General features: G+C 44.8%; 5 protein-coding genes across 9 annotated transcripts in view; 1 reads left to right on the top strand and 4 right to left on the bottom strand.

Annotated features, from left to right (window-relative positions):
• Nucleotides 1-1,738, bottom strand: part of LRP10 (LDL receptor related protein 10) — a 5,136-nt gene extending 3,398 nt beyond the window's left edge. The window contains exons 1-3 of the mRNA XM_004421251.3: nucleotides 1,588-1,738; nucleotides 1,170-1,214; nucleotides 527-662 (exon numbers count right to left, since the gene is read on the bottom strand). Of these exons, the coding sequence (XP_004421308.1) occupies nucleotides 527-662; nucleotides 1,170-1,214; nucleotides 1,588-1,618 (212 nt within the window). The 5' untranslated portion in view covers nucleotides 1,619-1,738. The remainder of the gene's footprint in view (nucleotides 1-526; nucleotides 663-1,169; nucleotides 1,215-1,587) is intronic.
• A 12,670-nt stretch (nucleotides 1,739-14,408) lies between these two features.
• Nucleotides 14,409-23,672, bottom strand: MMP14 (matrix metallopeptidase 14). Its single transcript, XM_014780500.2, has 10 exons — nucleotides 23,311-23,672; nucleotides 19,486-19,634; nucleotides 19,099-19,221; nucleotides 18,415-18,722; nucleotides 17,740-17,901; nucleotides 17,280-17,440; nucleotides 16,964-17,102; nucleotides 16,682-16,832; nucleotides 16,090-16,205; nucleotides 14,409-15,717 (listed from the first exon to the last, which is right to left on the bottom strand). The coding sequence occupies exons 1-10, from the start codon at nucleotides 23,413-23,415 to the stop codon at nucleotides 15,383-15,385; spliced, it is 1,749 nt and encodes a 582-aa protein (XP_014635986.1). The 5' UTR covers nucleotides 23,416-23,672; the 3' UTR covers nucleotides 14,409-15,382.
• A 1,530-nt stretch (nucleotides 23,673-25,202) lies between these two features.
• Nucleotides 25,203-29,368, bottom strand: MRPL52 (mitochondrial ribosomal protein L52). 5 transcript variants are annotated; one of them, XM_087423875.1, is made up of 5 exons: nucleotides 29,248-29,368; nucleotides 29,083-29,140; nucleotides 28,939-29,006; nucleotides 26,130-26,194; nucleotides 25,203-25,760 (listed from the first exon to the last, which is right to left on the bottom strand). In XM_087423875.1, exons 1-5 carry the CDS (start codon nucleotides 29,351-29,353, stop codon nucleotides 25,608-25,610), a joined length of 450 nt encoding a protein of 149 aa, XP_087280001.1. In that variant the 5' UTR covers nucleotides 29,354-29,368; the 3' UTR covers nucleotides 25,203-25,607. The 5 variants fall into 5 exon arrangements, with proteins under 5 accessions (XP_087280001.1, XP_087280015.1, XP_087279994.1 ...); XM_087423889.1 differs by having other exon boundaries at nucleotides 26,123-26,194; XM_087423868.1 differs by having other exon boundaries at nucleotides 29,083-29,143.
• A 4,149-nt stretch (nucleotides 29,369-33,517) lies between these two features.
• SLC7A7 (solute carrier family 7 member 7) lies at nucleotides 33,518-71,102 on the top strand. The gene is given in 11 exon segments (XM_014780501.2): nucleotides 33,518-33,610; nucleotides 36,286-36,408; nucleotides 40,570-41,112; nucleotides 65,911-66,036; nucleotides 66,844-66,988; nucleotides 68,498-68,621; nucleotides 68,879-68,982; nucleotides 69,274-69,370; nucleotides 70,160-70,309; nucleotides 70,742-70,972; nucleotides 70,975-71,102. Coding segments are annotated over 9 exon segments (1,539 nt in total). The 5' UTR covers nucleotides 33,518-33,610; nucleotides 36,286-36,408; nucleotides 40,570-40,613; the 3' UTR covers nucleotides 71,038-71,102.
• A 1,064-nt stretch (nucleotides 71,103-72,166) lies between these two features.
• OXA1L (OXA1L mitochondrial inner membrane insertase) lies at nucleotides 72,167-77,853 on the bottom strand. Its single transcript, XM_004421258.3, has 10 exons — nucleotides 77,753-77,853; nucleotides 77,181-77,342; nucleotides 76,044-76,257; nucleotides 74,060-74,203; nucleotides 73,720-73,805; nucleotides 73,373-73,537; nucleotides 73,075-73,179; nucleotides 72,803-72,965; nucleotides 72,637-72,717; nucleotides 72,167-72,552 (listed from the first exon to the last, which is right to left on the bottom strand). Exons 1-10 carry the CDS (start codon nucleotides 77,813-77,815, stop codon nucleotides 72,425-72,427), a joined length of 1,311 nt encoding a protein of 436 aa, XP_004421315.1. The 5' UTR covers nucleotides 77,816-77,853; the 3' UTR covers nucleotides 72,167-72,424.
• Between the last annotated feature and the right edge of the window lie 61,296 nt (nucleotides 77,854-139,149).

The following is a 139,149-nucleotide window of genomic DNA, read 5'->3' on the forward strand; positions in this document are numbered from 1 at the left end:
AGCCTCTCCCCAGATTGCCCTCTCCCCTCACCCACCCCCTATCTAGGTAAATTCGTGGGAAGTGAACGGTGTGAAGCAAATAGCCAGGTACTTAACATGGACCCCAACACCATGTCCCAGGGGCAGAGGAGCCCAGGGAGACTTGGACTGTTTAAAAGATCTGGGGAGGCTAAGGAAGGTTCTAAGCTGATTAAGAAATAGCTTCAAAGCCCAAGCAAAGATGTGCAATGAATTAAAGGACTCCTCAGAGCAGCCATATTGGAGCCCAAGGACTGCTTCTAGGGTGACTGTTGTCCTTCATAGATGACCAGAACCAAAGCTTTATGTCTGCCCCAGCCCAGCTCCAATTCACTGTGTCTGGCCCAGAACAAGCTAGGCTTTTAGGGCAGACTACGTCAAATCAAATTCTACTCTTGCCCCTGTTGACAGAGATGGAAATTCCATAGAGAAGTGATCCTTGAAGGATTTGCCATGGTGGAGGAGGGAGGGCCAGGGGAGAGGAATATGATTTTGTCTTGCTTCTCACCTGACTGTTACAGTCTGCTCCTTGCTGCCCAGGATGAGCCAGGTGCAGTTGGCAGGGAAGCTGCGGCTGTCCCGGCCCACGGGCCTCTGTAAGGTGCCCTGCACTTCCAAGAGCACTGCCGGGGGGTCCTCACAGGCTGGAAAGAGAGAAAGGGAGGGACACCGCTTGAGAGCCCCTTAGCATCCCACCCCTCCCCAGGCTTCAGGCCTTCAAGGGCTTGGGCTCTTCAAGAAGGAGCAGAGAAACTCCTCCCCACTGATACACACCCTAGAGTTACAGCCTTCAGCCAGCCCTCTTCCTCCCACACTCATCAGAGCTTCACCTTAGGTATCAACACCACAAACAACGTGAGGTCAGCTTCGTGCCAGCCACTGGGCCAGGGGGAGCTGGAAATACTGTCTCCACTCTCAGGGAGACATATCCGCTAGGGAGATCAAGCATGGATATTTGGAAAAAACAAAATAGTACCTAACTACCAGGTGAGGGCCCACACTGGGTCTCAGTTTTCCCATCTGTAAAATACAGGGTGGATCTCCACTCTAAAACCATGATAGGCACCAGAGGAATTCAAGGAAGAGAGAGTACTTCTCTTGGGTCCTCCCTCATTACCAAGTTCGCAGCCCCAGAGGCACCCTCTACTCACCGGGATTTGGGAAAATGATCCGGTCTGGATGGGCCAGAGCGCCTCCTAGAGGAAGAGCGAGAAAGGGCAGGAGAGTGAGTCACCCCTCAGAGTTTTCTTTACCTGAGCAACTTCAGGAGGAAGCGAGCCATGGGGGACTTCCGGGCAGTTTATGGGAAGGGGTGTCGGAGAAGGGGGAGGCTGCGGTGTGTGACCTCGAAGGAAGCAGCGCGGCCTGTGGAGTGGTACGGTGACCTAGGGAAGCCAGAGAGAGGACGGCGGATGAGGGGAACGGCTGGAGACTTCCCGGGGGTGGGGGCAGGGAGCGCCGGCTGCGGCAGCAGGGGCTGGGGGGGCACGGGCAGGCAGGGTGGGGTGAGGGCTCGGGGACAGCCCTGGTGGGGGGTGTCGGGCGGGGAGTCTTGTTTCGGTTTCTTACCCAGGAGGAGGAGGAGTACGGCCGGCAGCATCTTGAGCCGTCCGGAGGGGCAGGAAGAGTCCCGGAGCTTCTGTCGTCTACCCAGTGGGGACGCGGCGCCGCACCGGGCGTCCGGGCCCCCCACTGCCGCCTCCCCGAGGGGGCTCCATGGCCCGGGCTCCTCGGCCGGTGCTCTGGATGCCAGGGCTGGGAGCGGGGAGGCGGCGGCCGCCGGGAGCAGGGGCGGCGCCTCTCGCCAACTTCGGAGTTGTTTTCCCGGCCGCCGCCGCGCTCCCGCCCGAGGCCGGCTCCCGAAGCCCCGGGGATCGGCTCAAGGCCCGGCGCTGGGGCGCGCCCTCGCCTACAGCCCGCCCACAGGCCCGAGCGCCCCTCTCCAGGCCCGGCCGCCACCTGCCGGGGCTGGCGGCCACTTCCTCTTCGGGCCAAACTTTGCCGACTGTCGGCTCCCAGGGCCGGCCCGGCCGCGGCTCAACTTCTCCAGCGCGTCCAGCCCGCGGAACGCGGCAAAGGAGCGGGCGAAGGGAACAGGCGGCTCGGCCCGGCTCCCCGGCCCTCACCGGGCGGTACCCCCGGCGGCCCAGGGGTTGGAGAGCCCTCTCCCAGGGCGGGGGGAGGGGGCGGGGGACGAGCCTGGCCCCACCCCTGCCAGTCATCGCGCGGGCCCGCCCACTGGCTCGCCTTAACCCCTTTCCCGCCCTGCCCGGACGTGTCAGACCGGCTCTGAAGCCGGCGCTCAGCCTCCACTTTTAACCCTGCTTTTAGTCCTTTCTGCGCATCTGTCATGTCTTTCCATTGGACCCCCAAGCTCTCAGTACTTTTCTTGCCCCGGTGTCTGAGATCCGGCAGCACTTTTTTTTTTTTATTGAGGTAACATTGGTTTATAACATTATATAAGGTGTACATCATTACATTTTGATTTCTGTGTAGACTGCATTGTGTTCACCACCCAAATACTAATTGCCGTCCATCACTGTACACATGTGCCCTGTCACCCCTTTCGCCCTCCTTCCGCCTTGCTTCCCCTCTGGTAACTATCAATCTAATTTCTGTATCTCTGTGTTTGTTGTTGTTTTTATCTTCTACTTATGAGTGAAATCATACCCTATTCGACTTTCTTCATCCGACTTATTTCGCTTAGCATAATACCCTCAAGGTCCATCGTGTTGTCGCAAATGGCAAGATTTCATCTTTTTTTTAATAGCTGAGTAGTATTCCATTGTGTATAAATCCGCTAGCACTTTTTGCAGTGAGCCTCTATTATAGCAATTACCACACGGTGTTATAACTATTTGTTTACTTGTCATTCCCGCCCCCGCCCCGCCCCTTCTCTGGAAACTGAAACTTCCTGTAGGTTGGGGCCTAGACTGTTTACCTTTGTACCCACAGGGCTTCTCTCCTGCTGAGACACAGTAAGAACTCAATAAATGGTAAATAAACGAATAAATATGCCTTGGCTCTCGCTGGCTATGTGACCTTGAGAAAATTACTTAACCTCTCTGTGCTTCTCAATTGTAAAATGAGATTAATAATAGTGCAGCTCCCTCTTAAGGTTGTCGTAAACATTTAGGGAGATAATGCAAGTTGAGCATGTGGGAAGTGACAATTGTTATTATTAGTCACAGGGGATATTTCTAATTTATGTGGGCTTGGGGTTACCGATTTCCTGTAGCAATGATAGTTAATAAACAATAACAATAGCAAATACTTTTTTTCACATTTCAGGCACAGATCTAAGCACTTTTTAAGTGTTTGCTCTTTTAATCCTCTCTAAAATCTTGTGAGGTAGATACTATTGTTACTCCCATTTTACAGACAAGGATACTCAGGCACAGAGAGGTTAAGTATTTTGCTCAAGATCATGGATCTAGTAAATGCTGAAACAGTGTTTTGGACCTAGGCGATCTGGCTCTGGACAGGGTGTACATTTGGATCCTTACTACTCTTTCCTCTCTACAAATGGTACAAAATGGCTTTCTGTCCCTGACATTTGTGGTTGACATCCGTTTTGATGTGTTCAAAACTGGGACCTCAGCAGGGCCTGAAGCCATACAGTTGGCCATAAAAGGGCCCTTCTTCCACTTGGACTTTGGTCCCTTGGTCTCTCTGTGCTCCCTACTGAAGCCCTTGGGACTGATGAGTGGTGAAATAGAACCCCGAGTGTGAGAGGAGGATGTTGAGCCAAAGGAAGCAGGGCAAAGAGGTTGCAGAAGTTAAAAATATTTAAGTCCTGAAAGGGATCATGGAGCTTTTAGTTGAGTGCTGGCTGTGTTCTCTATGCTGGGTCCTTGGTGGATGCCTGGAGCTCTTAAGACTTCACTTTAGCTTCAAGGAGCTTAGAGTCTAGTTGGAAAGAGAGGTCAGATACATGAATAAAAAAAGCCAGACAGCCATGGGGAGAACCCATGGGAATGGGCTTGTGGTGGGGAGGGGAATTTAGAAAGGAGGAAGGAAAATCAAAATCTAGGCTGTTGGCAGCAACCATCATTGTCATCAGAAAGAAATGGCACTAGAGTAGAACAAACTTTCATTCTGCAAATATTTGTTAGAGTGCCTTCCAAGGGAAAGGCACTGTGCTAGACCTTGGGGTTAATATTTAAGAATGAATTCAAACCAACAAAGATGAGGAAGAAATTAAAGAGGACCTAGTTGCTTATAATGAATTTAAACTTTACTTAGTTTAGTGAGTTTAAGTGTCTAGGCCCATATAAATCACATCCTAGACCATCAAGTACATTTAGGAATGGGCCTGTGGAGATGTTCTTGGAAATCTTTGAGGAATTATGAAAAATAGTGGAACTAGTAGAAAATGGGCAGATGTTTTGTTTTCAAAATGATAAATAGATAACTTTTATAGAGTACTCATCATATGCTAGGTGCTGTTCTAAGTACTTCACATATATAATCCCATTTAATCCTCATCACACCTCTAGAAATTAGGTGTTATTTTTGTCCTCACTTTATTTTATTGTATTTTTTTTTTGCTGAGGAAGATTCACCCTGAGCTAACATCTGTTGCCAATCTTCCTCTTTTTCTTTTGTATGTGAACCACCACACATAGCTACCGACAGATGGATGGTGTAGCTCTGTGCCCGGCAACTGGGCCCAGGCCAGTGAAGTGGAACGCACTGAGCTTAACCACTAGGCCACCAGGGCTGGCCCTATCCTCATTTTATAATTGAGGAAACTGAGTTATAGATGGTATAGATAACTTGCTCAAGATCAAATTACTAGCATGTGCCAAGGTGTTATGGTCTGAATGTTTATGTTCCCCCCAAATTCATATGTTGAAATTCTAACCCCCATAGATGATAGTATTAGTAGGTCGGCCTTTGGGAGATGCTTAGGTCATGAAGTTGGAGCCCTCAGAACGGAACTAATGCCTTATAAAAGAGGGTCCAGAGAGATCCCTAGCCTTTTCCACCAGGTGAGGACACAGTGAGAAGGCTCTGGCTATGAACGAGGAAGAGAGTCCTCACTAGAAGGTAACCATGCTGGCGCCTTGATCTTGGCCTGCCCAGCCTCCAGAACTGTGAGCAATAAATTTCTCTTGTATATAAGCTACCCAGTTGGTGGTGTTTTGTTATAGCAGTCTGAGTGAACTGAGACAGAAACGTGGTATGGAGAAGTAGGGGTGCTGCTGTAACAAATACCTAAAAATGTGGAAGTGGCTTGGGAACTAGGTAGTGGGCAGAGGCTGGAAGAGTTTGGAGGTGCGTGCTGGAGAAAGCCTACGTTGTTGTGAATGGACTGTTAAGGGTGATTCTTGTGAGGGCTCAGAAGAGGTATGTGGTAGTGAACAGAGTGTTGGTAGATATATGGATGGTAAAGGTTATTCTGATGAGGTCTTGATGGAGATGAGGATCATGTTATTGGAAACTGGAGGAAAGGCCATCTTGTTATAAAGTGGCAAAGAGCTTGGCTGAATTGTGTTCATGTCCTAGTGTTTTGTGGAAGGTAGAACTTGTGAGCGGTGAAATTGGATATTTGGTTGAAGAAATTTCCAAGCCAAGTGTTGAAGAAGCAGCCTGGTTTCTCTTGAATGCTTATAGTAAAATGTGAGAAGAGAGAAATGATTTAAAGGTGGAATTGTTAATCGAAAAGGACACAGAACTTACAAATTTGGAAAATTCTTATCACTATCTGACATACTTTCTATTTTACTCATTTACCTTGTTTCTTGCCTGCTCCTTTCACAAGACTGTAAGTTCCTTGAGGGCAGGCACCTATTTGTTTACTGGTGTAACCCCAGTGCCAAAAACAGTGTCTGGCATGAAGTAAGTAATTGACCGCCAGTCATAGGCATCATGTAGGATTATGTCTTTTAATCCACTCCACTACCCTTTGGATTACTAGCCCCATTTTATTTTATTTTTAATTGTTCTTATTTTTTATTGGGGTCACAATGGTTTATAACGTTATGTAAATTTCAGGTGTACCTTGTTATATTTCGACTTCTGTTTAGATTGCATCATGGTCACCACCAAAAGCTATCTGTCACCGTACGTGTATGCTCCTTTATTCTTTTGGCCCTGTGCTACCCCCCTTCCCCTCTGGTAACCACCAATCTATTCTCCTCATCTACGTGTTTGTTTGTTGTTGTTTTATCTTCCACATTTGAGTGAAAGTGTATGGTATTTTATTACCCCTATTTTTTTTTGTGAGGAAGATCAACCCTGAGCTAACATCCATGCCAATCCTCCTCTTTTTGCTGAGGAAGACTAGCCCTGAGCTAACATCTATTGCCAATCCTCCTCCTTTTTTCCCCTTTTTCCCCCCAAAGCCCCAGTAGATAGTTGTATGTCATAGTTGCACATCCTTCTAGTTGCTGTATGTGGGACGCCGCCTCAGCATGGCTGGACAAGTGGTGTGTCCGTGTGCACCTGGGATCCGAACACAGGCCGCCAGTAGCAGAGCGGGGGCACTTAACCGCTAAGCCACGGGGCCGGCCCCCGTTAGCCCTATTTTAAAGATGAGAAAATTGAAGCTCAGGGAGGATGTATAACTTGCTGAAGTTCACTAGTAAGTCATAAAGACTGGATTCAAACCCAGATTGTGTAACTCCAGAGCCCTTGTTCCTCACCACTATGTGATACCGGCTCTCTGGGTCCTGGAAGCCTCGTTTGAAAAGACTGATAAGTGAATTAATCCAGAAGAGGGTGATAGGAACGGTGCAGGCCTCTAAACTATGTCATATGAGAAGCTGTTTTTGGAACTAGGAAGGCTTTTCACTTAAAGAAAAGCTTAACTTTAGTGAGGGATTGAATTAATGAAAACTGATCCAAATATTTGAAGAGCTGTAGTGTGGAACAAGAATTTGTTTATTCTGTACAGTCTGAAGGGCAGAAACTGGAATTAACAGGGCAAATAAAGAATGTCAGCCTACTCCCTGCTCAAGGTACAGAAGCTGAGGGACGCCTGTCCTGGGCCTTCAGGGCTCCTCGACAACTCTGTGACTTGTGGATTTCAGGATGGCATAACTTCCCAGAAGACAGGGGCAAAGGGGGGGCTTCTCGAAGCAAGTGTGTTAGATGCTAACAAGAGGCCAAAGAAAATGAAAGCAGAGAAAAGGCCTGGGATGGGAAGAAGGGAGTCACAAAGGCATTTTAAGGAGCAGTTTCAGTAAATGCCTGGTTTGGGATACAGATGTAGAGGTTGGGTTAGAAAGAAATGGCTGGTGAAGGAATGCAGACAGCTTTTGAAAAACCTTGGCTTGAGAGAAAAGGGAAAAACGGGCGAATCATTTAAGACTGCAGCTGCATCCAGGAGAGAGATTTTCAAGATGGGGAAACCTCTTATGTTTGAAGGGAGTGGGGATTGAAGACTCTACCATATGGTTATGAGAACGAGTTTCCCTGTGCTTTGGAAGAGAATGAGACGCCAGGTTGGGGACACCCCTTGGAGGTTTGAGAGTGACCTTAACCATGTCCGTTTTTTTGGCCTCTGCTATATTGCAAAATTAAGAAATACTAGGGCGGTTTTGAAAATACTTGATGTATTTTAAATGTTTGTATTTAACATATGAAAACCTTTAGCACAAACAATGCAGTAATATGGTGCTATTCACAAAATACCTACAGGCATTTATTTTATTTTATTTTATTTATTTATTTTTCTTTTTGTGAGGAAGATCAGCCCTGAGCTAACATCCATGCTAATCCTCCTCTTTTCGCTGAGGAAGACCAGCTCTGAGCTAACATCTATTGCCAATCCTCCTCCTTTTTTTTTTTTTCCCCCAAAGCCCCAGCAGATAGTTGTATGTCATAGTTGCACATCCTTCTAGTTGCTGTATGTGGGACGCGGCCTCAGCATGGCCGGAGAAGCGGCGCGTCAGTGCGCACCCGGGATCCGAACCCGGGCCGCCAGCAGCGGAGTGCGAGCACTTAACAGCTAAGCCACGGGGCCGGCCCTATTTTATTTTTTTTTAAAGATTTTGTTTATTTATTTTTTCCCCCCAAAGCCCCAGTAGATAGTTGTATGTCATAGCTACACATCCTTCTAGTTGCTGTATGTGGGACTCGGCCTCAGGATGGACGGAGAAGTGGTGCCTCGGTGCGCGCCCGGGATCCGAACCCGGGCCACCAGCATCGGAGCGCGCGCACTTAACCACCAAGCCACGGGGCCGGCCCTAGGCATTTATTTTAAACTACAAATTTAAGAACCTTATAAATGTGAGACTGGGATCAAAGGATTCTCCTGGCCCCAGTGTGGGGATGAAGTTAGGAGGATGGGTGCAGGTCTGAGGCCCCCAAGAGGCCACGGCATGATCTCCACAGGCCTCAGAGAAATGGCACAGAAATGCCCCACTCTTAGATAAAAGAGAGATAGAGCCTGCTTGCCTTGGTCAGAGGGAGTTCTGTCATAGCATTCTGAGGGCCAGGAGTGTAGACCCACCTGGATCTCCTGGAGCCCAGGAGACAGGCATCCTGGAGTGATCAGTGTCTGAGGCATCCACAGGGTGGCAGTGTGGCGACTCGGAGGAGCTCTGAGGAGAAAGCGCCCAAGTGTTTCCCTTCTTGCCGCGGACCCTCTGTCCCACACCATCTCCACTCCCTCTTTCTTCCGTGAGTTATTCGAAGGCTGCCCACCAACCCCCGCACAGGGACAGCCGACGGAAACTCTGACTTTTCCCCCTCTGCAGCTGGAAGACTAGAGTTTGTTATCCTGTCGCGCCCATAGTCCCACCTCTTTAAGTACAGGTGTCCTGGGTGGAAACATGGAAAGTGGAAAGGAGGAAGGGACAGGCTGGTGGAATCCGTGGCCCTGGTGGGACTGGCTTTGCCCCTGCATCTTTCTGTTCCCCGGGTTTGGTTTGCAGTGCCAACACGCAGCACAAGGGGGCGCTACCACCCTGCAAACCCTGCCCAGCTGGTCTTTGCTGCAGAGGGGGGTGCGCCCAGCCAGGAGACTGGGGTGGGTGTTTCTCTAGGCCCCTTCTCCAGCTTTCCTCTGCCCAGAACTTACATGCAGTTTGGTGCAGGCATGAAGTGGGGGAGACCTCTGGAACACAGGCCAGTACAGTGGAGGAGAGACTTTGGGGATAAGTGACATGGAGCTTAGAGAGGAATAGGGAAGAGAGACCTTCCTGCTGGGCCCTCCAGGTCAGGGGTGCAATCGGAAGGATTGGTATTTCCAGAAGAGCTGAGCCAACACAACCCAATACCGACCACTCCCAGATTCAGGGCAGGCTGGATGGGGGAGGGTTGGCACATAATGGGGACGCCTATAGGGACAAAGTGGTTGTTCTGGTGTTAAGAACTTCTTTACCTCAATATATTTTTCTTTCTTCTTTTAACCTTTTAAAGATTGAGGTAAATATACACAGTAAAGTTCATAAAATTCACTAGGCTTAAGTGTACAGCTCAATGATTTTTTAACTTAGGTATACATAATACTTATGTACATATGTATACAATACTTATGTATTCACAACTACCGCTGTTTAATTATGTATATCACAGCTTTCACTGGCAATTCAAGTCAACAAACTTTTATTAAGGGGCTCCTGTGTGTCTAGCAGCCTCCTACTCTTGTAAGACAAGTGAGGATGGCACGTGTTTGTCCAGTATCTGTGATGAGGTCAGTATTATTATGAATCATAGTCATTCCTTGACAGAACTATACCATCAGGGCCTTGGAGGGCAACAGCCTGCTGTGTGATCTCCTCGCAGTGGCCGTATTTTTGTAACCCAAAGTGGGATGAATTGTCTGCCATGTCTGGGTATACACAAACTCACAGAACCTCAGGAAGACATTATTGGATCCAGGATACACGGTCATGGCAGCCATGCTCCTAGCACAGATCCAGGCACTGAGCCGCCAAGGAGAGCATTTTTGGGAATTGATCTTGCTCTCTGGCCTGGTGCTACATGTTTCTGGAAGCCGGGTGAAGGGTGACGTCTTTGACCACAAGCTGGATCAAAATGAGCTGGAGCCTGTCGCGTGTGTGTGAATCCGCTAGGCCTTCAGAGGCACCAGTCTTTCCTGTTTTGTGGTCAGCCTGGCCTTACATCACCTAGACCCCATCCTGCCCCAAATCAGGGAAGTGCCCCTAGCGGGAAATGGAGTGAGTGAGCAGGAAGTGACCCATGGTGAGGCAGCTCCCAGACCTGGCCTGGTCCCTGAGTCAATGAGCTACTTCAGGCACTCACAGGAAGTCCTTCCGCCGATTCACTACCGTGTGGACACCTCTTCTGCGCTCTCTACTGCCCCTCCCTACCAGGTGTGGGTCTTGGGGGCAGGAAGCTGGTCTCCTCTTCCTCTAAGCCATAAAAATCCTATTGGAGGAATAAGGGACCTTGGGGGGACCTGGCCTCAGCCTAGAGGCAGAGGAAGCTGCTCCCTGGGGATGTGGTGGCAGCCCTGGCCTGGGGTACCCGATCCTGTTGTGGAACCCCTGGGTCCAAGACTGGTGAGGGACAGGGGAGGACAGAGGGGGCTGGGCCTGGCTGGGGAAGGCTGGCCTGGAAGGCGCTCAGCCATCGGCCCTGGGCCAGGGTGGAAAGTATGTGTGTGAGCTCATTTGGAAGGTGGCTTCTGGCCAGTCAGGCCTGCCTCCCTTCCAGGTCCCTGCTGCCCAGCCCCCTCACAGGCTGCCTCTGGATCTCCCCAGTCTCCCAAGACTGTCTGAGGGAGAAAGGCAGAAACCCCCAGGCTAGGTGTGCAGGAATTTGTCTCCTGAAGGAGGTGATTTCGATTTGGGAGCTGTGTAGGAAGGGGGTACAGGGACTGCAGGACAATGGAACAGCCTTGAGTGGGGTTTCCTTGGGGCCTTAGGGAATGGGAACTGCCCCTGAAGGCCTCCCCCTCCCCTGTAAGCCCTTGCCACAGCCATTCACCCCCATCCCTCCCCAGGGAAGCTGCCATTGTCCCACTCAGTCCCTCTGGCTTCTGAGTCCTGCTGCCTCCTTCCTTCCCTGAGTGCCTGTTCCTGCCCCCAAGGAGCGAGGTGACTGCTGGCAAGATGGATTCCTGAGGAAGAGCCCTTCTCCCCCTGCACTCGGGCTCCCTGGGCTGATGCTGCCACAGGGCACGATAGGCAAGCACACGTGTGCTGACAGATCCCCAGAACACACACTTCCACGCAGACACCCAGCTACATGGAGTCCACACTGGAAGAGACACCCAAGAAACATGGTCAGAATCTGCTTGTACAGAAAAAAAAAAAAAAATCAGACAGACCTGGGTTTTAATTTTGCACTTGATCTTAGCCAAAAGGCCAAGAAGTGATTGGGTTTTAATTTTGGACTAACAAGCTGTGGCCTTTAGCAAGTCTTAATGGGGCCTCAGTTTCCACATCTGTAAAATGGGGGCAATGTTAATGCCTGTGTCATTGGGTGTTGTGAGGACCTCAGCAAATGTTGGTTTCTTGCCACCTCCCCTTAGTTGGAAAGGGAAGAAGGGATACAGAGGGGAAAGAGAGGACTGGGAAGTCCATCAGATTGTGGGGAGAAGGGGCCCTGGGGGAGGGCCAGTGAAGCCCCAGCACCCTGGCCAGATTGTGTGTGTGGGGGTTACTCTGCCCATTTCTCTCTCCTCTAGAGGGCCCAGCTCCTCTTAGATCTTCCCTTCCCTTCCCTTTCCACCCTGCTGACCCAGCGCCTGGCTGGCAGCCTTGGAGGCATGGGCCCAGCTGGTGACAGGAGCCCTGGAGAAGGGAGGAGATGACAAGGGAGTCCATGGCTCCCCCCTCTGAACGTGTGGGTGCAGTGGTGGGCAGAGCACTGCCTCTCCTCAGCGCTTGCCCCCAGTCCAGTCTCCTCAGAGCCTGCTTCCCTGGGCTCTGCCCAAACCTCCTTGCAGATTCCCCTTGGCTCCCTCCTGGCTGCTCTCACTCACATGTGCTGCTTTCGAATAAAGGAACTTGGAACCATAGAAACTGGGTCAGGCCCAATGGACAAAGCAGGATAGGGCCAGTGAAAGCGGTGTTTCCAGGTCTCTCGGGAGCCACAGGGCCCTCCGCTCTCCCCTCACCTCAGCCTGACCCGGTGGTTCACTCAGTTGTGATCACTAAGGCACCTCCCAGGGTCGCCAGGCAGCCTCGCTGGGCTGGATCTCTCAGGCCAGAGGCTCGTCAGAAGCACGGGACCTTGCAGCCTCCACCCCGCAATTCTCCCTGCTTGTGAAGTCTCTTCCACCTCTTCCCCCTTTGTCTCTGGTCCTCCATTTCCATCTCTCCCCCTTGGCTTCAGAGAGCATCTTGTGATTCCAGAATCAGGGCCAAACAATTTCCTCGTGATGGGGAAACCGCACTCCAGCCACGGGAGCCCTGGGCTCCCCCTCCTCTTCCCTCTGGCAGTCCCCCCTCCCCAGGCTCTTCCACTGGCTCCAGCTGTGTTTTGCAGAACTCCCACTGGATAACATCTGTAATTGCCTCCAGATGTGGGCCACAAAAACACAAAGGGGCCATGAGCTCATCTTTGAGCTCCTTGCCACACGCACGGGCCCCACCACCCCCAGACACCCCCAACTTCCCTGTGCCGGCTTCTCAGGGTCCCCATCTCCTCCAGTGAGGGTGGCGGGAAAGTGGTGTCCAACTCCACTGAGACACACAGGCCCTGCCAAACAGCTGTTGGCAGGAAAGGTGCAGGAGGCCAGGCATAGGGTCAGGGTTCCTGGCTGGCAGGAAGGTGGGGTACCCCTTCTGCCAAAGCAATCACACCAACCAGCCCTGGATAGCAGCTGGATGGAACGACTGGCCTAGGTGGGGCCAAGGCTCTTGGAGGCAGGCTGTGGAGGGGACCTGGGCTGGAGCCCAGGGTGGGCTGGGCTGAGGCGGGAAGGGAAGGGGGGAGGAAGAGGGCTGCTCTCCTCCAGCTGAGCTGACTCAGCAACCAAGCGATTCCTCCCTCCAGGCTGGTTTCGGAGGAAGGGTGGGCCGACCAGCCTGGGAACCCTGTCTGGAGCAGCAGTTTCTAAGGAAAGAGGAAACAAAGCCTTGTTATTCTGCCCTTCCAACCTGACCATCCTGGCTCTCCTGGGCCAATGGTGAGATTGCTGTTTTGCCAGAGATAGGCTGCTCCTAATTGGCCATGGGGCAACCTCTTCCTCTTTCCTCCTCTGTTCCTTCTGCCCCAGCAGCAGAGCCCCATGCCTGGAAAAGGCTTAGATCCTGAGGGCTGGGCTGAAGGGCCTGCCACCAAGTCTGAATCTGAGTCTGGTGTGATCCTGGGAATCCCCCGTGGCAGCAGGCAGAGAGGTCTGAGGAAACTGAGGGTCTGTGGCCAGTCACATGACAGGGTAATGCAATCTAGGAAGATTTTCCAAGAGGTTGCAGCTTGACCACTTCCTCTTGCCTCTGCCCCCAGGGCCTCAGGGGTGGCCTCTTGGGCCAGGTTGGGAGAGAGCCACTGGGCTCTGTGGACCATTCCCCTGGCCCCATGGAGTATGCCCTCCTCCCCAACTCTGGCCCCCACTCCCTTTCGTCTACTAAGAATAAACCTATTCCTTTATGAAAACTACCAGAACCCCACCTCATGGAAAACACAGCTCACGATGCACGCCCTCCCCTTGTTCATTGCCCTCTCCGCCACATCCCATCCATCCCTTCAAGACAACTGCAGCCACACAAAGAATGTGAAACACCGTTTATTCTTTGTGGAAAGGTTGAACAAGGTCAATAATGTCCTTAGAGGGCACTGACCCAGCCCCGCCCTGCAGGTTCCTGGGGTCGGATGCCTCTGCCCCCCACCCCCACCCCTCCCCATGCCCCTTGTTAACAAAAAGGAACGATTTGAAGGGAATTCATATATAATAATTATAATAAAAATATACATTAAACAAAACAAAAAAACCCAAACAAGACAAATTTAGCCGAACTGCCAGCACCGTTCACCCCATTTTCTCCCACCCCCCCAGACCCCCCCACCCCTGACATCCCTCTCCTCTCACTCCCCCCACGGGGTCTCTCACTTTCCCAAGTCCCCAGTACCATGACCACCTTCAGTGGCCGAAGGAGACTTCAAATAGGGGGGCTGGGTGGGGCGAGGTGGCACAGGACACCGGTAGGATGGGTTGAGGGGTGGGGGCATCAGGAAATGAGGGGCTAACCTGACCGAGAAACACCCAGGCAGCTGGCCCCCTCACTGAGGCGGGCCACCTGAGCGCTGCTGGCCGCTGGGAGCCTCCTCGGCTCCCTCACTAGCTGGCCACTGTCATTAAGGGCCCGAGTCACCAGTTCCAGGATGGTTGCTATCTCTGCTCTTTTCTCTGGGCTCCCCACCCTTCCCCTTCATGCTGCCTAGTTGGAGGAAGAGCAAAGAGGTGCAGGTGTGCCTTTCTCAGGCCCTTCCTGAGGGGTCCAATAAAAGTCACCCCCCCGCCCCCCCAGGTACCACAGCCCACCCTGTGTCGTCCCTGCTGGCCTGCCTGCCCGGCCCCCAGCTGTCCACCCCTACTGTACCTCCTTTGTTTACCTTTTGGTCCTGTCCTGTCCCCTCTGACTGCTCTGCCCCTGGGTCCCTGCCCCAGCTGCCTGCATTTGAGCAAGGTTCTTTGTGGCCTTCAAGCTCACTCCCAGGGCTCGGAACTGATTCTCTCTTTTTGGTCCCACCCCACCCCGGTAGCTGCACCCCTAGTCTCAGCTCTTCCAACCTCAACATCCCCATCCAAGGCTAACATTTGGGACGGTGGGGCTGTCAAGGGTTTTCCAGCCCCAGTTTAGTCCTTAATGGCTCAGACTCCTTCTGTGGAAGGTCTCGGGGGCAGGTGGGACAGAGGCAGATCTTTGTGCAGAGGGCTGACCCTCTCTGAGCTTTCCTCCCAAGGTCTTGGGTGGCTGTGCAGCCCCCACCCCCTCACACTCTCTCAGGGTCTCCCCCCACAACAAGATTAGATTTCTTTTAGCCAGAAAGAGTGGTGGGGGCTGCCAATTGGGTACACCTGGGGGCTTGCCTGAGCCTCCTGAGGTCAGAGTTCAGAGGTTAAAGGTATGTCACGGAATGGAAAAGGAGCAGATGACCCCATTTGACCTTTACCAGCGAGGTCTGAGGGTCCTGCCTTCAAGTGCAGAGCCAAGACATTCAGATGGGGCTGGACACACACCAAGCTAAAGGGGCCCCTGAGGGGCAGGGGCTGGAAGGGGCAGCCCCTGCTCAGCCCCCAGGGGACCCTTCTAGGGACGAAGCAACGGCAGGGTTGAGGGTGGGAGAGGCCAGTCACAGGACAGAGAAGAAGGAAGGCAGGGGCGAAGGGGAAGGGGCTTGGGACGGGTGGGAGCAGCCCACCCACCACCACCTGCTGCCACTGGCCTTCAGAGGCAAAGTCCTTGTGGTAGGAGTGGGCGGGCGGCGGTGGGGGTCAGACCTTGTCCAGCAGAGAACGCTGGCAATAGAGCAGTCGCTTGGGGGTCCCATGACGTCTGAAGAAGAAGACTGCGAGGCCCACTGCCAGCACCAGGAGCAGCAACAGCACAGGCAGCACCACGGCGGCTGCGCTCACTGCCCCACTGCCCTCCTCGTCCACCTCGATGATGATCACCTCCGTCTCCTCCTCAGTCCCCTCATCCGGCCGGCCCCCTGACGACGGGCAGCCCATCCAGTCCCGCAGGGCTGACTTGGGGTAGCCCGGTTCTACCTTCAGCTTCTGGTTGTTGAATTTCCAATATTTGTTCCCCTTGTAGAAGTAAGTGAAGACTGCAGAGGTCAGCAAGAGGGTGGCAAGGAAGACGAGAGGTGGGGCAGCGTCCAGGAGAAGACCCAAAGAGGGGAGGAGAGCAGAAGGACAATCTCAGTGTGTGAGCCAGTTGAGTTAATCTCTTAACCTTGCTAAGCCTCAGTTTCTCAGCTATGAAACGGGATAATTCTAGTACCAGGTTGAAAGAGTGGTGGGGACTAAGGGGTCTGATGTGTGGAGAGTACTGAGCCCAGTGCCTGGCATATGGCAAGAACCCCACTGTTATTATCACCACCGTTATTTTCCACCTGATACTCCCCATCCTTCCTCCTGTTCTTTCTTAACTCCTGTTCCCATCCTCCCTTCACGGACACCTCCTTTGCCCCTCTCACCTTCATCGCTGCCCATGAATGACCCTCTGGGAGACTCAGGGATTCCTTCCCAGACCTTGATGTTTTTGGGGTACTCGCTGTCCACTGCCCTGAGCTCCTCGTTGAAACGGTAGTACCTGGGGGAGAGAAGGGGAAGGGAAGGGGTTAGACACTGGGTGTGTCCTCAGAGGATAGCGGGACCCAGGACTGATTTCACCAGTGAGCAAAGGGTGGCTGTGGACAGGGCGGGGGACGGGGGTTTGGAGTAATGAGGGCCTGCAGCTGAAAACGGCGGAAGGTGGGGGTGGGAGGGAGGGCCCAGGCTGCAAGGAGCCTCCAGCAGCCCTTAATGACAGTGCCTGGCTGCTGGGGTGGAGGCACGGTGCTGGGGGCAGGAGGCGTCAAATGACCAGGTCTGAAATGGTGACCCGGTCACATCCCACTCACTCAGCACCCAATGGAGGCTGCCTGTCGCTAGGCAACAGCAGAAGCTCAGCTAGCTCCTTCTCCAGGGAAACATCCCAGGAGTAAAGTGGCTCTTCCTCCAGAATTGAAGGAATCTGGTGGTGGTGTCTGAGGAGGGAGCCCTGGGATCAAGGGGTTGAAGTCATACTTGTTTCCCCGGAAGAAGTAGGTCTTTCCATTGGGCATCCAGAAAAGAGCAGCATCAATCTTGTCAGTAGGCAGTCCTCGGCCCAGCTCCTTGATGTGCTTAGGGTAGCCAGGTTCCAGGGAAGCTTCATCAAACACCCAGTGCTTATCTCCTGGGGAGGAGAGAGAAGGGCAGGATCTGGGTTCCACTTGTGCTCTGTGGTCTTTGAAGGAGTCAAGTGGAATCTGCCCTTCCAGGGAGACCCTCCTCACACCCAAAGACTAAGGCAGAATGCCTGCTTACCTTTGAAGAAGACAAATTTGCCATCCTTCCTCTCATAGGCAGTGTTGATGGACGCAGGCAGGCCTCGCCAGAATTGGCCAATGGGCATTGGGTATCCATCCATCACTTGGTTATTCCTCACCCGCCAGAACCAGCGCTCCTGGAAGGCAGTCGAGGCGGGAAGAGTACATTATATCTTGTAACGTAGTCATCTGGCTCTGTCCTCAAAGCTCCCTCACTGCCTCAATTTTAGTTTTGAGTCCTGTTGCTGTTTCTACTCAGCCTCCCAGTCATAGAGCCCTTTTCTCCCCCAAACCAGCCCACTTCTTCCTCTCACCTTGAAGACAAACATCTCCCCTCGGAGCACGGCCACGGTGTCAAAGTTCCCGTCACAGATGTTGGGCCCGTAGGTGGGGTTTTTGGGCTTATCAGGGACAGAGGGCCTGGAGGTGGTCCTGGGTTGAGGGGGCATCTTGGTTGGGGACCCTGACTCACTCCCTGGGGCAGAGAACACAAGGGGCACTTCAGACTTGGTGGCAGAGGGAGAGGAAAGGACAGACACAGAGGGGCAGGCAACACCCTTGGAAAGGTGTGGATGGACCTTTGGGGGAGGCTGTGCAGTCAGCTGGGAAGGACAGAAAAGGTGGGATCAAGTGGGAGTGGATGGAGGCAGGGTCAGGAGGGGGATGTGGCGAGACTATAGGGCATGGAGGAGGGGAAGAAATGCACAGGCCAGAGAGACCAGGAGAGGACAAGGAGCAGAGAGAAAGGAGCAGACGTGGACATAGATTACTTGCCATAAAGTTGCTGGATGCCACGGCGGTCATCATCAGGCAGCACGAAGTTCTCTGTGTCCATCCACTGGTAAAAGGGCGCCATGATGGCAGACGGATCATTGGAATGCTCGAGGCCCAGGGCATGGCCCAGCTCATGCACAGCCACCAGAAAGATGTCATTCCCTGGAGAGATGGAGATGGTTATGATGGCGCCTGGGTCCCTTCCCTCAGACTTCCAGCTTCCCCATCAGAGGCTTCAGTTTCACACCCACACCTGCCTGCCATATTTTCCACCCAAAAGGCCACAAAACCAGTCAGCAATCTCTTCTGGGCAGAGGTGAGAGTGCTCTGGGGCCAGATCCCAATCCCAAGAAGACTTGTGTTAAGGAAAGCTGAGGCCCTATCTAGGCCTGTTTCTCCCAGGAGCTAGACATGACATTTGCCTAGAAAAGTGGGTGATGTGGATGCTTTGAAGTCTTTGCCTGAGAAGTCAATTATTGGGTGAGACAAGGAACCATATATAAGTAGCTCAAAGCAGGATTCCTGCTTTTGTTAGAAGTCAGACAAGGAGATCTTTGTGGTCCCTTATAGCCCTGAGATTTTGGGGTTTGAGGTTTTGGGAGGAGGCAGGAGAACCCTCGTACAAATGATTGTTGACTCTCCCAGGAATAAGAGTCCCAGGGCTACCTCGCTCACCATTCAGGTCCTCATTCCGGACAGTCCAGGGCTCAGCAGAGTCAAAGTGGGTGTCCCCTCCAATGTTGGGGCCTGGGAAGTAGGCGTGCGCGAGGAAGCCGCCCTCGCCATCAAAGGGTGTGCTGTCACCATGGAAGCCCTCAGCGAAGAAGATCATGATGTCAGCCTGCTTCTCATGGCCCTCGCGGATGTAGGCATAGGGTACCTCTCGGAAGCGCAGCGGTGTGGCACTCTCCCACACGCGGAATGCCTTGCGGATGGCCTCGAATGTGGCATACTCACCCACCTTGGGGGTGTAATTCTGGATGCTGAGGTCCAGAGATGTGGGGAGAGGATGGGAGTGTGTTAGGATAACAAGGGGCAAAATTCTCCTTCCCTGCACTCTCCCCGGTCTGACTGAACCGCCCAGCCACCTTTGCCTGACCCAGCTCTTCCTGCTGCCTCGTGATGCCTCTGCCCCAAGAACTGAGGGCTTAGGGGAGCCTCAGGCTGTGGCTTCCTGCCCTGGGGCGTACCCCTGGCAGGCTGCACCTCTCCAGGATTACAGCCATTTTCCTCCCTGCTCCCAAGGACGCATTCCAGGAACAGAGGCGAGTAGGGCAGGAGGCCTCTGAATCTCTGTAAGCACAGCTGATAGGGAAGGGTAACCTGATGTGACAGAGGCCACTTGCCTACTGGACTCACCAGAAAGTGATCTCGTTGTGCTGCCATTTGAGGCCCTGGATGGCATATCGCTTCCTTCGAACATTGGCCTTGATCTCAGCCCCAAATTTGTCTGGAACACCACAGCGGGGGCGCCTCATGGCCCTGGGGTGGGTTGGGGGGTGAAAATTGCAGTCAGGATAGTGAGAAAGAGAAAGGTCTTCAGAAGAGAGAGGGAATGTCTGGCCCCAGGGTCAGTATGGGGAAGGGCCAAGGTTATGAGGTCAGAGTGAACAGGAAAGGGTCAGGACCAGTGTGTGGGGATGAGGTATGGGGGCAGGAGTCAGGCATTCAGGTAGCAGCCTCTCTGGCGCTCAGGGTTACATCAGTGAGTGCTGGGCAGAATTCCTGCCAGGGTCTAGCACTTACTTCATGGTGTCTGCATCAGCCTTGCCCGTTACTCGCAGACCATAGAACCTCTGCATGGCAGCGATGGCAGCTGAGAGCGACTGAGGCGAGCGCTGTGTGTGAGTACGCAGGTCCCCAGGGGGCAGGTAGCCATACTGTTGCAGCCAGGCCTGTAGGGAAAGGGATGTGGCTTAGAGCATCCCCACGTGGCCCAGGGGGAGCCTCTGCCTCCTCCACGGTGCCTGGCAGGCACCCTTGGCTTGGGAGGAAAGAGCAATGAGCTCCCCGCCTGGCTCTGGCAGTGGGTCTGGAGGAACTCCCAGGCTGGACCCGAACTCTGGCCAGGCCCCAGTATGGCTTGTCCTCTTGGGGCTGTGAACTCAAACAGGGGTGGGGAGCTAGGGCTGAGGCTGGCTGTTGATGGGGGAAGCTGGGGCCTTTGGAGATGGTGGGGGGTGTGATCCAGCCACAGAGCCAGGATCCTGCCACTCTCCCCATCCAAGCAGCATCTGACTTAGGGCTTGGGATCTAAAGGCCCATTTAAGGTTCTCAGTAGAGGGAATGGGAGATGGGAGTGGTGGTGGAGACTTGGTGACTGTATTTTATTTCAGGTATGTTATGAATTGTTCATAATATAAAGGCTGGTATATTGCCTTAAAGTTAGTTTCTATTTGATTGAAAGGTATACACACTGCAAAGCCCTGTCGAGGAAAAAGTCACCCTTTATTGTAAGAACAATGGAGTATTTTCCTAAAGCTTGAAAAGTAAAATGAGCCAAGCTATATATGGAATATGAAAATGCTTGGACTCCTCTATGGAGAGAATGACCCGGACAGCTCTGGTCCCTGCTCCAGCTTTGCCTTAAGGAGTCCAGAGCGGGGCTGCAGGTCGCTAGGGATGGGAGCTTGGAGTGCAGAGGGCCCCAGCAGAGAAGGCTGCTGTTGGGTACTGCGCCCCTACCCCAGGTCATTAGGATGGATCTCCATGTGGCCCTTCACCTCTAGGCCCTGGTGTGGAGCAGCGCTCTTGCACTGGGGCTGGGGGTGATTCAGGAGCAGCTGACTGGGGACCTGAGCCTGCAGGGGCAAGAATTGCAACATGGTTCTGGGAAGTGATCCCCCAAGGCTGACGGAATTAGGGCCCAAGATGTAAACAAGCCAGCCTTTCGTCAGCCAATAGGCCTGGCCAGAACAACCCTAGCACCACCCGGCTCTGAAGGCCCCTCCTCAGGGATAGAGGAGAGAGCTCAGTTTAACCTCTGGTATACTAGAGGGGAGCAGAGCAGCAGGGTGCTCCTGGCCTGGGCTGCTCTCTCTGGGAGCTGTAGGCTTGCCCTGACCTGCGCTGGCTGATGCCACAGCCAGTGCCCACGGGAGGCCTGCTGTGGCCTGTGCCCAAGCATGCAGGAAACTCCCTTTGCCCCTAGCCTCACCTGTAGGGTAGACACACTCCAGGCTTATAACCCCTGGTAGGGGTTCAGCTTTGGGGAAGATGAAGCGGCCTACTGCTGGAGCTAGAAGTCAGGAGGACTGAGGTCAGGCCCTCTCAACCCTCAGGGAGCAAAGCTAAGGAGAATTCTCCTAGGGCAGGATGGCAGAAGGGAGGGTGGCAGACAGGTGGGGAGAATCCACATCCAGGAGCTCTGGGATAAATCCCTCTCCCTGATGAGTCTTTCAAGAAGATAGGCAGGTCTAAATATTCACATCTACAACCTCTGCTCCACACCCAATAGAGAAAAGTGGAGACTTAGTCAAGAAAGGGACTTCCGTGGAGTCAAGAGAGCCACAAGGCCTGGGAAGGAAGTGCCCTTGTCCTTCTCCTCCTCCCAGGCCTAGGCTTTCTTCCCTCACAGAGGCAGGCTCTGAGCAAGGCAAGAACCACAGAGAAGACTATGAGGTCGGAACCACAGAAGAGAGGACTCTTGTGTCTGCGGCTGGGTGGGGGAAGGGCCAAGTGCCAGACAGGCCAAGGGGACTGACCAGAGGGCTGTCCTGGAGCTGGTGCAGGACTGTGGAGGCCTGCTGGGAGGGACCCAGCTGCCTGAGGCCTGGGCCACTCCAGCTCTCCCTCCAGATTGGCCTGGAGAGGGAGCAACTATCTTGGGTCAAAGAGCTCAGTCTGCTGGCTTTGTCTTGAAAACTGAGTGGTGTAAGGTATTCCCCTAGGGGAAAGTCAAGGGAACCCTTCCCACCTCCGGCCTAGGAGTCCTGGAGAGAGTCGGGGGATCTCTGGCTCTCCAGCAGGCCCTGGATCAGAGCCTCTGGGCCTGCTCCTCCCTCCTTCTGCCTCCTACCCCTCCATGGCCCAGAAGCAAATGGTGGTTCTGGCACTGGGACTACCCATGACCCACTTAAAACAGAGCCAGGGCTGCCGCCCCTCCCCTAGGGGGCCTAGTGGGACAGGGGAGGGAAGGATGGCAGGGCAGGCAAAGTTGGCAGTGGGCAGCCCCCCAGATGCCCGGGCTCCTTTTGTTAGGAGCTCTCCTTTCAGGCCTCAGATGAAGACTCCAGGCCTGGAAAGAGGATGCCTCCTCCTCCTGGACCTTGTCAGGCTTAGCCCCAGGGCAGATTTTCACTCTCCCTGGTCATCCCCATTCCTAGGGCCACACTTTTCCTTTCAGCCTCAGATCCCTTCAGGACAGAGAGAGTGTGTTCTTTCTGGAGATGTTTCCTCTGGGGGTGGGACCAGGGCCAGGACCAGGACGGAGGAAGCCAAGTCCAGATCCCCTCCCCCTTCTCCTCGGGCCCTTCCCGGCCCCTCCCGACCGCACCCAGGCCCTTGCCGGGCTGAGTGGGTTGGGATGGCCCAAAATAAGAAGTTGATCAAATCCGTCTCCCACCTTCACCCCAAAATAAAAGAGAGAGAGAGAGGAAAAACCTCTTTAGACAACTCCCACGCGGCTTCCTCCAGGCCCGGTGGGCCAGCGTCGAGGAATGGGTGGGGGGAGAGCTGGAGGCAGTGGAGACACGGCCAGGCCCTATCCCCACGACTCCCGGTGGGTCACCCCCAGTCTCCCTGCAATTAACATGGTAAAACAATTAACCAAAACAACAAAAAGGGCCTAAAGGCGCCGACAGGGGGGTGGGGCAGGGTGAGGACGAGGAGGCCCGGCCGAGCCCCCGCTCACAAGGAGAGCTTTGTGTACTGCACCGGGGCCAGGGCGGCAGCGCCGCGACCCTCGATGCCAGGGCCCCGGGCCGGGACACGGAGGGCTCCTCTCGGGGAGGCGGGGTCGCATGGGGGCCGGGGCAGCTCCGCCGTCCACCCCGACCCCGCCTGGCTGCGGCTGCGTCCGCGGGGGCCCGCACCGGGGAGAGGCGGGCAGCGGCGCCCCAGCGTAGGGGGCCTGGAGCGGGCGCCGTCCCACAGCCCTCCCCGGGCGCCCGAGCGCCGGCGTGCGCGGGCGGAGAGCGCTGGAGAGCTGGAAAGTTGGGGAAACAACAAACTCGCACATGACAAGGAACTGGGACAGCGCGGGGTCTGAGCGGAGTCCAAATATTTATCAGGCTCCCGACCGGTTCCCGAGCTGAGCTCAGAGCCCAGGGGAATTGGGAAGGCTGGGAGGGGGCCCTAACTGTAAAGTTCTTCCTTTAGGAAGGAAACTTTAGGAATGGGAAAGAAAGTTGGCGGCGGGTGGGGGGTTGGTTGGAGGAGGCAAACGTTGGATCGACTCTCGAAGTTTGGAGATGAGGGAGGAAAGGAAAGGAAGGGGGATCCTGCAGGCCGGAGCAGCCGAGACTCCGAGAGCCCACCTCTCCGTCCGAATGGGGGCTGTCCCCTTGGGGACCCCCGGGCTCGCCTGCGCGGCGGGCGCGGCTCCGGGCAGGACCGGGGGTGCTCACTTACTTCGGGGCTGAAGTTGCTCTGGGCCGAGCTGAGGGAGGCGAGCGCGGTGGCGAGCGTGAACAGGGGGAGCAGCAGACTGCAGGCGGGTCGTGGCGCGGGAGACATGGTCCGCGACCGTCCGGGCAGCCGGGCCGTGTGGGCTCCGCGGCGGGGCCCTGGGGTCGCGCCGCCACTCCCTCGGGGCGCCTTTGTCTTCGGTAGGCACTGAATTTGGATTCCTAGAGCGCTGTCCGCTTGGAGATGAGGGGCTTGTTCTTGAAAGCGCCTGTTTGCTCGTCCCCTCTTTTCCGTTTTTTGATCTTTCTTCTGCTTAGTCGGCGAACTGGATCGCGAGCCCTCTCTCGCTCTCCTTTGGTCCCTCCCTTCTCCCACAGCCTCTCCTCCGCCCCCGCCCCAATGCCCTCCTTTCCCGGTGCGGACGTGGTTGTTTCAGCCTGAATCCAATTACAGCCAAGAGCCGGGTAAAAAAACCCCTAAGTTGTCTTTCTGTGGTGCAGGCTGCCATCTGCAGGGGTTGAGGCCACAGCCAAGAGCGGGGGGCTCTCGGGGGACCCAGGGGATGGGATGTGGGAGACTTTCTCCCCCTAAGCATATTTTGGGTGGCTTGATTCCTCTGGTATTCAGCGTTTGTCTCACCTCAGAGTGGGAAGTACTGGGAGGCTCAGTGGTTGGGGTGAACAAGGAGTTGAGTTTGGGATGGTAGTGATGAGTCTTCTATGTTCATGAGACTTGGGTTGGTGGGGGGGTGCCTGCTGGTACTTGTGGCTCAACCAAATTGAAACTTTTGTCCCTTATTCTTGACAACCACCTCCATCCTTCCCCTGCCAAAAAAACACAGTAACAAAAGCCAGCTACCCACCAACAAACCCCATAACCATGCTGGATCTGGGGCTCCCGTCCTTGTAGGAAGACAAATGCGCTCCCTTTATTATTGTCATTTGCAATCTGGCTGCTCCTTAAATGAGAAGTAACTGGGGAGGAAAAGGGTTCAAGGCCATGGAATCTGGAGAAAAGCAAATCAAGTTTGGTGAAATTGTTAGAAAAGAGAGACTGGGAGTTAGGACTTTCGGGTTTAGTTCCTTCTCTAAGCTGGAAAAGGAGGCAATTCCTTAAAGAGTGAAGTCTCCTTCTTCAGGGCCTGACTAGATTCTGAGAACAAAAGGTGGAGGTATGCAGGCAGCGGGAGGGCAAGCGCAGGCTGACATGGTGGGAAAGGGAGACAGATAAGAGGTTGAGAACTAGATCTGGAAAAGCAGCACAACAGAAGCAGGAAAAGTGTGGGAGACAGAAAACTCAACCATCAGCGAAATCTAAGATCCAAGAATTGCATTGGTCAGCGGGACAGGAAGGAGGCAGTGGGGGGAAGAAGGGAGGGAAAGAAAGCAAGGGAATGAGTAAAGGAGGCTGGACAGAATTAGTTCAGGTAGGCAGCTCCAGACATCCTAGAGATCTGGGCACTAACAAATGTTTGTGGCTGGAGAATAGAAGAAAAGTCCAGTGCTCTGTATTGTAATGGGAGCAAAGGTCCTTTCCCCCCAGAATCTGTGGGAGGAGCCATGATCAATAAAATGAAAGGTTTCCCTGGGGCCTGGGCAGCTAACTGTTTTGTGGGAGGTATATGGTAGATATTAGATACCTATCTCACAGTGACCGGGGGCTGAGCACCTCCAGGGCTCCCCTACACAAATTGGGGTCGGCTCTCTCCAACCAACCTCTGGAATTCAGTCAGAACCATGGAAACCTCAGGATCCAACTCTTTAGCACAATGTGCAATATCCAAGTCTGGGTCTTCCCATGTCAGCCTTCCCAGTGGGAATATCCTCTTGGGCCATGTATCTGGTTTAGAAAAACTGACACCAGTTGCTTGCCAAGAAATGGACCTCAGCTGGAAAGCCTTTTTCATCAGAACATTTATTAAATGCATAACTGCACGCGGCCTGAGCTGTGTATAGGCTATTCAAGGCTTGAATGCCTGGCTAAAACCGGGAAAACTGCTTCCCCCGTTTCATGTTCGCAGAGCAGCTACTGCTCCTAGTTGGGCCAGTCCCATGGCCTGCAAAGGATGAACTAAATATCCCAGAGCAAGATTCCACCAAACTGGAATGGAGCCAGGGATGAGGGCATGGAGCCAACCCTTGTGCACAGTGATCTTACAGCCTGTTCTTCCTGCCGTCCAAGCTCTTCTGCTCTGAAGACAGATGGGGAACATAAAGGCTCTCTTCTGGCTGGGATGAGGCATCTAGGTGATAGAAAAGAAAGCCAGAGAGAGGCTGGGGAAGGGAGACAGGAGTTGCTTTTTATTGACTTGATCGAGGGCTCTGCAGTGCAGCCCCTTTAGGTTTAAGAGCATTTTTCTGCTTCCTTTCTTCTTCCTGCAACTTCTCCTGCTGCCTGAGCTGCCATGCCTGTAATCCAGCATCCATTTCCTGTGACAGCAGTACAACTCGTCTCTGAAACAGACAGGAAAACACTGTGGATAACATCTGGGGCTTGAGATCTGCACCATATATCCTTTTACTCACAGATCAAAGTCAGAGGTTTCAGCTGGAAAATGACACTGCTGACTGGGGAAGGGGTGGGACCAGGTCCTAGGTTGGGAAGCAGAAGGAAGGCAGCAAAATGTGTGGCAGAATATCTACAACTGGTTCCTGCCCTAGGAGTGCCCTACTCTTTTCCTCCCTTCTCACAGTACTGTTAAAACCTAGGTGTGAGGGGTACATGTTAACTTAGGTGCCAACACAGCTCAAGACAAATTCCAATTTAAACTTTCTCCCTCCAATTACACACAGGTTGCCCTGGCTGGGGCTCTAGCCACTCACCGCAAACTTTTCCCTTTGGGCTTGTCTTCGAAGCTGGCCTTTCATTGGAGGAGCAGGGCGGCCATCTGCAGATAGAAGTGAGAGAGAAAGCAAGGGTTAGGGATGGCCTGCAGCACTTTGTGAAAGCACTGTGATGGGGGGGCCAGCCCTGTGGCTTAGCGGTTAAGCGCATGCACTCCGCTGCTGGAGGCCCAGGTTCGGATCCCGGGTTCGGATCTTGGGCGCGCACCTACGCACCGCCTGTCAGGCCATGCTGTGGCGGTGTCCCACGTAAAGTGGAGGAAGATCAGCACGGATGTTAGCTCAGGGCCAATCTTCCTCAAAAAAAGAAAAAAAAAGAGGAGGATTGGCATGGATGTTAGCTCAGGGCTGATCTTCCTCACAACAACAATAACAACAAAAAGAAAGCACTGTGATAGGAATGGGGGAAGAACCAATCTCTAGCTCCTCTCTTCCATTTCACACCCACTGTAGCTTAAATTCTCCTAAAACAAGTCCCTCATCGTCAAGGGTGAGGTGTGTCAGAACCATGAAGAATAAGCTCCTAGGCATATACCTATTCTATTCCACTTACCCCTCATTAGCCTGGAATTCAAGGTCCTTTGCAATGCTGAATATCCTGTTTTATCTTCAGAAATCCTCCACTCTAGCAATCTCATCTCTGTTCTACTCACCTTGAGTCTTTGCTAAATTCCATCTCACTCCATAATGAAACACCTTTTCCTTTCCTTCAAGCCAAATTTTCATCCTTAGGTCCACCTCAAGCCCTACCTGTCCCAGAAACTCTCCTGTAAGCTCTTCCACTCTGTCAGCAATCTTCTCTGAAAGAAGTACATATCAATAATTTCATATTCATCTATTTGTCTTGGGACATTTATTATACTATTCTTTTTAGCCTTATTTAGCTGTCTCAAATCCTTTTGGAAAGGGGCAGAGCACTGAAGTGTTACTATTTGATTTTTTAAATGTCCATGCTTTGTTTTCCCAGCTAGACTTTAAGTTCCTTGGGATCAGGGACTGTATCGCTAGTTTTCACTGTAGTGTAAGCATATAAGCACATAATAAAAACTTCATAAATAGGTGACTTGCTGAAAAGATGCAGTATGTGCCCTCAAGTAGTTTATAAAGGAGATGAAGAGACAGGACACTTACTTTCTACAAAGAAAGAAGCAAGCAGAGTGGAAACTCTGCCCAAAAGTTCAAAGGCAAGACAGATAAATATTATTTATCAGAAAAGGGAACCAATATTGTGTATGCAAGGTGCTTTACATTGGTTGTTTCATTTTATCCTTACAAGAACCATAAGAGCTAGGTATTATTCTTTTACAGATTTGGAAACTGAGAGATACAATCAAGTAACTTGTCCAAGACCACAAAGTTAGCAAGCAGAGAAGCCTGGATTAAGAATCAATTTTACCGGCCAGCCCCGTGGCTTAGCGGTTAAGTGCACACGCTCCACTACTGGCGGCCCGGGGTTCGGATCCCAGGCATGCACCGACGCACTGCTTCTCCGGCCATGCTGAGGCCGCGTCCCACATACGGCAACTAGTGGGATGTGCAACTATGACATACAGCTAACTACTACAGCTATCTACTGGGGCTTTGGGGAAGAAAAGGAGGAGGATTGGCAATAGATGTTAGCTCAGAGCCGGTGTTCCTCGGCAAAAAGAGGAGGATTAGCATGGATGTTAGCTCAGGGCTGATATTCCTCACACACAAAAAAATCAATTTTAGAGTCTTCCCAATATGCCGTACTACTTCAAGGAGATCCTAGGCTTCCTAGAATAAGTAACAAGTAGAAAAAATCTTCACCATCCTCCTCAGCCACCAGATATCTGATTAAGCAGGATCATACTCCTATAGAATTCAATAGGGGATTAATACTCAGGTGTTTGTGCTGTTGAAGGGGCCTGGCCTCTGCCCAGTTCTAGTCCTGTCTTTGCTATTATCTAGCTGCATCATCACAGGCAATTCATTTCTGTAGGCCTCAATTTTCCCAGCTGTAAACTGGACTTCCACATGGGGAGTGGGCAGTGTTCAACTTTTCTAAGGTCCTTGCCTTCTAGGTCTAATATTTCTTTTTTTTTTTTTTTTTTTTTTTAAGATTTTATTTATTCATTTTTCCCCCCAAAGCCCCAGTAGATAGTTGTATGTCATAGGTTCACATCCTTCTAGTTGCTGTACGTGGGACTCGGCCTCGCGTTGGACGGAGAAGTGGTGCCTTGGGGCGTGCCTGGGATCCGAACCCGGGCCGCCAGCATCAGAGCGCGCGCACTTAACCGCTAAGCCACGGAGGCGGCCCGTAGGTCTAATATTTCTTTTCTTTCTCTCTCTCTCTCTTTTTTTAAAGTTACGGGAAGAGACTTCTGAAGGGAGCCCACCATCCTCAATCCTCACCCTTCCACTCCCTCTCTGAGATGCTCATTTAGGCAGCCTTTCAAAGAGTTTTCCCTGCATTTGGTACCAAATTCTCAACAATGTACTCATCACCCAGAAGGGCGGTTCTTTCTAACTTTTTAGAAACAAACTCCCCCTTTGAGAAACGTAAAAGTCTTGTCGCTCCCTCCCCTGGGGCACCCCAAGTCAGAACTATCTTCTGCTTATCCCCACAAGCCAAAAAGATCCTGTCTAGCCTTACTTTCCATAGGCGTAGTTTAATTTACAAAATAAACAATAGGACTTCCTCCTCTCAACTCCAAATATAAAGTTCAATACATTATCCACTCGGACACACCCCCCGACTCCATCCAGGGGCGTTCCTCTGGGTGAAAATCTTCTAAGTACAGTTAACTGTGAGATCAGCGCTCACCAGCGTACGACCAGTCTGGGAGCTCCGTCAGCGGCCCGTAGCCGGAGGGGTTGGCAGCCAGGCCCTGCCTGGGTGGAGAAAAACAATCCGGTGAGGACTCAGCCCAGCTTCTGGGCCCCCAGCTCACCCCAGACCGGCACTCACTGGAGTCGCCACTGGCTGCCCGCCCGAGCCACCACGCTGCAGTGCAGCCTCCGGACACCTGCTGGGAAAACACGGCAGAGTGGAGAGAGAGGCCGCGCAGCCAGCTCAGGGGTCCCGGGCCCGCCCCCGCGGGCTCCCGAGCCCAGCGACCCTACCCCCACTTACTCGGCAGCAGAGTACCCAAGGCAGCCATGCTGAGGCCCAGGAGCCGGAAGTGGGCGTGGCCTCGGCGGCCACGCGCGACGCTGCGGGGGAAGCCGGAAGCCGCCATCTTGAATCTGGTTTTCAGCCACGGGCCCCGCCATCTTGGGTCGTCGTACGGAAGAGAGGGTCGAAACTCCGTCCCGGGTCTTTTGAGCGAGAACGGTCGTTCTGCGTGTGCCTCCTCGGTGGTGGTTACGTTCTCAGTGGAAGTCGTGTCCTTTAGGGCTGAACCGTTCTGAACAGTTCCCACGACCTCCCCGCAGCTTTGAAATTTGTCCTTTTATGTCGGAGGAGTAACATCCACGTTACCTCATTCTATCTTCCCCCGCGTCAGTGTAACATATTTTTCCCAGCCTAAGAGTCAAATCTAGAGTGAGTCAAAATTTGGGATTCAGTTCTCATTTATCCAACAAAATTGAAGCGCTTATATGTGACAAGCACCATATTAGGCGCTGGGGATTCTGTGGCGAGCAAAACACATATCACTATTCTGACAGAGCTCCCAGTCTAGAAAGAGAAGACAGTAATCAAATAGTCACACTCGTCACTGTAATACTACAGCTGGGAAGGGAACTATGTGTTGTTTGTGAGCATATAATGGAACTTGATCTAGAGTAAGCTGTCAAAGAAGGCTTTTTAAAAAAAAAAAAATGAATATATTAATCTTTATGCCAACGCAGTTGTAAAATGTGATTTTTAATATTCTTTTTTTAATGAGATATATTTGACAATATAACATAACAGTTTCAGGTGGACAACATAATGATTCAATATTTGCATATATTGTGAAATAATCACCATAATAAGTCTAGTTAACATCCATCACAGTAGATAGTTGCAATTTTTTTTGTGTGTGTGAGAGGAAGATCAGTCCTCAGCTAACATCCATGCCAATCCTCCTCTTTTTGTTTGCTAAGGAAGACTGGCCCTGGGCTAACACCTGTGCCCATCTTCCTCCACTTTTATATGGGACACTGGTACAGCATGGCTTGACAAGTGGTGTGTTAGTGCGCACCCAGGATCCGAACCCTGGACAGCCACAGCGGAGCGCGTACTTAACCGCTACACCACCTAGCCGGCCCCAGTTACAGATTTTTTAAAGAAGACTTTCTTGAGGAAGAGGTAGTGGAGCCAAGATCTGACTCCATTTTTATAAGAGCTACCGCCGCACATTGTCTAATATAATCCTTGCAACTACCTTGTGAGGTAAGTACTAATAAGTGGCGAACCCAGAGCTGTGACTCCTTCCCTCTTTTTTATCACTTAGTCGCCTTGGTGAAGTCATTTATCCTTAATTTCTTCATTAAAAGAAAAGCTTAATATATCATATTTGTGAAAACATTTTAAGAATGATAATGTAAGTGAAAGTGCTTTATAAATGGTGACGCGCCTACAAAAGTGCCCATTACTGTGTGCTAGGCTAGAGGTTTAAACACATACTGACTGGGGCAACCTGAGGGAGTGGTGTAATGGCCTATCTGGAAGTTTATCATTTCCTTCTGCAAGATTGGGAAGTTTTTCTACAGGAGGTGGCTCTGAGCTGTGCTTTGAAAGAGGGGAAGGGTGGATCCTGGTTTAGAAGTAAAAGCAGCTGTTGAGATAACAATAAGAATAGTATAGGGCCGGCCCGTGGCTTAGTGCGCACGCTCCGCTACTGGCGGCCCGGGTTCGCATCCCGGGTGCGCACCAACGTACCGCTTCTCCGGCCATGCTGAGGCCGTGTCCCACATACAGCAACTAGAAGGATGTGCAACTATGACATACAACTATGTACTGGGGCTTTGGGTGAAAAATAAATAAATAAAATTATTAAAAAAAAAAAAAAAAAAGAGTGGTATAGGCTAAGGCTGAACCAGAAGGGATGGGAATAAAAGAACCTTGGCTATAAGCCAGCAGATGGCTCCAAAAAACTAAGCCAGGGAAATAAGACAATAGAGTACCATTACCACCTTACATTCATGCTTTTCATTTTCACTTATCAAAACAAGACACTTCTATATAAATGTTTTCATATAATTTTCATAATAAACCTATGAAGTAGATAAGACAGTCCAGGAAGCAATCATTGTACAGATGGCTTGTAGTTTTCTGAGATCAGGAAATTGAAACAAAATGTGGCCGTGGATTTATTGTTTTACAATTTCAATAATTATTGAGTGACACCTTTCCCAAGCCTGGCTTCATGTGCCTTTGGTTGGTTCTGAGATAGACAGCTGAGGTAGACAGCATTGGATCCCATTACATAGTTTACAGTTGAGGAATCTAGTGGTTGAAGCCAAGGATTGGAAAAATAACCTCAGCGTCAACATTCAAGATTGACAGGAAAGATGATAGGCTGGCACTACCACTAACACTGTATAAAGGAATTGAACCAGCAACACTCCTGTCTTCTAGTAGCTCACACACTAGGGGGATACCATTGATTTGCAAAATCATAAAAAACGGAACATGCACTAAGGTGACCAAATAATGTGGACAATATGAACTCCACGTGCAGAAGTGAACACATGCAATAATTTAATAGCTGTGGGAGTCAAGGAGCCAGACCTGGAGGACTTTGGGGGCAGGATGGGAAGTTTGATCAGGAAGACTGGGAAATCTGGGAGGAGAAAGGTCTTTGGAAGGAAGACAAGTTCAGCCTTTGACGTGGTTAGTGTGATGTGGCAGGGGGACAATCCATGGGTTGTAAATAGCAGGAAATATGGGTTAAGATTTTGAGAGAGAGAGGGAAAGAGAACACTAGTGCTGACAGCTAACATCATCAGCATTCTCAGGGACCTCATGGAACACTGTTGCAAGGGAGGGTGTCTGGCACTTGGACAGCACTCCTCAATGACTTCATCAGACTCATAAGCCGCAGGAAAGCAGCTTCATCATCCCAAACTAGATGTGTTTCAACCTCTGGACTTCATCTGGCAAAGACTGGAGTTAAGAGCTAAGAGCAATGTGAAGCATAAGGAATCTGAGCTTCATGTCTTTCCTCTTGAATTCCCTCGCCTCTCACGGGCATCACGGCTTCTATTTCGCTTTAACATTTTGTGATCCACTTATGTTTTTGTCCAGTATGTTTATTCCAATATCTTTCTGTCAGGTCTGTCAGGTATACAGTAAGTTTGGTACAAGCGCACTTCTCTGGGAAATTAGGTCCTTTTTTAACCATTGTGATGAATAATGATGACATTGGAGAAAGAACATAAGTGAAGCTGACTCTGGGAGCCAAACCCACGTCATTTTGCAACCTCTTCCCCTTTTTGCGTGCTCGTGACCAAATTGTAAGGTTGAAGAAGAGCGAACTATTTGGGAAGTGTCTTATTTCATGTTCCTTCATTATCTTCCTCCTTAGGACAGTTAAAGAATCAAATCACTGTCACCCCCATGCAAGAAGTGTGTGAATTGAAGGCTATAAAACACCCTCTCACACAGTACATTGCTTTGCACATTATTTCCTTATTACTTACATAATTTATTGTAACATATTCCTTTTCTTTTCCCATGGCTGTCAAATCTCTGCCAAATCAGTATAGGCTAAATTCTGTGTTAAGTGACCCCAGCTTCAAGATGGGTAAATTATGACCTCAGGCTACACTCTTTTTTCTTGCCTGGCGGCTGGGAAGTCTCTTAAGCTGTATGCGTTTCCACCAGATTCCTCTTGAAGGTGGGTGGCTCTCTGTGAATCTCTGCAGAGTGGCAATGTTGGCTTTAAAAAAAATGCCAAAGCTGGACTGTCCAAAAGGTATACAAAAGGAAATTGTATTATTTACAAGTCATCTTTTAGTCTTAGAACGTGGTGAAGCATTTCCAGATCCTTCCAGATCCGTTTTCTTGAACGAGCCCGGTAACTCCCTCCTTTGTCGGGTCCACGCTGCCACTACAGTCTTCAGAAGAAAGGTGCTTGGGGAAGTCTAGCCTCCCAGGCAACACTCTGCCCGGACATATTTGGTTACGTGCTGCCTCCTGGCGGCGGCTCTACTGCCCGACACCTTCCCGGCCCGATGGAAGGAGACCACTTTCTTTAACTTGGAATCTCGAAGCTGATGCAACAGCTCCCCCGAGGGGGCGGGGAGTTGAGAACCCCGAGTGGAGGAGACGCCCTTCCGGGAGACCCCTCCCCTGGCTCCAAGCGGGCGCCGCTCCCTCCCCCTCCCCCGCGGGGCTTTGCAGTCCAGAGTCCCTCCCGAGTTTCAGCCAAGCGTCTGGGGCTGTAGGCGAGGTTGCCAGGGTTTGGGGCTCTCGCCCAGACCCCCGTCGGGCCGCCAGCTCGAGCTGGATTGGGAGGGAGGGAAGAGGAAGCTGAGCGTTCCTGGGGCGGAGGACTCATCTCAGGGTATCCGCAGTCATTTTCATTTCCCCGGGGCAGCGCAGCCGTGCCAGAGCAGGAGAGGGCAGGGGAGCGGGTTGCCGGGCCTCTCGGTTCTGGGACCTTTGCGCCCTTCGCCTGCACCCGCCACAGCCTCCTCCTCTGTTTCCTGGAGCGGGGAGGGGCGGGGCTGCTCGGCCAGGTGGAGGGAACGGAAGGGGCGCCGGGTGCCGTGGGGTCCTGGTCCCACAAGGCAGAGCCTGGTTCGGCCTCCGCAGGCTGACTGGACATCAGGGGTGACCGAAATCTTCAGAGGGGCATTGAGGGCGGGCGGTGGGTGGGTCTGGGTTTGGGAAGGCGAGATCTTCGGGCCGCAGACACGGAACCGGAGCCCCAAAGAGGGAAATGACGAGAAATGGCCGGGCGACGTAAAGGGGCCGGCCTGGGAAGGCGAGCGTGGGGGTTGGGGAGTGTGGGAGAAAGGGGCAAAGGTGAGCGCGGGGAGCGGGGTGGGCGGGGGGTGTAGGGAGGCGGGGGAGGATCGCAGGGGAGGGCAGAACTGAGGGGGTGGTGGTGTTCCGGGGAGTTCACGCTTAAGGGTTTAGGGTTCCACTCTTCTTGAACCCACCTGCATTTGCGTGAATCTGAGCGCTCGCCCCCCTCTGCCGTCTCCTCTGCCCTTTCGCCCCTTCGCGGCCATAGGCCCTTGCTCTCGCTGTACCCAGACCGGTCACCAGAGCCTGGGTGTGGGACGGAGCAGCCAAGAGCTTATTAGGTGAGGGGCTTTTTGTCTTTGTTTTCCCATTAATGAAACAAAAAGTCCATTTCAAACCGTTCTAGGCCTCCTAGTAAAACTGTGAAAATTATACCCTCCTCCTCCCTTCAACCCATTACTGTCAAAAAGAAGAAATACCTCCCAATACTCTTTCTGTAGAAGCCAGAGCAGCAACCCCATAGGTGGGCCTGAAGGCAAGTTCAAAAACGTTCCAGGAGCCCAGCTAGCTGGGAAATCAATCTAGGAGGAACAGCATTGTTCATTCATTCCTTTATTCTTCCAGCAAACATTTCTTGACTGTCCACTGTGTGCTGCACTGTAGCGGGGAGAATAAAGCTCCAGGTGCTTGCATTCTAGTGGGGGAGGTGACAGCAAACAAACTTGGGTGGCAGTAAGTGCCCTTGGAGAAGAGTCAAGCATGGTGAAGGGATGGAGATTGACCGAGGGGAGAAGTTGCTCCTTCAGAGACTCCTCAGGGAAGGCCTCTGACAGGGTGGTATTTAAGCACAGACCGGAGTGGAGTGAGTGAAGGAATGAACAATATCAAGGGGATGTATGTTTCAGGCAGAGAGAACAGCACTTACAAAAGCTCTGAGGTGGGAGTGTGCTTGTTGGGTGGCGGACAGCAAGGAGGCCAGTGTGGCTGGAGTGGAGTGAGAGAACAGGGGCCATGCCAACAGGGGCAGTTTAAGGGCTGTCTTCCTAGGACTTCCCTTTGACAACTTGGACCTGACCCCAGAATAGGATTAAGGGACACGCCAGCTGGGCAGCAGCCTGGGTCTAAAAGGGCACTAAATGATCTTTGGAATAATTCAGATGTTTGGTGCCAGTGAACTCTGCTTTCTGTCTCCATCTCTTGGTGACATAGTAAGTTGGCTCCCATCCACTGACAGAATCCTGGACCACCTGTCTCTGGAATAATTGTGCAGTGTGCAGGTACAGGTACAAGTGGCGAGGTGTAGCCCTGAGACCAGCCAGCTGGTAGTTGCCTAAAGGCAGCAGTCATAGCTGGAATTCTGAAAATGCACCATGCACTGTGAAGTGCCACTCCTTCAGAGAGATTTATGCTATGTTCTATATTTTAAATGGTTTAATATGCCTACCAAGGAATTGTCAGCTTCAGAAAATTGCATGAAATGAATCCATGTAATAAGCTCTAATTTTGAATAAAAGAATGAGGCTTACGGTTTTTATTCCGAGAGAAAATCGGTATTCCCCTACCTCTACTAAGTAAACATTCAACAGACATTTAAATAATCCTGGTTTGAAGGGCTGCCAACTCGTTAGCTTGCCCAGGATGCCAGGGCTTGCTCTAGTCCCCTTGGCTGGCTCTTACCTGGCAACCCACACATCACCTGAACCAACTGGGGACCTGAGCTGTGAGTTGGCTTGCTTAGGATTCTGGTGTGTGCTTGGCTGTACTGCGTGCGACAAGTGGCCTTCCTTGGCATGTGTTACCTTCCTTGGCATGCGTTGCTTTACATAGGGACTGAAATGGTACTGAGTCTCTTGAGATGGGACCACACAGTTCCTTTGCCCTAACCGTGGATCCTATGCCCTCCGCAGGACCAAGGACAGTATGTGAGCGGGAGATGAGTAGGAAATAGAGTGAGGGGGAGAGGGGAGTTGTAAAGGGCATCAGGAGGGCACTGTGAGTCGCTGGGAGAGCTTAAGTGCTCTGTAAATGTGGGGCAACAAGGACATTCAGGGCTGAGGTAGGGAAGAGGAGGAGCTGAGACTCAGAGTGGAGAAGGTGCCTAGAGGCAGGCAGGCGTCGAGGTCCTCTGGGTCCTCTGGGTCTGTCTAACCAGGCGGTCCCAGCTTGAGCCCGTCCCTTGGCCCCTCCCCGCTGCCGGCCAGAGTCACACATGTGTTTTCCTGTTTTCCATTTCGGTCCCCGTCACCCTCTGCCTTTTCTGTTCCTCAGAGTCAACAGCTGCTGCAGCTCGAGCCATACCCGGGTTCCCCTTCCTAGCACCTGCCTCCCCCCCCAAACCCCAGCGTGCTGGTAGCCCCTCCTCCTCGCACCTGCCCAAAGGTCACAGGACAGGTAAGAGATGGGAGAGGAGGGCCAGTGGGTGAGAGGGGAAGTGTAGAAGGAGGATGGAGTGAGAGTCTTGAAAATTGGCTGAAGGGAGACCCAAGAGCCTCTTGTTTCATAGTCCCAGCCCCAGCCCTCCCGAGGCAGAGCCCTCTGCCTAGAGACTTCAGCCCTACGTTAATGGAAGCCCTGACCATAGGAGTAAACAATTTCTTGTTTCACTTTTTTTTTTTTCCCCCAAATAAAGGGACTGTTGTAGCCACGGTGGAATAAAGAAAAACGAATGGTGGAGAACTGGGGAGGGAGGAGCTGAGCTTCTAGCTTGGGGTGATGGGGGAATCTAGCTGTACCAGGGTGTTTTCCGTTTCTGTTGTTAGAGAAGGCAGCACAGACCAGTTGGAGCTAGGAAGGCAGGACATAGGGTCTCTGGGGGAGAAAGTGTCTTCTCACATTTAGCTCCCTGAGCTTGACTGAGGGGCCAGGACCCTGAATTGTGTGCTGGTTCCTGGAGGAAGTGTGTTTTGGTGTTGCCATTCACGGGTGGAGTCAGGGCAAGGAGCTCCACTGGCTGCTGTGCCAGGCACCGCATGCTGGGGGCCCTGCTACCTGCGTTCCCGGAACCTCTGAATCTGAAACTTCTCCCACAGGCTGTAGGATGAATGTGTTGTCTTGTAACCTCCACTGGGTCCTCAGAGATGAATGCAACTCAGATAGGAAGACGACAGGGGTGCTGTGTATCAGGAACGCTGTTATCTCCCGGGATTCCAGACTCTGCAAGGCTCTCCTGTAAACCCTGGGGTGAGAGAGCCCTTCAGGAGAGGTCCTACTGGTCCCAGGCTGCCAGAATGGTGGAAGCATTACCCCGAGAGCCAGGGTCTCAGGGTAGAATGTGAGCTGCCAAAGACTGTGCCTTCCTGCCCACGAACGCTGGTGCTCGGCAGTGGTTGAGAAAAGAGGGGGCACCTTTTCTTTGAAGGACAGCCTCCCCTTGCCCAGTTTGCATGGGCTGACTGAAGAGTAGGCTAGGAAGAGTCCACTGGTAGCACTTCCTGGTGAGACCGCTAGGGTATGCTGTTTGCTGGAGTGTGGGTGTCACCCTCAGTGGGTTTCTGTCTCAAGACTCGGTGAGAAGGACTTTACTTTCAGATACTACCAGCCAGGAACTAAGCCCTGCACACTTCTCTCCCCACTTCCCCTCACGGTTTCCCCTTCCTTCGTCCCTCCTTCATTCCTTTTCTTTACATCCCATTACGACACATGCCCACCCCTTGGTGCCGGTGAATTTGGTCTTAAAAGGGCAGGCGTGATGATGTATTTCCGTGTGTTTTTGTTTGCTTTAGAAGTGAGCACCCTAGCAATAGCAGCGCTGCCAAGAGGTCTTGTAATCGCCTCTCATCCCTGCAAAGGGATGAGAAAGGGGAGGAGCAGCCAGGAAGGAGATGGATGGGCTCGGCTGGAGCCTTTAGCCTAGGCTTCAGGGTGAAGGACACAAGCTTTCTTTTTAATCTAATCACGCCCTGCCCCAGGTAATTCATTAGGGAGCCATCTGAAGTGCTTTCCTGTCTGAGAGGAAAGCCTAGAGCCAGGGCAGGTTGGAAGGGTGGGGAGGTTGGGAAGAGAGCACAGTGCAGTTCAGAGGTTGGGCTCTGTTGGCGAGCCTCCCCGCCTCCCTCCTAGGTTGGACCCTGGCACGTGACTTACTGCCTGCCTTAAGGGGCTGCAGGGAGGATTGAATGAGATAAGGCATTTAGGTGCTTAGCAGTGTGTGTGGCCCGGGTAAGTGCTCAATAAATGACAGCTATTATCATTATACGAGCATTTGGGGGGAGCTGGGAGAAAAGGACAGTCTCTTCTGGATGGGTTTCAGACATTTATGAGAGTCACTTGGGAGAAGCATGATCTCTGGGAAGGCTAGCACCAGGATCCCTCGCTTCATTTAAAAAAAGTTTAAGGGGCTAGAATGGGAGGATGTAGGGTAGAGATAAGGCCCCTGGGGATTTTTAGATCTTCATTGTCTGGTTGTAGAATAACCAAAGAGGGTTAGAAAGAGTGTGAGAAGAGACAGACAGTTGGATTTCAGAATGGATAGGGTGTATTTCTGTTGGTAAAAGAGACCCGGAATACCAGATTTAAGTAGACTATAAAGATAGAATAACCTATGTGATTTCCAAAAAATGCTCATCTTCCTTTGTTCTAGGCCTGTCTGTCCAGGATAGCCCAGTGAAATCTTATTCCCAATATTTTTAGGAAATTGGAGTAAACTTGTAATTTATGCTTACTCCAAAAATCCTGGTATGTTTTCTTAAGGATGAAAGGGCCTGTGAGTGGGGTGGGGATGCAGCCAGAGGCTTGAGTCTCATTTCTTAACCTTGTTTCCTTGGAAGTAGCTTGAGGCTCAGCCTTGGGGTAATGGCCCCAGGTTAGGGGTAGCCACCCCACACTCTGTGTGGGGAAGTGTCAGGGTTATTCTCTTAGGAGGCCCAATCACGAGGTGTAGGGACAGCAATTACACTTCCTCTATAGCCGGTGAACGAGCCTTTGTCTGCAACCTTCCTGCCTTTCTTGTTTGGGGGGAAGAAAGAAGTGGGCTAGGGTGGGGCCTGGAGGACAGAGAGAGAGGGCTTTGCATTCTTTCTCAGCCACTGCCCTGTCCTCAGTTAATTTGCTTGGGGATAGCTTCCCCAAGGCGACAGAAACTGCACCCAGCTTACCGTCCTTTTCTGGGCCCTCAGTCGTGGAGCAGAGCTGACAAAGGAGATTCCTGAGAGCACGCCTTCTTATTACAGAAAGTGCTGAGCCAAGATCTCCTAGCCGCCCCTTTTGCAGATGTGAAGGGCCAGTGAACTTTGGACCCAGACAGTTGCTTAACACTCCTCTCCCCCTCCCTCACCCTCCGCCCTTCTTGACTTCTTGATTTGCCTGAAATCCCTAAGCGTTTGCCTGGCCTTTCCTTTTACTGCTGGCTGAAAAGGAGGAGCGGTCAGACCACAGTTCCTGGAGGCTGCGTCTCCTGTGACTGCTGCTGGCCACCGTGGGAACCTGCTGACCCCAGGGCCAGGGAGTGAGTGTGCTTCCCACCCTCCCACTCTGTCCCGCTCACCTTGCCCCTCCCCGCTTTGCTGCCTTGCAGTGTCCAATCACTCCCTTGCCCGAGTGCCTCTAGGCCTGGGATCTCCCTACTTGCTCAGCCTCCCTCTCAGCTGTCTCCCGCTCTGTGGTGCCCAGCATCAGCTGCCCGCTTCAGCTGTTTCCTTGCCTTGGCTTTGGGTCCTCTCTCTGCAGCAGCAACTCCTGGGTGAGGAGCGGTCATCAGCTGCCTCCAGTCACCTCTAGGTTGAGCTGTATGTTTGGATCACCTTTCTCTCATTCATACTTTTTTGGGCAATGCAGCTATGCTGAAGTGAGGGATTTGATGGCAGGAGGCCTGAGATGCTAGGGACTGGGAAAGGTGTCCGGGGACGGAAAAGCAACGAAAAGAGACTAACCTGTTTTCTTTCAGGGTGGGGTGGGGCTGCTTGGGCTTTGCTAGAGGCAGAGACTTCGCTAAGGGTTTTTTGTTAAGGGATGCTCCCTGAGGGAGCATGGGGGAATGGTTGGGGTTTCCAGCAAGAGATGTGAAGGCTTTAAGTTTGCCAGAGCTGGGGTCCTTGGGGGAAGAGAGCAGTGTGTGTGGTGAGGGGAACCCACAGATCAGCTGCCTGCAAGGTTGGTTCCTAAGGTGGCATCTCAGCACGGGTGACAGGTGAGACTGAAATTGGAGGGAAGACAGACTTTTTTTGGGTAAGGCTGAAAAACGTAGGCTCAAATCATTATGGTTCCACCTGAGAACTGCCAAATTGCTCTTATGCTTGTCTCGTATCACAGCAGGCTCTGATAGAACCAAGATTTTGTTTTCTATTTTGTAAATCAGGTGGGCAGCACCAGCCTAATGCCGGGAAGCAGATGCTTTCTCTCTGGGGAATGAATGCCTTCCTTAACAATTCAAGTTGGGGTCGTTTTGATGAGCCATCTGGAGAAGAGGTCAATGGGAGGTGGGAGGCAAGAGAGAGGTCTCTGAAATGGTGGGCTGTGGGTGGGTTGCTCATACTGGTCCCTATGGGGGACGCGTTCTATGCATTTCCCAACCACCCCTCCAAATGATGGTTATATATCTTCATTTTTCTTTCTTAGAGGGCAATGCCAGGAAGCTGGTGACGTCTTTCTTCTCCTCCACCATGGTTGACGGTGTTAAGTATGAAGTGGCCTCCCAGCATGAGAAAGATGCCTCCCCTTTAGCTGAGGAGGCCAGCCCAGGGTCTGAGCAGGTAAAGCTGAAGAAGGAGATCTCGCTGCTTAACGGCGTGTGCCTGATTGTGGGGAACATGATTGGCTCGGGCATCTTTGTTTCTCCCAAGGGCGTGCTCATGTACAGTGCCTCCTTTGGCCTCTCCCTAATCATCTGGGCTGTCGGGGGCCTCTTCTCCGTCTTTGGGGCCCTTTGTTATGCGGAACTGGGCACCACCATTAAGAAATCTGGGGCCAGCTACGCCTACATCCTTGAGGCCTTCGGGGGACTCCTTGCCTTCATCCGACTCTGGACCTCCCTCCTCATCATCGAGCCCACCAGCCAGGCCGTGATTGCCATCACCTTTGCCAACTACATGGTGCAGCCCCTCTTCCCGAGCTGCTTCGCCCCCTATGCTGCCAGCCGCCTGCTGGCTGCTGCCTGCATCTGTAAGTGGGGCTGGGGCAGGAGGTGTGGGGTGGAGCCCTAGGGCAGAGGCAGGATGTGAGTCCAGTCAACCACTAAGAAGCAGATGGAAAGGAATGCCTCTGACAAACACTTTTTTGTTGTTGTTAATGTGTGCTTTGTGTGAAAATTCGAACAATACCAAAGTTTAAAAAAAAAAAAAAAAAAGCAATTTACCTTTCCTGCAACTTCTCTCTGTAAACACCATTAGCAGTTTGCGCACCCTTCCTGATTTTTTCTTGCTCCTTCAAGAGACAGAGTTCTGTTCTATGTTTTACAAAAATGGGATCATAATACACATATAATTCTACAGTTTGCTTTTTCCCCAGAATTCTTTTCTACTTACAGATATACTTTTAAAAAATGCTTCATGTTATTCCATGTTAATTTTAAGGATGTGTTGTTTATTTAACTAATCAATCCTCTGTTAGTGGCCATTTAAGTTGGTTCCAGTTTTTTAGTCTTACCGATAATGCTCTAGTGAATATCCTTTTGCCCTTGCACGAGTTTTTCTGTGGGCTAGATTCTTAAAACTGTCATTTCAATCTACCTTGACTTTTTCTCGGTCTCATAAATATTTAAATCTGTACATTCAGTACAGCCACATTGGAGGTACTGAGAGGCTGATCCTCTACAGCCCCATCCCTCAGGTGGCTCTGTTCTGGAAAAATGCCCTCAGAGCCTGGAAGACCCTGGGACCTCGGAGAGCCCTCCCACTGCAGAGCTGTGGAGAAGCTCAGAAATTCTGTCAGGTTCAGGGGCAGCTGCTCCAGCAGCAGCAGCAGTGGGGCACAGGAAGAATTTTGTACCAGTGCAATTGCTCACTGGGTCACCCCTCTCCAGTTGGCCTCATATCCCCTGTTCTTTCAGTTTCTCCACTGCCCCATTTTACACCTCAGCTTCCTTTCCAGCCTCCCTGTTTTTACTGTTGTGCAGAGAGCTAGCTGTCCTCTGTGGGGTCCTCCTGTGCTTTGTGCGTCCGTGTGTATGGCTTGGAGTCATCTTTGTCTGTGTGGAGATGTTTGTCATGCATGGCAACAGTTAGGGAGAGGTGGAAGGCACTGCCTTGTGTTGCAAGAAGGGAGTTTTCCCCTGAGGTCTTAAATGTGATCTGTAGTTTCTCTTGCATCAGTTACAGATGATCTGGTAGGTTGACTTACTAGTGAAACTAATTTTAGGATCTGTTGGTCTTGGCACCCCCCCCCCCACCCCGCAAATGTGAATATATAGTTACATATCTTTTGTAGAGTAAGGATTATTCCATCTAAGTAAAATTTCCAAGTTGGCTGCATCTCTTTAAGCACCAGAATTCTATTATTTTAACCATCTTTGTTGAAAGCTTTTTAAAACCGATGATATGTCTGCTTGCCTTCATAATTTGACATTTCTTTTGGTGACTCGGGGTTACCATTGCACTTCTCAATTCTTGTATGACTATGAGGCTTCCCCAGGCCACTGGGTGGGGATGAATGTTTGCTTCCTCAGTGGCCTCAGACTTCAGTTCATTGGGTTTTATTTTTTCTTGATTTCAATCTGTGTCATCTCTGACAGCTGTCGTTCTTTGATTCTGGCATTGTGCCTACCTCCATCAGTCACCCCTTTTAATTTGCTGCTTCTAATTTGGGAATAGAGACATACTCAAACTCTTGTACACCCACGTACACATACACGCGCATGCACACCCCTGTAAGAATACGTGCAGAGTAGTCACAGTTATGATTAGTCTGCACGGCTCCCTAGTGAATAAAAGACATAGAGTTTTGCGCATGGATTTATGGCATATTGAGACAGTTCTGGTAGAGTGAAAAGTGCACCAGGCTTGTGTTTATGGTTGAGTTCAATCTCATCACTGTGTGACCTTAGGCGAGGTGCATGACTGTTAGCCTCCAGGCTCCTGGGAGAATGAAATGAGATTCAGTGAAAACCATAAATCATGACTCTGGGTGTAACATACTGATGATTATTATGCTTAAAATTACTATCTTTCTCACTGCTTACAGGCCTTCCCCTCTTCCTTCTGCTTGGTTTTCTCCTGAGTGGTTATGGCTAGATAAATGAGATATTATTGCATAGGAATTATCTGGACAGACTGTCCTCACAGGTCTCAGCATCTGACTTGTACTGGGTGCTCATTAAACAATGACGGAAGGAAGAATCATATGTCCCTAAATTCTTACAATCTTGATTGCCCTTCTGAACCTTTTTCCAGATCTATCTTTAATAACTTCAGAGGGACATAGAGAACAAAGTCCCTTAAGCTAGATATTCTAGTGAGTGCTGGGAAGCAAAGAAGAATGAAGTATGGCCCTTGCCATGCAAGAACGCATAGTCCGAGAGGGAGACAGACATGTTAACAAATAATTGTCATGCAATGTAATAAGTGTGGTAAAAAAGGCACCATAGGAGCAAGCAAGACAACTTTCTTCTTGTGGGGAGGAGAGCTTAGGAAGATGTTACAGAGAGGACGATGTCTGAACTGAATTTTGAAAAGATACGTAGCTAAATCCTAGGACATTTCTCACAGAGGGAACTGCATGTGAAAATGTATGGAGGTGCCAAAAGGCAAACAGGCTGTTCAGAGAATTCCAGGTAGTTGGTATGGCTGGAATGTGGGGTGGGAGAGGGGCCAGGAGGTGGAGACTGGAAATGTAGCCCAGGGCCAGCTCAAGGAGGGTTTTATGTGGTGCCTAAACAGGTGAGACTTTATCTTGAAAGTAGACGGAATCTATTGATTTTAAGTGGGGAAGTGAAATCAGCTTTGCTTGGAAGAAGAACTCTCGTGGCCATGTGGAGAGTATTTTTGGAAAGAGTGAGAGACAGAGGTAGAAAGACCGGTTTAGGGAGCTGAAACCCGAGTCCACGTGAAGGGTAGTGAGGGCCTACACTGTAGGCAGGGCCTTTGGAATGGAGATGAGGGGATGGATAAAGAAATAGTTATAAGGTGGAATTTCTAGGACTTCTGGATATGATGGGGTGTGGGAGCTCTCAGAGATGATACTAAGGATTCAAACTTGGACAGATGGGAGGTGATGGGGCCGCCGTCTATAATAGGGAAGGTCAGCTGAGTGATGAGGTAGAGGGGACATCTGGCGTTTCTGCTGGGCTACACATGTGGCCCTTCCGTGAGCAATGCCTTCCTTGGGTCTTCCTGACCCAGAATCATTCATTTTCCCACCCACTGAGTCACACTTACCTAAAACAGAAGCTGATGTGTAAATGATGATGCCAGTCTATTAATGTACAATGGTGAGCATACATATGTAATTTCTAATGACCAGTGGTGTGTGTTCACTATCAAGGCACCTCTTTCCTAGTACTGCAGTCACTGGGAAAGCAGTCTAGTAATTGGGGAATTGTTTGCAGGGCATGGAATCAGAATGAAGGAAGAAAGTTTTGAGTAGTCGAGAAAAATTTACCGAATGTAGTGGGTTCTATAAAACATGGAGCTGAAAGGTAGAGCCCCTGCCTGCAGGGAATGCAGTGTGGTGGAGGAGACAGGCAGAAGTGGTCAATCAAACATATATGATAAGTGCTAGGAGGAGATGGAGTGCAATGTCTTCAGGAGACCATATCTGCACTCAACACTGAAGGGTGAGGAGGAGTCAGGGGTGGGTGAAGCACTCACCTACCATGGCCCGTGAGGCCCGTTCCATCTGACTTCTGTGACTCATCTCAGACCTCTCTCTGCTCCAGTTAAACTGGCCTTCTTGCTTTTCCTCCAATTTGCCTGGCACGTTCCTACTTCAGGGGTTTTGTACTTATTGTTCCTTCTGCTGGGAAGGCTCTTTCCCCAGATGCCCTTAGAACTTATTCCCTCACTCTGTTTGTGTGTTTGCACGAATGTTACCTTACCTAACCCCTCGAAAAGGGTCAGTCTCAGCCTCCTAGCCTGTCTGATTCTTCTTTAGAGCACTCATCACCACCTCACGTTAATTACTTACTTGTTTATTGTGTATCTTTCCCTCTAGAATGTAAACATCACGAGAGTAAAGACTCTGCTTTGCTCACTTGCCAAGTCTCCGGCACCTAGAACAGTGCCTGGCATCTGCTAGGTACTCAGTAAATATCTGGTGAATGAAGAAGGGGCAAGCAGGGGCCAGGCCGGTGGCTTAGCAGTTAAGTGCGTGCGCTCCGCTACTGGCGGCCCGGGTTTGGATCCCAGGCGTGCCCCGACGCACCACTTCTCCGGCCATGCTGAGGCCGTGTCCCACGTACAGCAACTAGAAGGATGTGCAACTATGACATACAACTGTCTGCTGGGGCTTTGGGGAAAAAAAAAAAAGGAGGAGGATTGGCAATAGATGTTAGTTCAGAGCCGGTCTTCTTCAGCAAAAAGAGGATTAGCATGGATGTTACCTCAGGGCTGATCTTCCTCACAAAAAAAAAAAAAAAAGAAGGGGCAAGCACATTCTAGCACGGGGAGAGGCAATGTAAAGGCACAAAGGCGAGGAAAAGTGTGGGGTGTGCATGGGGGAGTATGGGATGTGCGGGGACAAAGGGAGGCAAAGAGCAGGAGCATGAAGCAGACTTTTCGGGAGGTTGAGATTATATCCTAAAGCCTCTGAGGAGCCACTGAAGGGTTCTAAGCTTGGGTGGGACCTAAGATCAAGGCTGGGGCCAGAGACCCTGGTTAGGAAGCTCTCATAGCAATCCAGGCAGGAAATGACAAAAGCCTGCACTAGGGCAGTTTGGTGGTGGGGGTGGACAGGAAAGGATAGAGCTGAGAGCAATTTAGAAGGTATAATCAGTACAACCAATAGCACTTATTGGCATGTCTGGTGTAAGAGAGAGGTGGGTAATGAGAAAGACATCCGCCAGCCTGTAAGTTCTCTGCTACGGGGACTGTGCCTGTTTTCCAATCCACTGTATCCCCAGCAAAGGAACAAAGAGAGGAGCTCGATAAATATTCTTTGAATGAAGAGGTGAGGTTTCTTGTTTGGGCAATTGGTAGGTGGTGGCATCATTTATGGGGAGGGGGTGGATGGAATCATGTTGAATTTGAAATTTACTTGTAGGATAGTAGGTGGATCTACCCATTTGGAGCTCAGGAAAGAGATGGGGCTGGAGATTGAGCATCCAACAAATATTCATGAAGCACTAGCCATGTTCCTAGCACTGGTCATTGTCTTTATGGAGCTCTCAGTGTGTGCATGCTGTATTGGGGGGTGGGGGGCAGTGGCGGGGCAGGATGGGCAGTGCAACACAAGATTACAATGGATTATGATAAGTGTTTTGATTTGCGAGGCACAGAGAACCAACAGGAGACCTGAACTAGCCTAGCAGTTTAGAAACTCTCCATAAGGAAGTTTAAGCTGACACCTGAATGATGAAAAATTAACCAAGAGGAAAGAGGGAAGAGGAATATCTCAGGAAGCAAGAACAGAATGTATGAAAACTTGAAGACAAGAAAGAAGGATATCTTCAAGACACTGAATGGAGTTTAGGGCAGGCTGCAGTGTTGTGTTTAAGGTAGGAAATATTGAGAGCTGGCCTGCAGTGGTGAATGGAGGTTGAAGGATAGGTTGTTTAGGGCTTTGTAAGCTGTTCTAGTTATTGTTGCTATGTAACAAATCACCCAAAACTTAGTAGCTTAAAACAATAGTCATTTTATTCTTTCAGGTTTCTGTGGCTCAGGAATTTGGGAAGGGCTGAGTGGGACAGTTTTTGCTCAGGGTCTCTCATGTGGTTATAGTCAGATGTTGGCAGAAGCTGGAACGGGGGAGTGCTAAAGAAGATGAGGACTAGCTGGGCATCTTTTTGCTTCAAATTGTGTCAGGGCCTTTCCATGTGGTCATGATCATATGGACTATGTTGTGCTTCCTGACATAATGGCAGCCTCAGAGCTGTCAGGCTGTTTACTTGGCAGCTGAAGGCTTCAAGAATGAGTATCCCAGCAACCAAGGTCAAAGCTGCAGTGCCTTTTATGACCTAGCCTCTGAAGTGACATGGTGTCACTCCTGCTGTACTCTATAGGTAGAAACATTCACAGAAGACCATCAAGTTTCAAGAGAAGAGGCATAGACCCTACCTCTTGATGGGTGGAGTGCCAAAGTCACATTGTGTGAAAAGCATGTGGAATGGGAGATATTGTTGAGACATCTTTGGAAAACACAGCCTATCGCACGAACCATTTTAAGAAGTTTGGTGGGCTTTCTCCTATGGCAATGAGAAACCGCTTCAGGTTTTTAAAGCAGAAGACTGACATTGTGGGGCCAGCCCGTGGCGTAGTGGTTAAGTGCATGCGCTCTGCTGCTGGCGGCCCGGGTTCGGATCCCGGGCATGCACCGACGCACCGCTTGTCAGGCCATGCTGTGGCGGCGTCCTATATAAAGTGGAGGAAGATGGGCATGGATGTTAGCCCTAGGGCCCGTCTTCCTCAGCAAAAAAAGAGGAGGATAGGCATGGATGTTAGCTCAGGGCTGATCTTCCTCACAAAAAAAAAAAAAAAAAGAAGAGTGACATTGTGATTTAGGTTTTAGAATTTGTGATTTTTTAGAAAGATTACTCTGGTGAGAGATGATGGTAGGTCAGACTAGAGTTGTGTTTTGGGGGTGAGGAGACCAGTTAAGACTCAGACACTGATTAGATATGGGTAGAGGTTGTCGATGATGATAAGATGCCCAGGTTTCTGGCTTGGGCAACTAGGTGGATGGTGATGCCAGTTACTTATAGAGGGAACTCTGGAGGAACAATTGGTTTGTGGAAATTTGGTGGGATCAGTTTTGGATAGGTTGAGTTTGTGCCTGGTGATGTCCAGTAGGTGGTTGGATAGTCATATGTACAGTCATGCACCATAACGACTTTTTGGTCAATGATGGACCACATATATGATGGTGGTCCCATAAAATTAGTACCATATAGCTTAGGTGTGTACTAGGCTATACCATCTAGGTTTGTGTAAGTACACTTTATGATGTTCGCATAATGACGAAATCGCCTGATGACCCATTTCTCAGAACATATCCCCATCATTAAAGGACACATGACTTTTTCTGGCATCATGACAGTTGGGCCAGTGATATACTTTTGGGAATCATCGGTGTATAGATGGCAATTGAGATCACAGTAGCAGATGAGATGAACTTGGGACAGGAAGTAGAAAGGGAGGAGAAAAGGACTTAGGACAGCATTCTGAGGAATATCAACATTGAGGGATAGGTATTCTGCAAAAAGGTAGAGAATAAGCATCTAGAGAGATAGGAGGGGAACTGGGAGATAGTGAGTGGAAGAGAGCAGTTTGAGGAGGAGTCAGCGGCCAACAGTGTCCAATCTGGTAAGAGGTCAAGCTATTTAAGGAACTGAGTGGAGTTGCTTGGGCTTATCAACATAGAGGTCACTGATGACTTTGGACAGAGAAATTTCAGGGCAATGAGAGTGGAGTCAGATTTCAGAGAGATTGTTTATTCATTCAGTGAAATTTGAGTGTCTACTCTTTGCCTAATTCTGGGCCAGGCTCTGGGGATACAAGGATGACCGCTACCGAGTCTACCCTCATGTAGCTCATAGCTGATGGGAGAGACAGATATGTAAACCATTCTAATGCAGTGTGGGTAGTGTGGGGATGTGGGAGTCCAGAGGAAGGGCAGTGCATCTAAGGGTGTGGGTTTACACTCAAAGGTAGCCTTTCTGGAGGAACTGTTAAGATAAGAAATGGAATGTCATTTGGAATTGGCAACTAGGAGGTCAGAGGAAACTTTGGTGGTATTTTCACTGGTGTGGTAGAGTGGACATCAGACAAGGGAAGGAGAGGAGGAACGTAGATGTTTCCAGAAGATTGATTCTGAAGGCAAGGAGCGTGGTGGTTAGAGGGAGGCACCAAGGTTGAGTAGGAGTTTATGGGAAAGTCTCAAGCCTGCCTTAGTTGGTTTAAGAATATATTTCTGGAAAAGTTGGATGAAACATCCTTCCTATACAATAAGGTCTTCTCTGTGGTTGCAATGCTCAGGTGCGTTGAGCCAGCATTTCTCTACCTTGAACAGCACAGGGGATACCCCCATCCCTGTGGGAAGCAGTGGTGCATGGTGGTTAAGAACATGGAATCAGGCATGTTAAATTTGTTAGTTTCCATTTCCTCATCTGTAGAATGGAGTCCCTACCTCATAGAGGCATGATCTATATTTCTGCCATACTTTCATCCTTTTCTATTCAGTGACAATTTCAAGAGGGCAAATACAGCTTCTGCTCCTGTCAGAGTGGCTTACTTTCCCTTTATAGGCACAGTCTTCTGTTAGAACTGCTGATGAACTACAGCCCTAGATATGCTAGTATTGCTAATAGACCTTGAAGTCATTTACTGCTTATTGCTTAGGTAAGTTTTTTGTATGCGTGGGTGACTTCACTCATTGCTGATTTCCTTGTCAGGGTAATCACATGTTGCCCTCTCTTGCCAGGAATTCTGCCTCCCTTCCCCCAACCCTAGCACAAGCCTCCACACACTCAGTCCAGGTAACGGTGGTCCTGGTGCCCACTGCACCCCCTTCACTGCCCCAGACTAGATGGGTTATCTCTCAGTGACTTCTATAGCACCTGATTCTTGTAATTGTCCATGGTCACTTTTTATATTGACTTTTTTTTTTAATTGATGTTTTAATAGTCTTTAACATTGTAAAATTTTGGGTTGTAAATTTTTGTTTGTCTGTCACCATATATATGTCTCCCTTCACCCCTTGGGCCCACCCTCCACCCCCATTGCCCCTGGTAACCACAATACAGTTTTCTCTGTCCATGTGTTTGTTTATATTCCACATATGAGTGAGATCATACAGTGTTTGTCTTTCTCTTTCTGGCTTACTTTACTTAACATAATACCCTCCAGGCTCATCCATGTTGTTGCAAATGGGATGATTTTGTCTTTTTTTATGGCTGAGTAGTATTCCATTGTATAGATATATACCACATCTTCTTGATCCAATCATCAGTTGAGGGACACTTAGGTTGCTTCCACTTCTTGGCTATAGTGAATAATGCTGCAATGAACATGGGGGTGCATAAGCCTCTTTGGATTGTTGATTTCAGGTTCGTTGGATAGATTCCCAGTAGTGGGATCATAGGGCATCTCTATTTTCAATTCTTTGAGGAATCTCCATACCGTTTTCCATAGAGGCTGCACCAGTTTGCATTCCCACCAGCTGTGTATGAGGGTTCCTGTTTCTCCACATCCTCTCCAACATTTGTTGTTTTTTGTCTTGGTGATTATAGCCATTCTAACGGGCATGAGGTGATATCTTAGTGTTGTTTTGATTTGCATTTCCCTGATGATTAGTGATGTTGAACATCTTTTCATGTGCCTATTGGCCATCTGTGTATCTTCTTTGGAGAAGTGTCTGTTCATTTCCTCTGCCCATTTTTTGATCAGGTTGTTTGTTTTTTTTGTTGTTCAGTTGTGTGAGTTCTTTATATATTATAGAGATCAACCCCTTGTCAGATGTATGTTTTGCAAATATTCTCTCCCAGCTGGTGGGTTGTCTGTTCATCTTGATTCTGGTTTCGTTTGTCTTGTAGAAGCTCTTTAATTTGATAAAGTCCCACTTGTTTATTTTTTCTGTAGTTTCCCTCGTCTGGGTAGGCATGTCATCCGAAAAGATTCCTTTATGACCAATGTCAAATAGTGTGTTGCCTAGTCAGGTCTCACCTTCAGGTCTTTGATCCATTTTGAGTTAATTTTTGTGAATGGTGATAGCAGATGGTCCACTTTCATTCTTTTGCATGTGGCTGTCCAGTTTTCCCAACACCATTTATTGAAGAGACTTTCCTTTCTCCATTGTATGTTCTTAGCTCCTTTGTCGAAAATTAGCTGTCTGTATATGTGTGGTTTTATTTCTGGGCTTTCAGTTCTGTTCCATTGATCTGTGTGTCTGTTTTTGTACCAGTACCATGCTGTTTTGATTACTATTGCTTTGTAGTATGTTTTGAAGTCAGGGATTGTGATGCCTCCTGCTTTGTTCTTTTTTCTTAGGATTGCTTTAGCTATTCGGGGTCTTTTGTTGCCCCATATGAATTTTAGTATTCTTTTTTCTATTTCCATGAAGAATGTCATTGGGATTCTTTTTTTAAAATTTTTATTTATTTATTTATTTTTCCCCCAAAGCCCCAGTAGATAGTTGTATGTCATAGCTGCACATCCTTCTAGTTGCTGTATGTGGGACGCGGCCTCAGCATGGCCAGAGAAGCAGTGCGTTGGTGCGCGCCCGGGATCCAAACCCGGGCCGCCAGCAGCGGAGCACGTGCACTTAACTGCTAAGCCACGGGGCCGGCCCTGTCATTGGGATTCTGATTGGGATTGCATTGAATCTGTCGATTGCTTTAGGTAATATAGACATTTTAACTGTGTTTATTCTTCCAATCCATGTGCATGAGATGTCTTTCCATTTCTTTATGTCATCATGGATTTCTTTCAATAATGTCTTGTAGTTTTCATTGTATAGGTCTTTAACCTCCTTGGTAAGATTTATTCCTAGATATTTTATTCTTTTTGATGCAATTGTAAATGGTATTATCTTTTTGAGCTCTCTTTCTGTTAGTTCGTTATTAGCATACAGAAATGCAACTGATTTTTGTAGATTGATTTTGTGCCCTGCGACTTTGCTGTAGTTATTGATTATTTCTAATAGTTTTCCAACGGATTCTTTAGGGTTTTCTATATATAAAATCATGTCATCTGCAAATAGTGAGAGTTTCACTTCTTCGTTACCTATTTGGATTCCTTTTATTCCTTTTTCTTGCCTAATTGCTCTGGCCCAAACCTCCAGTACTATGTTGAATAGGAGTGGTGAGAGTGGGCAGCCCTGCCTCGTTCCTGTTCTCAGAGGAATGGCTTTCAATCTTTCCCTGTTGAGTATGATGTTGGCTGTGGGTTTGTCATAAATAGCCTTTATTATGTTGAGGTACTTTTCTTCTATTCCCATTTTGTTGAGAGTTTTTATCATAAATGGGTGTTGTATCTTGTCAAATGCCTTCTCTGCATCTATTGAGATGACATGGTCGCTTTTTAGTAAAGACTGGGGACTGGGTCTTAATTGCAGAGCCTGCGCAGGGCCTGGAACACAGTGGGTGCTCAATACATGCTTGTTGGATGGATGGATGGATGGATAGATGGATAGATGGATGGATGAATGAATGAATGAATGAATTCTGAGTTCTGAAGGAACTTTGCTGTCCTGTCCAGTGTCCTATAAATTGTTGCTTTTCCCAACCAGTGAGATGTGCAGATGGTCCCTCCAGAAGCTGATTATTCTGGCTTCTGAGTTTTTTGAGGATTGCTCCAGTTCTCTGTAGCCAGAAGCCCCATTACCCCAGGGGGAGATAATCCCACTCCCAGTTCCACACACAATGGCAGTCTCATTGCTGCCTCCCAAAGGGGTGAGGATATCCTCTGTACTGATCAAGGGAGAGAAAGACTGACTCAGCGCACCCAAGCATTCCACCCTCGGAATTCCAACACTGGAATTGTTCCAGTCCATGCATATAAATAGGGAAGCACATGGTGTGGTGGAATGTATACGAGCTTTGGAGCTGGCCACTGGGTGAGTGGCCTGTTTTCTTTTTTTTTTTTGTGAGGAAGATCAGCCCTGAGCTAACATCTGTGCTAATCCTCCTCTTTTTTTTGCTGAGGAAGACCGGCTCTGAGGTAACATCTATTGCCAATCCTCCTCCTTTTTTTTCCCCCCAAAGCCCCCCAGTAGATAGTTGTACGTCATAGTTGCACATCCTTCTAGTTGCAGTTTTCTCAATTGTAAGATAGAGATAATAAATGTACTCTGTCAGTTTAAATTAGATGACGTGGGCCGGCCCCGTGGCTTAGTGGTTAAGTGCGCGCGCTCTGCTGCTGGTGGCCCAGGTTTGGATCCTGGGCGCACACCGATGCACCGCTTCTCTGGCCATGCTGAGGCCGTGTCCCACATACAACAACTAGAAGGATGTGCAACTATGACATACAACTATCTACTGGGGCTTTGGGGGAAAAATAAATAAATAAAATTATAAAGAGTTTAAATTAGATGACGTACGTAAGAATGTAAATGACCTAATACATAATTTTGTCTGTCAAAAATGGTATCTACTGCTGCAAATTATATTCACAGTTATATGCATCTGATTAATTTCTAAAAACTTTACTTTCTACATTCTGTCTTTGGATGACTTAAAAGCAGTTTTAGTCTTACAATAGCTCAGAGATCAGAAAGGAGGGCTGAGACTCTTCTTCCTCTTTTGCAGGAGAGGTGGAACTTTTCTCTTGGCAGAGTCAGGGCTAGGTGTACAGAAGTCCAGCTCCACGCAACTGCCCCTTCTTTGAAGCCAGCACTGCTCTGTTGGCAGCATTGGACATTTCTGCTCCTGCCTTGCCTATTCTTGCCCACCCTGTGACCTAGGTTTTTTGGTCTAGTTTTTTGCCTTTTGTTAACGAGACATTTTATCTCCTGTGTCTTCAGTCTACCCACGTACCAGTCAGCCAGCAACACATACTCAGGGCCCCCTGGGAACAGATTACTGTTCTTTAGGGATCAGGCAGAGTCTTTGTGTCCCTGACGCTTGGCCCTGGTGACTTGCATGTAGTCGGTGCTTCAACAAATGTCAGCTGGATGAGTGAACAGAAGATATGGTTCCTGATTCAGCTTGGCTAAGAAGGGCGTTGTGTGCTTTTGGTTCTCAGGGTAGTGGTGGGGGGCTGAGGGCCATTGTGGGAGCTGGGCAGAGGTGAGGGCAGACAGCTCATCCTGAGTCTGCTAGAGCTGCTTGTTGTCTGCAGAGGACTTCGGATCTCTGTGTGTCTGTCTGAGAGCTTTGGCTACGTGTCTTCGTGCAGCTTTTCCTGGTACCAGAACCAATGACTTCATGTACTTGTCGCTAATGAGGTGGAACAGCCAGATGCTGGGCCCCCAACTGATTTTTGCCCTTTGAACTTTTTACTTGGAAGCTAGTTACCTCTCCCAGAGGGATTGTCCCAAGAGCCATTGTAGGTTGGAGGTGGGGAAGCTTACATTTCAACTTTCACAGCAACAAACAGGCTAAAGTCAGAGCCTTGGGTACTTTCTTGTGTGGGTTCATTGTGAACTTTGGAACAAACTTCACCAGCAGTGTGTGTGGGCAGTAGAGCTCTGTGCTGGTTTGATCCTCAAGGCTCTTCAGGGATTCACCCTTGGTCTCTTCCTTTTACTGTTCTCTTTCTCTCTGCCTCAGAAGAAGCTGAGAGGATAGCCTGGAGGAGGTTGGGAAAGGAGCTAGGGACAGTGGGTCCCAACCCTGGCTGTACATTGGAATCACCCAGGGGTTTTAAAAAAAACACTCATGGCCTCTTCCTCTCCCTCCCCTTTCCCCTAACCAAATAGATCTGAACCACTGGGTAGAAGAATGGGAATTGGCCTGGAGAAGGAGAATTGAGGAAGCAGAAAGTTGCTGTTGAGGAGAACTGATGGGGGCCTTGGGAGGAGAGGTTCTCAGTTGTCACCGTGCTTCAGAATCACCTGGGGAGCTTAAACATGCTGATCCCTGGGCTCCATCCCAGAGTTTCTGACTTCATTGGCCTGGGTGGGGCCTGAGGCCTGGACTTTGTTAAAGCTTGTCAAGTGATGCCAGTGTGCAGCCAGGATAGAGGAGCACTGAGTTAAGTGAAGGGTTTAGGCTTGTTTTGATCAAGGCTGTTCTGTGTGTGATTATCTGGTTTAGCGATTACCTAAGGTAGCACACCCAAAGCAGGCAGATCATCAGACTCCCCTGGGAAACCCCGTCTCAGACCTCCTGCATCAGAACTTCTGGAGTGGAGCCCTGAAGCTATAGGGTAACATTCCTCACATGACTCTGATGCTCACTCAGGCTTGGGGTCTTGTTTCTGAGGACTTGAACTGGACCTAGCTGAGCAAATCAGAAAGGATAAGATTAATAAGGATTGGCTGGCTTTGAGAGGGAGCAGATGGAGTGGTTTAATATGAGAGCTTCCTGGTACAAACTGCCTGCTTGCTCCCTCAGAGTGGTGCAGAGCCACAGCAACTAAAATGCTGACTGAGTTCCAGGAGGCAGAGTAGGAGGAATCTGATCCAGTGACCCATAGGGTTTATGGTTGGTGTGTCTTCTTGCCAGATGCTCTCACCCATGATGCCTGAGTAAGCGAAATGGTTCTATAGGCTGAAAAGGTAAAAGAGTTTGAGGACCATGTGCTATCTGAGAGATATAACAGCCTCTGAGAAGGATGGAAGAAATAATACATCAAGGAGCCAGGAAGAAAAAGTGATTTTTTTTTTTTTTTGTGTGTGTGTGTGTGAGGAAGATCAGCCCTGAGCTAACATCCATGCCAATCCTCCTCTTTTTTTGCTGAGGAAGACTGGCCCTGAGCTGACATCCGTGCCCATCTTCCTCCACTTTATGTGGGACACCGCCACAACATGGCCTGATAAGCAGTGCATTGGTGCGCATCCGGGATCCGAACCCGGGCCGCCAGCAGCGGAGCACGTGCACTTAACCGCTAAGCCACGGAGCTGGCCTGAAAAAGTGATTTTTAAGGTGTAGAGAGTATCCTAAACCAGCTTTAGACAACACAAACAAAACAAATGGAGATACAGCACAGAAAAGGAGGAAAGACTTGAAATTTCTGGGTTTAGGCAACAGATCTGATGCTTTTTCAGAGAGCTCAAATTTGGTCCTTCTGGGGAAGTAGCAGCAGTATTCTGGAGACATCTGGGTATTAGCAGGCCTGAGCATACCAGTTAAGGGGCTTGGCTGCTCCCTGAGCAGTGTGACTCTTACTCTACTTAGACAAGCCTAATGCAGAGACGTGTGGTTTTTCTTGAGCAACGTATGATGAAGCAAGCTCATGCCAATTAAGCCCACGGACCGCTATCCTTCTGCCGATTGCTGCAGGATGAATGAAGTCACTGGTCAGAAGACACCTGAGATGTGTCACTGGTGACTTTGAAGTTCAAGATAGTGAATTGAGTGGCAGGTGGAATTTTCATCTCTCTGTCAATCAAAGGCTGTGTATGTGAAGGAAAAAAGAAAACACAGGACATAGTACCTGATTGTAAATGCTAAGATACCAGAAGGATAGACTTTGGCAAGGGATAGAGCAGATTTCATAGAGATTGGGACAGATGTGTTTAATAAGGCTTTAAACTGAAATTTAGAGGAAAGGAGAAAAATGAACAGATAAAAGTATAAATCTGGGTATTTCGGAGGCTATGAGATATTATATAGAAAGAAGAATAAAGGTGGTAAAGTTGCTCAGTAATGCCTTTGGAGAAACTAGGGTAGAAGATTGGGAATGATGCTTCTGGACTCATATCTACGAACATTAAAAATAAGGCTAATAAATATATTTGCTTTTTACTTTTACTGCAAGGAGGGGACAATTTCATATTTGATTAGATTTGACAGTGAAAGAGTATACCTAATTCAAAAGCAATGGACTTGCTAGAAGAGCTGAGATTGATGTCATATATCAAAGAGAGATGTACTTGTAGGAGAATCCGCTGTAATAATGGATGCCTGCTCCCTCTGGGCAAGGTCGCGTTTTGATTCTTTTGATTGAGAGGGAAATTTTGGTACACCAAGACACAGAGACCTGTCAAAGGGTTTTACTTCCTTTTTCTTTCTTTCCCAGCATATGTAATGCAGTACCACCCAGTGCTGCTTCCAGCTCTCTGCCTGCAGGTGGGTTTCTTCTTATGGCTAAACAGGGGAAGTCTTTCCTCTCTCACCACGGATATGTGACCTATCTCTTAGAAAGGGCACAAAGGCACCGGCCTCAGTTAATCCTATCTGCTTACCTTGAGAAGAAGAATTATTACATGGTGCTGTCAGAGGCACTTGGGTTCCATTTAGGGAATTTTCCTGAAGGTCTCCCATAGTAATAGTGCATGGAAATAAATCCCCATCCTAAGGGAAGAAGCATGGTGAAGAGAACAGAGGATAAAAGCAAAAAGAAGTAGGAATGATGTAATTGTGGGCATATACTGCACACCATCAGATTAGAGGGAGAATAAATATTTTCCTTTCCTAATAAAGATTATAAAATTTGTACTAAAGGGAAAATATGGTAATGATGGAAGCCTCAACTCCCTGATTATGTTTTGCTAAAACCAGTTGTATTCTCAGTACCTCTATAGATTTTTTTTTTTTAAATCATCTTGGTGGGAAAGACTTTATTTATTTCTTTTTTCTTTTTTTTTTTTTTTGTGAGGAAGATCAGCCCTGAGCTAACATCCGATGCCAGTCCTCCTCTTTTTGCTGAGGAAGATTGGCCCCGGGCTAACATCTGTGCCTATCCTCCTCTACTTTATATGGGATGCCGCCACAGCATGGCTTGACAAGCGGTGTGTCAGTCTGCACCTGGGATCCGAACCTGCGAACCCTGGGCTGCCGAAGGGGAGTGTGCAAAATTAACCACTACCCACCAGGCCGGCCCCCCTGCTATAGATTTTTAAGAAATGGTTTGTTATGGAAAGTTTCAAACATATACAAAAGTAGAGTGAATAATACGATGAACTCGCAGGGTTCAAGTACCAGCATGAATGATTATCAACATTGTTTTATCTATATTCCAATCACCCTGCCCTCACCCACTAGATTATTTAAAGCAAATCCAAGACATCATACCAGTTAACCCATAAGGGCTTCAAAATGAATCTCTATAAAGGATAAGGACTTATTATTATTTAACATAAACAGGGGAAATGTGAAATCCTTGTGAGGAAGTGACTATGCCTGCTCAGAGTTTGTACCTCCCAGAAAAAGGAATGCTGGGTTTCCTCTGAAATGCACTCTAAATTTTAGGCAAAGAGCTGGAAGAAAAGTTGAGGGAAAAGAATTATAATCTCATAGCCAGGGATTAAAAAAAAAAAAAAAAAAGACCAAGAGCTTTTCAAAATGATATTCTGATAAAATATTTGAAAATTATCTTATTTAGGAAGAAAAGGAGAATCATCTGAAGAAACTAATGTGATTGAACACATAGCTTTTTTTTTTTTTTTTGTGAGGAAGATCAGCCATGAGCTAACATCCATGCTAATCCTCCTCTTTTTGCTGAGGAAGACCGGCACTGAGCTAACATCTATTGCCAATCCTCCTCCTTTTTTTCCCCCAAAGCCCCAGTAGATAGTTGTATGTCATAGTTGCACATCCTTCTAGTTGCTGTATGTGGGACGTGGCCTCAGCATGGCTGGAGAAGCGGTGCGTCGGTGCTCGCCCGGGATCCGAACCCAGGTCTCCAGTAGCGGAGCGTGCGCACTTAACTGCTAAGCCGCGGGGCCGGCCCGGAACACATAGCTTTTTGATGAGCTTAGATTTTTAGAAATGAAATACAAGGGATGGTGAGAGGTGATGTATGTAACTAAAACAAAATGCAAGAGTGTCCTGAAGGTTCGTGCCCAGCATGGACTCAGATCTGAAGAAGCAACTGAGGACAATAGAAGGCTCTGAGAGGAATGTTCAGAGTGAGAACAACAAGGGCAGGGCTGGATGCTCTGGGGACAGTTAGTTCTACGATGATAGATGGTGGAGAGAAAGGAGGAGGCCACAGTCCCATTTTTCTTCTAACCTTACCTGGCAGAAGGACTGCTAACCTAGAAAGGGTGCAATAAAAAACCAGCAGGCTAACAGATCTAGGCCAACAAGAAAGCAAGACCAAGAGAGTTGAAGAGATAGTAATAAAGCATGTCATTGCTTTAAATGTTTATACCTATTTACTTGCAGACAAATTGAAAAAATTTATAATTAGTTGAGGTGACAGAATCACCACCAGGCATCTCCAGGATCTTGGAGAACAGGAAGGGTGTGAAAAAGAAGCTGTTGAGTGATGTATTAGTTTCCTATTGCAGCTGTAACAAATTATCACCAATTTCGTGGCTTAAAACAACACAAATTTATTATCTTACAGTTCTGTAGCTCAGAAGTCTGAAATGGGTCTCACTGGGCTAAAATCAAGGTGTCAGCAGTGCTGTGTTTCTTTCAGGAGGCTCTAGGGGAGAATCCGTTTTCTTGCCTTCTCCAGCTTCTAAAGGCTGCCCACATTCCTTGGCTCATGGCCCCCTTTCATCTTCAAATCCAGCAGTAGCTGGTCAAGTCTTTCTCACATGGCATCACTCTGACACTGACTCTTCTACCTTCCAGGGACATTATTCTGCCCACCACGAGTGATAATCTGGCTTTCCAAGAAAGAGAAAGGTGGATTCTGAGCATTCTGTACTGATAATTTGAAGTTGATTACTGCCCCAATTCTAGACTCATCTGCTAAACCTAGTTAGCAAAGTATGAGGAGAAGAAAGGAGGATCTCTAGTAACCTGTATGGATTCACTAAAAACAAGCTATGCAGGGCTGGCCTGGTGGTGTAGTGGTAAAGTTCACATGCTCTGCTTCGGTGGCCTGGGGTTTGTGGGTTTGGATCCTGGGTGCAGACCTATACACCACTTATCAAGTCATGCTGTGGCAGGCGTCCCACGTATAAAGTAGAGCAAGATGGGCACGGATGTTAGCCTGGGGCCAATCTTCCTCAGCAGAAAGAGGAGGATTGGCAACAGATGTTAGCTCAGGGCTAATCTTCCTCACCAAAAAAAAAAAAAAAACCAAAAAAACCACAAAAAAAACTAAGCTAAGCTAACCTCATTTTTGTTCAATTTTAACATTGTATTCAAGTGTAATATACAAAAGCAACGGTGCACATGTCATAATGTATAGCTTGATGAATTTTCCCAAACTGAACACGTATGTGTAACCAGCATCCACATCGAGAAACTGGCCCCCAAAGCCCGCTGTGTTCCTCCCAGTCACTCTCCCCTGTCCCCCACACTCACATAAGGGGAAATCACTGTTCTGACTTCTAGTAGCATACATTAATTTTGCCTGTTTTTGTGTGAATGGATGTAAAGGGTATGTAATCTTTTGTGTCTGGCTTTTTCACTTAATATCTTTGTGAAGTTCATCCATCTTTTTGTCTGTGGTTGTAGATGGTTCATTCTCACTGCTGTTTAGTATTCCACGGTATTTATCTAGCCACTCTACTGTTGATTGGCATTTGGGTTGTTTCTAATTTTTGACTATCACAATGGTAGAGCTATGAACATTCTAGCATAAATATGTACTAATTTCATTTGAATCATTTGATAGCATTATTAGATTGCTAGAGCAGAGATGTGTATAGAGATTTCAGAGAGGTTCTTGACAAACTCTCATGATATTCTTGTTGACAAGGTGGAAAAAGGTGGCATAGAGAAAAGAATAGTTTGATGGATTCTTGGTTGATGTGGAATAATGACGGCATAGAGGCAGGTCTATTGTGATAGACTACGGGGCTCTGCCTATCCTAGTCAGCATTTTTTTTTTTTTTGTGAGGGAGATCAGCCCTGAGCTAACAACCGATGCTGATCCTCCTCTTTTTAGCTGAGGAAGACTGGCCCTGAGCTAACATCTGTGCCCATCTTCCTCTACTTTATATGGGACGCAAGCGGTGCGTTGATGCGCACCCGGGATCTGAACCTGCGGACCTGGGCTACTGAAGCAGTGAGCATGAACTTAACCGCTTGTGCCACCGGGCTGGCCCCCATAGTCAACATTTTTATCAGTGACTTCGGTGAAAACTGAGGAGGTATGCTAATCAAATTTGCAGATTTCACAAAATTGAAAGCGTTTGAATTAATTGATAAAATTAAGGGGAAAAATCCATTTCTAGTAGATGGGAATGATGCTTAAAAATTCACAGAGGTGGGCCGGCCCCATGGCTTAGCGGTTAAGTGCACGCGCTCCGCTACTGGCAGCCCAGGTTCGGATCCCGGGCACGCACCGACGCATCGTTTCTTGGGCCATGCTGAGGCTGCGTCCCACATAACAGCAACTAGAAGGATGTGCAACTATGACATACAACTATCTGCTGGGGCTTTGGGGAAAAAAAGGAGGGGGATTGGCAATAGATGTTGGCTCAGAGCCAGTCTTCCTCAGCAAAAAGAGGAGGATTAGCATGGATGTTAGCTCAGGACTGATCTCCCTCATACAAAAAAAAAAAATTCAGAGAGGAGGGCTGGCCGGTGGCGTAGGGGTTAAGTTTGCGAGCTCCACTTTGGCGGCATGGGGTTTGCAGGTTTGGATCCTGGGCATGGACCGATGTACTGCTTGTCAAGCCATGCTGTGGTGGCATCCCAAATAAGGTAGAGGAAGATGGGAATGGATGTTAGCCCAGGGCCAATCTTCCTCAGCAAAAAGAGGAGGATTGGTATCAGATGTTAGCTCAGGGCTAATCTTCCTCACACACACACACAAAAAAACAATTCACAGAGGAGAGCCAGCCCTGATGGCCCAGTGGTTCAAGTTCAGCACGCTCTGCTTTGGTGGCCTGGGTTTGGTTCCCAGGCGTGGAACCACACCACTTGTCTGTCAGTAGCCATGCTGTGTTGGTGGTTCACATAGAAGAACTAGAAGGACTTACAACTAAAATATACAACTATGTACTAAGACTTTGGGGAGAGAAAAAAGAAAAAGAGGAAGATTGGCAACAGATGTTAGCTCAGGGTGAATCTTTCCTGGCAAAAAAAAAAAAAAAAAAAAAAAATTCACAGAGGAAAGTTACTAGGAATAAATGTAAAGTCCCGTATTTGGGATTTAAAAAAAAAAAAAAAACTTTTATAGGCCCAAAAAGAGGGAGAGGGAAAAGCTCATCAGTTTGAGGTGCGGAAAAAAGGAGCTGTAGTTGACAATGAATTCAAACTGAGACGCCATAGTCTACAACCATGTCTGGAGTTTTCTGTGTGGGTCTCACGTTTCCAGAGAGACACTGACAAAGTGAAGTAAATGCAGAAGAGAGGACTGGGATGGTGACTGGTCTGGAAGCCACACTTGTCACGCAAAAGGTTGAAGAAACTTTCAGGTTTTTAGCCTGAAAGAGGGAAGACTCAAGGGGGACAGGAAGTTAATGTTTAATGATAAGAAGGGCCAGTATGTGGAAGAAGGTTGAGCTGGATTCTGGGCAGCTCCAGAGCAGAAGTCTAGGACTACTGGGTAGAAGTTGCAAGGAAGAAGTTTTTGGTTTAATGGAAGGAAGAGCTCTTGATTGCTTTAGAAATGGAATGAGTTGGGGCCGGCCTGGTGGTGCAAGCGGTTAAGTGCGCGCTCCACTGTGGTGGCCCAGGGTTCGCCGGTTCGGATCCTGGGCGCGCAACACCACACGGCTTGTCAAGCCATGCTGTGGCGGCGTCCCATATAAAGTGGAGGAAGATGGGCATGGATGTTAGTCCAGGGCTAGTCTTCCTCAGCAAAAAGAGGAGGATTGGCAGATGTTAGCTCAGGGCCGATCTTCCTCAAAAAAAACCCCAAAAAACAGAAGAAATGGAATGAGTTGTCTAATAAACTATTGAGGTTTTATAGTCCCTGGGAATTTGAAGCAGAGAATGGATTAAATAGCGGCCTAAGTTTCATGTGTTACATTTTATGTATTTAAAACTAATGGTGCTGGGAAAACTGTAGGTTTAACGTTCTTTTTCAGGGACTGTTTAATTTGAGCACCTAAACTAAATCTGGGCATCTGATCCGGAGTGGGCTGCAAGCTTTGTTCTGTTCTGAATCAACCTAGGCAGTGTTCTCCTGGCTTTTAGTTCTAGAGCTGACACTGGGCCTTAGTGCTGGAGCTAGGCTCCTGCTCCAGGGGAGCCCATATAGGCTGGGTTTGATGATCCATTCAGGTGCATCTCTTTAGATGATTATAGGAGTGACTTCTTCGTACTTGCTCCTTTCTCCAAAGCAGGGGTCAAAGCAGGAATGGAGCTGCACCTGAGTCATGGGTCCAAGGTGATTTCAGGCCATCTTCCTGTCGACTTGGCCCAGCGTTGGGTGGGGATTGAATTGCACCTAGACATAGGAGGAGGGTAGGGTGTCTCTGTCCTTGAGGGTAACTTGCAGTTGCCTCCATATTATTCTACCCCTGTGGTCCCCTCCTGTCCCTGCCTCTGAAGCAGGAGGTTGGGCTCCACTTCAAGAACAGTGCACTTGGCCTGGCTCTGGGGCCTCGGGTCAGCTGTATCCGTTGGGGGTGGGGACAAAGAACCCAGTCAGCACTGCTGCCGCCATACTCGTTTCCTGCTCCCACAGCCAAGAGGCCCCAGATAAAGCTGGGCTCTGGGGAAGGTGAGGGCCAACTCTCTTCAGGCAGTTCCTCTGTGCCCTGGTTTCGTTCCATAGGATTCCCTTCTACATTCAAACCGAGACCCCTGTGCTCCATAGAGAGAGCAGACCAGGGCAAGATGGTGGGTCAGTGGGGGAGGGGAAATACTGGCGGGTAAAAGGAGGGATACCAATGGGTGGACGTGAGAGTAGAGAAGTGGTAGGGATTAAAATGTAAGCAATCCATGTATTTTCATTTCAGGGTTTGTTGTTGTAAAGGATGATGAGTTGGCTTTTCCCTGCCCACATCCCTGGACAGAGCTGAGAACAGAACCTTGCGGCACACGCTGCAGCCTGACTCTGAACCACAAGTAGTCCCTTAAGCCCACTCCAGTTTGGTGTTGTGACCCATGGTTACCCTGGGGGCTAACCATGAATTTTAATTAGCGGTCCCATTCCCTGGTGAATATGGCAGCATCAGGAGTCCCTGGTGTTTCTAGTCGCAAACCCGGCTTGTGTTATATTTGTAAGTCAGCAGCAGGCCCGAGGGTAAGGATGGAGGGAAGTGGCCTGAGGGCTGCTGAATGGCTGGAGGCCGAAGGCCAGTGGGGGGTCAAGGCTGGGTGACTGGCTTGGGGGGGATCAACACATCTGAAAGATTTGTGGAGGGCGCCATACAGGCACTTTGGTCATTTTGTGGGGTGCTCGTGGAGACTGCACACTTGTGTCTTTAATGATTAACTTAGCACTGGGGAGGCCTGGAGTTATGGGTGCATTTTTGCCCAGCCCTGTGATAAGGTTGGTGTTTATTGTCTTGTGTGTTAGGCAGAAAGGCAAATGTTTTTGTGGGACAGGAATGCCCCGTTTGTGGAAGAGCAGAAAAGAACTTGGGCAGCAAGTAGAACAGGAGAGGTGTAAGGGAGGGGGGGAGAGAGAGAAATGATGGGACAGCTGTTTTGAGTAGACGGGGAGTACTTCCTGGCTGTGTTGGTGGCCTGAAGCAGGCAAGCCCAGCCCTGGGTCTCAATCTCTGCGCTGGTCAGGCAGGCTGGCTCTGGCCTTGCCTTTGGAGTCGTCCTAGTGCTCCAGTTGCTGAGCTGGGAAGGAGGGAGTAGTGAAGCAATTCACTGCCACAGTGGGGAAGGTGTGGTACAGGTGCCTTCCTGCCTGTTTAAGAGGCTGGTAGGAGATTGAGGAACAGTCTGCTGAGTTTCAGAATTGTTTCTTTTGACTGTCTTCCCCACCACATCCAGGGACTATTGGTCAACCTCACAGCATGTGTGGGCCTCCCTTCTTGAATTTCTTCTTCTGAAGTAGCTGATTGTAACTTTTTTGGGGGTAATGGATTTCTCTAAGATTCTGATGAAAGCTATGGACCCTTTTCTTAGAAAAATGCATATACTTTGGACACACGTACATAACACTTTGCAAAGAATTTCAGGCCTTGTGGAAGTCCTAGGTGAAGAACCCTGGCTCTCGGGCTGGCCCAGTGGCTTAGCGGTTAAGTGCGCGCGCTCCGCTGCTGGCGGCCCGGGTTCGGATCCTGGGCGTGCACTGACGCACCGCTTCTCCGGCCATGCTGAGGCCGAGTCCCACACACAGCAACTAGAAGGATGTGCAACTATGACATACAACTATCTACTGGGGCTTTGGGGGAAAAAAATAAATAAAATTATGAAAAAATAAAATAAAATGATTTAAAAAAAAAAAAGAACCCTGGCTTAGAGGGTGATGTGTGAACTTTACCAAAGCTCGTCCAGGTAAAGGGATTGCCTCTACCCTAGGGTAGAAGGATTTGAGGAATGTTTGTAGCTCTTATTTTTACATTATCTAGTTGGGAAAAATGCCCTGTCCCCATTTTTTTTTTTTTTTTTTTTAAAGATTTTATTTATTTATTTTTTTCCCTCCAAAGCCCCAGTAGATTGTTGTACGTCATAGTTGCACATCCTTCTAGTTGCTGTATGTGGGACGCGGCCTCAGCATGGCCGGAGAAGCAGTGCGTTGGTGCGCACCTGGGATCCGAACCCAGGCCGCCAGCAGCGGAGCGCGCGCACTTAACCGCTAAGCCACGGGGCCGGCCCCTGCCCTGTCCCCATTTTATAGGAACCTCGGCTCCAAGGATCTTTCCAAGCACGAAAACAAGCAGCTGAGCTGGCGGGCAGCAGCAGGAAGTCTGGCCCCCATCCTAATCCTTGGCCACACATCCTGACCTGCTGGCCCAGACATTGCATAAGTCACAATAGGACTCGTCAAGGTTAACAGTAATACCACAGCATCAGAATGCTGGGTTCTGGAGCCCATAACAGGAGGCAGGGGGTGGAGGGACCGTGACTTTTCAGAGCCGACAGCCAGAACACATCGTTAATCCTCTGTGGATACCAGTTGCCTCCCCCTGCTGTGAGCACTTTGTGTGTAAGCAACTCCACAGTCACTTTGTTTTGTGTCTCCTGTGTAAGTGCTGAGGGTGTGTTTTTCTGTGTGTGTTTCTGTTTGTGTTTGTGCTATGTACACAGCTGCTCAGCAAGTGCCTTTGAATGATAGTGGGGAGGACATTCTGGGCAGAGGTTTCCAATGCAGAGCAGGTCAGAGCCCAGACACTTCTGTCTTTGGCCAAACGGTCTATTTTGGTGACTGCTACTGGAAAAATTGCTTGGGAAGCTAAGCCCCTCTGGATGGTAGGGTCAGTCACCAATCGGTATTATTTTTCTTTCAGGTCTCTTAACCTTCATTAACTGTGCGTATGTCAAGTGGGGAACCCTGGTACAAGATATTTTCACCTATGCTAAAGTATTGGCACTGATCGCCATCATCATCGCAGGCATTGTTAGACTTGGCCAGGGTAAGAAATAATATTAATAGCAACTAACATTTGTTAAGCATTTTCTATGAGCCACACTCCTCTAAGTGCCCTTTGTGCACAATCTCATTTGGTAGGTACTATTATTATTCCCATTTTATAGATGAGGAAACTGAGGCTACAGAATTATCTTGCTCAAGTCCCCAGCTAGTAAGTAGTGGAGCTGAAATTTGTACCCAGGTGGACTGACCCCAAAGTCTGTCCTTTAACTTCTATGCATGCTGTCTCCCAGAGGAGGCTGATCTCGGCAAAAGAGCTGACAGTCATGCCCTGGCAGCCGGCTTTTGCAGATTGTCGAGCCCAACGCTGTGGCTATGATTATTCTCCCCTTGGGAGTGGGCAAGGGTAGAAATGAGCTCCTTGTACCCACTCCTCTCCAGGTTCCAGGTATGAACCCCCAACCTACAACTACTCTACTGACCTGGGCATGCCGAGTCCTGCCCTTCCTCCACCCCGTATCAGCTCTGTCCAGTGTTAGAAAGGGGGCAGGAATCGGGCAGCTCGCAGGGCAGGACAGAACCGTATCACTCTGTTCTCCAGCCCCTCTGCTCCTAGAAAGTCACCCCGGTCCTTCCTGTCAAGATCCCCGTGATGTACCCTGCATTCCAGCCCATGACCATGGGCTTCTCTCTTCTGTTCCCTGTCCTTCACCAGTACCCTTGCTGCCACAGGTGTTCTAAGCCACTCACCTGCTATCGTTGCCATACTCTTCCACTCCTTTATGGATTGCCTTGAAGTTGGGAGGTAGGCCACTAATTCTTCTGCCTTTCTATGTTCTCTGGGTTCCAGGAACCTCAACTCACTTTGAGAATTCCTTTGAGGGCTCATCTTTTGCAATGGGTGACATTGCCTTGGGACTGTACTCAGCTCTGTTTTCCTACTCGGGCTGGGACACCCTCAACTATGTCACTGAAGAGATCAAGAATCCTGAGAGGTAGGTACCTCACCATCAACTTCCCATGGCAATAATGATAGCTGTCATTTATTGAGCTCCTACCGCGTGTCAGACAGCATACTGCAACTGCCGAGGTCGATTTTTATCAGCCTCATTTTTAATAGATGGGAGGCCTGAGGCCCAGAGAAGTAGCTTGTCCATGATCATGGTAACAGAGCTGAGATGTGAACTTTCTTGTGTATGTTTTAAAAAGAAATTTTTTAAAGAGCCCTTTTCACATTTGTTCATTCATTCCTGCATTAATTAAAGCAGGTTGTACCATGTGCTCGTGTATGCTTTTTTATAGATTTTCCTTGATAGATCTTTCACCCACTCTTATCCCCACATGGATAACTTAGGTCAGAGACTCCCAGAAATCTTCCCGTGTCCCTTCTGGTCCCTTCCTTGTTTCTCAGACTCATACTGATGTAGTGGTATTGTTTCAGGCAGTCAAGGATATGACCCCACCATTGTTACTCTGAATTACCCTGTAGTCATGCAGAGTGAAAAGAGCACAGCACAGGGAGTCAAGGGCCTGGAGCCTGTCTTCCCACTGATTTGCTGGATGACCTTGAGGGAGTCCCCACCATCTCTTTGCCTGCTTCCTTATCTGTAATTGAGGGGGTTGAATTACATGATCTCTAGAGCCTTTCCTGGCTCTAAAATTCAATGATTCTGGGAACTAAGATTTGCCAGGGAGTGGAGTTTCTGTAAATTTTTAGGTCAAAAGAAGAAGAATAAACTCCTTTTGGCTTTGAGAAACAAAGTACACATCCAGTGTTGCATCCCTGGGAGCAGACAGTAGAAGCAGGATAGAGGCCTGGGTGGTGCTTCCACCTACTGGACAGAAGCTGAATGTCTTTGCCTCTTTTTCCTTTCCCCCAGTCTCATTGTAAAAAACGTTTATAGAGATCATGGCTTTATTGGGCTAGAGGGACCTTGAGAGGTCTTCGCATCTTTCTCTTGGCCACTGGTTAGGATGGCACCAAGGTTCTCAAACTGAGTAAGGAGGTGGGGTTGACATATTTCTCAGGTTGCTTGTTCAGATATGCACACTGCGCTTCCTACTGAGGGCCTGTCTTATTCTCTGGAGTTGTTAGATTTCACAATTTGCCTCTATAATTTCTTCTTATATTTCTCAACCTTAAGACAAATTTTCCGATAATCTTAGACGAGGAATCCTGACACCAAGAGACCTTTAGATGTAAAAAAAACAAAACCAAAAACCTCCCATCTTCCTGTACTATTATGCTGTGACATAGTTGTTAATCGTTTTTTTTTTTTTTTTTTTTGCATAGCCCTTTCTCTGAATGTAATATTCTTTTCCCTTGATGCTCTTTAATTCTTAAGAGTTCAGCGCTTCAGCCACTATCCTAGGCAACTTCAAAGGCAAAGGCACTGGGGAAATGCCACAGGAGGCCCCATCCCTGGCGTGACAGTCTAAGGATTAAAGGTGACATGGAGATGCGACTGTATGATTAATGTATCCATTATTCTGTTTGGCTATAGGAATCTGCCCCTCTCCATTGGCATTTCCATGCCCATTGTCACCATCATCTACATCTTGACCAATGTGGCCTATTACACCGTGCTAGACATGAGGGACATCCTGGCCAGTGATGCTGTTGCTGTGGTAAAGGATTTTCACTAGCAGAAGGCTGAGGGTGTGTTTGTGGGCATCTGGGTATACCACAGCTCTTCAAAGTCCCAGAAAGGGGGTAGTCCTTGAAAGGAATATGCTTAGGATACTGGGCTTGCAAAAAGGTCCTGTTACCCTTGTTGTGGAAGAGGGTTGCATTCCTAGTACGCGGAATCGGGGGGCATGCCTGTCCATGCCTTTCATCCCTTTTAGGTCCTGGTAATGACTCTTTTTTCATTCCTTCCCCTTAGACTTTTGCAGACCAGATTTTTGGAATATTCAACTGGACAATTCCACTGGCAGTTGCATTATCCTGTTTTGGTGGCCTCAATGCCTCCATTGTGGCTGCTTCTAGGTATGAGTGGCATCTTTTACTGGGCATGTGTTGTGAAGAGCTATGGCAGGGGAGGATAGGACTTACAGGGCCCAGACGTTAGTCACTGTGCTTCCCAGATGATATTCACAACTCTTTACTCGTTTCCATCAGCAGCCTCTAGTTCTTACTAATCTCAATATTGAACTCCATTCCATGTTATTCAAACTCTTCTGAAGGAGGGGATGGCAGAGAGAGGGCTGTGTGGCATGTGAGCCAGGCCACACCCAGCATCTCACAAGTTCCTCAGCCTCACCTGTCTTCCCCCAATAGGCTCTTCTTTGTGGGCTCAAGAGAAGGCCATCTCCCCGACGCCATCTGCATGATTCAGGTTGAGCGGTACACGCCGGTGACAGCTCTGCTCTTCAATGTAAGTCATCTCAAGGATGGGCCTGAAAGCCAGATTGTGGGGGAAACCTGAGTAATAGTAGATGCAACTGTTCTAGCTTCCTGAAAGCTCTAAGAGATTGTAATAGAAAAACTAGTGTTGGAATAGCCATTGTGAGCAAGGCACTGTGCTAACTGCTGCGGTGGTTCCTGAGAGAGAATCCATCTTCTCTAAGGAATGGTAACCTCCTTCAGTCTTGGATAAGGCATATGTACAGGGAATACATTGTAACGACTGCCATGAAAGTGACTGATGTAGTGTTTATGGGAAGAAATGATCACTTCCATGGGGGTAGAGGCTGAATGAGGAAAGACTTCTCCAAGAAAGTGCATTTGAAGTGGATTTTTAAGGTTAGGGTTGCAAATGGTAGAGATGGGCTGTAGGTTAAGAGAAACAGCTTCAAAAAGTTCTGAGATAAGGCAGTGTGGAATTGGGGAGTAGGAGATAAAAGCTGGAAACATAGGTTGGAGCCATTATGGGGAGCCTCTTAGGCAAAAGATTTTTGAGGAACTGTTTAGAGCTGTGCTTTACATAAGGTTAACTTGGCAAAGGTGTGAAGAATGGGCTGAAAAACCAATTGAGGCTATTGACTTAATACAAAAGGAATGACGTATTGAAACTTGGGAACTAAAGGGGGTAGGAACAGAAAAGGAGAGATAGGGAGTCTCTGAGGACTTGACAAGGGGATGATCTGTGGGACATAAAGGGGAGTGAAAAGTGCCTTGAGTAACAAAGGCCGTAAGCAGAGCTGACGTGGGCTTGTGCTTACAGGGTATCATGGCACTGATCTACTTGTGTGTGGAGGACATCTTCCAGCTCATTAACTACTACAGCTTCAGCTACTGGTTCTTTGTGGGGCTCTCTATTGTGGGTCAGCTTTATCTGCGCTGGAAGGAGCCTGATCGACCTCGTCCCCTCAAGGTACCTCACCTCCATCCTACCTCTGCTCCAGGGGATTCTTTTTTTTTTTTATAATTTTATTTATTTATCTTTTCCCCCAAAGCCCCAGTAGATAGTTGTGTGTCATAGCTGCACATCCTTCTAGTTGCTGTATGTGGGACGCGGCCTCAGCATGGCCGGAGAAGCGGCGCGTTGGTGCGCGCCTGGGATCCGAACCCCAGGCCACCAGCAGCGGAGCGCGCGCACTTAACTGCTAAGCCATGGGGCCGGCCCCAGGGGATTCTTATAAGACGGTTTATTCAGAAACCTTTACCTAGGACTTGGTGGTGGTAGTGTGCTGAGATAAAGGGGATGGAAAGAAGGTTCAGTGCTCTGATCTTCACAGGAGGTGGGGTTATTTTGGCTGTCAGTCCTGAGTTGCCTAACTTCCAGTTGTTTTCTCTGTGCCCTTAGCTCAGCCTTTTCTTCCCCATTGTCTTCTGCCTCTGCACCATCTTCCTGGTGGGTGTTCCACTTTACAGTGATACCATCAACTCCCTCATTGGCATTGGCATTGCCCTCTCAGGCTTGCCCTTTTACTTCCTCATCATCAGAGTGCCAGAACACAAACGACCTCATTGCCTGCGAAGGATTGTGGGTAAGCCCTGGCTCCTCAAGTTGGCTCAGCTATTGTGTAGCCTATTCCCCCCGCAACTTTTGCAAATCTAGTCTCTCAAGTCACTTTTGCCATTGCCCTTTCCGGTTGTTAACCCTAAGGCTTAACTGAGTTGTCCCCTCAGGCTCAGCCCCATTCAGTGCCACTTGAACTCAGCCCAGTTGACCTCTTCTCAGTTTTGACTCAAAGTTCTCTTTGTAGCATCCACCACATGGTACCTCCAGGTCCTATGTATGTCAGTTGCTGCAGAGATGGATTTGGAAGATGGAGGAGAGATGCCCAAGCAACAAGATCCCAAGTCTAACTAAATACCTCCTGGAATCCTGAGATATGGAAAGCAGGGGCCTCTTGTCTTATACCGGCTGGAGCCAAGGAAGTTGAAAAGGAAAGCTGACTTCTTTGGAGGCACCTGTCCAGAAGCCTGGTGTGGGGAGCTTTAACAGCTTTGACCTTGCTTTTTGAGAGATGGAAAGTAATTTATTTGTTTTGCTACCTATTGTTCTAGATTTTTTTAAAGGGACAATAAAGCAGACTATGGTGGGGAGCATGTCAGGTGTGGGCTTGGTTGTTCTAATAGCACATTCCCATGTGTTAAGATATTCACTCACCTCTGGATGTGCCTACCCACTCTTTTCCTTTAAAAGGGCCACTAATGCTCCAAATTTGTCTCCTTTAGAGAGACACAAAACTGTCACAGATGCTGGACAATAAAAGGGTTATGTTCCTAAGCTTTGAGTGGCTTCGTTTTATATAGTGTCCCTGGGACAGCTCCCATTAACCTGGCAGGAAGACTAAAAACAATCTTATGCTTGAAAGTATCCAAGTATTTCTTCCCTCTCAAGCCAGTGGCTGAAGGCTGATGCAACCAATCTCTACCCAAGAGAACACCTAAAGTGCTATAGCAAAATGTTAGGTTGTTAGAAAAAAACTGTACCAGCTTCCATTCTTTTTAATTATCACTAAGAATTTGAGCACATCTACTACTTGAAGGATACTTTATAGGTAATCTTGGGGTAAATAAATGTGGTTACTCTATTTAGCTACAGTCTGAACTCATCAGGCATACCTCTGTGACTACACTGCAAATATGGATAGAACATATCTATGGGGTGGGGCCTAAGCTCTTAATGCCACTGGATACAACACCAAGACATTTCCTAAGAGCATGGTCCAGCAAGAGCAATCACCACCCAATCTATTCCTCATTTTTCTGAAGCACACAATCCATTTCCCTGTTTAATAAGTATCAGAAAGCAGCATGTAGTACAGAAGTTTACTAACTCTGGATGGGAAGATCACTTGGCTCCCCAGTGCCGTCTTACACTTAGATGTAAAAGTCTGTAGTGGAATCCACTTTGAAAACAAACATTTTCATGTCCTACAGTTGCTAGGTCTGGGGCAAGGACCCAGCGTCAAATCTTGTTCTGAGGCTGAGTCTTTGAAGAGACAGAGTTCCTGCCAGTAAGAGCAGGGAAGAGAATTCAGCCAAGTGTGTCGCGCCAGGGCTGCTTTGACTTTGGTTTGGTGCTGCTGCTGTCAGGGGTGTTGGGAGGGTGATTCTTTCCAGGCTGTAGCAGAGGATTGTGGGTAAAGGTCTGTCGTAAGGGACCTGGGGGAAGAGGAGAAAACAAATATAGATGAATCAAGGAAAGGAGGAAACAAATGACAGATTTAGACTGAGAGGGTTATTTACCCCTGGCTGCTAGCTCCAAGTGATTCTGCATGCGTCGTTCACGCTCTCGTAGCTGATGTGCCATCTCAGCATTCTTCCAGCCTGTGTAAACAGTAAGACAGTCAGTCCTGTACTCATTTTTAGACCACTTTCCCCTGGTCCTGTTACGCAGAGGACAGGCCTTTACCGCTTTTGAAGCTCTTGAAGAAGCCTTCCCGTGGAAGTAATTTGTTGGAGTCGTGTACAACACGCTGGGGGATTTTAAGCACAGTGCGTACGGCTGGAATCCGGAGGCAAGCCACCTGGCCCAGGGAAAACATATTGGACGAGAGCCAATACATGAACACCGCCTGGAAGGAAGGAAGAGAAGGAACTCAGAAGCCGCCTCCCTGGGCAGCTTGCTGGGAGATGGCTATGCCAGTGGAAGGACTTGGAGCCAGCCCCTAAGCCATTACCTACCGAGGGGAAATGGATAGTTATGGGCAGGACTGCCAGGGGCATCAATCTGATAAGATTTCTCATCCACTGAACATCAGAACTTTGCATACCAGTCTCAGCACCTAACTGCCAAAAAAAAAAAAAAAAAAAAAAAAGGCAGAGGAATAATAGCAAATGCATGTCAATTGTAGTGAATCTGCCTCAAATTTCTTACCCATCAACTCTATTTCTCCAGGGAGTGAAGAATGACCATTCTGCACAACTACTTTACCCCCACTCCCCACTTTGCAGGCCTGGCACTTAGCCAACCCGGGCTTACCTCAAGCACACCCCACATTGTAGCAGTGACTACCAGTGGTAGCATGTAGGTGGGGTCAGATAGTGTGAGATCTTGGAACCAGAAGAGGCCACCTGTCTGCAGGCTGGGCACAGGAAGGTTGGCCATTTCTCTCAAGGCGATGAAGAAGGAGATGAAGATTGGGGCCTATTACACAGGATCAACAGTGTCAGGACCCTTTAGCAGAGGGCACATTTTCATTACTCCATTATTTAAAACCATTATACCATCACCACCACCTGCTTTTTGGGGGGTCTAGGGCATGGGAAACACAGAGGAGGTAATCTGATTGGTTCAGGACGAAATGAATGGGAAATGTTTTTGCTCACCTGAGTCAGAGGTAGAATGAGAGGTCTAAAGAGTTTAACATCATGCTTTTTCTGGTAAAGGGTCATCTCCGAGGAGGCCCTGTAAACTGTGAAGTGAGGAGAAGTTAATGGTTAGGCTAACAGTTGTGTCAGTGGAGGTGACTATCCTCATCGCCTGGCCCATGAAATTTCTAACTGACCCTGGCCAGTCACTGGAAACATTTGGCCCAAGGAGCAGTTAAATCTTTAGAACTTGCCCAACTGCAGCAACTCCTGATTTAGGTTGTTCCCTTCCCTCAGCAGAATGTCAGGAAAAGTGCAAATGTGGTCCTCTCCCACGCTCACTCTGCAACTGACTCACACTCAGCATGGTCTCCTGCCAACTTGGCCTCCCTGATTCGAGTGGAAAACTTCTGGATCTCTGGCAAGTGGTTGTGGATCTTGGCTGCCTCTCGTTGGCCCTTCACGATGAGAGGAAACACCAGGCAGCGGGCAAGGACTGTACCTGGAAAACACATACTAGGACTGGAGTGAAATGAAAACAGTTTTGCAGCTAGGTTGAGGGTTTCTAGGTCCTCACTGAAAGGGTCTCTCTTATTCCAGTCTATTCCAGACTGTGACTCATGCCCAAGGGGCCCAAAACAAAGGGCAGGGGTATGACTTAATTCCTTCAAGGGTCAGTCCTCTGCTTTGACATCACTGAAGGCTGGCATTAACTTCTCTAAGCAAATAACCAGGAATCCTGTTTCTTTCCTTGAACAAAAAGGTGACAGAAAACGCTTTTCTAATTAACGGTTTCCCAACTCTTCTATTATCAATGGAATAATTTTCCCCCCAACTCTAAGTGTAGCCCCAATATACATAACAGAGCCAGTCAAGCTGCCCTGGTAAGGGGGTAGTCTGGCTATAGGTTGTTCAAGCTCTGGCCTTTCCTTTGTCAGAGGCCTCTTTACAGAACTCTGGGGCTCCGAGAATGAGGTTTGAAAGCCACTGTCAGAAATCCCTGGAGTAGGAGGTAATCTGGTGGCCTAATGCTTTAGTTCCTCCCTATTTCTTTTCTTAGACTTCATATTTCCTGATCATTCCAACAAATATTTAGTTTATGGTATCTGTAGACAAACAAGTGGGTCTGGGCTGAGAAGAGACCGGGGGGAGATATAGGTTTAGGCTTTATCAACAGTATGATGGATGATGTGGAGTGGAAAGAGAAGGAACCTAAGGATAGAACCCAGAATACCAGCACTAAAGGGATAGCTAGAGTACTGGGCAATGGAGATTGGAAGGTGTGGTCAGACAGACAGGAAGAAAATCAAGAAAGACTGTCAAAAAGCCAAGGGATCGGGCTGGCCCCGTGGCTTAGCGCCCCGTGGCTTAGCGGTTAAGTGCACGCGCTCTGCTGCTGGTGGCCCGAGTTTGGATCCCGGGCGTGCACCGACGCACCGCTTCTCCGGCCATGCTGAGGCCACGTCCCACATACAGCAACTAGAAGGATGTGCAACTATGACATACAGCTATCTACTGGGGCTTTGGGGGAAAAATAAATAAAAAAATTATTAAAAAAAAAACAACAAAAAAGCCAAGGGATAGATTTCAGGGTCTAAAGTGTCTAATGCAGAAAGGTCAAGTGTAAAAAGAAAAATGGATTTAGCAATGATGTCACTGGCAGTTAGAATGAGGTGGCATTAGTACACGTCAGATTGCTGAGGGTCAAAGAGTAAAAAGAAAGAAGTCCACTGGATGCAGAATACTCTTAAATAACAGCTATGAAAGGAAGGAGAGACACAGGATAGTAGTTAAAGGTGAACAAAGAATGAGGGAAAGGAATTTTCCACTGAGCAACAAAGGGTATGCTTGAGCACGTTTATATGTTCAGGGTAGGGCGTTAAAGGGGGAGAAGTTGAAGACACAGGGGAGAGAAAGGATGATCACTGGGGCAAGGTGTAGTACGAAACAGAATTTAAACACAGTGTTAGCTTACAACAGGAGCAATGTGAGTGTCTTCTCCATTTTGGGGTTTAAGTGCCTGACCTGACCTTCTACTCTCATAGACCAGGGCAGCCTCATCACTGTTAACGAGGTCCCCTAACTCGAACCCTATGCTCACAGTCAAGTATCTATACATCTTGAATCCCAGATGACCTAGTGGTTTTATAATGCTCTTTAGGAAATATAAGTAGCGTACATCTAAGTATCATGAGCCTCTATCCCTCATTTGAATCATCTACTTTTCTGACCCCTAAACTTCTGCAACTATTTCCTTGATCCACTCACGGAACTGCTGTCTTTAAAGTTCTATCCCTAAGTCCCCATTTCCTCTACCCTTGTCCAGGAGGTATTCCCCTTACATGCAGCAATGGCCCCCCACCAAGGTAAGCCAAGGTTAACATGCATAAATTCCAGTAAGTTCTGGATCAGTCCCACAGGGGTGTATGACCCCAGCCCCAGTTCAGCGAAGCTCTGTTCTGCAGCAGCTTGAACTACATCTGCAGTCTCTCCAGAAGCCACCTCAGTTACTGCTGTGGGTGGGGGAGTTGCAGGAATGACGGGAGGGACTTGAACCTGTGCAAAAGGAAGCCATATGTAATATTCAGTAGGGGGGACATACAGAAATCAAGGGTCCCCTTATGATAACCCAAATTGGGTTGTTCTCTTGACTCCCTACTTCTTCTCCCAGGTTAACCTACAGTGTCCACAGAATTCAAAGCTTCAAGACGACATTTTATTTTCCCCTCCATGCAGGAAAATAAGTTACTTAGAGTAAGATTTCCTGACTTCCCTTTATGTTGGGAAGTTATTTCTTGTATCAGTGTTTTCTAAACTTCAGTCAGTTGAGAATCCCCGGCACGATTCTGCATGTACTGAAACTATTATACTTAAAATGTTTCTTTATTTTTTTTTTTTTTTCCCCCCAAAGCCCCAGTAGATAGTTGTATGTCATAGCTGCACATCCTTCTAGTTGCTGTATGTGGGACTCGGCCTCAGGATGGACGGAGAAGTGGTGCCTCGATGCACACCCGGGATCCGAACCCGGGCCGCCAGCATTGCAGTGCGCGCACTTAACCACCAAGCCACAGGGCCGGCCCTAAAATGTTTCTTTAAAACAACTTAGTTTTTAAGACCTAAATATCTACTTGGTCTCATCCTCATAAATATTAACATCCATGAAATCATGTATATGATATGCAAGTTATAATTTTTCTAACACACACACCCGAAATCACTTCCTATCACCATCAGTGGCTTGCCGGCCACTGCAAACAATGCCTTGTGTATAAGGTAAATCTCTCCTGCTGTACTCTCAATCATTTCCCCAACTGATGTGAAAATCTATCCCAAGCAGAGATGCTACCATTCTGGGGAGCTGTGTGTTGTGTGGACAAGAACTCAGCTCCACATTCCCCTTCCCTCCAGTCAAGACAAAATAAAAACAAATCAACCAAGAAGCACCACTCCTAACGCCGCAGGGACCAAACGCATCTTACCTGGGCTTCTGCGAACGAGATGGCAGAGGTACTGAGGCCACGGGGGCCAGAGGCCGCGAGCACGACATAGGGCGGCCGCCCGCAGCACCCGCCGGCTGGGAAGAGGAGCCCCGCGGTCAGCGGTTTCCGGGGCCACTCCGAGGGTCCTGCGACGCGGTGGAACTAAAAGGAGGGTGGACCGTTTTATCGGGAGCAGAAGTAGCTCATTATGCTCACCCCGCAAGAAGCAGGCGGCCCGCTACCGCAGAGAACACGGCTATTCTCCGCGGTGGCCCGAAGGCATGCAACCGGCGAGTCCTGGACCTCAGCCACCGCAGACCCACCCCGGGGCCCAGAGATCGAGGCTGAGGTTTCCTTGGCAGGGGTGACACTTGTTTCCGAGAAGACACAACTGCACGGGGCCGCTGAGCCCGCGGGGTCGGGGACGTAACTCTCCTGCGTCCTCAGGCGACCCGAGGTCACGAGACGCAGATGCCAGTGAACAGGTTAGCGTCTGCTCATGCCCCCAGCTGGAGTTGTCCCTGGCTCACGTCACAGGGGCAGGGCAGCACCCCGGCGCTCAGCATTCTTACCTGACGCTGGGGCCGTAGAAGGCGCAGAAGCTCCCGGCGTCCGCACATCAATACCACCGCCATCTTGCCGAGAAGAGGACTTGCGTTCGCGCCTGCGCACTCATAACTGCAGTCCCGCGGGAGGAGGCCCTTTTGGAAATGGGCATGAAGCCGGAGCTGTCTCCAAGATCAGGTGGTAAAGGAGACTGGAGCTTGGCAGCCATATTTGAAGTGGGTAAGAAGACCCACATTAACCAGATCGCGCAGGGAGTGTTTTCAGGAGACGGAAGTTAGGGGCCAAGTAACCGGCGGTATTTAGTGACTGCATAAACCTGAGGCGTGTTCCTCCGTCTTCTAAAGGCGCAATTCTTCCCTGATTTGTGGAGTGAAAAAGTAGGCTCCGGACAGTCTTGGCTGTGCTTGGCGTGGGTTTTTCCTGCCCGGTGATATTCGATTCTTATTGCTAGATAACAGTGTAATCGCAGATCCGGTGAAATTTGAGGGTAGCCTAGAGTCTGACATTGAGGAGAGGCAGCTTCTAGGAAAAATTTTCCTCCCAAATAAAAAGACAGGTGTTAAAGAGGAGACTCCACCTTTCCCTTTTCCCTTACTTAAGTGGGGTTGTGTGAGGAGCATCTTGTGACCATGAGGGGACGTGTCTAAAGACGAAAAACTAACATGCTGAAGATGGTTGTATGGAAAGATAGAAAAACCCTGAATACTTGATGATGTCACTGAACTGCTGCACCAAGCTTGGAACCACCTATCTCTAGACTTTGTTGTGTAAGGTAATTAAAGGGCTTTATTGTCTAGACTTGAAGTCTCTTGCTTGGGTGTTTTGTTTCTTGAAGCTGAAAGCATTCCTCAAGATAGATGAGGTGAAGTCCCCTTCTCCAAAGAAAAAATTACTGCTCAGAAAGGTGAGGGTTGAGTATATTTGAACCTCTACAAAGTCTCTCAAACTACAGAGTGCTTTTTGAATAACAAAGTATAGCTTGGGAAAGATACAATAGCCTGAAATGATTTTAATCACTGCTATTTTGGGATGGTTATGAATGTACCTGATAGAAATGGTAAAAATAGGAGGCAAAGAAATATAATACAGATTTAGTAATAATTAGGGGTATGACCTATCAATCACATATGTTGGATACTACTGTAAACAAGGTTTTGGTTACTTTAAAATAATCGATACAGTTAGAACTGTATATACAATATACAGCTACTGGACACTTGGAAGGAAGAAAACACTATCCTATGGCAGACTGTTACTTTGGTGGCCCCAAATGAGCCATATCTCCCAGTATAAGCACCCTTGTACAGCCTTCTATAGCCTCTATGGAAAACAGTATGGAGGTTTCTCAAAAAATTAAAAATAGAAATACCCAATGATCCAGCAATTCCACGTCTGAGAATATTTCTGAAGGAAATGAAAACACTGTTGACAAGATATCTGCACCCTCCATGCCCGTAGCAGCATTATCTACAGTAGCCAAGACATGGAAACAACCTAAGTGTCCATCTACAGACGAATGGATAAAGAAAATGTGGTATATATATGTATATAGAATATGGAAATGACTCTTCTTACAATCAATAATCTATCTGTCTGTCTGTCTATCTATCTATCTGTCTATCTACCTATCTATCTACATACACAATGGAACACTATTCAGCCATAAAAAAGATGGAAATCCTGCCATTTGTGACAACACGGATGGACCTTGAGTGCATTATGCTAAGTGAAATAAGTCAGAGAGAGAAAGATAAATACTGTATGATATCACTTATATGTGGACTCTAAAAAAAAAAACAAAACCAAACTCAGAAAAAGAGATCAGATTTGTGGTTACCAGAGGCAGGGGTCAGGGGTGGGGGAACTGGATGAAGGTGGTCAAAGGGTACAAACTTCTAGTTATAAGTTAAGTAAGTCCTGGGGATGTAATATACAACATGATGACTATAGTTAACACTGCTGTATGGTATATTTGAAAATTGTTAAGGGAGGAAATCCTAAGAGTTCTCATCAAGGAAAAAAACATTTTCTTTTTTTTGTATCTAAATGAGATGATGAATGTTAACTAAACCTATTGTGGTAATCATTTCACAATATATGTAAGTCAAGTCATTATGCTGAACACCTTAAACGTATGAAGTGCTGTATGTCAATAAAACTGGAAAGAAACTTTCTGAACAAATACACACACACATTGTAACTATGTGAGGTGATGGTGTTAACTAACTTTATTGTGTTAATTATTTTGCAATTTATACGTATATCAAATTATCATGTTGTACACCTTATATATACACAATGTTATATGTCAATTATATTGCAATAAAGCTGGAAAAAAAAAGAAAGTTCTGAGGAATATATGAAAAAATTCTACTAGAACTAGTATGTAAATTTAGCAAGGTTGCAGGATACAAGGTCCATATGCAAAAATCAATGAATTTCTGTACACTAATGATGAACAATAGGAAAATGAAGGAAAAAAAAAAACACCCTTACAAGAGCATCAATAACAAGAAATATTTAGGGGTTAAATTTAGCAAAATTTGGGCCGGCCCCATGGCTTAGCAGTTAAGTGCTCGCACTCCACTGCTGGCGGCCCAGGTTCAGATCCTAGGTGTGCAGTGACGCACCGCTTCTCTGGCCACGCTGAGGCCAAGTCCCACATACAGCAACTAGAAGGATGTGCAGCTATGACATACAACTATCTACTGGGGCTTTGGGGGGGAAAATCAATAAAATTATAAAAAAAAAATTTAGCAGAATTTGTGTGAGACTTGTACACTGAAAGCTACGAAACATTGCTGAGAGAAAATTTTAAAGGCTTAATTAAATGGAGAGATATACCATGTTCATGGATGGTAAGACTCAATATTGTTCAGATCTTCTCAAACTGATTTATAGCAATCTCAATAAAAATCCTAGCATTTTTGTAGTTTTTCTCTCTTTTTAAATTTTTTATTTTTTTGTGAAGAAGATCATCCCTGAGCTAACATCCGTGCTAATCCTCCTCGTTTTGCTGAGGAAGACCGGCTCTGAGCTAACATCTATTGCCAATCATCCTCCTTTTTTTTTTCCCCCAAAGCCCCAGTAGATAGTTGTACTTCATAGTTGCACATCCTTCTAGTTGCTGTATGTGGGATGTGGCCTCAGCATGGCCAGAGAAGCAGTGCGTTGGTGCGTGCCTGGGATCCGAACCTGGGCCGCCAGTAGTGGAGCACGTACACTGAACGGCTAAGCCACGGGGCCGGCCCAACCTAGCATTTTTGTAGAAGTTGACAAGTAATTAATACATTTATATAAAAAAATGTAAGAGACCTAGAATAGACAAAACACTTTTTGAAAAAGGAGAACAAAGTTGGAGGACTTACAGTACCTGATTTTAAGACTTACTATAGGGCCAGCTCCGTGGCTTAGCGGTTAAGTGTGCGTGCTCCGCTGCTGGCGGCCCAGGTTCGGATCTCGGGCGCGCACGGACACACCGCTTCTCTGGCCATGCTGAGGCCGTGTCCCACATACAGCAACTAGAAGGATGTGCAGCTATGACGTACAACTATCTACTGGGGCTTTGGGGGGGAAAAAAAAGACTTACTATAAAGCAATGATAATCAAGATAGTGTGGTACTGGTATAAGAATAGATGTTTAGATCAAAGGAACAGAATAATGTCCAGAAGTAAATTCGCACATAGATGATGAATTTATTTCAATAAAAGTGCCGAGGGAATTCAAAGGGAAAAGGAAGATCTTTCAACAAATGATGCTGGAATAACTGGATATCCCTATAGAAAAATTTGAACCCTAACCCTTAGCTTGTACTATATACAAAAATTAACTTAGAATGGATCATAGTTCTAAACTTAGAAGCTAAAAGTATAATTTTTCTGGAAGAAAGCCTAAAAGAAGACTTTGGGCATAGGCAAAGACTTCCTAGACAGAACACAAAAAACACTAGTCATAAAAGAAAAATTTGATAAATAGGACTTCATCAAAATCAAAAACCTTCTGCTCTTTGAAAGACACTATCAGAAAAATTAAAAGGCAAGTATAGACTGGGAGAAAAATAATCACAATATATATATCTGACAAAGGATTTTTCTCTAGAATACATAAATGACTCTTCTTACAATCAATAATCAAAAGTAAAACAACCCAATGAGAAGGGGCAAATGTTTTGAACAGAAATTTCACAAAAGAAGATACCAGAAGGAATAGCCAAAAATCACATGAAGAGATGCTCAAAATCATTAGTCATCAAGGAAATGCAAAATAAAACCACAATGAAATACCACTACGTCTACTAAAATTGCTGAAATTAATCGATTGACAATACCAAGTATTGGTGAGTATGTGAACCAATTAGAACTTTCACAAATTGCTGGTAGGAATGCAGAATGGTACAATCAGTTGGCAGATTCCTATAAAATTAAATGTACACTTACTGTATGATTAAGCAGTTCTGCTTCTAGGTGTTTACTCAAGAGAAATGAAAATATATGTTAACAAAAAGACTCGTACGTGAATGTTTACATCAGCTTTATTCATAATAGCACCAAACTGGGAACAACTCAAATATTCAGCAGTGTGTGAATAGATAAATTCTAGTATATTCATACACTGGAGTACTACTCAGCAATGAAAAGAAATGGGCTACTGATACACACAACGACATGGGTGAATCTCAAAAACACTATGCTGACCGACAGTAGCCAGACACAGTTGTCAGGGGAAATTCATGAAAGAGGAGAGTGGATGAGATTTTGATTGGTGCTTCCAGGCAGAGGGAGCAAGACAACAGGCATGGAAGCAGCAATGAGTGTGGAGGAGACTATGAAGACTGGTCGGTAACAGAGTTTAAGCCTGTAATTCTGTTACAAAGACTTTATACTAAGAAATTAATCAGAGTTATATTCATAGATCATCATCATAGTGTTACTTCAGATGGTAAAAATTGGAAACAATCTGTATTTTGTTTGAGTTTCTTTTAAGAAAATAACTATGTTCAAAGATGATCATTACAGTGTTATTTAAAGTGACTAAAAATGGAAACAATCTACATTTTAAGCCATAGAGAAATAAAAATGATTTAGGCTGCATTTGTTCAATGGAATAATATGCATCCATCTCAAAACATATTTTTGATTATAGCAAAGTGGCAAAATGTTCATGATTTAGTAAAAATGTTCATAATTACATAAAAGAAGCAGGATACAAAACTATAAAGATGTTAATTTTGTGAAAATGAAAAAAATATGCATATCTTAGGAAGAAACCTGGAAGGAAATACACCAAACATTTTATGATGATAATCTCTGGTGATAGAATTATGAGTGATTTTCATTTCCATCTTTATATTTTTCCATAATTTTTTGTTGTTGTTTGTGTGTTGTTTTTTCAATTATTTTATTGAAATCATAATGGTTTCTAACGTTGTGTAATTTTGGGTGTACATTATTATTTATCAATATCTGTACAGACTGCATTGTGCTCCCCACCAGAAGTCTGATTTTTATCTGTCACCATACATATGTGTCCCTTTACCGCTTTCGCCCACCCCCAACCTCCTTCCCCTCTGGTGACCACTAATCTGTTCTCTTTATCTATGTGTTTGTTTATCTTCTACTTATGAGTGAAATCACACAGTATTTGTCTTTCTCTGTCTGGCTTGTTCTGCTTAAGATCATACTCTCAAGGTCGATCCATGTTGTTGCAAATGGGATGATTTTGTCTTTTTTTAAATGGCTGAGTAGTATTCCATTGTATATATATACCATATCTTCTTTATCCATTCATCTGTAGAGGGGCACATGGGTTGCTTCCACATCTTGGCTATTGTGAATAATGCTGCAGTGAACATAGGGGTGCATAAATCTCTTTGGATTGTTGATTTCAAGTTCTTTGGATAAATATCCAGTAGTGGGATAGCTGGGTCATATGGTATTCCTGTTTTTAATTTTTTGAGAAATCGCTATACTGTTTTCCATAGTGGTTGCACCAGTTTGCATTCCCACCAGCAGTGTATGAGTGTTCCCTTTTCTCCACATCCTCTCCAACACTTATTTTTTGTCTTGGTAATTGCAGCCAGTTTGACATGTGCAAGGTGACATCTCATTGTAGTTTTGATTTGCATTTCTCTGATTATTAGTGATGTTGAACATCTTTTCATGTGTTTGTTAGCCATTTTTATATCTTCTTTGGAAAAATGTCTGTTCATATCCTCTGCCCATTTTTTGACCAGGTTATTTATTTATTTATTTATTTATTTATTTGTTGAGTTGTATAAGTTCTTTATATATTTTGGAAATTAACCCCTTGTTGGATATATGATTTGCAAATATTTTCTCCCAGTTGGTGGGTTGTCTTTGCATTTTGTTTCTGGTTTCCTTAGCCTTGCAGAAGCTCTTTTGTCTGATGTAGTCCCATTTGTTTATTTTTTCTTTTGTTTCCCTTGCCCGAATAGACATGGTATTTGAAAAGATGCTGCTAAGACTGATGTCAGAGAGTGTACCGCTGGGGCTGGCCCAGTGGAGCAAGTGGTTAAATGTGCGCGCTCGCGCTCCACTGTGGCAGCCCGGGGTTCGCTGGGTCGGATCCCGGGCAAGCAACGACGCACTGCTTGTCAAGCCATGCTGTGGTGACGTCCCATTTAAAGTAGGGGAAGGGGCCGGCCCTGTGGCTTGGTGGTTAAGTGCGCGCGCTGCGATGCTGGTGGCCCGGGTTCGGATCCCGGGTGCGCATCGAGGCACCACTTCTCCGTTCATCCTGAGGCCGAGTCCCACATACAGCAACTAGAAGGATGTGCAGCTACGACACACAACTATCCACTGGGGCTTTGGGGGGAAAAAATAAAATAAATAAAAAAAAAAATCTTTAAAAAAAAATAAAGTAGGGGAAGATGGGCATGGATGTTAGCCCAGGGCCAGTCTTCCTCAGCAAAAAAAAGAAGAGGATTGGTATTGGATGTTAGCTCAGGGCTGGTCTTCCTCACAAAAAAAAAAAAAAAAAAGAGAGCATACCACCTATATTTTCTTCCAGGAGTTTTATGGTTTCAGGTCTTACATTCAAGTCTTTAATCCATTTTGAGTTAATTTTTGTATATGGTGTAAGATAATGGTCTACTTTCATTCTTTTGCATTTGGCTGTCCAGTTTTCCCAATACCATTTATTGGGAGACTTATTTATTTATTGAAGAGACTTTCCTTTCTCCATTGTATGTCTTTGGCTCCTTTGTTGAAGATTTTATGATGATAATCTCTAGGTGGTGGAATTATGAGTGACTTTTATTTCCATCCTTATATTTTTCTATAATTTTAACATTTCTTGCAATGATTATATATTTGGTTTCTTTTCCTAGATACTATTTGTATTAGTTTGCTAGGGCTGTCATAACAATATGCCACAGACTAGGTCGCTTAAGCCACAGAAATTAATTTTCTCATAATTTTGGAGGCTAGAAGTCCAAGATCAAGGTGTCAGCAGGTTTGGTTTCTTCTGAGGCCTCTCTCCTTGCAGATGGCTGCCTTCTTGCTGTGTGTTTACATGGTCATCCTTCTGTCTGCACAAGTTTCTAGTGTCTCCCTGTGTGTTCAAATTTCCTCTTCATTTTTTTTTTGTGAAGAGGACTAGCCCTGAGCTAACATCTGATGCCAATCCTCCCCTTTTTTCTTGAGGAAGATGCACCCTGAGCTAACAACCGTGGCCATCTTCCTCTACTTTATATGGGATGCCGCCACAGCATGGCTTAACAAGAGATGTGTCGGTGCGTGCCCGGGATCCGAACCTGCGAACTCCGTGCGTGCCCGGGATCCGAACCTGCGAACCCCGGGCTGCCGCAGTGGAGCGCATGCACTTAACCGCTTGCGCCACCGGGCCAGCCCCCAAATTTCCTCTTCTTATAAGGACACTGGTCACGTTGGATTAGAGCCCACCTTAAAGACCTCATTTTAACTTAATTCCTCTTTAAAGACCTTATCTCCAAATACAGTGACATTCTGAGGTACTGGGGGTGAGAATGTCAACATATAAATTTTGGGGGGGGAAACAATTCAGCTCATAGCACTATTTAAAAAAACAATTAGTATATTATTGGTAATATCAGAAACAAAAAATAGGGCTAGTGTGAGTAGAGTAGAAAAATATATGGTGGATAGTGATGGGAGAGTAGGTGAAATAAGAATAATGGTACCTAAATTGTTGATTGTTTACTGGATGCCGGGCATTGCGCTAAGTTATAGTCACTGGCTCACTAAATCATTGATTTAAGCAGGTTTGTGAAAATGTTGAACATGACAAGCTGTGACCTTGGGTTTTATTACGTAGACATGAAGGATAATTTGAAGGCAGAAAAATGACACAAGGAAGAGTAATTTAGGAATATTAGTAACAGACTAGAACAGACTCTATTCCATTCTAGGGGTCAGCAGACTTTATCTGTAAAGGCCTGGAGAGTAAATATTTTAGGCTTTGTGGGCCATATGGTCTCTGTCGCAACTCCTGAACTCTGTCATTGTTGTGTGAAAGCAGTGACAGTCAATATGTAAACAAACGAGCATGGCAGTGTTCCAATAAAACTTTATGTACAAAAATAGGTGACAGGCTAGATATGGCCCATTGACCATAGTTTGCTGACCCCTGAAATAGACATAGAGAGTAGTGGAAAGAAACTGGTGGTTCAAGACCAGTTAGGAGGAGACTATTACAATAATCCATGTCTGCAGTGAGGAGGGCCTGAATTAAGCTGGGCCAATGTAATGGAAAGGGAGAGATTTTGGAGACACTTTAAGGGAAAAACACTGTAGATCAGGTTGGGTCAAACACTGATTGGATGTGGGACTTGAAGTTGAGAAAAATAAAGGTTTGGGGATTTTGAGCAGGGAATCCAATGATGGTGCCACGGACAATTGGATAAATCAGTGCACTGGTCATTTGCCTCTGTTGCTGTCAGACTCTTCTCTGCTCTTACTCTCTCGGTCTTTTATCACATGGAAGTACATTTCCTTGTGTTCTGGTTTCTGGGTAGGTCTGTCGATGGAAGTCATTGGCTGAAGAGTGTAGAAAGAGAGGAGAGAGAATCAAGGATATTATCCCCCTCCTTTCTCTGCTTCCTGCATTATTTCTAGCAGCCACATCTCCTCCTCCTTGGCCAGACAACCTTTCTCTCCACGATCCTAGTTCCCTCCATTGCAGACTTGGGCATAATTCTAGTGCCCTCTGGATGCCCTTAGATTCTGGGGTCTAGTAACACCACCAGCTACCATTGTCTTTCCAGCCTAGGGTGTGATAGCAGCTGCCTGCTGTTGCCAATTTCTGGATTGTTGGATTGTTCCCTGTTCGACTTCATAGCCCTTCTATTACCCATGTACCAATTCCTTGTGGTAAAATTTCTCTGACATTCTTTGAGCTGTTTCTGTTTTCTGGCTGGAACCATCAGAAGCTGTGTCAGTTGTTAAGTAATTGTCTTAGCTCCAAACCCGACTGCTTTATGATGCTGGGGCCAGTACTCTACGAACTGCATTTCTGCTTCACCAGCTGGCTCCCTGTTCAACTCTGCCAATAAAGGGCGGTAGAGGGAGACTGGAAGGCTGGAGGAGAGAAAAATGACTTGCTCCTTCTTGTTTGTTCCATGTGGGCTTCCTATCTAATTGCATTTCCTGTGAGCAGCATCCCAGCAGCCCTTCATCACACCAGCAGTTCTTCTCAAAGCAGTTGCTGAATCTAGTTTTCAATTTTTTCCGACACTTGCAGAACCAATCCTATCACACCCCCTCAGAGACACCAGCACCGGTTGCCTGGTGCTCCCTCCTCAGACAGCTGAATTTCAATTCTGAAGGGCCTTTCTCTAAGCTTCAAAGTTCTAATAGCCCTAGCCTCTTTCCTTTATTCCCTCAGCCATGGAGGTGGGAGCTGCTTTCTGCAGTTGCTACTTCTGTGATACTTTAGAGTTCTCTTTTTAACCTTTTGGTTACATAGTTAACAACTTTAACCTACTTAACAATTCTTTATATTCAATTCTCTCTGTCCAAATAACTGGTGTGCTTTCTGTCTCTTGACTGGACCCTGACTATTACAGAAATGGAGATGGGTTTTTGGAAAGGTGTCAGGTTTGGTATTGGATACATTGAATTTGCAGTGACAGTGGACTATCCAAGTAGAGATATCTTGCCTATAGCTGGAAATATGGCACTGGAGTTTGTGGGAGGGATGGGAGCTGAAAATATGTTGTCATTGTCAGCACTGATGTGGTGAAGGAAACTGTAAGACTACTTGAATTCTCTGGGTGAGTGGTCTGGGGAGCCAAGAGCAGATGACAGACAATGGTCCCATGGTATACTCACACACACAAAAAAAGCAGCAAAATTTAAAAAAGATCACGAACTTGAAGATACAATAATGATTTTATGATAAAGCATTGATAAATGAAGTCATACCAAGATATTTTTTGGGGAGTACACTTAACTTCTCGCCCAGCCTGCATTTCCAAGTCTATCCCAATATTGGGGCTATCCTTACAAATAAAAGCCTGGGTACCTTGGAGCTCTTCCTTTTCCTCCAAGACCTTTGGGGTAAGCCCCCAGGTTACATCGAAGGCAGTGACTTATCCTTCCTTCTATCTTTTGGTTCTGCTGCTCTACTACCAACGCTGTAGTGGCACTGCAGAAGGTTATAAAAATTATGAGAAATTTTTATTGTCTAATGAACTGGGGCTCTTCCTGTTACTCGAAAATTATTTTTCTCATGTTTTATCAATTTATTCAAACATTCACTGAGTGCCTACTTGGTATCAGATGTCCGCTATGTGTGGAGTTTTCTGCTCACAATTGTTCTAAGCCTTTTCTCTCCTTTAGTCCCCTCTGGATGCCCCTCGGTACCTGTACCTTCTTCTCCTTTCATAAGAGCTTTTACCTCCTACTTTCCTGACAAAATAAAGAAAAGACCATGTGAGATGAGCCTTTCAATCCATTTCAAAATAATTCTGTATCTGTTTCTTTCTCTCTCCCCCATCTCATTCCAACTGAACTCCTCTTTTTAAGTGTGAACTATCCCTGTGCTCTCAGTCCTCTTTGTTTTCTCCCCGTGGGTGCTATAACATTTAGAATCAAAGATTTTCTCCCTTAATCATCTCCTTTTTGTGTAGCTTAAACTCCTTTAATTTCCTCTTCTCTCCTCTACCTGCAGACATGATCTTTCTTCCCTGAGCTGGAAAAAACAAAACAAAACCACCAAACCCCCCAAAACCTTCATTTGACCTTGATGCAACTCTTCACCTATTTTTCTCATCCTTTTATTGTTACATGTTTAAGGACAGAACTCCATTTTCTCAATGCACAGTCACTCCTAGTTCTGCTCTCTTGCCTCCTGGAGTTCTCTCAGCCCCTGTTCCTGTTGTTCAAACTGTTCACTGAAAGGCAATCCTGGCTCCCTAATCACAAGGCACAGTGCATTTTTTCAGCCCTCTTTCTCTTAGACTTCTCTCTGGTATTTGACACTGTTGATTACCCTTCTTTCTAAAACTCTCCTTTCTTGGTTTTCATAGCACAACATATGATTTTCTTCTCATCTTTTTGCTCTAACCTTTTCAAAACAGTGTGGATGACTACATATACTGAGCTTAATTTCCAACATATCTATTGCAGTTTGAAGGGGGCATGAAAAAATAGTGGGTGTCACCAAAGCCTGACTGCTGCTCAGATTGGCTTTGTAGGTTGCTGCCCAATGATGTCAAAAGCTTCCTCAGCTTGGAAGGTCTAGATATGTGATTGTGTCCGAGGCTGGTTAAAGTAACCAATCTAGGGAGACAAATGCTCCCTAGATAGCCTCTTCTCTGAACAATGCTAATTAGCTAAACCCTGACAAATCTTGCCTTTCCAATTCTTTTTATTTCTCTAGGTTTCAAACTTTCAGTTTCTAATCTCTTAGAAATATTAATTTCATTGTTTAGGCTATGGTCAAGCTCTCTCTTCTGACTTTTTACTTTTTATTTCCTAATGGTATGTGTTGATTTTATTTGTCAAACTTTTAGAGTTCTAGATGAGTTTGCTGTCAACTCTAAGTGTAACTCACAGTGCTCTACCTAAGAAAAAAGCTCCACCTTGTTTGACAGGCTTCTCTGTCTTCTTAAATGTAGGAGTTATTTAACATGATCTAGATTTTGAAAAGTAGAATGCTTCTTGGAGATTTTATGTTTGTTATTCAAGATGCAGAAAATAAAGATCATTGTTATATGAGAAGAATTGTTCAGAAATAAGAAGTGTGTACTTGAAAAATGTCATCATCCTATTGAGATTGATAACAATAAGAAAAAATAACCTGGTCTTATAAACAATTTCTTTTTGTATTGTGCTGAGTTATAGGTGAACTTCTACCTCTTATTGTTGTTAGTTGACACTTACCACAGAGCTGTAGGCCAAATGGAAAGAGAACTGAGCATTGCGAGTTGATGGAAAAAGGAGCCTCCACAACAAAGAAAAAAGAAGGCTGAAGTTGTTTCTCTGTGAACTTTAACTATTATTCATTCCTGATTTCAAACATGGCAGATTTTATCAGAGCCTTAAAATTCATCCCTGCTGCTGTAGTTTACTTTGAGTTAACCATTTATTGCTAAAACTTAAAGATACAAACTATAGAGATTTCTCTACTTCAGGTTCATAGCCTTTCTGTAATTTTCCCTCTTTATTCTTTTATGTTGTACTGCCTTTTCTCCTATACATTCGTTGTTCTTGAGTACATTGTGCAGGTGAAATGCACAGTCTATTTTTACTTTAGTTTGAGAGAATTTCAGAGTACAAGGTCACTTGGCTAGTAATGAGTAAGTTAGGGCAAGGATGCATCTTGGATCTTCCACTAGCCAAATTGGGGATAATTTGAGCCTCAAAATTAATAATGATAGTTATACATAATAACTCATTAAACTCATTAATTAAAATAGGAATCCATGAGTCCATACTGATGTATATGAATGAATGAATAAATATGTAAAAGAGGGAGAAGAAACAGTCTTCTCCTTCCAGCAGAATGCCAACTAATAAATGTGATAAGTGAAGAAAGGAATGATGGAATTAGAAAATCACCGTTTGTGAGAATGTAAAATCATGCAACCACTATGGAAAACAGTATGGAGGTTCCTCAAAAAACTAAAAATAGAACTACCATATTATCCAGCTATTCCATTTCTGGGTATTTATCCAAAGAATACAAAACCATTAATTTGAAAAGGTAAATGTACCCCTATGTGCATTGCAGCATTATTGACAATAGCCAAGACTTGGAAACAACCTAAGTTTCAATGGATGAATGGATAAAGATGTGGTGTGGATATATATGTATATATATATACACAACAGAAAACTACTCAGCTATAAAAGAAGATGAAATCTTTCCATTTGCAACAACATGGATGGACCTTGAGGGTATTATGCTAAATGAAATAAGTCAGATGGAGAAAGCCAAATACCATATGATTTCACTGATATGTAGAAGATAAAACAACAACAACAACAAAAAACGACATGGATCTAGAGATTAGATTGGTGGTTACCAGAGGGGAAGGGGGTGAGGGGAGGGTGAAAGAGGTAAAGGGGCACATTTGAGCAGTGATGGATGGCAACTAGACTTTTGATAGTAAACATAATGCAGTGTTTATACAAGTCGAAATAAAATGATGTACACATGAAATTTATATAATGTTATTAACCAATGTTACCTCAATAAAAAAAATAAAGAGGAAAAAAATCACCATTTGGCGATCATTGTATTAACAATAGCTTCAGGCAAGAGTCATCGATAGAAGCTAAAATTAGTGGGGGGTTCGATGAGGAAAATGATATTTACATAGTCTCAAATTATTTCCCAACAGATTATCTAGTGATTACAAAAGGGAAAATAGTAACTTGACAGTGATGCAATCTGGTAGACACTGCCTTAATCTAGTAATTAAACTCAATATTACCAATAACGGGACCAAGTAGCATCATGTACCTCTGATGTGATGCATTGACAAGGACACAACATCATCTTTATGGCATTCCTGCCAAAAATGCATAAGCTGAATGTAATCCTGAGGACACAGGAGACAAACCCAAATTGAATGATTGTCTACAAATAACTGACCTGTAGTCTTCAAAAAAGTCAAGGTCATATGAAAGGTTAAGGAACTCTTCCAGATTAAAGGGGACTAAAGAGACATGACAAATAAATGTAACATGTAATCTTAAAAAAAAAAAGAAAGGACATTGTTGGAACAATTGATGAAATTTTACTATGAAGTTTGGATTAGACAATGGTATTGTATCGATGTTAAATTTCCTTATTTTGATAATTGTACTGTGATAATGTAGGAGAATTCCTTGTTCATAGGAAATATATGTTGAAGTATTTAGGGGCAAATAAGTATGATGTTTGCAACTTAATTTCAAATAAAATTTGAAAAAATGTATACACATACACATACAGAGTGAATGATAAAGGAAATGGGGCAAAATGGGTAAACACTTGGTGAATCTGGGGAATGAGTATATAGGAGTACTTTGTACGATTCTTGCAACTTTACTGTGACTTTGAAATTATATCAGAACCAAAAGGTACCAAATAAACCAAATTCTGAATTTTTGGGGAGATTTTATTTTTTGGATAACATCTTCTATTGAAGTATAGTATGCATACAGAAGAGTGCATACACCAAAAATGTACAGCTTGATACATTTTTATGAAATGAACCCCCTATATAATCATGATCCAGGTCACGACATAAAACATTACCAACATTCTGGAAGCACTCCTTCCAGTCGTTACCCCAGTTTTCCTTCACAAAGGTAACTATTATCTGACATCTATTATCACAGTTTAGTTTTGCCTGTTTTTGAATGTTATATAAATAGGATCACACCATATGATTCTCTTTTGCGTGTATATTTTTTTCAACACTATAAGATTCATTTCTTGCTGTTGCAAGTAGCTGTAGTTCGTCTGTTTTCTTCTTCTTTAATATTGCACTATATTTAAATAGACCATAATTTATTACTCATTCTACCACTGTTGGACACTTGCATTGGGTGGTAGGCAGTCTCTAAGATGGCCCCCAATGATCTTTGCCCCCTGTTATTTGTGACCTTGTGTAATCTTCTCGCCTTGAGTGTGAGCTGGACCTAGTGACTATGAATAGAATACAGCAAAAGGGATGGAATTTCACTTCTGAGATTTGTTATACAAGCACTGTGGCTTCCATTTTGGGTGCTGTCTCTTGGATTGCTTACCTGGGGGAAAGCAGTGCCATGTCACGAGGCAGCCCTCTGGAGGGGTCCACGTGGTCAGAGACTAAGGCCTGCCAACAACCACACGAATGAGCTTGGAAGCAGGTTCTTCAGCCCCAGTCCAACCTTGAGATGATGGCAGCCCTGGTAGACAACCTGACAGCAACATCATGACAGAGCTTGAGTGAGAGTTGTGAAGATAAGCCACACTAGATTCCTGACTCACAGAATCTGTGAGACATAAATGTTTGTGTATTCAGATGCTAACTTTTGGGGTAATTTGTTTTGCAGGAATAGATAAATAGTGCAGGTATTTTTTTCCTGGTTTTTGACTATTGCAAACAGTGCAGCTCAATTGTTCTTGTACATGTAGTGCACATATGTGGGCATTTCTTTTGGGGTGTATAACTAGGAGTAGAATTACTGGGTCATGGGGTATATTTATGTCAGCTTTAGTAGATACTGCCTTACAGTTTTCCAAAGTAGTGTACCAGTTTATACCTCCACCAACAGTGTATGAGTGTTCTTGTCCTTCCATATCCTTGACAACACTAGGCATTATCAGTCTTTTAAATTGCAGTCATTCTAGCATCTCATTTAAAAACATTTTATTTTGAAATAGCTTGAAACTTTGAGAAAAGTGCAAAACACAGTACACAAAACCTCTACATTATCTTTATCTAGATTCCCTCTAACTTATACGATGATTCTTTTTCTGAACCATTGGAGGACAAGGTGCAAACATGATGACTCATCCCTTAAATACTATAGTGTATTTCCCCCCAAATGAGAGTACTTTCCTATATAATCATAATACAACCGCCCAAAATCAGAAAATCGACTTTGGTACAACACTATTATTCAATCCACAACCCCTATTAAAATTTTTCTAACTGTCCCATTCTTTCTCTTTTCTTTCTGGTCTAGAATCCAATGCCGTATTATGTTGCATTTAGTTGTCATGTTTCTTTAGTCTTCTGCAATCTAGAATAGTTCCTTAATGTTTCCTTGTCTTTTATGACCTTGACAGTTTTAAAGAGCATACACATTTCAATCTCGACTGTGCTCTCGAGATTGGGGTTTGTCTGATGCTTCCTCATGTCCAGACTCAGGCCGTGCATTCTTGGCAAGAGTGTCCCACAAAATGATGCTGTGCTCCTCTCAGTGCATCACATCAGGAGATGTTCCATGTCAACCTGTTCCATTGCTGGTCATGTTAACCTTGATCAACTGGCTAAGTTGATATCTGCCAAATTCCTCCATGGTAGTCATCATTTTTTTATTTGTAATTGAATAGTATTTTGTGGGGAGATAGTCCAAGGCTATTCCAATATCCTGTTCCTCAACAAACCTTACTCACCAATCTTACCTCCACTGATGACTCCTGCCTGAATAAGCCAACAATATGGTTGTTGCCACATGGTGATTTTTAAAGTTTATCATTCCTTCTACATTATTAGATGACATCCTACTGTAAGGAAGAGCTTTCCCTTCTTCCTTATTGAGTCATTCTTTCATTCATTTATTCATATCAGTATGGACTCCTGGATTCTTATGTTAGTCAATGGATTAGGAGCTGTTACTATTTTTATGATGATGCTCAGATTGTCCCAGTTGTGGCCAGCCAGAACTCCCTCAAGCTGAGTCCTGTGTCCTTTGGACATATCCCCATCATTCTTTGAGCACTTCCTTATTTTCTGTACAATAGGATGTTCCAAAGTCATCTTACGCCCCAGTCCTGGAATCAGTCATTTCTCCAAGGAGCCCTGGGTCCTTTCAGTGCAGAGTAGTATTTGGAAACCAAGATCTGGGTGCTTAGTATGTTTATTGTAACCAGGTGTCACATGTGTACATTGATTATCTATCTATCTATCTATCTATCTATCTATCTATCTATCTATCTAGCTCTCCATCTACCTATCATCTATCTACCTTCATCTATCAAGTGTGAGTTCACAACAATACCTCCAATTCCAACCCAATTCCAACCCAAGGTTTTCCCCTAGTCTTTCCCCATTCTATATGTGTAAATCACTCCTCAGGCACTGATAAACTTAGCTCTCATGCTCAATACATTTACTTATTTCTCAGTCCCCCTGTATGTAACCCATGTCCTAACAACAAAGACTGGACTTTTTTTCTTTTCTTTTTTTTTTTATAATTTTATTTATTTATTTTTCCCCCAAAGCCCCAGTAGATAGTTGTATGTCATAGCTGCACATCCTTCTAGTTGCTGTATGTGGGACGCGGCCTCAGCATGGCCAGACAAGTGGTGCGTCGGTGCGCGCCCGGGATCTGAACCTGGGCCACCAGCAGCGGAGCGCACGCACTTAACCACTAAACCATGGGGCCGGCCCCAAGACTGGCCTTTTTCTTGGTCCTGCAAACTTCTCAGTCCCAGACCTGATGCCATCTCCTTAGCCAGCATCCACCTTGGTTTGCTGCCTCCCTGTGGCTGCCTCTTTGGTGGCCACATTGCTGCCTTCAAGGGAGGGGCAAGGAAGAGCAGTGAAGAGGGAAGAGGGAGAGCCACCCTGTTATTTTGACTCTTAGGCTACTGTTTTATTCACGTGGTTCCTTAGTGACATCCCAACACTCTTCAGGAATTTATGCACACCGAGGGCTTGGCGTCTCAAGATATCCCAGTGTGCTGGGTTATTTTATGACTTAAAGTGACTAATATTTGCAGGATTAAGCATTGTTTAGTGAGAATAGGATAAAGATGAGCAGCAGGAGCAGACGGGGAAGAAGATGTGGGAAAGGATGAACAATCACCACTGCTGTTGGCATAGACGGAACTCAACTCTAGTCTTAGTTTTATAGTGAGAATGGTTCTCAACAGTGCTCCTGCCCCAGAGCGTGAGCTTGCTGTAGAAAGGCTGGATCATGTTGGAGAGGGAATGCGAGATGGGTTTTCAGGCCCATCCTGGAGTGGAACGCACACTACAGAAAGGTTTTGAATCAACTTGGCCTTCCCAGATGCCCTGTGGTCAGGCTAGCTGTGTCAGGCAGCTTCTAACTAACCAGGCCCCTGGCCCCAGGCTGCAATCAAAATGACCTCTGGAGGGCAGAGTAACACTGTGTGATCTTCCTCATCTTAATCTAATCTAACCAGTTTCATTGCTCTGTTCATTTGTTAATAAACTTCTAGACTTTCTTGACAGACCAACTCTCCTCCACATTTTGTCTAGTAAACTGGAGAGAATAAGAGTTTGATGGTCTCAAATCAAACTCAGAAAAGTTAAGTGACATTTATCTAACGTTATAAAGTAATAGATATATCTGACACTTTGGCTTATATCTGTAAAGAAGCAACAGCAATTAGCAAATTCACGAATTCAAGCAAAGTTAAAGACAATGATTGTTTGATGTAGTCATTACTGACAGTCTGTAAGACATAGTTGTTTGAATTTCTAACGACGGGTAGTAATTGCCTAGGTCCCATACATCTGGCTGTGTAGAACAGTGGCTAAGAGTGAGGCTCATCTCAGACTGCCTGGGTTTGTATCCTGATGACACCACTTACTAGAGGTGTCTTTTAGGCGTGTCAGTTACTTTTCTGTCCTTCAGCTCCCTCATCTGTAAAAGTGCCACATGGGGCTATTGTGAGGTTTAAGAGAGATAGCACACAAAATTTTTAGAGTGATGCCTGGCATGTGACAAGCACCCAATGAATATCAGTTTGTAGTTGTGGTTGTTATTATCACTTTAAGCTGTAGATTCATCTTTTATTTATTTATTTTTTTTTGTGAGGAAGATCAGCCCTGAGCTAACATCCATGCTAATCCTCCTCTTTTTTTTTTGCTGAGGAAGACCGGCTCTGAGCTAACATCTATTGCCAATCCTCCTCCTTTTTTTTCCCCCCAAAGCCCCAGTAGATAGTTGTATGTCATAGTTGCACATCCTGCTAGTTGCTGTATGTGGGACGCGGCCTCAGCACGGCCAGAGAAGCGGTGCGTCGGGGCGCGCCCGGGATCCGAACCCAGGCCGCCAGTAGTGGAGCGCGCGCACTTAACCGCTAAGCCACAGGGCTGGCCCTAGATTCATCTTTAGTAAAAAATTTCATAACAAGTCTAATTAGCTTTCTTGTCCTGGTTCTCCTATAGACATCACGAGCTTATTGTTATTTACTAATAAAAATGTATAGAGAACACCCATGTTCACCTCTCCATTAGCTTGAAATAGATGACACTGAGCTGGTCCATTCTGGAAAAATGGCTGGTTGGGTCCAGCTGAAGTTCTCTTCAGTCCCATTTATGTATTCACCATTACCTCACCTGGAAGCTGAGACTGATCTCCATAGCTATCAATATTCCACTCATCTGACCAGGTGTTTGCTGAGAACTTTTCGTTCATTGTGGTCTGTTCAGTTCTTTTTACTCCAGAGGGTTTTCCCTGCCAAGCAAAACTGAACTGAGCAATTTCAAACTCACACTTAACTCTCATTAAAAAAATCCTCCTGTTAATGAAGAAAGGCTGAGTGATGTTGAGTGGAGCTCTGAATTGGGAGTCAGAAGGCTAGAATTCTAGTGTCAACACTGCACATATTTGCAAATATCTATTGTGTACGTTCTAATGTAAAGCAATATACCTACTGGGCATTGAGGGGATTCAAAGAAAGGATTCAAACGAGTGGACTTTCCTCTCAGAGAATTTATAATGTAGTTGGGGAGACAAAGCGGCTGTAATACGAGATTGAATGAAATAAATGCAGAATCCAGCATCCCATAGTATGCCGAAGGAAAGAACGAAATTGCAATAAGGGGCAGGGGAAAGGGTGCCCTGGGCAGTCAGCACCCTTCCCACCATTGTGGGCTCTCCTTTGCATCACAAAGTCTGGAAAACTGAGGATGGAATTCCCCAGACTCCTTTGCTCTCAGGGTTCTTGCTGTAGTTTGTGTTCTGCCCCTGAGGGGTATTTGGCTAGGTTTGGAAAGCAGAAGAGAAGCTGAAGTCATTTTCCCCCTTCTCTTCTGGAGTAGCTGTGTGGGCTTGCTGGACATGAGCTTTCACAGTGGCCTGGGTGCTCCCCAGTCCCCTGGCCGTTTCATCTGACTCAGGGCTGCGGAGGTCTGTGTGAGCAGTTGCTTCCAGCAGGTTCCTGACTGCTTGGAAGAAGCTCTCTCACTCAATATTCACTCGCTAATAAAAGGAAGTCTTCTGCAATGCCATGTTCCTTTTCACCTCTGAGCCTTTACTTATCTGTCTCCTCCTATCCTTCACCTGATTTGCCCTCCCTCCCACCTCCTTTGTGTCTTTATGTTCCAGCAACTAGTCAGAGATGGTTGCATATCAAGCAACCAATCAATATTTTTTGGTTGAATAGATAAAGGAATAAGTTAAGAAAAGGAGAGATTACAGGCTTAGGTAGATCTAAAATGGGATGGGGGTGGTAAACTTAGTAGAGAGAGTAGAATATGAAGGGCGACAAGGCAGAGTAGCAATTGGAGAAGTTGGGAAAGGAGAGGAATAAATGGAAATGTCGCCTTTTTAAAAAAAAAATTTTTTTTTACTGATGAAGATTGTCCCTGGGCTAACATCCATGCTCATCTTCCTCTATTTTATATGTGGGATGCCTGCCACAGCATGGCTTGATAAGTGGTGTGTAGGTCCATGCCTGGGGTTCTGAACCTGCGAACCCCAGGCCGCCAAAGCAGAACACATGAACTTAATCACTATGTCACCAGGGCAGCAAAATGTGGCCTTTAATTAATATCATTGGATTTCTAATAATCTACAGTATATGAAAAAGACAAGCACAATGGTTTGCTAACAATATGAGCATTTGTTAAAGAGTGAAGGCCAAAGAGGAGATGGGTAGGGAAATGGGTCTGCTACAGTTTGAGGGTATGAAGAATGAACTGTCTGGTGGTCAACCAGTGTGGAGATGACCTATAGAAGAATACAGCAAAGGAGAACACTAATAAGAAGGTAGGTTGTACACCTGAATGATGGGTGAGGACCCCCAAGCTTAGGTAGAGGAGACTATGTGTTTGTGTGGTGCTTTACAATACTAGAATTGGTTTTCAGGTGCATTATCTTATTTAATCCTCACAGCAACCCTGTGAGAAAAGTATATACTATTAATAATAAAAATAAGTTTATTTGCTTGAAAAAACAACATATTTATTGTGGAAAATTAGAATATATAGATACACAACGGAAATGAATAAGAATAACTCTTAAGGCCATCATTGTTAACATCCTGATTCTGTCCTCTCAGAGCTTTTCCATGCATATTTATTTATTTCTAAATAAAAAATTGGGATCATGCTGTATATTTTATCTTGCGTTTTTTACTTAGGGCATTGTGAACATATTGTCAAGTCATTAAATGTTCTTCTATGCATAATTATTAATGGCTGTATAATATCCCATTGTCTGGTTATTTTATACCACAATTTATTTAACCAATCACTTACTGCTAGCATTTAGTTGACTCTAGTTTTTTACTTTTATAAATAATGTTGAGATGAGTGTCCTTGTAGTTAAGTCTGTGCACATATCTTCAATTACAGTCTTAGGGTAACTGCCTAAAAGTGGAATTGCTGGATCTGTAGGTCTACACATTTAAGGGATTTTTCTTCTCACATTCCCAGACTGTGCTCCCCAGAGATCACACTAGCTGTTGGAGAGAGCTTGTTTCTCTGAATCTTCTACAACATAGGGTATTATAATTATTTTTTTGCCATTTTTAGATGCTGAAATAAACATTATTCTAATTTTTAAAAATAGGAACTGAGGCTGAAGGAGGCTATATATCTATATCTATATCTATATCTATATATCTATATCTATAGAGGGGATGGTGGAGCCTGACTACATCCAGGCCATCTCTTCAATCTCACGTATTTATTTTCGATTACTCCTTTCCCAGGGATGAACTATCACTAGAGGGCCATACTTCCTTCCAAATAAAATAGGTGTTAGGTGACCTATATTATATCATTAAAAGCTCCAGCATGATCCTGGATTTCATTAGTAAAGTACAACCGGTAGGAGTTAAAGAGTAATTCTGTTTACTTAGCTTTGGTCAGAGCCTTCTTCACACATTGGGCTCAGTTTGAGGCTATATAACTAAAACAGGACATTTGAATTAGTCCAACCATAGGTCATAAAAATGATCAAAGAATTAGACAAGAGGATCTAGGAATGCATGATACTGGGTATTGAATTATTTACACAGGAGAAGAATGGGCTAGGTGGAGCTCTGATGTTTGAAGATTTGATGGCCTGAGCTTGAGAACTAGAGGAAAGAGACTCTCAGTGAGCCTGGAGTGTACAGTTGATAGTAGGAAGTACATTTTGCAAGCGAGACATTGGGGGAAGCTGTGTTATATTTCTTAGAAGCCTCAAAGGGAAGATCCTTGCACTATTCCCCACTCCAATACTTCCCCAATATGACAAGTGCTTTAAAGGCAGCGGAGAGAAGAGAGTGGCTTGTTTGACTCTGTGTATATGTCAGAGAATGATTGAACATCTTGATGTGGGCTTGGTGAGGCCACTTTCATGCTACTGGTGCCATCTGGATCTTTTCACCAGCAGCCACGGTCCTTTTGTGTTTTCAGTTATTTCTGTGGGTTGCAAAGTGTGTGTGGGTGAGAAGGTAGGTGGGCGAGGGAGAGCAGGTGAAAGGTAGGGAGTAGAGGAAAAAGAAGGGCCTAGAGAGAACTGGAACATGGGCGCTTCTCCACTCCCTGACTGCCCACTTGTTTTACATCTCTCTGTCCAACTGGCAGGCACTTCTTTGGTCTTTATGGGATGAAGTTGAAAAGCTAAAAAAGACTGAAATGAAACTCCAAAAGGCCTGGTTTCAGGTGGTGGGGTAGAAAGAGAACTGGCCTGAAAATCTTGGGTTTGGTTCCAACACAGACACTTACTACCTGTGTGACCATTTCATCTTTTTTTAAGTCTCAGCTTTCCTTCCCACCCCCGGCCCCGCCCTAAACAGCTACAACCATAACAATGTACTGAATGTTTACTATTGAACTGAGCACTGTAAGAGGAAGGGATTGGAATACATCAAGGGTTTTACGTTGGGGTTCATGGATAAGCTTCAGGGGATCCGTGAACTTGTAAAGCATTTTTCTGCGGAAAGAGTGAAAATATTCATCACATTTCATGGGAGAAAACCAGAAAAAATTCAAAACCAGTGGGCTAAATGAACTCTAAGGTCTTTCCAGCCTTGACTCCCAGAGTCTTTTCTTCTAGAACGAGTGAGATTACACCTGGCAAAGAGCTCCCTTTACTTGCCTGCTTTTGGGAAAGGTTGGTATATGTTGGTTGTGAGACAGAATTGTGAGGGGGTCTGGGAAAAGAAGTGTGGACAAATGTGGCAGAATCTGGTCTTTGGTGTCACACTGCCTGGGTTTAAACTCCACTTTGTCACTTACTAACTAGGTAACTTTGGGCAAGTTAAATCTTTTTGAGCCTCAGTTTCCCCATTTGTAAAATAGGGATAATGCTAAACTTCACTCCCAAAGTTATTAATTCATATAAAGTGTTTAGAGCAATATATGGCTAATAGCAAGCATTATTTAACTGTTATTACTATTGAAGATGAATGTATATAAGAATGTAAATGAAAATGTTTGGAAGAGGTGGCATGTGTGTGTGTGTGTGTGGTGGGTATGGGGGGCAGAGTATATAAGAGACTGTACTTGGGTAGTAGGGTATGAATTCTCAAACCATTTTTTATGTGAAAATTTGAATTTATTCTCTTTTTTTTCCTTTGCTATCAAAAATAGTTTGAAAGAAAATGTTTCTTGTACCTTGGCAGGGTAGAACAAGGTAGAACTCCATTTCCCACCACTGCCTTGCTCCTAGGATTGGCATGAGTAGGACTGACAAACTGGGGCCTGATCCTGGTGTCTGACAGTGATTTTCCCTTCCTAGAGATCCTGAGACAAGCCCATGGAGGACAGTACTCCTGTGAGTATCATGATTTCAGACCTCATGGTTGGACTGGACCAGAGACCTTACCATTGATCCTTGAGTCCTGGCCTGAGCGGGAACATAGCGTCACCTGTGGCCAGAGCCCTGGAACCAACTGTCCAGGTACCGTGAGCAAAAATGATGTCTCAAATGCATGCTATGAGAACATCATTTGGCTTTTGTAGGATAAAGGACACCCTAGAATCTTGGTGGAGTGGGGGAAGCCACGCCTGTGCCTATACTTTGGGGCTGGCCTGAGTGGCTGGAACACTTGCAGCTGGGACAGTGAGGAGGGTGCCTCTGCTACACTTGCAGGCCACAGCCTACACTGTGTGTCCATCCTAAACCACACTGGCAGTCTTCCCTTTGTTCCTTTTAGACATGGAGAGGAAGCATCTTTGTCTTTGATCCTGTCCTCTACGCCTCTGTATATTCTATGATTGGGCAGGGGCATTTCTTTGTGTAGGACAAGTTTTCCCAGCGATTTCCTGGAAATCGTTGGGGGACCCTGTCTCAGTCTGTTTGGGCTGCTATAACAAAATACCACGGACTGGGTATCTTATAAAAAACAGAAATTTATTTCTCACAGTTTTGGAGGCTGGAAGTCCAAGATCAGTGTGCCAGCATGGTCAGGTGAGGACCCTCTACCAGGTCACAGAATTCTTGTGTGTCCTCACATGTTGGAAGGGAGCTCTGTGGTGTCTTTTTTATAAGAGCACTAATCCCATTCATGAGGGCTCCACCCTCATGACCTACTCACCTCCCAAAGGCCCCCACCTACTAATACCATCACCTTTGGGGGTTGAATTTTGGGGGGACATAAACATTCAGAGCATAGCAGACCATCCTTTTCTTTTCTTGGTGAGAAATTCTCCTCAGCACTTATGAGTCAATGTGATCTCATTCCGATCAGGGATGGTCCTGGAGTTAGAAGCTTTGCCCTTTTAGGGATCCCAGAGTGAAGGAGAGAACAGAGCTAAAAAGGAAACCATGAGAGAATTAGATTTTATATTGAGATGTACTTTAGATATAGTAAAATATACTCCTTTAAACTATATAGTTGCGGGCCGGCCCTGTGGCTTGGTGGTTAAGTGCGCGCGCTGCGATGCTGGTGGCCCGGGTTCGGATCCCGGGTGTGCATCGAGGCACCACTTCTCCGTCCATCCTGAGGCCGAGTCCCACATACAGCAACTAGAAGGATGTGCAGCTATGACATACAACTATCTACTGGGGCTTTGGGGGGAAAAAAATAAAATAAATAAAATCTTTAAACTATATAGTTGAATGTGTTTTGCAAACACAAATATAGTTGTGTTACCACACCACAATTAAGATACAGAAGCATTCCATAACCTCCCAATCTTTCCTCCTTCTCTTTGTAACAGTTCCCTTTCCCTATCCCCAGCCCCTGGTAACCACTGATTGCATCTCTGTCCCTTTTGCCTTTGCCAGACTGTCACATCAACGGAGTCATGCAGTATATAGCTGTTAGTGTCTGGCTTATTCATCTTAGCAAATGCTTTTGAGATTCATCCATGTTGTTGCATGCATCGTTAGTTATTCCTTTTTATCGCTGAGTAGCATTCCATGGTATGGATATTCCACAACTTGTTTATCTATTACTAGTTGATGAACATTTGGGTTGTTCCCAATTTGAGGCTATTTTGAATAAAGCTGCTATGAAATTTGCGTATAAGTCTTTGAGTAGACATATGTTTTCATTTTCTTTGGGTAAATATCTAAAAATGGGATTGCTGGGTTGCATAGCAAGTGTATGTTTAGCTTTATAAGAGACTGTCAAATTGTTTTCCAAAGTGGTTATATCATTTTGCATTCCTACTAGCAATGTGTGAGAGTTCAGTCATCCATAGACTCTTTACAAGATCTTTCACGAACACTCTACTTTCCCCACCACAATGAGTCATTTTTGAGGATCTTTTTTACCATGAAAACTCCAGAAAAGGTTTCATAATCTGTTTCAGTTACTCACTCTAACGGTCAGCATAACAGACTCCACTGTTAGGAAACTCTCCTGTTTAGAAATAGAGAATATAGAATCCTGATCCTCTTCATCTCTGACCATTACTCCTCACTCCTCTGATTTCTCTTCTCCTGCTTTATTAGGATGACCAAAATTAACAACTTTGGCCAATTTACCAATAATAGTGTGAAAGATTTTTATCTTTGACTGTTGTTATTGTTTTAATAAGAGTAAAAAAACATTTCTGGGCTTCTCTTACTAAATTTTTCTTTATTTGTTCTCTCTGAATTTTAGTTTGTAGACAAAAACATTTCTTAGTGATTTATCTTTCCCTTCAGTCTGCCTCTGTTGGCAGCCCTTCCTCTCCTTCCACTCCTCAGCAGTGTGTCTTTCAGGCATACCCTTTATTCTCTGCCTTTGGGATTGGCGGTGGCATCTGCCTGCATCTACTCCTTGCATGGGGACAGCAAGGTCTTGGCTTATTCCTAGGCCTCCCTGCGTGCAGAGCTTTTGGTTCCTTTTTCCATACTGCAGAAGGGAAAGAAAGAAAGTTACATGAGGCTCTGACTGTGTGTGTCCAGGAAAGGCTCTGTGAGCATTAAAGCCCTGGGTTTTTATTATCCAACCAGAGGGAGGTATTCATTTCCACTTGAATAGAGGCACGCAGCTCTTTTTTAGACTGGAGTTGACTATTTTGCATAAAACAAAGAAGTTATACATTAGCATGGGGTAACTGGCTTTTCCCAGTAGCTATCTAACAGTGATTGGAGACAATGGTTTAATTATAAGCTGCCACAGTTAAAAGACTCAGAACCCACACACAATATCTTATCAAAATTTCACCATTCCTTTTGAAAGAGATTTAAACTGGTTTGTGGATCTAATGAAGAGCCTGCTTTGTCCTGTCCATTTCCTCACTGTTCCCAAAGCACTTCAGGCTTATTTCAGCCTCTGGCCTTTGCCAAAGCTGTTCCCACAGCCTGGGGTGCCTTCCCTCCTTTCTTTCTCTTATGTATTATTTACTCCTCTTTCAAAGCTCATTTCAGGCACTTCCTCTTTCAAGAGGTTTTTATTTTTTGCTTTTTTACAACTTCAGTGCATTCTGAGCTCTATTGTCTATGAATGTTCATTTCTAGTAAACATAATTCAACTCATTATTCTTCAGTTGTATGTATCGGTGATCTTGTCTTCTCTGCAGAAATGAGCTATTTGAGAGTAGAGACCACATCTTACTCGTTTTTGCATTCCAGCACCTAACAGATCTTGGCAACATACAATTTTGTTGAACCAATGAGTGAATGAATGTTAGGCATATGGCAGCTTCTCAATAAATAATTGTTGACTGATTGATTATGGGGCCATTGTAGCTAATGCTATATAACCTGTTTCACAGTATCACTATTTTAATGCCAGTCAGTACTGTTTGCAGAGGTTCAGTTAGAAACTACCTCTCCACCGCATGTCTTGCTCGGCATTGATTCCTTTACTCTCCCCCTCTCCCTTCCACTGATTTGCAGTGAATTCAACAGCAAAGGGGCAGATGACCTAGAAGAGGAGAAGATATGGATTAGGAGGGATAAAGAGACAACTGAAAAATACTTTAAAATATTTTATAATCTTGGTTATGAATTGTATTCAGCTCCATAGGTTGGGAATTATATTCCATAGTGGTTACATGAAAAACGTGGGACAAATGCAAGGTTTGACTGAACAGGCAAGGTTTTGTTCACATGTAGTTGGTAAAAACCAGAGTACAGTGTCTATTCAAAGGGCGGCAGGGCATTTCAAGTGAAGTTCCCACACAGCCCTCTGGAGGCAGGTACATTTAATCCAAAGGGAAGGTTCCATCTGGATGTGATGCACAGAGTCAAGATTCAGGAATGTATTTAGGGAGAGAAGTGGATTAGCATCCAAGTGTGCCTTCTCAATGGCCAGTTTTCTCTTTTGCCTCTTCCTTGGGGTTACTCAAATCAGACAACTCAAGTCAGAGGGAGGAAAGAGAACCACTCTGCACTCCTTGGGCTCCTGCTTCTAGCCCCCTGAGGATTGTCCTCCTGGTGGGGAAAGAGCCTTCCAGACTGAGGAACTAGAGAGACTTCCCTTGAGATTTCCTCTCCAAGTTGTTTAGGTGATTAAGGCAGAAGTACAATTATAAGTCAACTCTGTTCTCCAGGGTACAAGCGAGGAATGATTCCACTCAATTTTTAAAACTTCGTAATATGATTTATGAGTGTAGAACCCTAAGCAACAAACCAGGTAGTAGCAGATTAATACAGATGCAGGGGACCTTGTTGTCTTGTCTGTAGGCAGCAAGAGAATGATGAGGTAACAATAACTGCATGAACGAATACGTGTGTAGCATGATGTTCCACCATTCATTAAACGTTTACTGAGCACCAACTATATTGTTGAAGCAAATATTCCATAACAAATCTGTAAATCAAAATTGGGGTGAGTTTATTATGAGCGAGATCTGAGGACCATATAGCCTGGGAGAGTCCTTTCACAAAGGAATGGAGCACTCCACAGAAGTTGGGGTGTACAGAGTGGTTATATACCATCAAACAGCATGTATCATATATGAGTGGAATGCCCCTTTTACAATAGTCACGAGATTGCTCTGCAGGCACAGCAATTAGGTGAACACAGCAGGTCAGTGGTCTTGAGGTGGGTGTGTCACAAGGTGAGCACAGCAAGTCAGCAATCAATCCTTAGTTTAGGGAGAGATGCTTATACTTAAGGAAATGTCAATATGGGGGAAGTTACATCCTTATTTTTAAGGACATCGTTCTTGTCTTTGGGACATAGTAAATACTTAAAGCAGATATACAATGCATGTTCAACAGCCATGTTAGGCTCTTTTGGAAAAACAGTTTAGTTCAGACCAAATTAGTTTTACACCAAATGGCTTCCTCATACACTCCAATATATCCTATTGCTTGTCATTTATTTATCAATATGCTAGACCCCAGACAAGTCCTTGTCTTCAGGAAGCTTGCAGTGAAGTGGGGGAGGAAGGGTTTGTTTTAAGTTTGAAGTGCTGTCAATGAAACAAATGGGTGTTTATGTAAGAAAATTATGGAGCGAGAGGATCTCTATAAATAGAGTTGTCAGTGGGGAGTGACATTTAAGCTGATACCTGAAGAATGAACTGAGCTCATCACAGGCAGAGCTGGGGACAAAGCAGTTCTCCAGGGCCGGCGCCGTGGCTTAGCGATTAAGTGTGTGCGCTCCGCTGCTGACGGCCTGGGTTCGGATCCCGGGTGTGCACCGACACACCACTTCTCTGGCCATGCTGAGGCCGCGTCCCACATACAGCAATTAGAAGGATGTACAGCTAGACATACAACTATCGACTGGGGCTTTGGGGGAAAAAATAAATAAATTAAAAAAAAAAAAAAAAAAAAAAAGCAGTTCTCCAGAGGAAAGAGCATGTCCCCCACGTGGGGGGAAAGCTGGCATGTCCCAGAACCAGAAAGGAGGCCAGTGTGGTTGGAAGGTGGTAGGTGAGGGGCAAAGGCTGGAGCTGCTGCTGGACAGCTAGACCTGGGCCAGACCTAGGAATCAACTGAGGAGTCCCTCTTAGAAAATCAAATGATCTTGGAATCACCAAAGGACATTGAGGGTTAAGGTAAATCATTTGGGCTTTCTTGAAGATTAAAGGGAAGTTACTAATGAGTTTTAGGTAGGGAAGTGACCTGACCTGATTGACTTTTTTTTGTTTTTCCTCCCCAAAGCCCCAGTACATAATTGTATATTCTAGTTGTAAGTCTTTTCAGTTCTTCTATGTGAGCCACCACCACAGCATGGCAACTGACAGGCGGGTGGTATGGTTCCACAACTGGGAAACAAACCCGGGCCGCAAAAGCAGTGAGAGTGTGGAATTTTAACCACTAGGCCATCAGGGCTGGCTCCTGATTAACGATTTATAAAGATCACTCTGGCTGCTGTGTGGAGGATGGGCTGGAGGTGGGCAAAAGAGGGCTCAGGAAGGTGGATGAGGAGTCCATCACAGTTGTCCGTGGCAAAGCTGGAGATTGAACTAGGTGGGAGCATGGAGATGGAGAGAAGAGGTTGATATTGAGATTTTTTTCAAGGGAAAATTGATAGAAGTTAAATATATATATTCCTTTTCAAAAGTGACAGAGGTGGTGTAAAGTCACAAGTCTTCCTGAATCACTGAAGGCTGCCTCCTGTGCCACGTCTTCTCTCACAAGAGGACCCATGGGTACCTCAGAATCAGTTTGGAAATCTCCTTTAGAAAGACGAATGATTGTGGACTCGCTAAAGGAAATTTCCTTCAGAAGGCTCCATCTGAAGTCTTCCTGTCTAAAGGAGGGTTGGTGAGTGGCAGCCCCTGGTGCTGTCAGCATGGACAGAGCAGCTCCTGTGGCCAGAGAAAGCCCTTAGATCTCTTTGAGATGCAATGTTGGAAGTTGCTAGTGTGCGTTGAAATGGTGAAAGACCGAGTGTGTGTGTGTGTGTGTGTGTGTGTGTGTGTGACCAACCTGTCTGCTATACTCTCTTTCTATTTAAGGTCTGGAATTCTGGAAACCCTAGTGGGGGAACAGGAAGGCCCAATAAGGAGATACTGGAGTTACCGTCAATAGAGAAGGTGGAGACTTGCATAATTAACTGAAAAAAATAGAAAAGGTGTGACCATATATTACCATGAGTTTGTGGGGTAGTTGATATTGGTTACAAAAGAATAGACGGACGGATGAATAAATGAATGAATTTATTTCACACTAAGGGAACTTGGCATAGTTTGGTTTGTAGTCTGAACAAAGCTAGGTACTATGTACACCATAATCTGTAATTTATCCTCTAGTACAGAAGGCCTTAGACCCTGTGTCCAATGTGAAGTTTTTGAGATTCCTATAATGGCGTAACTCTCAAGTGTCTAACACAATGTTGGAGAAAGATAAAAGGAGAGCAATGAAGGAAGTGAGTTGGGCACTGAGACCAGAAGTCTGCAGTATGGTGTAATAATAAAATGGGAAGGAACGTTGTAATTTGTAATCACTTATTGCTCTATAGGAAGGGAATAGCCTAAGAATGTTGTTTGTTGAGCAGAGTGTGGGAATTTAAGATTGGAGAAGCTGAGAGAGGACTGTAGTCTCTTTTTAAGAAAGATGCTGGTGGTAATGGGGCAGGTAGGGAGGAATCCAGAGGCAGAGAATGCTGGAACCAGTGGGCAGAGGCGTGGGGAATGTGGAGAGGGCATTGAGAAGATTGGAGATGAGCACTGAGATGGCCAATGGAGATTTATATTCTGCTGTGATGTGACCCCTGTCTGCTTCTCTTGTGGAACCCTCTGTCTTTACTCATTTTAAGATCAATGTCCCATGGGCTAGGGTTTCTTTTGGGAAGTAAAGAGAAGTGCTAAGTTTTGCTCCAAGATTGGCACAAGGCAAGGGCAGATGTTACCACGGGACACAGCAACCTGGGGGTTTCATTCTGGGGTCTAATCAGGGCTTTTAAAGCTAAGCTACAGTCCTAAGTACATCTGAGATTACTTCATTATCTCAGAACCTTCACCAGGGCTGCCAAACTTTTGAATTTATGGGACCTCCTGTTAAGGACCCGATCTATTACCTCACTCTCCTGTTCCCCTCCAGAAAGTGCTTAAAGCACAGTATTACAGCAGCTGTTGGATGCATTCATGGTCATTGTTGGATGATGTTTGATGGTCAATGTGTGCAGAGCTGAACTGCTCAAAGTTCTTGGTTGCAAGCATGGACACTAACTCTGGTTAACTTGATGATAAAGGGACTGTTTGGAAATATATTGGCCAGTCCATATGATTTCTGGGAGGCTGTAGAGTGAGGCTCAGAAGAGAGGAAGATCCAAGAGAGGTTGGATGGCCAAAACTGCAGCCCAAATCTTGCCCAGGTCCATCACTGAACTCTAGATGCCACCATTACCTCCCACGGGGTCTGAGTGAATTCTGGATTCTTCCCTGCTTGTTTGCACCACTCTTCAGACGCAAAGGTCTGCACAGGAGCACCCTATTGGCTGAGCCCAGGTCACACCCTCATTCCAACTGTACCCCTCGGTAATGGAGGTCCTGTTTCCTACCCATTTTGGAATGATTCCCTATTTCTCTACCCCCAACAGGAAATTGGAGAAGTTGAACTGCCAAGACTTTGCATTGTCCTCTCTGGCAGTGGCAGCCCCCACTGTCAGCAGACCTGACATTCACTAAAGGAGCCATAATTAAGGCTTTGGCAAAATCACAAAGTTATCAAAGTTCTTCCTGAGGGTGTCCACAACTTTTCTCTCCTTTTATTCCCCTGCTCCCCCAGGCCCTGGAATCTCCATGTTGTCTTCCATGATTTGAAGTACTGCAACCCACTTAAGCTGGCTCTCTTTTAAGGACGTGTGCTCTCTCTCTGCTCTTATTCAGTGACTTTGCATAGGAGAGAGCAATGGGGTTGGTATGAATCAGGAGAAAGATGTCCCATGAGAAATGGTTGCTAAAGCAGCAGAGGAGTCCTGAAGAGATGATGGAAGAGTTTGGTAACTGTCTTTAAAGGGTTGACGGCTGTCAACACACTGTAGCTCTGGAGGGCAGAACTTGGGATACTTTTAGCCCACTATAGGGAGACTTATCTTGCTCTGACCATATAGAAAGGCAAGACTGGTATGAGCAGTCTTCGCTTAGAGCATATAGGAGTCAGAACTAGACACATACAGGTTGGACATTGGGTAGAACAAGACATCAATATCCTGTTGTTCCTGCAATAGGAAAAGTGGAGTCAGAATGAGCCCCAGGACGGGTTGAGAGGCAGCGCAACAGGAGATGCTAAACCCTTGGCCAGCAAGCTTCAGGGTCAGCTTGTAGGTAAATCTGGGGCCAAAGTCAGTTGGAGATTGGAATATGTCCTGAGAATTAGGATTGGTAGCTATAAATTTGGACAAATGTTTATGGACAGAGTTGTCTTTCCTTAGGCCTCCTTTGGAGGCCTGAGACCCACAACTCTGTCCACTGACCCTATAATTAAATGACCTGTGTAACAGCGAGAAGGTCTGCTTCCCAGTGAGTGAGTGATTTGCCCTGGTGTTTTTAAAGCAAAGGCTGGATAACATCTTTTAACATTGGTAAATTCTGTGATTAGGGCAATTTTTTTAGGGATATTAAAGCCCATCTTGGGTATTTGTTTTCCAAAGAAAAGCTTGTGAACTCCAGAAATTCTTCAGTTTATGACACTATGTAGTACTCGCATTTTCTTCCTATGCATCAAACTCTTATTCCTTTAGTGGGCAGTCCTTAGCTAGCTTTTGGCAGGATTATAAATGATTAAGTTAATTCTCAGCAAGGTGTGTGCCATTATTAATTTTAGCTTGAGGTGCTTCTCATGGGGATTTTAATTTAATTTTATTTAAAAATTATTTTATTAAACATTAAATAAATACTAAATATTCATAATCTATGTGTAAGATGAATAGCAATAAAATGAGCACACATATACCTACTGTAGGGGAGCAGAATTTGCCGCCTCAAGATGTGTTTCTTTGGCATGAGTATTATTTGGGGCTGGTTATTTAAAAAAAACTGAAGACATGGGAGAAGCTCTGAAAACCAAGTAGAAGTTACCCTTTGTAAGAGACGTAAGGGAAATTTCCATTTGTAAAGGTGTCTCCCTCTCTGTACCAGGAAGAGGGGGAAGACCTTACCTCTAGAAACTCTTATCAATGTGGAAGGCGAGGACTTAAATATGCATAATAACCTTACTCTTGTTTACTGTGCCTTTTCTGGTAATCTCCCATAAGTGACTCCTCCCATCCCCAACATCCTCCTTTGTCTTTAGTTGAAGATGGTATTTAAGGTGGTGGCTTCAACCATTCTGGTTGAGTTACTCAGTTTTTCTGGGTTTCTCCCATGTATGCATGTTATAAAGCTTTGTTTGATTTCCTCCTATTATTCTGGCTCATGTCAATTTAACTCTTAGACTAGCTAGAAGGACCTAGATGGTAGAGGAATTGTCTTCTTTCTCTACAGTTTGGTGACGAGGATGGGATAAAGCTTCACTGGCTGGACACTGCTTGCTCCTGGACTACTGCAGCTGAGAGATCCTGGACCCCTGAAAGGAGCCAGCAGGAGGTAAGTGTTCTTGCCATGTCAGTCTCCCAGATCTCCGCCTGCAGGGTCCACTGGAAGCGAGAGTGGTGTGTTTTTTCCTTTTCTAAATTTAGATTAGTAGGAGAAAATATTGATGAAGCTAGCTTCTTGGACTCAGCAACTCCAGGAAATTTGGTTTGAGTACTCATTGGTTAAGATCCTCCCTGCAGAGATGGTCACTATTTTTCTGTGTCTTTGTCATTTGTCATAAAAAGGAAAAACCATAGGGCAAGATGCAGGAATCACTATAAGCCTGTTGTCCGGGCTGGTCCTGCAGTCCACGCTTTATGAGGTTTTTTTCTTTTGTCTTGTTCGACATCTTGAGAGCTTGGTTTTTTGAACTTTCTGGTCTCTGCCATCCAGAGGATGCACGTACCGGTGTACATCTTGGTGACCAGTGGAATGAGGTTCCGAGATGCACTCTCTTTGTCCAGCTGTGTCAGTTCTCAGGGGAGTTTGTCGTAATGGGTCCCAATTGCTTTCATAAGGGGTCTTTGTCATTTCAACCTTCATTGCTTGTTACTGCACTCTGCCTGTGCAACAAAGGCCTTTGCTTTCTTAGACAATTTTTGGGAGTGAACTTTTTGGATCTTGTGAGGGCTACTGCTTTTGCACTCTCATTTGGGGATGCCTCTTATGTCCATGGTTAAGCTGTAAAAGGCTTATTGGTTTGAGTCACTATTAAGATCCTACTCATCAATGGCCAGATGATGGATCATTTAAATTGAAAAAACTTCTAAATGGAAAAAGCTATTTCTTTTTTTGTGAGGAAGATTAGCCCTGAGCTAACATCCATTGCCAATCCTCCTCTTTTAGCTGTGGGAGATTGGCCCTGGGCTAACATCCATGCCCATTTTCCTCTGCTTTATATGGGATGCTGCCACAGCGTGGCTTGACAAGCAGTGCATTGGTCTGTGCCTGGGATCTGAACCTGTGAACCCTGGGCTGCCGCAGTGGAGCATGTGAACTTAACTGCTACGCCACCGGGCTGGCCCCAGAAATAACTTTTTTTTTTCCCCCAAAGCCCCAGTAGATAGTTGTATGTCACGGTTGCACATCCTTCTAGAAATAACTTTTTTTGATAACTCTCATCATAATTGCTTCATTGGTACTTATGAAAAGGCCAAATTAAATAAGAAATACACAAAAAAATAATGACTAGCCTTAAAACCCTGACTCAGGCTACAATTAAATTGAAAAAAAAAAGAGTAAAAGTGTAAGTGTTAATAAGATTATAAAGGTTGGAATGTTTGAGCTAATTTTATGTAAAGAGGCTATATTAGCTTTACCTGAATGTGTTTTGGAAATGGATGTTATGTCTGGCTGGGAATGCTTCCCCTATCCAAAATTATAAGACCAAGACCTATTGCTAAAGTCCTAATGAAAGCTATGATTAGAGGTATAAGAGTTGATGGAATTTGGATAAACATCTGTAGGAAAATTGATATATTTACAGACTTTATGTGAAGTGATTGCATTTCTTTTGCCTGATTGTATTGAAGGGATAGACATTTTGTCTCACTGGGGATCATTTCCTCTGCCTGATTGCAAGACAGCATACAAATCTGCCCTTCAGGCAATGTTAATTACACATGCTAAAGGAAGTCAGTAGAGTTGCCTGAGCCCACACAGTATGAGTTAAAACCAGGAGCTAATATCAGGTGTTAAAAAAAAGATAACAGGGCTGGCCCGTGGCTTAGCGGTTAAGTGCGTGTGCTCTGCTGCTGGTGGCCCGGGTTTGGATCCCGGGCGTGCACCGACACACCGCTTCTCTGGCCATGCTGAGGCTGCGTCCCACATACAGCAACTAGAAGAATGTGCAGCTATCACATACAACTATCTACTGGGGCTTTGGGGGGAAAAATAAATAAATGAAATCTTTAAAAAAAAAAAAAGATAACAAAAGCTCCCCCCAACCCAGGTAAATTGGTCTAGGGTTAAATTGTACACTTTAAAAAAAGGGCCTTTGTTAAATGCTTTATGCAGACTTTTAAAGGTGTGGTACATTGTCCTAAAGTTTTAAAACAATAGCTATAGAGTCTTTGTGTATGTGTGTCTATATGTATGGTATATATGTGTGATATTTTACTTCTGGATGGTATGGCCAAAATTAAGAGCTCTGTTTAATTGGCTTAAAGTAAAGGCTTACATAAATTATTTCTAAATGTAATAGAAACTAACCCAAATGTCTTTCAAGTTAACATGATATGAAATAATCTTTAGTAAATGAAAGCTTATTTAAGTTTGTTGGTTTGATTAAAATAGACACATCCTCAGAGTCATCAGCATTGGCTATGATGCAGACATGCAGCCTAGGTTTACTAGTCAAATAAGCTCATGTTATCCCTGTTACAAATTTGTCAGCAAAATAATAACTTTAAACAATAGCTGATTTTGTCTGTCTCATGAAGTTTTCAAGGGTAATCTAAACATAATTGTTGGGAAGAAATGGTTTAGATGTAAGTGGGATGAGTTTATAGACAAAATTTTAGCAATAATTATAGTTTATGGTATGTGTATTTAAAATAACTTCCAAAATCTCTTTGCTAACTTGAAACTTTGAAGTTTTACTAGGTTAAATTATATGATAAAAATTCATTTTCTAGATCATTTCCATATAGGATAAAATATTATACATTAATTATTAAATGTAAAATGTTTATCTACTCTTGGTTTCTCTTATTACAGAGAAACTAAAAGGTGTTTGGATCTATTAGTAAACATGTCTTGTATTTTATTAAAAGGGTTGTACTATTAAGTAGCATGTTTCTAGAAATTATAAAAAGTGTTTATAAATTTTCTAAGCCACAGAGTGCTAAAGTAAAAGTTCATAATTGCTTACATCTTAGATTTTACTTAAAAATTAAGGTCTATAAGGGTTAAAAATTCTAATATGTGATTAAAGCTACTAAAAATTAAGAAGGAAAATGTTTTTGTAATCCAGGAAAGTAAGATGTGAGATGCATGTTTTCAGTAAAGAAGATATAAACAGAGGAAATATTTTTGTTTCGTTAAAAAAGATAAATTTTGGGGCCAGCCTCGTGACATAGTGGTTAAGTTTGGCTTGCTCTACTTTGGCAGCTGGGGTTCACAGGTTTGAATCCCAGGCACAGACCTACGCCACTTGTCAGCCGTGCTGTGGTGGTGACCCACATACAAAACAAAGGAAGATTGGTACAGATGTTAGCTCAAAGCTAATCTTCCTCAAGAAATAAAAGAGGAAGATCGGGAACAGATGTTAGCTCAGGGTGAATCTTCCTCACCAAAAAAAAAAAAAAAAAGGTAAATTTGTCCTAAAGTACTAGAAGGGAAGAAAGAAGACATGTGACAAATTCTGAATGTAAAAGGAAAGTTGTAGAAGGTTTGTGAAAGAGGAATTCTGGAAAAAAGAGTTTTGCACATGGCTAAGTTGGCTAAGATTGAAATGAATTTAATTAAGTAAATAAGTTTTAATATCAAAAGTAAGCTGGTACAAGGTTAGAATTTGTTTTTTTCCCTCTGTCTTAAAAGGATAATTTTCTTAAACTTTTAGTCTGCTCTTTGTAAAAAAAGTTATGAAAAGTTTTTACGTTTTATCAAAATACATTTTCTGTATTGTTTTTAGCAGGTCTTTAATCACAGGTGCTAGGTTTTTCTTACAGTTATTTAATTCTCTGCATTTACCTGAAAATTTTTAATTGTCACGATGGTTAAATGGATAACCAAGCATTGTTTCACAGGGACCAGTGATATTATGTGGGTAAATATTATTGATATAATGTGTTTAAAAATTATACAAAATTCTTAAAATTCTGATCTTTCCTAATTATCAGTCATAATTCTAGTTATTAAAGTGTTGTATGTCACAAAATTAACCAAATTTCTTTGTCAATTGCCATTTTGAAGTCTTTTGTCATTTACAGACAGTTTTATTTTACTCTCCTTTTACAAATGTTTTCATCCTTAGAGAGATTCTTGGAAAGAACTCTGGCACTTACTCTAGAATATAGGTTTCTAATAAACTTTCAGATCGTAAGACTGAACTGGGTAAGAAATTACAGAACTTTAACAGAGAAACTGATGGCTTCATGAAACTGCTAACAAAAGATCAAGATCAAAAGTTGATTACTTGGGACTAAATAAACTGATGAGGATGATTAAAATTTTTATGACTTTTGTTTGAAATATTGCTGGTTTTTAATGTTTTGTTTTTCCAGATCCAAAAAACCCTTTTTTTCCCTATTAAGCTAACCATGACTTATAACAATTTGGCAAATTATGCTTTTGTAAGCAGAATTGAAACATTTATCTTTTTCTCCCTACCCGATCCCTCCAGAATTTGGAAACTCTTAGTGAACGAATATCCTTATTTTCATGGCAATATAGTTACTTACATAAGTTCAATAAGAATCTGTTTTCCTTATAATAGTACCCAATTGAAAACATTGGTTATATTACCAAAGCTGTAACTGGAATGTCATATTTGAGAGAAACATACCTAGACTCAGATATGACCAGACAGCTTTTGAAGATCAAAGATTGGACTTTATGGAATAAAGCCACTTGGAAATATTGGCCTGATACCTTGTTTATAGGGTTTTCAGCAGCCTTACCAGGAGAGTAAAGAAGGTAACTTCCCTCACAGGTGCAAGAAACCTGAAAATATTTTGGGGAACCTCAAGAAAAGAGAGGAATTCACCCAAATCTAAGGTATTGCAGGCAGAGTCTGATGACAAATCCTTGGCTTTCCTTTCTTGGCCTCAAGAGGCCTATAAAGTTCAATCTGAGATTCTTTATAAAAAGTTCCAGCAAAGCAGATTTAAAAGAGCCTATATGATCAATTGCTATTCTTACTGTACTTATGTAAATCATTGGGCCAATTTATTAAAACTAGACTTAGTTTAAAAACCAATTAGTCTCCATTTGGCAATCTTTGGTAAAAATGAGGGTGATTTGAGAGAGAAAAATTATGTTTCAGTAAAAACTTTAATACACATTTGTGCATATTAGATTCTAGTTCTGTTAATTGTCTTTGAGGTTTTGTTTTCCAGCTCTAAACTGGACTAACTCCTATATTCTTCTAGTCTCCTGAAATATCTGATTACAAATCTCCAAACTAATGTTTTAAGTTTTTTCCATCATTTTCATTTGGAATCATTGAGAACTAAAATTACCCTTTTTCCTGAAGCCCTGCAAACTGAAGCTGGATAACTTGATATAAACTTAAGAGAGATCACAATAGCACGCCTATTGCTATGTAAGCTACTTAAAAGGATATCCGAACACCAGATGACATCATCAGAGACATTTCAAGCTACAAAAGATGCTTCGACCCTGACATCTAAAAATCTTCTTGACTGGCTGTCTTCTGGACTCAGAACCTGGTTTATAATTTGCTCCAACCATTAACCTTGTTTTCCCTTTTGTTTCCATAGAAATGCTCCTTATGAAATACCTGATTGCTTGCTTATACAATATAGGCCTAACTTTGGGAGCCCACTTGCATCACTGCCTCCTGAAATGAATTTTACTGGACTAATCTATTATCAGGACTAAGAGACTTGTTCAGTGAGATGGAACAGTATACCAACTCAGCTTCTGGACTATGAAACTTCTTAAAGTTTCAAAGGACTGTGAAATTTCTTAAAGTTTCAAAGGTGGGACTGTACGGGAGCAGAATTTGCTGCCTCAAGATGTGTCTCTTTGGCATGAGTGTTATTTGGGGCTGGTTATTTAAAAAAAGCTGGTAGACATAGAAGAAGCTCTGAAAACCAAGTAGAAGTTACCGTTTGTAAGAGATATTTACATTTGTAAGGGAAATCTCCATTTGTGAAAGTGTCTCCCTCTCTGTACCAGGAAGAGGGGGACGACTTTATCTTTAGAAACTCTTATCAATGTGGAAGGCAAGGACTTAAATCTGCATAATAACCTTACTCTTGTTTACTGTGCCTTTTCTGGTAATCTCCCATAAGTGACTCCTCCCACCCCCAACACTCTCCTTTGTCTTTAGCTGAAGATGGTATTTAAAGTGGTGGCTTCAACCATTCTGGCTGAGTTACTCAGTTTTTCTGGGTTTCTCCCATGTATGCATGTTATAAAGCTTTGTTTGAGTTCCTCCTGTTATTCTGGCTCATGTCAATTTAATTCTTAGACCAGCCAGAAAGACCTAGAGGGTAGAGGAATTGTCTTTCTCCCCTACACTACCACCCAGCTTAAGAAATAGAACATTGTCAATACCGTTGATGGCCCGTGGGTGCCCTCCCCAACTCCATCTTCCTCCCCAACTTGAGCTAACTGTAGTTCTGAATTTTAAGTTTATCTTTCCCTAACAGTTTTACTGTATGTGCATATATTCCTAAACAACACGTTTTTATCTTTGCACATTTTTTTTAAAAGTGTTCTTTTTTTAAAAATTTTATTCATTTATTTTTTCCCCAAAGCCCCAGTAGATAGTTGTATGTCATAGTTGCACATCCTTCTAGTTGCTGTATGTGGGACGCAGCCTCAGCATGGCCGGAGAAGCGGTGTGTCGGTGCGCGCCCGGGATCCGAACCCAGGCCGCCAGCGGTGGAGCGCGCACACTTAACCGCTAAGCCACAGGGCCGACCCTCTTTGCACACTTTTGAATTCTATATGAACGGCATCAAATTGTGTATATTCTTTTATGACTGCAATATTGTGTTCCTGACAGTCATCCATGTTAAAATATGTGGCTATAGTTCATTCATTTTCAGTGCTGTATAATATTCCACTGTCTAAAAAACTACCTTGTCCATTACTTTGTGGACAGACATTTGGATTGTTTCCAGGTCCCCACCCCCCCAATTTCTAGTTGTGCTGCTCTGAATGTTTGTCTCCTGGACATGTGTGCAAAAGCTTTTCCAGGGTACATGCTTATGATTTGTTTTACAAGGTTGTGAGTTATGTAGATCTTCAACTTTAGTAGATAATATAAAACCATACCAACTTGTTTTATCACTAGCAATTTGTGAGGGTTCTACATTTTTGCCAATACTTACTATGTTAGACTTTGATATTTTACCAATCAGGTGGTTGTGTAGTGGTATTTCATTGTGGTGTCAGTGTACATTTCCCTGATTACTAATAAGATTTAGCATATTTTCACACATTTATTGGCCATTTTTTTTTAGCATTTAAAAAATTAGGTTGCTTGTCTTTTTTTAAAAAGACTTGTAAGTTTGTATTTTATTAATATTTAGTCCCTTAAATTGGATTCAGATTGCTTTTTTCACTTTGTGGCTTGTTGGTTCACTTTCTGTCTGTAGATGAATAGTAGCTTTGATTTTAATGTAGTCAAATTTATCATTTTTTCTTTACGATTTGTGCTTGTCTTAAGAAATTGTTCCCTACCTCAAAGTACGAATATATTCTTCCATATTATCTTCTAAAAGTTTTATGTTTTTTTCTTTTACATTTAAGTAATTAATTTTCTTGGAATTGATTTTTTTGGTATGATGTGACAGAGGGATCCAATTTTGTTTTTTTCTCCTTTAGATAATAAATTGCCTCAGCTCTCCTTTTCCTACTATTCTGCCATGCTAGCTGTATCCTAAATTAAGTTTCTGTAAATGCTTATGTGTGTTTCTGTGTTTTCTGTTCTGTTCTGGCGGTCTGCTTGTCTCTCCTTGCACTGACACTCCATGGACTTGGTTATTTTAGCTTTACAATAAATATTTTCTGGCAGGTCAAGTTCACTAAGTATGTTCTTTAGGGATATCCTTGATTAATTTCTCTTTCATATAAATTTTAGAGTAAGCTTGTCAATTTTCTTGAAAATATTGTTTTGGAGTTTTCTTTGGAAATGCATTGAATCTATAGCTAACCTTATAAAACATGTTGGAGAGGACTCCCTATTTGTTTTTTTTTTTAATATTTATTTATTTATTTATTTTGTGTGTGTGTGTGTGTGTGTGTGTGTGTGTATGTGTGTGAGGAAGATCTGCCCTGAGCTAACATCCATGCCAATCCTCTTTTTGCTGAGGAAGACTGGCCCTGAGCTAACATCTGTGCCCATCTTCCTCCACTTTATGTGGGACGCCACAGCATGGCCTGACAAGTGGTGTGTCTGTGCATGCCGGGGATCCGAACCGGGGATCCGAACCCAGGCTGCCAGCAGCGGAGCGTGCACTTAACCGCTATGCCACGGGGCCGGCCCCACCCTATTTGTTTATTTCTGCTTTTCTTCTGTTCTCTGGAATAAGTGGGTAAAAATAGAATAATGTTTCGGTTATCTATTGCTGCATAACAGCCACTCCACACTGAGTGGCTTAAAACAACAATCATTTATTTTGTTCACAAATCTGTAATGTGGGTAAGGCTTGGTGGCCCAGCTTGTTTCTCATCATGTGGTGACAGCTGGGGCATCTCAAAGGCAGGGACTGGGTAAGGTGGAGCTGGAATCATCTCAAGACTTGTTTACTTACACGTCTGGCCATTGATGATGGCTGTTGGCTGGGACCTCAGCTGGGGCTGTTGGCTGCAATACCTGTGTGGACCTCTCCATGTGGCTGGTTGGCTTCCTCTCAGAATGGTGCTGGGTTCCAAGATCAAGCATTCCTAAGAGGCAGGGAGTGGAAGCTGCCAATGTTTTAAGGTCTGGGCCTGGAACTGGCACAGTGTCACTTCCATGGTATTCTATTGATAGAGCAGTCACTTCAGATTCAAGGGGAAGGGATACAGAGCCCAGTTCTTGGTGGGAGGAGTATCCTAGAATTTTGGGACTCTTTTTAAAAATGGCTACAAATAATCCAATTCTTCAGTGCTTGGTAAAACTTGCCTTTAACACTGTCTGGTTTTGGTCTTTTTTTTTTTTTGTAAGAAGTTTAACCACAGATTCAATTTCTTTAATTGTTTTAGGACCAATCAGATTTCCTATTTCTTTTTTTTTTTGGGTGTGTGAGGAAGATCAGCCCTGAGCTAACATCCATGCCAATCCTCCTCTTTTTGCTGAGGAAGACTGGCCCTGAGCTAACATCTGTGCCCATCTTCCTCCATTTTATGTGGGACACCACCACAGCATGGCCTGACAAGCGGTGCCTCGGTTTGCACCTGGGATCGGAACCCGGCGGCCAGCAGGGGAGCATGCACACTTAATCGCTTTGCCATGGGCAGGCCCCAGATTTCCTATTTCTTATTAAGTCATTTTGATGAGTTATATTTTCCTAGGAATATGTTCTTTTAAATCTGATTTTTCAAATTTATGCACAGGATTCTTTGGCTATAATATTCTTCTTCTTCTTTTTTTTTTTTTTTTGTGAGGAAGATTAGCCCTGAGCTAACATCTGTTGCCAATCCTCCTCTTTTTGCTGAGAAAGATTGGCCCTGGGCTAACATCCGTGCCCATCTTTCTCTGCTCTGTATGTGGGATGCCTGCCACAACGTGGCTTGATAAGTGTTGTGTATGTCCGTGCCTGGGATCTGAACGTGCAAACTCTGGGCCGCTGAAGTGGAGTGCGCGAACTTAAACACTACACCACCGGGCCAGCCCCTATAATATTCTTTTAAATCTCTGCAGCATCGCTTGTTACGTCTCATTTTATCCCTTTTTTATTCATTTTTTAAAATCTTGGGCCGACCTGGTGGCTTAGTGGTTGAGTGCGAGTGCTCCGCTGCTGGCGGCCCGGGTTTGGATCCCGGGCGCGCACCGACGCACTGCTTCTCTGGCCATGCTGAGGCTGCGTCCCACATACAGCAACTAGAAGAATGTGCAGCTATGACATACAACTATCTACTGAGGCTTTGGGGGAAAAAATAAATAAATAAAATTATTAAAATCTTTTTTTGTTAGAAGTTTTCAATTTTCAAAGATTTTCAATTTTCTTTTCAAAGAACTGACTTTTGGATTTATTGCTTTTTTCTATTCTGTCTTCTATTTTATTAGTTTCTACTCTTTTTCTATTATTTCCTTTTTTTCTTTTTAGTGTGGTCTGTCTGATCTTTTTTCCCATTTCTTCAGCAGCATGCTCAGCTCATTAATTTCTATCTTTTTTCTTTTCTAAAATAAGTGTTTTAATTTATAGATGTTCTTCTAAGTGCTACTTTAGCTATATCCTACAAGGTTTTATGTAGGTAGTATTTCCATTATTGTTCAGTTTAATATGTTTTCTCATTCCCAACAAAGTACTTCTCCAATCCTTGAAGTAGTTAGAAGTATTTTAAAAATTCATAAATATATAAAATTTTTTAGTTATCTCTTTGTTATTGATTTCTTACTTAATTTTATAGTGGTCAGAGAACATAGTCTGTATAATGCCAATTCAATTTGTCAAAAAAGTTCATACTTTGTGGTCTCATATGTGGTCAATTTTGATAAATGTTTCACATGTTCTTTAAAAGATTACGTATTTTCCAGGTGTTGGGTATGATGTTTTCGCGTGTTCATTAGAACGGGCTTGATTTTTTTTTTTTAAAACAACCTCTCTGGTTGCTTTTAAATGTTCTCCTTTCCTTTGGTGTTCTAAAATTTCAGGAGAATGTGTCTAGTGTGTGGGTTTTGCCGAGCCTCCTGAATCTGAGGAGTGATGTCTTTCACTAATCCTAGAAAGTTTCCTCTATATCTTTGAATATGGACTCTCTCTAATTCTCTCTCTATAATCCATTTATAACTCTGATTAATTTATGTTAGAATATCTCACTCTAATCACTAGGTCTCTTAAACTCACTTTTATATTTAGTGTCTCTTTATCTCTCTGCACTGTATTCTGGATAATTTCTTCACATCTATCTTTGAGTTCATTTATTTTTTAAACATTTTTTTAATTTTATTTTTCCCCCAAAGCCCCGGTAGATAGTTGTATGTCATAGTTGCACATCCTTCTAGCTGCTGTATGCGGGACACGGCCTCAGCATGGCCTGAGAAGCGGTTCATCTGTGCGCACCTGGGATCCGAACCCCAGCCGCCAGCATCGGAGTGCACGCACTTAACCGCTAAGCCCCGGGGCCGGCCCTGAGTTCATTTATTTTTAATTTAGCTACATCCAAGCTGCATTTTTAACCTGAAAATTCAGATAAAAAAATTTAGTGAGGTATAATTGACATACAATAAAGTATACTTATTTAAAATATACAATTTGACGAGCTTTGACATATATATATCCATAAAACCAACACAGAAATGAGGATAATAAAATTATTGTCACCTCCTAAAGTTTCCTCATGCGTCTTTGTAATCCATCTTTCCCTCTGTCTTGATGCCCAGGCAACACTGGTCTGCTTTCTATCATTGTCGTTTAGTTTACATTTTCTACAATTTTATATAAATGAAATTATACAGTACGTACTTTTGTGTGTGTCTGACTTCTTTCACTCAGAATAATGATTTTGAGATTCATCCAAGTTGTGTCTATCAAATTTGTTTCTTTTAATCATGGAGTAGTATACAGTTGTCTGGATATACTAAAATTTGTTTACCCATTCATCTGTTGATGAGCAATTGGGTTGTGTTCAGTTTTTGGCTGTTATGAATAAAGCTGCTATGAACACTCATGTACAAGTCTTTGAGTGGATGTATATTCTCATTTCTCTTGAGTAGATATCAAGGAGTTGAACGGCTGGGTCATAGATAGGTATATGTTTACCCCTTTAAGAAACTTGCCACATGGTTTTCCAAAATTGTAACATTTTACATTCCCCCTGGCAATGTATAATTTTAGCCATTCTAGTGGGTGTGTAGTGGCATATTATTGTGGTTTTAATTTGAATTCTCTAATGACTAGTGATCATTTGCCATCCATATATTTTCTTTGATGAAGTGTCTGTTCAAATCTTTTGCTCATTTAAAAAAATTGGTTTGTCTCTCATGTTTTAATTCAATTGTAAAAGTTCTAGATACAAGCCATTTGTGAAATATGTTTTAAAAATATTTCCTTTCTGTCTGTGGTTTGCCTTTTCATATTCTTAACAATGTCCTTTGAAGAGCAAAATTTTTAATTTTGATGAAATCCAATGTATTAATTTTTCCTTTTATGATTCTTACTTTTTGTTTCCTACTTAAGAGACTTTTGCCAAATTCAGAAGATTTTCTTCTACAAGTTTTATTTCTTGTATTTATGTATACGAACCATTTTTGTATATTTTATGAGGTAAGGGTTAGGGTTCACTTTCTTTGCATTTGGATATTCAATTGTTCCAATCATTTGTTGGAAAGATTGTGCTATTCCAATTAAAGTGTCAAAAGTGAACTGGCCAATTAAATGTGATTTTATTTCTGAGCTCTCTATTCTATTCTGTTCCATTGACCTAAATGAAATGTCTATCTTTAATCAATATACATTGTCTTTACTGCAGTTTTATATAGTATGTCTTTTTTTTTTTTTGAGGAAGATTGGCCCTGTGCTAATATCTGTTGCCAATATTCCTCTTTTTCTTTTTTCTCCCCAAAGCCCCAATACATAGTTGTATATCATAGTTGTAGAGTTGTAGCTCTTCTATGTGGGACACCACCTCAGCATGGCTTGACGAGAGGTGAGTAGGTCCATGCCTGGGATCCGAACTGGCGAACACCAGGCCACCAAAGCCGAACGTGCTCACTTAACTGCTATGCCACCAGGCTGGCCCCTATATAGTATGTCTTAAAGGCAGTAGTGTAAGGTCCTGCATCTTTGTTCCTCTTTTTAAAAATTGTTTGGTTTATTCTAAATACTTTTCATTTCCATATTAATTTTACAATCAGCTTTTAAATTTTTACCAAAAACCCTACTGGAATTTTGAATGGGATAGTGTTAAATCTATAGTTCAAATTGCAGAGAAGTGGCATCTTAATAATGCTGTGTTTTCAAATCCATGAGCATAGTATATTTCTCCATTTATTATTAAAATCTGCTTTAATTTCTTTCAGTATTGTTTGATAGTTTTCAATATTCAAGCCTTACACATCTTTTGTCAAATTAACCCCTACGTATTTCATATTTTTTGATGTTATTGTAAATGGTATTTTAAAAAATGTAATTTCTGATTGTTTATTGCTAGCAAATAGGAGTATAATTGATTTCTTTAGAAGAATATTGTATCCTACAACATTACGGCACTTATTTATTAATTCTAAGAACTTTTTTAGGGTAGATTCCTTAGGATTTTCTACATAGATGATTATGTCATTTGCAGGTAAAGACAGTTTTACCTCCCTTCCCAATATGCATGCCTTTTTCTCTCCTTCATTGAGGTACAATTGACAAATAAAATGGCAAGTTATTTAAAGTACATAACAAGATGATTTTTTTTTCTTTTAGCTTTTAGATTTTTTGATGGGTATAAATACATACATGTGAAAATTATATTGTTTTCAAAAGTGGAGTTATACACACTGGTCTGTGACAAATTTTTTTTTTAAATTTTTTGTTTATTGCAGTAACTTTGGTTTATAACATTGTATAAATTTCAGGTGTACATCATTATACTTATATTTCTGCATAGATTACATCATGTTCACCACCCAAATACTAATTACAACCCATCGCCACACACATGTGCCGAATTATCCCTTTCGCCCTCCTCCCTCCCCCCTTCCGCTCTGGTAACCACCAATCCAATCTCTGTCTCTATGTGTTTGTTTATTTTTGTTATTATCGACTACTTAATGAAGGAATTCATACGGTATTTGACCTTCTCCCTCTGACTTATTTCACGTTGATTAATACCCTCAATGTCTATCCATGTTGTGACAAATGGCTGGATTTCATTGTTTTTTATGGCTGAGTAGTATTCCATTGTGTATATATACCACATCTTCTTTATCCATTCGTCCCTTGATGGGCACTTAGGTTGCTTCCAAGTCTTGGCTATTGTGAATAATGCTGCAATGAACACAGGGGTGCATGTATCTTTATGCATTGGTGTTTTCAAGTTCTTTGGATAAATACCCAGCAGTGGAATAGCTGGATCATATCGTAGTTCTAGCCTTGATTTCTTGAGGAATCTCCATATTGTTTTCCAGAGTGGCTGCACCAGTTTGCACTCTCACCAGCAGTGTATGAGAGTTCCCTTCTGTCCACTTCCTCTCCAACACGTGTTGTTTCCTGTCTTGTTAATTATAGCCATTCTGTTGGGCGTGAGGTGATATCTCATTGTAGTTTTGATTTGCATTTCCCTGATAGTTAATGATTTTGAACATCTTTTCATGTGTCTGTTGGCCATCTGTATATCTTCTTTGGAGAAATGTCTGTTCAGGTCTTTTGCCCATTTTTTAATTGGGTGGGTAGTTTTTTTGTTGTTGAGATGCATGAGTTCTTTATATATTTTGGAGATTTAACCCCTTATCAGATGTATGGTTTGCAAATATCTTCTCCCAGTTGTTAGGTTGTCTTTTCGTTTTGTTGATGGTTTCCTTTGCTGTGCAGAAGCTTTTTAGTTTGATGTAGTCCCATTTGTTTATTTTTTCTATTGTTTCTCTTGCCCCGTCAGATGTGGTGCTTGAAAATATGTTGCTAAGACTGATGTCGAAGAGCATACTGCCTATGTTTTCTTCTAGAAGTTTCATAGTTTCAGGTCTTACATTCAGGTCTTTAATCCATTTTGAGTTAATTTTTGTGTATGGTGTAAGGTAAGGGTCTACTTTCATTTTTTTGCATATGGCTATCCAGTTCTTTCAACACCATTTGTTGAAGAGACTTTCTTTTCTCCATTGCATGTTCTTGGCTCCTTTGTCGAAGATTAGCTGTCCATAGATGTGTGGATTTATTTCTGGGCTTTCAATTCTATTCCATTGATCTGTGTGTCTGTTTTTGTGCCAGTACCATGCTGTTTTGGTTACTATAGCTTTGTAGTATATTTTGAAGTCAGGGAATGTGATACCTCCAGCTTTGTTCTTTTTTTTCAGGATTGCTTAAGCTATTGGGTCTTTTGTTGGCCCATATGAATCTTAGGATTCTTTGTTCTATTTCTATGAAGAATGTCATTGGGATTCTGATTGGGATTGCATTGAATCTGCAGATTGCATTAGGTAGTATGGACATTTTAACTTCGTTTATTCTTCCAATCCCAGTGCATGAAATATCATTACATTTCTTTATGAAGTCATCAATTTCTTTCAATAATGTCTTATAGTTTTCATTGTATAGGTCTTTCACCTTCTTGGTTAAATTTATTCCTAAATATTTCATTCTTTTTCTTGTGATTGTAAATGGGATTGTATTCTTTTTTTTTTTTTGAAAATTTTTAATTTTTTCCCCCAAAGCCCCAGTAGATAGTTGTATCTCATAGCTGCACGTCCTTCAAGTTGCTGTATGTGGGACGCGGCCTCAGCATGGCTGGAGAAGCAGTGAGTCGGTACTCGCCTGTGATCCGAACCCGGGCCGCCAGCAGCGGAGCATGCGCACTTAACCGCTAAGCCACGGGGCTGGCCCTGGGATTGTATTCTTGAGTTCTCTTTCTGTTAGTTTGTTGTTAGAGTATAGAAACGTGATTGATTTTTGTAAGTTGATTTTGTACCCTGCAACTAGTGCTGTGGTTGTTGATTATTTCTAATAGTTTTCAGATGGATTCTTTAGGGTTTTCTATATATAAAACCAGGTTGTCTGCAAACAGCGAGAGTTTCACTTCTTCCTTGCCAATTTGGATCCCTTTTATTTCTTTTTCTTGCCTAATTGCTCTGGCCAAAACCTCCAGTACTATGTTGAATAAGAGTGGTGAGAGTGGGCACCCTTGTCTTGTTCCTGTTCTTAGAGGGATATCTTTGTGTTTTTCACCATTGAGTATGATGTTAGCTGTGTGTTTGTCACATATGGCCTTTATTATGTTGAGGTACTTTCTTTTTATACCCAGTTTATTGAGAGTTTTTATCATAAATAGGTGTTGGATCTTGTGAAATGCTTTCTCTTCATCTGTTGAGATGATCATGTGGTTTTTATTCCTCATTTTATTAACGTGGTGTATCACATTGATTGATTTGTGGATGTTGAACCATCCCTGCATCCCTGGTGTAAATCCCACTTGATCATGCTGTATGATCCTTTTAACATCTTGTTGTATTCGTTTTGCCAATATTTTGTTGAGGATTTTTTCAGCTATGTTCATCAGCAATATTGGCCTGTGATTTTTCTTCTTTATGTTGTCCTTGTCTGGATTTGGGATCAGGGTGATGTTGCTCTATGTACTTTGGTGCTCCTGTGTTAGAGGCATATATATTCATAAGTGTTATTTCCTCTTGATGGAATTTCCCTTTTATCATTATATACTGCCCCTATTTGTCTCTCATTGTTTTTTTATCTTGAAGTCCACTTTGTCTGATATAAGTACAGCAACACCTGCTTTCTTTTGTTCGCCATTAGATTGGATCATCATCTTGCTTCCCTTCACTGGGAGCCTATTTTGTCTTTAGAGCTGAGATGTGTTTCCTGGAGGTGGCATATTGTCGGGTCTTGTTTTTTAATCCATCCAGCTACTCTGAGTCTTTTTATTGGAGAATGTAATCAATTTACATTCAGAGTGATTATTGATATCTGAGGACTTAGTATTGCCATTTTATCTCTTGTTTTCTGGTTGTTCTATATTTCCATCACTTCTCTTCCTTTGTATTTCTGACTGCCATTTCATTTTGGTGGTTTTCTTTTTTTATGAATTGTGGCTCTGCCCTGATTTTTTGTTTAGAGGTCACCATGAAGTTTGTATAAAAGATCTCGTACATGATATAGTCCTTCTTCTGATAGGCTTTTATCTCCATTAGCCTCAGCAGGTTCCATCCCTTTCCTGTTTCTCTTCTGAGTTATTGTTGTCACAAATTATTCTGTTTTGTCTTGTGCGTTTGTGATTAAGTTGAAGTGTTTATAGTTACTGCTGATGCTTTCCTTCTATTTATCTTTTAAGTTATAATTAAGTATTTGCTACCCTGTCCTGAGAGACAGCTGCAGTTTTCTGATTTTGTCTGTCTATTTATCTCTTTGTTCAAAGCTTTGTAGACCCTTGTATTTTTGTTTCAGGTATGAGGATATCCTTGATCATTTCCTGTAGGAGAGGTCTAATGATGATGAACTCCCTCAGGTTTTGTTTATGTGTGAAAGTTTTTATTTCTCCATCATATCTGAAGGATACTTTTTCTGGAGAGTATTCCTGGCTGAATGTTTTTGTCTTTCAGTATTTTGAATACATCATTGTATTCTCTCCTAGCCTGTAAGGTTTCTGCCAAGAAATCTGCTGAAAGCCTGATAGAGGTTCCTGTGTAGGTTATTTTCTTCTGCCTTGCTGCCCTTAGTATTTTTCTTTGTCATTGACTTTTGCCAGTTTTACTCTTATATGCCTTGGAGAAGGTCTTTTATCATTGATGTAATAGGAATTCTACTGGTTTCATGTATTTGTAAGTCCCATTCCTTCCCCAGGTTTGGGAACTTCTCAGCTTTATTTCTTTGAATAAGCTCTCTGCTCATTTCTCCCTCTCTTCTCTCTCTGGAATGCATATAATCCTCATGTTGCTTTTCCTAATTGAGTTGGATATTTCTTGAAGAATTGCTTCATTTTATAAACATCTTAGTTATCTCTCCTCCTCCACCTGAAGCATTTCTATATTTCTATCCTGTAAATCACTAATTCTTTCCTCCATAACATCAGCTTTATCTTTTAAGAATTCTAGATTATTTTTTATCTCCTTAATTATGTTCTTCATATCCAGAATTTTTGTTTTTTTTATGGTTTCAATCTCTTCAGTAAAGTATTCCATCTGCTCATTTATTTTATTCCTGAGCTCATTGAACTGTCTTTCTGAGTGTTCTTGTAACTCATTGGGATTCTTTATGACAGGTATTTTGAATTCTTTGTCATGTAGATTGTAAATTTCTGTGACTTCAGGATTAATTTCTGGACACTTGTCATTTTCCTTCTGCTCTGAGTTGTTGATGTATTTTCTCATGGTGTTTGATGAACCTATTCTTTGCCAGCACATTTGTGGCAGTATTAGGTTGTACATTCCACCTGCTACTGCTGGGGGGAAGCAGGAGCTGAGCTTCTGATCCCACTCCATCTGCTGGAAGTTATGGGGGTATGGTGGGCACTCCTGCCGGCCGGAAAAGCATTCCTGCTTGGGCTCAGGGCTGTCGCTGCCTCTTCTTACAGACATGCTAAGGTATGTTCCCATTTGTGGAGCTGTAGTGGTACTATGGGTGCTCTCGCCAGTTGGGAAAGTATTCATGTGCATGTGTAGATCTGCCACTGCCTCTTCTTGTGGTTGTGCTGGCTGCCTACCTTGGTGGGCAGGGTTTCTTCGCAGGGCCAGAGCCTGGACCACTCGTTGGGACTGAAGCAGCATGGTGGGCTCTCCTGCCAGCTGGGAAATTGTTTGCACATGGGCTCAGGACTGCCGCCGCCACTTCTTACAGTCATGCTGAGGTGCATTCCCACTTGCAGGATCGCAGCAGCACTCTGGGGGCTCCCACTGGCTGGGAAAGCATTCACTTGCATGCACAGGGCTGCCAGGGGAGGGTAGGAGAGTGCTCACCTATCTCCACTACCTCCCTGGGGGCCCAGTCCATTCACCTTCAGGTATAGTGCCGCCTGGTTCTCTCAGGCATCCTGTTGTGCTGTGTGGGTATCCTCCGTTGGTCAATGAATGTCCATTTATTTGTAGTTCAAAGGGGGAGAGCAAGGGGAGCAGCTCATTCCACCATGTTGCTGATGTCACTCCCTCAAGAGATGGTATTTTTGTGGTACAGCAAGAAGGCCAGTGAATTAGGAAAAGGGTGATGGTGATTTGAGATTTGGCTGGAGAGTTGTCATGGGTTTAAAATTTACAGAACCTTGAAGACCACTCCTAGTGAGGAGGATAGATTTAATTCCAAATACAACTGAAAGATATTGGAAGGTTTTAGTCAGAGAAGTGACATGATCTTGTTTATGCTTTAAAAGTCATTACTTTAGGGGGTGGTAGTAACAAGAAATTGGAGGAAGGAAGAGAAAAAGGAGAATAGATCAAGGGAGTTATTTTAAGTTGTTTCAAATCCTATGTGATTTCTCCCATAGGAAAACTTTCATTAACTTGGCTGAAGAGTTAACAGGTTAGGAGAAAAAATAAGGGCAGGCAAAGATGGATTGAGGGCATAACCAAAGGAACTGTGGCCAGAGGATAAAACTTTGAGAATGTTTAAGTCTGACTAAACAAGCAGAGCATAGAAAGAGGATCCTGGAGGGGATGCAGTTGGTAGTCTGGATTGCAGCCAGTTGATATTTGGGAATCTGTCTGCAGATGACAAAGTTTTTGGCTATGTGGTAGTTAAGGAGTATGACTATAGTCCTTGGGGAGGTCAGGGGTCAGACTGGCAAAAACTAATTAGAAACCACATCCTCAATGATGGAAGAATAGGCAGGGTCTCAGGATCAGGATATAAGGCTGTGGTCCCATTTCCGGTACCAGACACAGGAGAGTTCATTTCAGAAACAGGGCAAAAGTTTAGTCACTATAAACGACACACCAGGTCGAATGGGACTGTTAGGAAGAAAGACTGAGACTGAGTCCCACAGAGCTGGCCTAGATCTTTAAAAAATCTCCCTGCCCAAAGTCAAGATTGTCCCAGAATTTGGAAAGATGGGTAAAATGAAGACAGGACATGTGTTTCCATGTGGGAACCACCATTGAACCCACTTACAGTTGTCACACGGGGATTCTGTTTTCTGTATTTTCCTGCCTTGTCTTCTCTTAGCCATTGCTCTGCTACCTTAAATTCCATTCCGTTCAATTCAATCAATATTTATTGAACACTCACCTTGTGTTAAAGTCCATGGGGAATCCAACAATGAAGAAGACATGGTCTCTGCTCTACAAGAGCTCACGGCTGAGTATTTTCTCTAGGTGATTATCACACAGCCAGATTGCATTGTAGCCTCTTGGATATTCAATAAAGAGTGTGTTTGCATCTAGCCATCAGAATAGAGGACAGATGTAATGCAGTCTCTGTGTTGTTAAAGAACTTTTGTAATATTTAGTGGGACATCAAATAGCATATGTACGAGGTGTCCAGGATTGGTCTTACATAGTTCTTGTGACGTAAGACTTAAGATGACCCCAATGGTATCCACCTGTTGGCATTCATGTCCCTGTGTAATCTCCTTCTCTTGCGTGTGGCCTGGACCTAGTGACTAGATTCTAATGAATAGAATACAGTAAAAGGCATCAGATGTCACTTCTGAGAATATTACAAAGAGCCTATGGTTTCCGTCTTGCTCTCTTCCTTGTTCTGAGAGAAGCCAGCTGCCGTGATGTGAGCTTCCCTGTGGAGTAGCCCACATGGCAAGGAACTGATATCTCTAGCTAACAGCCAGTGAGCTTGAGGCCTATCAACAGCCACATGAGTGAGCTTGGAAGCAGATCTCCTCCTAGCCAAATCTTGAGGTGACTATAGTCCCAGCCTACACCTTGGTTGCTCCCTTGGGAGAGATCCTGAGCCCGAGATACCCAGTCAAGCCATGTCCAGATTACTAGCTCAGAAACTGTGAACTAATGAATGCTTGTTGTTTAAAGGTGCTAAGTTCAGGATAATATGTTACAGAACAATTGATAACTAATACAGTTCTTTTCAGGATTCTAGCCCTTATTCTTCAGGTATCATGGTTGGGCACTCATGTGTGATAGACTGACTACAGATACCATACCTCTCATAACTTTTGGTCTTGAGTTCTCTGCTAACGAAAGGTTCTTTGAACTTTGTTATACTCTAAATCTTTTTTTAAAAAATAATTTTATTTATTTATTTATTTTTTTTCCCCAAAGCCCCAGTAGATAGTTGTATGTCATAGCTGCACATCCTTCTAGTTGCTGTATGTGGGACGTGGCCTCAGCATGGCCGGAGAAGCAGTGCGTCGGCACGCGCCCGGGATCTGAACCCGGGCCGCCAGCAGTGCAGCGCGCGCACTTAACCACTAAGCCACAGGGCCGGCCCTCTAAATCTTGATCTCAGTTTACACCATTAATTATTCTCATATAAACTTCTAGAGAACAGTAGTTGCTACTTTCTGGATTTGAATATAGAGACTTCCTTTTCCAAGTCTTAGTGACAAGCTTACAAATGTTAACATCACAATTTTCTACTCAGGTTTATGACAATCCACTCTTTGGACAGCTTTCTTTGCTTTAAACTAACAATGAGAATGAGAGATGGACAATGGGACAATTTCAATGCCATTGGAAACTGTTGTGAAGAGTTCCTTGTCCCAGTCAACATGCATATCCCAAGTTTGGTGTCCTCACACTATAGATGTCTGAAACAGAACTGACCCTGTTACCTCCTAAACCAACTCCTCCTCCTTACTGCTCTATTTCTGTGATAACATCTTTCTAATTACCTAGACTCAATACCTGGGGATCTCCTTTAATTATATCTTTTTCCTCCAATCATTTTATCTGTTCAGTACCCAAGCTCTATCAGGTTCTCCCTGTGCAACATCTCTTACGTATTTTTCCTGTTGCATTGCCATAGGTACTATCCAAGGTAATATCCACATTTCCTTTGTTTGAAATATTTCCATTTTTTATTATGGAAATTTCAAACATATGCAAAAGTTGACAAATTGTATAATGAATCTCCACACAGTCATCACTTATCTTCAATAATAATCAAGTCATGGCCTTTTATGTTTCACCTAGACCACCACCTTCTTTCTCCTTTCCCATATTATTGCGCAGCAAATCCCAGACATCATGATCATTTCATCTGTAAATATTTCAGTAAGAATTAACACAGTAGTTCTTTTTAAAATATAAATATAACACTATTAATACATATAAAATTAAAATTACCTCTTCAATCATCAAAAGAGTTGTTATTTTAATTTGAACTGTCTTGGCTATTAATATGTTTCAACATCTTTTCACCTATTTATTGGTTCTTTGGGTTTGCTTCACTGTGAAGTGTCTATGCATATCCTTAGCTCATTTATCTATTGGGTTGTTTGTCTTTATATATTATGGATAATAATTTTTTATTTGTATTATGCATTCTTCACTCTAGCCCCTTCCTGCATGCCCATTCATACCTGTTCATGTAACTATTTCTTCCATGATCCTCAGATGGAATCTAGGAGAGGTACGGTGATTTTTCTGGCCACTTGTATAGTATTAGAAGTCCTGCTTTCACTATCAGTCCAAAGAATGAAGTTATTCAATTGTATAATCCTATGTAACTGTTAAAAATCTGAACATCATTTAAAGTGAAAATGTACTCCTTCCTCCTATGGCCTGTTTCAGGCAGGAAAATTTCAGAGAGATAGGCCATGTGTTGTTGGTTTCATTTGTCTTAACTCTGCAAGTCCACCTCCTCCTTACCTGTGTTTTCTACTCCTGCCCTCCTCCAGGGATACGGGGATGGTGTGGGGGTGGCCAGTAGGGGGTGGAGAACCTATAGGAAATGGCAAGTGGTATGGACAAAGATGGTAATGGTGGTGGTGGTAAGAAGTGGTAGGGTTCTGTATATATTTTGAAGGTATAACCCACAGAATTTGATGATGGATTGGCCAGAGGATATAAGAGAAACAGGGAGAGTCAAACATAATATTGTTTTGGTTTTGATATGGAATCTGTATTTTTCTTATTGTGGTAAAATACATATAACACAAAATTTACCATTTTAATCATTTTAAAGTGTACAGTTCAGTGGCATTAAGTACATTCACATTGTTGTGCATTCATCACCATTGCCCATCTCCAGAACTTTTCGTCATCCCAATTGGAAACTCTGTATCCATTAAACACTAATTCTCCATTCCCACCCCAACTCCAGCCCCTGGTAACCACTTTTCTATTTTCTGTCTCCATGATTTTGACTACTCTAGGTACTTCATATAAGTGGAATCATACAATATTTATCCTTTTGTGCCTTGTTTATTTCACTTGGCATAATGTCTTCAAAGTTCATCCATGTTGTAGCATTTATCAGAATTTAATTCCTTTTTAGTGCTGAATAATATACCTATGTGTGTGTATACCACATTTTGTATATCCATCCATTCATCAACGGACATGTGTGTGTTTCCATCTTTTTTGGGTATTGTGAATAATGCTGCTATGAACATGGATGTATAAATATCTGTTTGAGTTCCTGCTTTCAAGTCGTTGGGGTATATACCCAGAAGTGGAATTGCTGGATGATATGGTAACCTATGTTTAATTTTTTTAGGAACCACCATGTTGTTTTCCATAGTAGCTGCACCATTTTACATTCCCACCAGCAATGCACAAGGATTCTAATTTCTCCACATTCTTGCCAACTCTTGCTATGTTCTACTTAAAAAAAAATTATTTTTTCCCCAAAGCCCCAGTGCATAGCTGTGTATCCTAGTTGTAGGTCTTTCTAGCTCTTCTATACGGGATGCTGCCTCAGCGTGGCTCCATGAGCAGTGTGTAGGACCGGGCCCAGGTTCGGAACCGGCGAACCCTGGGCCACCGAAGTGGAGCAGGTAAAGTTAACTGCTATGCCGCTGGGCCAGCCCCTAAAAATTTTTTAAATAATATCCATCTTAATAGGTATGAAGTCATATGTCTTTGTGATTTTGATTTCTATTTCCCTAATGATTAGTATTTAGCACATCTTTTCATGTGCTTATTGACCATTTGTAGAATTGGGTTGTTTGTTTTTATTGTTGGGGACATAGTTTTTGAGTTTATAGTAGACATATAATCCCATTTTGAGGTCTTTCTATGGTAATTTGTCTAATTAAGTTTTGTATTTCTTTTTAGATTTTTGAAAATTCTCTTTTTCTAGGAAATCATCCATTTCTTCTTGGTTTTAAATTTGTCACTGAAGAGTTACACATGACTTTTTTTTTTTTTTTTTTTTTGTGAGGAGGATCAGCCCTGAGCTAACATCCAATGCCAATCCTCCTCTTTTTTGCTGAGGAAGACTGGCCCTGGGCTAACATCCATGCCCATCTTCCTCTACTTTATACGGGACGCCGCCACAGCATGGCCTAACAAGCGGTGAGTGGGTGCGCACCCGGGATCCGAACCGGTGAACCCCGGGCCGCCACAGTGGAACGTGCGCACTTAACCGCTTGCGCCACCGGGCTGGCCCCACACATGACATTTTTGTACACAAATCATTTTCTACCCTGAGTTATAGTTATTTGTGTACTTTCTATCTTTCTTATTAGATTTTAAATCCCTTAAAGGCACACATTACCTCCCAGACCACATAGTACATTTCCTTAAACATAGCATTTGCATAATCATTGTTTTGGAATGAATTAATACATTAGTTCATTTCATTATTTAATATTTGTTTACCAATATGACTTTATTTTTGTCTTCATCAAAATAGTGAATAGCTGAGTAACAAATTTCAGTAGATGAAATACTTTAACTTTATATAAGATTAAATATAACATTTTTTTTTCATTTATCAGAAAAGATAATTTTAAATTTTATTAGTTTTTTTTAAATTTTTTGTTTATTGCAGTAACATTGGTTTATAACATTGTAAAAATTTCAGGTGTACATCATTGTACTTCTATTTCTGCATGGACTACATCATGTTCACCACCAAAATACTAATTACAACCCATCACCACACACATGTACCGAATTATCCCTTTCACCCTCCTCCCTCCCCCCTTCCCCTCTGGTAACCACCAATCCAATCTCTGTCCCTATGTGTTTGTTTATTGTTGTTATTATCTACTACTTAATGAGGAAATCATACGGTATTTGACCTTCTCCCTCTGACTTATTTCACTTTGCATTATACCCTCAATGTCCATCCATGTTGTCACAAATGCCTGGATTTCATCCTTTCTTATGGCTGAGTAGTATTCCATTGTGTATATATACCACATCTTCTTTATCCATTCGTTCCTTGATGGGCACTTAGGTTGCTTCCAAGTCTTGGCTATTGTGAATAACGCTGCAATGAACACAGGGGTGCATGTACCTTTGCAAATTGGTGTTTTCAAGTTCTTTGGATAAATACCCAACAGTGGAATAGCTGGACCATATGGTAGTTCTATCCTTGATTTTTTGAGGAATCTCCATACTGTTTTCCATAGTGGCTGCACCAGTTTGCACTCCCACCAGCAGTGTATGAGAGTTCCCTTCTCTCCACATCCTCTCCAACACATGTTGTTTTCTGTCTTGTTAATTATAGCCATTCTGACGGGCGTGAGGTGATATCTCATTGTAGTTTTGATTTGCATTTCCCTGATAGTTAGTGATTTTGAACATCTTTTCATGTGTCTGTTGGCCATCTGTATATCTTCTTTGGAGAAATGTCTGTTCAGGTCTTTTGCCCATTTTTTAATTGGGTTGGTAGTATTTTTGTTGTTGAGATGCATGAGTTCTTTATATATTTTGGAGATTAAGCCCTTATCAGATGTATGGTTTGCAAATATCTTCTCCCAATTGTTAGGTTGTCTTTTCGTTTTGTTGATGGTTTCCTTTGCTGTGCAGAAGATTTTTAGTTTGATGTAGTCCCATTTGTTTATTTTTTCTATTGTTTCTCTTGCCCGGTCAGATGTGGTGTTTGAAAAGATGTTGCTAAGACCGATGTGGAAGAGCGTACTGCCTATGTTTTCTTCTAGAAGTTTCATAGTTTCAGGTCTTACATTCAAGTCTTTAATCCATTTGGAGTTAATTTTTGTGCATGGTGTAAGGTAAGGGTCTACTTTCATTTTTTTGCATGTGGCTATCCAGTTCTTTCAACACCATTTGTTGAAGAGACTTTCTTTTCCCCATTGTATGTTCTTGGCTCCTTTGTCAAAGATTAGCTGTCCATAGATGTGTGGGTTTATTTCTGGGCTTTCGATTCTATTCCATCGATCTGTGTGTCTGTTTTTGTGCCAGTACCATGCTGTTTTGGTTACTATAGCTTTGTAGTATATTTTGAAATCAGGGAGTGTGATACCTCCAGCTTTGTTCTTTTTTCTCAGGATTCCTTTAGCTATTCGGGGTCTTTTGTTGTTCCATATAAATTTTACGATTCTTTGTTCTATTTCTGTGAAAACTGTTGTTGGAACTTTGATAGGGATTGCATTGAATCTATAGATGGCTTTAGGAAGTATGGACATCTTAACTATGTTAATTCTTCCAATCCAAGAGCACGGAATATCTTTCCATTTCTTTGTGTCTTCTTCAATTTCTTTCAGAAATGTTTTATAGTTTTCGGTGTACAGATCTTTCACCTCTTTGGTTAAGTTTATTCCTAGGTATTTTATTCTTTTTGTTGCAATTGTAAATGGGATGGTATTCTTAATTTCTCTTTCTGCTACTTCGTTGTTAGTGTACAGAAATGCAACTGATTTTTGTATGTTGATTTTGTATCCTGCAACTTTACCATATTTGTTTATTACTTCTAAAAGTTTTCTGGTGGATTCTTTAGGGTTTTCTATATATAAAAACATGTCATCTGCAAATAGTGAGAGTTTCACTTCTTCCTTTCCAATTTGGATCCCTTTTATTTCTTTCTCTTGCCTGATTGCTCTGGCTAGGACTTCCAATACTATGTTAAATAGGAGTGGAGACAGTGGGCACCCTTGTCTGGTTCCTGTTCTTAGAGGGATAGCTTTCAGTTTTTCACCATTGAGGATGATATTAGCTGTGGGTTTCTCATATATGGCCTTTATTATGTTGAGGTACTTTCCTTCTATACCCATTTTATTCAGAGTTTTTATCATAAATGGATGCTGTATCTTGTCAAATGCTTTCTCTGCATCTATTGAGATGATCGTGTGATTTTTGTCCTTCATTTTATTAATGTGGTGTATTACGTTGATTGATTTGTGAATGTTAAACCATCCCTGCATACCTGGAATAAATCCCACTTGATCATGGTGTATAATCTTTTTAACGTATTGTTGTATGCGATTTGCTAGTATTTTGTTGAGGATTTTTGCATCGATGTTCATCAGTGATATTGGCCTGTAATTTTCTTTTTGTGTTGTCCTTGTCTGGTTTTGGTATCAGGGTAATGTCAGCTTCGTAGAATGAGTTAGGAGCTTCCCCCTCCTCAATTTTTTGGAAGAGTTTGAGAAGGATAGGTATTAAGTCTTCTTTGAATGTTTGGTAGAATTCACCAGGGAAGCCGTCTGGTCCTGGACTTTTATTTTTGGGGAGGTTTGTGATTACTGTTTCGATCTCCTTACTGGTGATTGGTCTATTCAAATTCTCTACTTCTTCTTGATCCAGTTTTGGAAGGTTGTATGATTCTAAGAATTTATCCATTTCT

Source organism: Ceratotherium simum, chromosome 3, assembly GCF_057802395.1.
Source record: "Ceratotherium simum simum isolate JZ-2026a chromosome 3, ASM5780239v1, whole genome shotgun sequence".
Lineage (NCBI taxonomy): Eukaryota > Metazoa > Chordata > Mammalia > Perissodactyla > Rhinocerotidae > Ceratotherium > Ceratotherium simum.

Excerpts from the sequence above, each read along its gene's own strand:
- OXA1L (XM_004421258.3), bottom strand. The coding sequence starts at position 77,815 with ATGGCGGTGGTATTGATGTGCGGACGCCGGGAGCTTCTGCGCCTTCTA. Across the intron at positions 73,806-74,059 it reads GGCAGGAGACCATGCTGAGT|TTTACAGGGCCTCCTCGGAG; the intron begins GTGAGTCAGTTG and ends CTCACTTCACAG. Across the intron at positions 73,538-73,719 it reads TCATTCTACCTCTGACTCAG|GCCCCAATCTTCATCTCCTT; the intron begins GTGAGCAAAAAC and ends CCTGTGTAATAG.
- MRPL52 (XM_087423868.1), bottom strand. The coding sequence starts at position 29,353 with ATGGCGGCTTCCGGCTTCCCCCGCAGCGTCGCGCGTGGCCGCCGAGGC. Across the intron at positions 29,007-29,082 it reads GGCAGCCAGTGGCGACTCCA|GCAGGGCCTGGCTGCCAACC; the intron begins GTGAGTGCCGGT and ends TTCTCCACCCAG. Across the intron at positions 26,195-28,938 it reads CCCAGACTGGTCGTACGCTG|ATGGCCGCCCTGCTCCTCCA; the intron begins GTGAGCGCTGAT and ends TTCTATCTGCAG.
- MMP14 (XM_014780500.2), bottom strand. The coding sequence starts at position 23,415 with ATGTCTCCCGCGCCACGACCCGCCTGCAGTCTGCTGCTCCCCCTGTTC. Across the intron at positions 18,723-19,098 it reads CACAACGAGATCACTTTCTG|CATCCAGAATTACACCCCCA; the intron begins GTGAGTCCAGTA and ends TCTGGACCTCAG. Across the intron at positions 17,441-17,739 it reads TGGCATCCAGCAACTTTATG|GGAGTGAGTCAGGGTCCCCA; the intron begins GCAAGTAATCTA and ends TCTCTGCCCCAG.